At 33.5% G+C, this 144,179-nt stretch overlaps 1 protein-coding gene across 1 annotated transcript; it reads right to left on the bottom strand.

Annotated features, from left to right (window-relative positions):
• Positions 1 to 20,751: 20,751 nt before the first annotated feature.
• On the bottom strand, positions 20,752 to 108,802 carry LOC118185053 (uncharacterized). The gene is made up of 15 exons (XM_085809513.1): positions 108,702 to 108,802; positions 91,849 to 91,914; positions 69,753 to 69,794; positions 69,473 to 69,667; positions 68,996 to 69,055; positions 63,954 to 64,142; positions 63,802 to 63,855; positions 61,032 to 61,223; positions 57,683 to 59,479; positions 54,773 to 54,970; positions 34,992 to 46,061; positions 31,078 to 31,122; positions 26,532 to 26,711; positions 24,496 to 24,591; positions 20,752 to 22,514 (listed from the first exon to the last, which is right to left on the bottom strand). The coding sequence occupies exons 2-15, from the start codon at positions 91,910 to 91,912 to the stop codon at positions 22,342 to 22,344; spliced, it is 14,355 nt and encodes a 4,784-aa protein (XP_085665639.1). The 5' UTR covers positions 91,913 to 91,914; positions 108,702 to 108,802; the 3' UTR covers positions 20,752 to 22,341.
• Positions 108,803 to 144,179: the final 35,377 nt, after the last annotated feature.

Below are 144,179 nucleotides of genomic sequence, written 5' to 3' on the forward strand. Positions count from 1 at the left end.
TAGGAAATTTGACTCACATACGACTAAAATTGATCGCGATATTTAATTTCAAAATTTCAGTTTTAGATGTCATTTTCAGCTTTCCTTAGGGGATCGGTTAATTAAGTTAGAACAGCTCGAGGAAGTAAGTTTAAATGATGTGTATTTTTTAGTCGCTCGTACAAGGAAGTCAAGTGGTTTCCACATCAGATTTTTATAACAATATCGGCAGGTGAACCAGAAATATTGTGAACAGGTGAAATTGTGAATCAGAAATATTGTGAACATATTATCGACGGCTGAACATTGCTATGTTCACTTGTGTTTCGAGAATTTATCATATCGCGATTGATCTATTTCTATACTGGAACTTCAGTGTATGCACGATTTCTTAGTTAAAAGTAGAGAATTCTTATTTCAGAGGAAATGCCATCCTGTATTTATTAATATTTAAGTATGACGCCGGCCTCTGCCAAGCTGGGGCCCTCCGTAATTTCGGATATTGCGAGGCCTCTGAGCAAAGCCAGGTGAACCAGAAATATTATGAATCAGAAATATTGTGAACATATTATCGACGGCTGAACATTGCTATGTTCACTTGTGTTTCGAGAATTTATCATATCGCGATTGATCTATTTCTATACTGGAACTTCAGTGTATGCACGATTTCTTAGTTAAAAGTAGAGAATTCTTATTTCAGAGGAAATGTCCTCCTGTATTTATTAATATTTAAGTATGACGCCGGCCTCTGCCAAGCTGGGGCCCTCCGTAATTTCGGATATTGCGAGGCCTCTGAGCAAAGCCTAGCATCTACACTGGTGTGCAAAACTTAAGCAACAAGTGTTATTTTCGCCATAACTCCTAAAATAATCATCTGAGAGACATGGAATTCAGAAATGAGGGACAGCATTTTGTATTTAAACGATAACAAAAGAATAGTAGCGCAAAAATGAATACAATGCATACAGTATGCAATCAAACAAAAAAAGGCTTTATTGAACTCATAGTATCGTTACACATGATTGTCTGCACAAGAGGAAGAACAACAAGTAGATGTTCCTTAATATGGGATATGCCCTCCTCTAACTGCAATGGTTGCTTCGCACCGTCGCTTCATACCCAGCACCATATTGTCTAACAAATAATGAGGTAAGAGTGCCCATTCTTCAATCAGAATTTGTTTCAGTTGTTGGGTGTTCCCCGGAGGATGTAATCGTGCCGCAAGGCGTCTCCCCAAAGCATACCACACATGCTCTATGGGATTTAAATTAGGGGAGTGCGGTGGCCAATCCATTCCAGTGATATCTTCACTTTCCAGTAGTTTCTGGAAAACAGGAGTCCGATGTGGCCTGTATTGTCATCCATTAAAAACAAAATCTTCTCCAATCGCACCTCGGAACAGACGCACATGGGGAAGGATCACCTCCTGACAATAGCGATCTCCGGTTACAGAACCTCTGTCGAAAACGTGGAGCTGTGTCCACCCGGCAGCATAATGCTTCTCCAAACGAGAACTCCAGACCACCGCAACGGTCTCTTTCCGTGATGTTGCTGGGATGAAACCGTGTCCCGACCGCTCTCCAAATCAAATGGCGTTGAGAATCTCTTGCGGCACAAAACGACTCTCTTCCGTAAAGAGGACAAAACTCCATTGATGAGATGTCCATGTTTGTGCTCCTTGCACCACTCTAAGCGGTGGCGCCGATGGCAAACTTTCAAAAGGATGCAGAGTTCAAAACGGCGGACGTAGGCTAGCTTCTGCGTCTGGATACGCAGATATCTGAACACAGTAAACCGCAACACTTGTCGCCCCGTTGCTGTACACAGTTGTTGAGCTATGGAGCTTGCTGACTGGTTTCAGTCTCTCTTTGCCTTCAAGACGATATATCAGTCATCCACAGGAGTCCACGGAGGCAACCATCAAACTTTTTCTAAAAACTGTACGTATGGTTAAGGCTTTCCAAGTGCTCAAAACGACACTTTTGTTGATTCCGAACTCTTGAGCTACACTGGTCACACTATGCTTCTCCTCCAGCTTTACGAACATTCTTCTACGTGCGAAGTAATCCAGGTGATTTCTTCTAGCCATATTTCACGAAAGACCTCATCTAGACTTGCGTCGAATGTCTTTAATTGAGTCTCCGTCCTTCCTTTTACTGTAGTCTTGATTTGAGTGTGCCGATTACACGTGTTTTGTGTACGCTCATGTCGCCTGTGACGTTTTGTTCCTGACATTTGCATACGCATGACCTTTCTACTGAATTGCGTATTCATTGTACTGATCGAAATAACCCCTTTTTTGAAATTTCATGGCTATCTGATTAAAATTTACATTGTTGCTTAAGTTTTGCACACCAGTGTAAGTACTGTTTCGTTGAATGAAAAAAACTTCTTGATGAAATTGTTTAATTTTCTTACCAATTCATTGTATAAACTCTACAAATTAAATTTATAAAAGTCTATGTGTAAAGATTTCAGTTGTCATCCTGATATCGGGGTAAAACGTTCTTTGGCGCCCTTCCCTGTACGCCGAAAACAGAGAAATTATGGTAGACCGTTTCACAAAAGATGCTTTTTAGTGCTCTAAAAAAAAAGTCATGATTATTCGGTGCAGCGCCCCCCCCCTGCATTTGGTGTCTGGCACGGTTGCCTTACTTCGTCCCTCCTTAAAACCGCTGCTGGTTAAAGCAGTGTATGTATTGCAAGCTTTTTTATTCTTATTCGATATTTTTTTGGAGGTGAACGAACTAGATTTATTCAAACTTTAGACTATTTCGATAACCATCGTTAAAGTTTTAAACAAACTTCAGTCTACAATAGACACATTCAAATATAATTTATTTCTTTATTTGCCACTAGATGGCAGCACAATGCTGACATGTTTTAAACTACTTGGAATATCGATTTTTTTTAGAGATAATTAACTTGCGTAACTTCTCATATTATTTAGATTCATTTTGTGTAATTTTTATACTATTTATTTTCTTTTATACACTTTTATTTTTTTTGAAATGTCAACAAACGATTTTACTTTGTTTAGATTGACAATAAATGATGACGTACATATAGAGGGTATGTAATGTGTTTTAACTTTCTGTATGCTTGAATTCTAATACGCTTTTATTTTTATCAATTTATAATAAATGGAATGGGAATTGTTTTGAAGTTTGTGTATATGTATCGTAATAAAGAAATGATAAAACACTGCAAAATATTTTAACTTGTCCCATTGGCATATATGGAAGGGAGCGCCTGCCCCCGAGAGGGACATTTTTGATGGTGGCTTATTGCATTTGAACACTAATTATTAGCAGTAATTAGTTATATGGATCATCTGAGCAGAAAGAATGACTGGGATTTCTTTTTCTCCCATTATGGCATTGCACAGTATAGTTATTTGTCTAAAAGAAAGAATGCTTTTGGGGAGAACTTATGTCCTCCATTAATGGCTTAGAAATTGAGGACTTGCTCACATTCAAGTCCAAAAAGGAGACTTGTTTGTATTCACGGTATACAAAGGACAAAAACACGAGAACGCTCAAGCAGCCAGTCCGTTCTTTGGAACTTGATCCCAAGTCGAAACTAACGGTACACAGCGTTTTCTCCATTCGATCATTAGTGGCGTGATAACCAACAGAGTGAATTGCTAGACGAAACTGCATTGAAGAGAAAATTGTTTTTACACAGAAAAGAGTAGTAAAAGAATTCACAATAAGAATTTAACACCTTTATATTCTTGCTAAGCCTTCACTTATTCCGTCGAAACTTTTGAATGAAAATGGGAATGTCAGCTAAATTATGAAAGTAATAAGGAAGGATTCCCCGTTGAGAAAGAAATGCTTGAAACCTGTATTTCTGTCATAATTCTTGTAAAGATAATAGAGATATAAATGGATTATCTCTTAGGACTCTTACAATTTATTACAAAAAAAAAAAAAAAAAAAAAAAAAAAAGAAATAGGCTGAATGTTCTATATTGTGCTATTATGGATTTTCCTTACACTGCTGTGAATATTACTTGCTGTGGAAGGAATTTTCCTGAATATAAAAACTGATTAAAAACCACTTAGATCTAAGAATGAGTGATTTATTCCTATTTAAAAAATCTTACTGTACTTTTTTCAGAATGGCAACTAATGGAAAAAACTTCAAGAACGTCGTCGACGATTTTAGTAACAGAAAAACAAGAAAAAGCGCACCTTAGTATATTGGGATTAAGGTTTTACTTCAAAAATGCTGACAGAAATTTCCTTTGTTTCTCTATATCCTGTTTTGAAATTTTATAGATCAGAAAAGTTTAGTCTGAAAATTTTTAAAGTTTACTGTTTGAAAACAAGTTACAATTCGCTCAGGAACTGAATGAGAAAATACCTGAACACTCGAGATAGCTAAAAGAATTTTTCGAGACGTATTTGTATTGTTAGAACACTTTGCATTTCACTATCTTGTCAGTAGATGGCTGCACCAGTCCAATACATTGGATTTGAACTTAGCATTTCAGTGGCCTGGTGATAGCCCAGACATTGGTAAAAAAATCAATTTAAATTATGAAAGAAAAGTGTAATAATTATTTGTCATTGCTAATAACTGTAATAATGTGCATTTAATTTTTTAAAATTAAGTGTGTGAATTTTCAGAACATTTTTGTTTTGCTGTGTTATTGTTTTTAAATTTTCATATGTAACTGTAACATTGACTAAAGAGTTTGTTGACCATGTGATTTTTCGTTCAGGACAGGTGTTGGTGTTGGGTGTGCTCAAGGTGGACGTCTGTAATTTTTTTCTAGTGCTGTTCATGATTATGAATAAAAGTTTGCAATGAGTTGAACTAATATCTGGTGACCCGTGTTTTATTAGGAATGCTAATCTTTTAGTTTGACTAAAATTGCAAACATGCCATTGGACAGTGAATCTGCATCTACTTCAAAACTTGAAGCTAGTAAAGTGAGTGTTAAGATACCGCCATTTTGGATAGAGAAACCTGAAATGTGGTTTTTCACCGTAGAGGCACAGTTTAAAATCAGTGGAATTACTTCCGAAGACACAAGATTTAATTACCTGGTTGCACAACTTGAACCCAAATTTATAGAAAACATTTGGGACATCATTCGAGACGACACGCCAAACAAATATTCAGCCGCTAAAGAAAGACTTCTGAGCACTTTTAAAGAAAGTGAAAACAAACGCATCAAGCGATTGCTAACTGGACTAGAATTGGGAGACCTAAAGCCCAGCCAACTACTCCGAAAAATGCGTGTCCTTGGAGATGCTGATGATGTGTCTGAAAAAATTCTGAGAACCTTATGGATGGAGAAACTGCCAGACCAAGTAAAAAACATTTTAATTGTTAGTGATGAAGGTACTGATAAGTTGGCCACAATGGCCGATAAAATTCTTGAGATGAATCCCCGGATAGAGCTTGCAAGTGTGGTCCAAGAAGCTGGCCCATATGATATGTTGCTAAAAAAATTTCTTCACTTGAGCAACAAATTGCGACTCTGCGTGTTCAACACACAAGAGACAGACGACGAAGTCAAAGCCATCAAAGAAATAGGAGCCGCAGCAGATCCCGCAAGCGTTTTGACCCAGATGGAAAATACTGTTTTTTCCATTTCAAATTTGGAAAAAAATGCTACCCTGATAAATGCAAACCTCCCTGCAGTTGGAAGCAGCCGGAAAACTGCAACTAGCAGTAGAATCAGCGGCAAGCCCTGCTGCTACTGGAAACATTAATTGCCGCAAATTTCGCCTTTTTATCAAAGACAGAAAAACAGGAATCAAATTTCTTATTGACAGTGGAGCAGATATCAGCTTGATTCCAGCTGATACGAAATCTAAAAGTACCTGCACTTCATACAAGCTATACGCAGCTAACGGAACTGAAATCCCAACGTTTGGAAGTAAGGTGTTGACCGTGGACCTCGGACTACGTCGCCCATTCCAATGGCCATTTGTTGTAGCAAAAGTAAACAGAGGCATTTTAGGTGCCGATTTTCTGAATCAGTTTCACTTACTGCTCGACATTCGCCAGAGAAAATTAATTGATGGTGTGACAAATATGTTTGTACATAGTGATGTAATGTCAGTAACTGAAAATACTGCGATTAGCACAGTGAGCAATTCTGTAAAATTCTCTGAGCTGTTGCGAAAGTACCCTGGTATTACGAAGCCCAATTTATTGAACACCAAAGTGAAACATAAGGTCCAGCACTATATTGCTACAAAAGGACAGCCAGTTTACTCTCGTGCTCGGCAGCTTGATGCTAAGACACTGAATTTGGCAAAACAAGAGTTTCAGTTCATGTTAGACAATGGTATAATCAGGCCATCTAAATCACAGTGGGCTAGTCCTCTGCATCTGGTTACAAAGAAAGATGGAACTTTAAGACCATGTGGTGATTATAGACGTCTGAATGAGCAGACTATTCCGGACAGATACCCGATTCCTAGGATTGAGGATTTTCATTTAATCTTGAGTGGGAAAACAATTTTCTCAAAATTAGACCTATTCAAAGCATACTATCAAATACCCATAGCTGAGGAGGATAAACCAAAAACAGCCATTATTACACCATTTGGACTGTACGAGTTTAACGTTATGAGTTTTGGTCTCCGAAATGCTCCCTCAACCTTTCAAAGATTTGTACATGAGGTGTTTCGAGGGCTTGATTTCTGTTTTTCTTATCTTGATGATGTTTTAATCGCCTCGTCATCTGCGGATGAGCATAAAAAACATCTCAGCTTAATTTTCGAAAGGCTTGATAAATATGGCCTATGCTTAAATGTGTCAAAGTCCGTATTTGGAGTTAAAGAAATTGAATTTTTGGGGTATCTCATTACGCCTTCTGGTTCGCAACCTCTGCCAAACAAAGTTAAAGCTATTCTTGATTATGAACTGCCATCCACTCTTCATGGCTTAAGAACGTTTTTAGGCATGGTAAATTTTTATAGGAGGTACTTGAAAGATGCAGCGCAGACCCAGGCCATGCTACATGAAATGCTTAAGGGAGCAAAGAAAAAAGATAAAAGTAAAGTACCTTGGACTGAAGAAAGCATAAAGCAATTTGAGAAGTGCAAAACTGACTTGGCTAATACTGCCCTCTTAAGTTATCCAAAGCCTGAATGTCCATTATCTCTGTGCACTGATGCCTCAGATTGGGCAATTGGTTCAGTTTTGCAACAGTATGAAGATGGTAACTGGAAACCAGTTGCATTTTATTCAAAGAAGCTGAATGGGGCTCAAAGAAAATACAGTACATATGATCGTGAATTGCTTGGAATATATCTCTCTGTGAAGCAATTTAAATACATGCTGGAAGGACGAGATTTTCAAATTTTCACTGATCATAAACCACTGATTTTTGCATTCAAGCAAAAGAATGATAAAGCTTCACCTAGGCAACTGCGTCAGTTACAGTACATCTCCCAGTTTACTACAAATATACAGCACATTAGTGGAAAGAACAATATTGTAGCAGATACTCTCTCCAGAATTGAAGAGATATCTATAATTGATTATGAAGAAATTGCAAAGGCACAACAGAATGACCCTGAGTTGAAAGAATTAATTGCAAGTAACACCTCATTAATTTTCAAGGAATATGTACTACAATCTAAAAATGTCCTATGGTGTGATACTTCAGCTAGCAATATTCGCCCATATGTACCTCAAAGTTTTCGCAAGAAAATTTTTGATCATATCCATAGTTTTGCACATCCTGGTTTCAGATCCACTGTAAAACAGATAACTGCCAGATTTGTATGGCCCAGGATGAAGAAACAAGCAAGTGATTGGGCTAGAGCTTGTCTGCAGTGCCAGAAAGTTAAAGTAACAAGACACACCAAATCGACCTTTGGCACATATCAAGAACCTGATGCCAGATTTAGCATCATCCATATTGATTTGATTGGGCCTTTGCCACCATCTAATGGTAAAATTTACTGTCTAACATGTATTGATAGATTTTCCTGTTGGATGGAGGTAGTTCCATTAGAAGAGATCACTGCAGAACTGGTGAGTAAAGCTTTTTATGACCATTGGGTGAGCAGATTTGGAGTGCCACAGTGTATTGTAATTGACCAAGGTCGCCAGTTTACCTCCCAAATGTTTAAAAATCTTGCTGCTATTTGTGGTGCTAAACTTCTGCATACAACGCCCTATTATCCCCAATGTAATGGGAAAATAGAGCGCTTTCACAGGACACTAAAGGCTGCAATAAAAGCTCACAATAATGTAAAATGGAGTGATATGCTACCCACTATTTTGTTGGGTTTAAGAGCTGCTATCAGAGATGGTACAAACTATTCTGTTGCTCAAATGGTATATGGTACCAATATCAGGCTTCCTGATGAATTTTTTGAAAAACCCAGTGTCCACGTTGAACCTGACACATTTGTGTACAATCTGCAGCAGCAGATGGCCCTAGTAAAGCCAATGAAGTCTGCAGATACATGTCAATCTTATCAAAAAGTTTTTGTACATAGAGATTTAAGGACCTGTACTCATGTGTTCGTAAGAGTTGATCGGGTGAAAAAACCACTACAGCCTGCATATGATGGCCCATTTCCTGTAGCAGAAAGACATGATAAGTATTATTCTGTGCATATTAAAGGAAAAGATGTTAACATCTCTATTGATAGGCTGAAACCTGCTTACCTTATGAATGCAGATAGCATGCCAGAACTACCGAATCAGCTTCTTGACGACGATGTCAATGGTGGATCCTCAAAGGAAATGCATCATAGTAATTTCCCAACAAACACTCATTGTGGTAGAGAAATAAAACTTCCTGTTAGGTTTCGAACTTAAAACTAAATCACAACTCTTATCTCTTGTTACTGCAACTATTATTATTCATGATCTACTTCCCCAATTAAGGCTAATGTCATATCGTATTTATCTCCTTCACAATAATGTATACTGATTTTATAATTTCTAATTTATGTATCTTCTGTAATATACCAGAGTCGTAGTGGTGTAGATATTGAGCAATATATTACTGTTCATGAATATATTCAGATATACTTTCCATATTGTTTTTACTGTTCTAGAAATTTTTGCTTCAAATTCTATATGCATGCATTAGCTGTAAGGGTTGGTATTATTGTGTTTTGGAATACAGTGTGTTTTTGCTTAGGCATAACATCTGCATTACCTCCTTAGAAGCTATCTTATAAAATACAATTATTGTTTCAGTTAGAATATTTCAGTGCTATATAGTGTAGTGCACATATATCTATGTATTATGAGATATGTCTTTTTCACTAATTTGTTAATGTTAGATTGCAGTATTGAAAATTAAGAATTTGAGCTGTATGTAAATAAGTAGTGTTCTAATCATGTTGGTATTAGGCATATATGAGCTTTAGAGCAAATATAATTTCTATCCAGCTGCAGCTTAATGCAGTACTAATACCTGTTTTTCAGAAAACTAATAATTTTCAAAGAATATTAGTTGCTAAGGTGTATATTCAGGACAGTGTTGCATTGAGTCAGTCAAGAGTGAGTAAAATAAGAAAAGAGTGCATTTGGTGTTTAAAATACCTGCTATGAAATGTGAAAATTTTAGTAATACTGATCAGATTTTTATTGGTGTTAACTATTTTCATGTCACTGAAAGCATGTCATTGAATTGTTCAGTTAAGCCCAGATATGGAGTATGTATGTATATATTAACTTTGAGATATAATAATGAATGTATAGAATATTGAATGTGGTATCTACAATTATGTGGATTTCCAGCATGGAACAAAAAAGATTAGTGATATATCTTGAAGTTCCAGCTACCTTAATTATTATTTGTATTTTAATTTGCTATAACCTTACAATTCAGAACCAGATGCAAGCTTAGAAATTCGTTCTTTTATACGTGAAGTGCATTTTGATCAGGAGATGTAGTGATCACGTTATTCGATTATTGACCTTACCAATGCAATTTAAGTATCGGAACTTAGTTACTGGTGAGTTACCTTACCAATGCAATTTAAGTATCGGAACTTAGTTATCTGGGCTTAACTGAACTTAGTTACTGGTGAGGGAGTAATGTTAGAACACTTTGCATTTCACTATCTTGTCAGTAGATGGCTGCACCAGTCCAATACATTGGATTTGAACTTAGCATTTCAGTGGCCTGGTGATAGCCCAGACATTGGTAAAAAAATCAATTTAAATTATGAAAGAAAAGTGTAATAATTATTTGTCATTGCTAATAACTGTAATAATGTGCATTTAATTTTTTAAAATTAAGTGTGTGAATTTTCAGAACATTTTTGTTTTGCTGTGTTATTGTTTTTAAATTTTCATATTGACTAAAGAGTTTGTTGACCATGTGATTTTTCGTTCAGGACAGGTGTTGGTGTTGGGTGTGCTCTAGGTGGACGTCTGTAATTTTTTCTAGTGCTGTTCATGATTATGAATAAAAGTTTGCAATGAGTTGAACTAATAGTATCATAGATCGAAACAACTGAATCGAACACCCACACAAAAGGAAAAAAAGAAAAGAAGGAGCAGAAACGAAAATCAGCTTAATTGCAGGTTCCTTTTAAAGGAGAACACTTCTGAACTGTCAGATTACCAATTAGAGAAAAACAGAATTTGATCGAATTTTCAGTACCATTTTAGAAGCCGAATTCCTAGAAAAAATTATGATTAACTTTTGGGCAGATATCAGCAGATAATGGGTATGAACTCTTTGACATAGTGTTTGTAGTTTTTGGTAGCCAACCAAGCTGAGCTAGTGAAGAGGGATATCTTTTAACGAGTATTAAAAGTTCTTCAAGGATCTCGTTAAACATCTGCTGCGTATAAATTATCTGTTGTATTTTTCATAGCCACCAACTATGTAATGTAGAGTAAGCATATCTGTATGTAAGTGGTGTGTGTATTTTAATTATGGCAAAGCACACTAGGGCTATCTGGCCTAAGGGGAGGAATGCCTTCGTGGAGGACTTTCTAAGGGAAACTATCTCGTATACACGTTACACATGGGGAAAACCACGAAAACACCCATGCAGCCAGACCGTTCGCGGGATTCGAACCTCGGACCGAACTACCAGTGTTCAGCGACTCTACCGCTCGGCCGCTGGTGGGCCTATCTGTATGTAAGTATATTAAGGTATTTCAGGTTTTAAAGTAAGCAAATGCAGTCTTTGTATTGTTATAGTATACACAATTTAGGCATTAGGAAATGTAATTTTGTTGAGACATTAGGCTTTTTCGAAGCAGGGGATGTGAATAATGTGCAGTGCCTTCGTCGGGACTCGAATCTGGACCTCTCGAATACGTGCCGAGTGCGCTAACCGTTACAGCACGAAGGTATACAGAAATGAGGGAGAAAATACCTTATATACCCCCCTTTTAAAGGGCGACTGGGAATTAGGAGTCCAAACCCCAAATCCTGGTGGTGAAGAATCATCATCATCCACCACCTTTTAGTTCGGGCGCCACTGTAGAGACATTAGAATTTTTGAAGCAAGAGAGATGAAAAATGAGTAACGCCTTTGCCGGTACTCGAAGCTATGAACCTCTCGAATACGCGCCGAGTGTACTAACGGTTACACCACGAAAGCATGCTGGAAGGAGGAAGAAAATATCTTACAATTTAGCTCCTATTGCGAATTATCATGTTTACAATTGTAATTCATTGCGTTTTGCGAATTCTGAATGCAAATATATATATGTCAGTATGTTTACCTGTTAATTCGATCACCTTTTTAATTCTATCTGAAACGATAGTACAATGTATTTTTTTCCTTCCGTACTGCGTGCCCTAGTCGTGTTATTGGAAGCACTTATGGTTAGCTATCGGAAGGCTCGGAGCTCGAATTCCGGCAAGTGCATCTCTGATTACTCATGTTTCTCGGTACTAAAAAATATAAATTTCTCAGCACGCAGTTCCTCAACTTAAATGTGCTGAAAGATAATTCGTCATTATCTGGAACTGGGTCTTCGTCTTCCCAGTAGCAGTTTAAGTGGGGAAGAATATAAGGTATTTTTCTCCTTCTTATCGTGTAGCTCCATGGTGCAATTGGAAGCACATCCGACCAGCAGTTGGAAGGTCCGACCTCGGACCTAGGCGAGGAAATTGCACATTTTTCATGTTTTTGCTTCAATAAACCTAATGACTAACTACACAAATTATAAAAGTTTTGCAGATACAAAGAATGCAATTTATGTTAATTAGCTGCTAAGTATATGGATGGAGGTGAGAAAAGGATAAGAACAACTGCTGTAGAAGACAGTGAATGAAACAAAAAACAAAAAAAAAAATGTGCTTGTTGCTCAAATACTTAATTCATTCTCCCATCAGTTACTGCAAGATAATTTTTACGAGCATTTTAGCTTATTTTCAGTTATCAATTATTGCAGTAATTCATGTACTTTTGTAAAATGCGAGTTAAACCACATTGAATAATGCCTCGTTTTTTAACACTTGATTAGCGCTTCCGTATTAGGCAAATAAGCTCAAAGGGATCGATATACTTCAAACGTAAATTCAGAGTAAATTTGGCACTTAGCTTAACGCCTTTCTATTAGTTATTCATTTATTTCTTACTCCGAATCTGATCTAAAGGATCTTCTAATTCCTGGTCTCCTTTACCTTACGAAACAAAGAAGAACTTAGCTTTGAATTCTACATATAATTTGACACCCAAAGGTAATACCGCCATTCGAAATAAATTCAAATCTTTACTCTTATGATCCTTTCAAACATTCTGTCGCAGCAGCCGATTACAACATTGCGCACGAAAATTAAATACTAAAACACACGATTATTTATCATATATCCATCATATAGCTATCAATCTAAACGGCGAAAAATTTATACCAGTTTATTCTTCATCACCGCGTAATCACGAACTCGTGGAAGCCTGCGACTGGTTTGCGCGGTTATCAACAAACAATCTTCCAAACCCTAATAATGAGCACCAAACAGTAAGAATAACTTGCAATTAAGTAAGGCTGTAGAATAAGGACAACGGAACTAGGATACGTAATAAAAGACATAACTATAAAATACACTTGAAATTATAAGGACATTGAAAAATTAGTGGCATGTAGCAATATATATTATAGAACATTACACAAAAGTGAGAAATATTGCTATATAGGATATATATATATATATATAGGGAGAGAGAGAGAGAGTAATGTTGCTATATAGGATATATATATATTGTTACGAATTTGGTATTTAAAAAGCTAATGTTAGTTCAATTATAAATTAAATGGTTTTATTTCTCGCGCAGTGCAGCGCGTGACGAATATTAAAAGAATGCTAAGCCGGAAAACTGAAAATACAAGAGCGCGTGCATTAAATAAATAAATATCTCTTTTTGATTTCGAGAAAGTACTGGAAAATTCTAGCGCGTGATTTTAAAATCTTATAAAGGGAGGAAAACATCTCAGTTTTTAGTAGTTGCTTAGTTTGTTGTTGTTTAGAAAACTGCTCTTGTTGATTGTAGCGAATTCGCGGATTAGCGTTCTTTAGCTGTTTTGAATTATTGGACATTTGAATAGTTAAAAGATAACTACTGTGAAATATTGTAATACTGCATGATAATTTCAAAAAATTTAAGCATTTTTGTTGTGATAATAATAAATTTTTGTTAATTTTTCATCGGACTTGTGCATTCATTTCATAACGAACCTGTACGCACGCAACAATATATATATAGAGAGAGAGAGAGACAGAGACTAGTGTTGCTGTTGCTATATAAATATTGCTATGTAATACAAATACTAGATATTATGCAAGTTCAGCAATGGGTGATTACATAACACCATTTTCCCCTTTCCTATAATTTCACACGCTTTAGATATGTCACGAATGGGCTGTGTTCACTGCAGACTTGGGAGAGTTAAAATGGAGAGCGAGTGGTTGTCTTAATGCGAAATGTGAAAAGATGGATAGAATGCATTGGAGAACTAGGAGACGAAGCGGCAAGCTTAGCGAGCTGACGTAGTGTTTCATTTCCTTGAAACATACATCTACAGACAGTAACGAATCCTAATATAAGAGAGATTTCTACAAAAGCCATTTTGCAGTCATCTAAAGAGTTGAACGTCGGTGCAGGACGTTAGCATCGAACAAAGAGAAAGTTTTATAGAGTGAATCAGGAGATTTTTCCTACTCATCAAATACTCCTTTTTTGAGAAATTTTTTCACTAGCTGCTTATTGAAACTGACATTAATTTGAATAAACAAGAATTTAACAAACATTTATTGTTTTCGTAAAATGACCTTCAGTATATAATTAGCTAATTTACTTCCCTTAATGCAAGCAGATTTCATCTTAACGCACAGTTTCATCCTTTTGCGTTAGTCCTCTGGTTTCTCAATAAATAATAGCTCAAACCGTTAGCAATCTAAGAGATATGTGTAAGGATTTTAGTATTCTTCCACAGGAATGAAATATTTAAAAGTTACTGGTAAAGAAAAGGAAGCAATTACATTTCACTGGACAATTTGGCGTTATATTTAGCTACAATTCTCAATCTGGAATACTTAATCACATCACAATATTAAAAATTCCTACGAACCGTATTCGGTGTGAATTAAACAAACCAGGGATCATCAAGGAGCTTCCAGACAATCATTGTCACTCCTGATAATGGAATTGGACGAGTCACTCAAGGCAATGCAGTTCTATTCCTTATTAGACCAGTTTCTTCAGGAACAACACAACAGCACTGCAAATGGACGCGTTTGTCAAAGGCGTAATGTAATGGGCGCCGTGAAACTAAATACCCTTTTATAAGAACTTTTAAACAGTGCTGCAAGATACTGTTACTTGTACCACTGGTACTACCTACCTCTAGGGGTTGGGCATTAATAACCGTGTTGAGGACTTCATATAGCCTAGGTCTGGGGCCCCTTCTCCCTATGCGCTGTACTACTACTACTGGTGCCACCTACTTCTGGATGGAAGGTAATGGAACAGATGAAAGTGCTCGTGTTTGCCCGAAGATCAGATGCTTCTATCTAAGGGGGATATGTCGAGGACGTTCTCAGCCCTGTTGCCGTGTGTAAATACTCATACACTGATCCCAACACGTCCTAACAGACTAGTCAGAATGGCCCAGGTATCCAGTAATTTATCGTGCTAAGATCCAGCAAGTTCTAGTATTCCAAAAAAGAGTCGCCTCCTAGACAAATTCTCTTCGACTGAATTTTAAAGGCATATCTATAGACTGGAAATTGCTTTCCGGAGAATTACAGGTAGGTAACATCCAGGAGTTTTTTTTGAGTACAATTATGTCCTTTTTTTTATCTAATCACGTCAAGATTCTAATCATTTTCATATCTACTTTAAACATAGTTGCATGCCCAGTTTCTGAGCAAAGAATCATGTTTTGTACGTTAAGTTTTTTTTCTTTAAATAAATTAGACCGTTGAATGGAATGCATGCCTCGTTTGGCGCCCTTAAGATAAGTACTGTTATCTCCACCTTTTGAAATTACCTGTTTTTAGTTTCTCCATTGCTGTTTCGAAACGTATTCGTTTTCCTGAACTTATGGCACTCTTTTCGTAAATACCTAATTTTATCATATAGAAAATTAAAATGGTGAAATATTACATATTCCACCATTTTAATTTACCTCACTATCCTCCTGTGTCTTAAATGAATGACGAGCCTGAAGTCTTTTCGTTATATCTGTAATCGCTTCAATATTAGGTCTTCCAAACTGTCAGCAAAAGCACTTCTAACAGTTCGACTATTTTTTTGTTTGGAGTCTGGAATGTCTCTATTTCCATGGCATGTACAACAGTACCATTTAGATTCTTATTGTCTACGTTCAGATTATTTGCTCAGTATTCGCTTAAATTATACCTTAGATAAAGTACGAAAATAATAAAATAGCTCTGAATTTTAGAGCAGGGTGAGTCCCATAAAAAATTCGTGAGCTTTTGAAGTGACTCTCCCCCCCCTTCTTTTGGGAGCAGCTTTAGCTGAAATTTATAGACGAATTACAACTATAAAGTCTTCACATATGCCTGCATTTTCCCCCTTGCATCAAGGCAATAAGATGTAAGGTGTCGAAAGTCGAATTCATTGGCTTGCCTCAGAAATTATTTTCTATTAAAATGTATCGTTTCAAATGCCCGCTACATAATGATTTTTCCATCATATGGTGAACGTTTAACAGTGGGTCGTGACTAAGCTGAGACGTGACTAAACATCAGAAGCCGAAAAAAAAAGTTGAAGAATTTTCATTTATGAATTCTGAATTTCTTATTCAGACCATCTATCAGGCGATTTTTGAGAGTGCTTTTTGATTTGATGATAGTGCTTTTGATTTGCATATTTTTGATTTCACTGACTCTTTATCAAATTTTCTCTCTGTAACCTGAACTTTCATATTTACGATATATACAATTTTCTTTTCTAGATTCGCTTTGCTTTCTTCATGTACGAAATAGCACAAGTCGTACACTTTCATTCTCTTCAATATAATCTTTATCTTTAAGAAAACCAACCCAATACTTTCTTATATTTTCGCTACATTTGCTTCTCTTGAGTTTTCCATGTCTTTATTTCAGTAGTATTCTTCTCAGCTGAGAAGACAGGACGAGAAGAAGGGTGCGGGACACTAGAATTCCTCCGTTGGCTGTACAGGCATTATAACACCGAATTAACTGTACAGCTCTGGCTCAAGTTTGACAGAGAGCAACCAGGGGACGGATCGGAGCATCCCCCAGCTGTCTTTGTCAAGCTACAAACCACCCGAGTTAGCTTTTGATTCATTTGCATTTTAAGTACCCCCATGCCGCCCAAACGTTTTACACCTACAAACATGTATGACTTCTCCAAGATTTAAACTTGGATGCATAGGTACGTTAGCATACTTGGGTAACCACTAAATCGAACAGGGTGACTTCCCAGCTGACAGGGATCATGTCGGTTTGTAAAGATCTAAATAAACAGCATGAAGTCTGAATGTCTTTTATTTTACACTGGAGAGAAAACATGCGATACCTGTAGTTTAAAACTGGTATTTGTACTGGTGTAGTTTAAAACTGGTTCATGAATAAAGATCACTTTCATAAAATCGCTTATACTGATAGGTGTTTCTGTTAATTTGATAAATCCCTCTGCATATTCGTATGGAAAACTCATTGCGACAAAGCGAATTTCGTTTGCCTTTATTTGCATTATATTTGCTTTTATTTGAATATTTAATGCAAGAGACGCGCAGAATCTTTATGCTCATACAAATGGAGTAGTTTCAAAAAATAAAATGTTATTAAAACTTTAAATTTTATACTCAAATGTATTGTTCCTATTTAGCAATTAGTGTTCATTTTGTAGAGAAAAAGAAAATAACGTTTTGTAACTTTCAAAAGTATTTACTGAATTTGGGAGAATTTAAATCCTGTAAACAGGCACTTTTACTAATTTTGTGTGTATGTGTGAAAGAATTCATAGAAGTTAAGAGAAAGTGTTGATCAGTTTATTTATAGAAGGTTTAGACATTTATTTGCCACACCTGAAAAATCAAAAATACATTCTGAAGTTTCTGTTCCTACATTCTTATATGTTTTATTCAATCCATCAAAATGTGATGTATACGGTATTTCTAGAGATATTATTCACGAAATTGTTTTGAATGTTTTAAAAAAATATGTGCTGGTATTCTCATTTATATAACGAAATCCCTCTAGTAGATATTTGGAGTGTTGTTGTATAATGAAAAGCATCCAAATACAGGGGAAGAGGGGTATTTACACATTTTTTCGAACGATTTATGTTTAAAATGTGAAGACTGTTTTTTAAATATTCGATCTCATAGCCTTTTTTTTCTGGACTATAAGTTTACATCGTTATTTCCATGATCGAAAAAATCATAAAATTACTAGAGTTCTGATTTCCTACTTTCCGGAGTCCATCAATCTGGTGAGTGTGCGTTTAGAAAGAACAGATTTTTCAAGAAACCAGACGCGCGATAGTCCATAGATGAAACGTTAGTGGACTTCCCAGGAATGCATTGAGAATGTATATGTGCAATATTTGCATCAGTCTTAATTTTTTTCAAGGAATGCAGTGGTACCTTTTGAAGTATGACTTGTTGTTTTGTCTTTATGAAGTTTCACTCTTTGAAAGTTATAGGGTTAACGAAATGGATTTTTTTTATGAATATCGTACGTAACACTGTAACACTTTCTCTTGACAGTAGGTGGAGTTGAATTTAACATTTTTTACGCTCTACTTATTTTAAATTTTCCACTGTAAGAGAATTCTGCGACAATCATAATCGCCTTATTGAAACTTTCTTTGCGGTGCCGGAACCAGGTTTGTACATTTTGTTTTCTTTTCGTTTTTGAGACTTTTTTTTTTTTTTTTTTTTTTTGTTGCAGTCATCTAGGTAAACCCATGCTTCATTAAGGATCACAATGTATTTCCATTTATTCCTTATTAAATAGTTTCATACAGGGTTCTACAAATTGCTCTACGTTGAGCCACATGCCTTGGCAGTGTTTTGTAGCTTTTGTGGGTTGTAAATCTTTCCTTATTATTTTACTTATGTACTTAAAATTTTGCAATTAATTACTGCGTTGGGGGGGATTTTTTTCTTGTTACTAATGATTTAACTTTAGAAGCATTTGAAATAGTATATAGCCTTTACAAATATTCATTTGAAGTCTTCTGTCACATAGAATTAATGGCTGAGGTTTTTCCCCTTCCGATTAATAATGTTGCTTATTTTGCACTGAGTGTGTGACCATTACCCTAGGAAGGCATGCTTCAAGGTTCTGGTTCGAGTCCCGTCAAGGGTATTTCTCATTTTTCATGTCTTCTGCTTCAAAATAACCCGATGACTCTACTGTGGTGACCAAACTAAAAATGGTGGCTGGATTCTTCACAACCAGGATTTGGCAATTGGGTCTCCTACTCCTGCGTCGCCGTTGAAAAGGGATAGCATATAAGATATTTAATAAAAGGGATAGCATGTAAATTTTTAATATCATACACTTCAAAAAGTTTTTGAATTATGAAACAGGAATGTTTCTCTTCGGAAAATACAGAAACATATCCTGCAATGCTTAGTTTATTTACATGCGCCATTTTGGAAGAAGAATAAATTTAAAAGCAGCATTGCCAGTAAGGTTTAATCCAAAACGTTGTTTTCTAATTCTTTGTAGAAATTGTTCTAAAAATGTGTAAACACCCTCTGCATATGCACATTTTTGTCCTTTGAAGCTAAATGCTAAAAGTTTAAAATTGTAGAGTCATTGTGTGCCCTCGGCGGGACTCGAATCTGGACCTCTCGAATACGCGCAGAGTGTGCTACCGTTACACCACGAAAGCATGCTTCTAGGTGGGAGAAAATATCTTATATGCTATCCTTTTAAACGGCGACGCAGGATTAGGGGACCCAATTGCCAAATCCTGGTGGTGAAGAATCCAGCGACCATTTTTAGTTTGGTCACCACAGTAGAGTCATTAGGTTATTTTGAAGCAGAAGACATGAAAAATGAGAAATACCCTCGCCGGGACTCGAACCAGAACCTGAAGCATGCCTTCCTAGGGTAATGGTAACACACTCAGTGCGTATACGAAGAGTATACGCGCTGTGCTACCGCTACTCCAGAAAGGCATGCTACAAGGAGGGAGAAAACACCTTCTAAAATTATTACTTGAAAAAAAAAAATAAATAAACTGCATTGTTACATTGTCACTAGCTTGTATCTTAGATTATCAGATATGAAAGAATGGAATTCATTAACAAGACAGCATATTCATTGGAATATTTCTTGTGTGTATAACAGGCTTTATTCACAGATATGAGCCCTAAAGATGTAATAAATTTTCAGAAAGCATGCCTAGTATATATGAATTAAATAATATCCTATATGAACCATGGCTATCCCTTACAAAGACCAGAAATCAATACTATGATTATTTTGAAATTTTTCTACAGAAACTGGGGGTTAGAATCTTTAAATGATTTACTATAAGTATTTAATTAAAATGAAAAGAAACATTTTCTGATAATTTTTTCGCTTAATTTTAGACTATATTACGAAACTCTAAAAGATAATTAAAATAAATTAATAAGAATAAATTAAATTGTACAGCAATTTAATTAATCTAAGTTGTCAGTGGATTCATTAAATTTTCAGCAAAAAAATGTGTGCTATATATCTCGATCAAAGCACTGAATGTGTAATGATAAACGTCGTAAAATTCATCTTCGTTTATTATGGCAATGTACTCTGTGACATTAATATTACCTCATGATTTCTGCAAAAACCCACTACGTATTTGTCAAATAATAGTATGTTAATTTACTTGCTTCCGTTATAAGATCTTCCTGATAAGTAACATATTGCATTCTACATTTGCTCACAAAAAAGTTAAACACATTTAATCTATCCCTGCATTAAAATGCACTGATTTATATTGCATGTTCTACATACAGCTTTGTAGTACGTTTTTTACTCGGTACTCAAAAGTACTGTCAACACCAGCATTTGACATGATATTGTACGTATTCTTGAAAAGATTTTTAAAACCGTGTGATGGAACTTTCCTCTCGAACCTTGAGAAACTTCACAAGTCAACACACTTTGAAAACTAATATTAGTTTAAAAGAAGGAACAGGAAATGGAATCTAATCGAAATAACTACATTTGTGACATATTGGGTTAAAGTTGAAACAGATTGTATTGGTTTTCTAAAAATTGTATTCAGCTAAATTATGGATTTTATTAAACAAAATTAATTTATATAATTTCAGTGGATGTGTGATATAAATAAATAAGTCAAAGAAATTTTCATTGAAAGTTTATTTAAAAATAAAGCTGTTTTATACAAGAACTAAAGAATGGTACAAATAATACATAAAATACAGATCAACATCTAATAATAGATAAATAAATATTTACTTAAATTAGTTCTACTTCACATGGAGGACGAGAGCCAAAATTTCCGTAACGCTGAATGCCCGATTTTAAATGAGCATACCTCAGTATTTATGCTTTAAGACAAGACTTACCGTGGGTTTTATGCTTTTAATGCTACATATTTGAGCTCTGTAGCCTGCGTCTTCCCGAGACATAAAGTGCTTCTAGAAGGAAGCCAGGCTTCTTGCATTTATTAATTAACTGATTATAATTAAAAAATACCGAACTTATATATATATTCATGAGTCTGTTGCTTCTAAAGAAAAAAGCATGGTTACTTTCTTCAGTATTTTGCATTTAATATGTTTTGATTACACATAAGTCTCAAGAAAGGTGATCAAGTCTATGGACATAGTTAGAGGCCAGTTTTAAAATCGGGGTCTTTGTAAAGCGTAAGAAAATTATTCCTGAAGGCACTGGCCACAGGTTTGAGAACCCGTCAGACATTGTGTATTGAGGCTTCTGGAAACACCGGGCATGTTGGATTTGGCACAACGTCGAAAAAAAAAGAAAGGAAATACTGATTTTGCATTCAAACACTGGAAGCGATTGGCAAGTTTGAAACCCTAAACACAGACAGACATTTTTCAAACAAAGACGACAAGCAAATAAAACACGTAAAAACATATAAACATGAAAAAATGAAAACATTAAAAATGGAATGAAATAAATACAGGTACCTTAGGCCTTTTCATTTAGAACCGAGAATTGAATCAATAAGTTTAGAAAGAATTCTTAAAAGCTATTATTTCTGAGAAAATACTAATCTTTATTCTCCATGATGTATTTCCTAATGTAAAAGGTAATCAAAAATAAAGATGTTATTTCTCGTAAGTCCCATAATTTTCCTTCTTAGGGGTTTTATCTACTAAAGCTAACTCATCATATAATAATAATAAAAGTTTGGCAATTTTTATTTTCGTCAATTAATTGTAACAGTTATATTATTCCCTTTGTGACAAGATAATGCCTCAGTCCAGGTTTTATTTGCTGTAGACCTAAGGTACCACGAATAATGCAATTTTGAGGTATCAGCACAAAGCAGCTGCACTTTTCCCTTAACCATACGTTTCAAATGTGCACCTTCACTTCTGAAGTGAGTACACACTGAACAGACGGCCGTGCACTTTGCGCATGAAATGCCTATTTTTAAACTGACGACTGTCCTCAACAAAGGCACGAAAGCATTTATTAAAATTTTCTCTCAAAACTTCAGTGTCCTTGTTCCTAATGAAACAGTGACAGAAGCTGGAGATGATCAAGAGCAAGCCAGCATAATTATGACGCTGGTTTATGCTAGGAAATCCGATCCGCTCTGAATGTCACAGTTCCAGAAAAACTGATTATAGAAACTTAGTCTATTTTTTCTTTCTTTTACACATCTCCTTTCTTTTTCAAACTAATTTAATTTTAGCTGCCGTTGTGAAATTAGTGTTTGAGACTTTATCATGAGTATTATTTACGGAAGAATGCCTTATTTAAGCGTAAAAGTAAAGGTGCTTGAGGTTGACATTCTTTAGGATCACATTTCATTATTCCACCATATTCACATCGACACTGCATGCAGGGGCCACTAGCTGGTCGTACAAGCTGATTTACTCGATAAACTTTACCGTTGATTTCACAACCTGTAAAACATATTATACCACATTACATTACTCAAGTTTAATTTCGTAAACATTCTTGATATTAGATGGTAGCAAAAATTTTATAAAAACTGTTGAAGAACAAGGGAGTAAAAAATTATAAAATGTTTCTTGCTATTGCATAAAATTATTACTCTTAGAAAGGTCTTGATACCGAAAAAAATTATTATCATCCATAGTTAAAATGACATATACGAAAACGGAATTTGTTTGTTATCTTGTTCTGGAAAATATTCATTATTAACGCATTATTAATTGAGAAATATTTCTTTCACCCCTCTTTTGTTTGTAATGTGAGATATGAATGAAAAGCTTACTACATCTGTAAACATATAGTAATCGTTGGCATTTCTCGAAAACGTTCTGAAAACGTAACTAGAGTAAACTGTAGTAGACCGACGTATTCAACGTTTTATATCCAAAATTAAGAATGAAAAGCCACCACTTTTCCATTAAGGAATGCCACTTTTCCCACTGTCTAAAAGAGTTTTTAGACAGTGTGGTAGAACTATAAATGTGGTACTCTAGTACCCTATTTTATCAAAGTAGCTTGACATATTTATTTTTACTTGTTTTTTTTATTTATTCCACTTAATTTATTTTTCGAAAAAGGATTAAACTGAACTAACCAAGAGCCATGAGAGGCTATCTGTCCAGTCCAGGTTTGACGGAAGGGCCTTCGGAGAAATGGAAATCCGGGGAAATGGAATCTTGTACGAGTATACCTCTTTTTATACTTCAAACGTTTTAAACAGTTTCATAAAGGAATAGGAGTATTACTTTGTTGAATACTTTCATTCTAAAGCAAAGAATATTCTCGAAGGGATTGAAAAAAAATCATTTTAAATTTTTTAATAAATTGGTGAGATTAATTTAATCCTTTCTGGTTTATTCGTTATGCATAATCCAACCCATACAGTAATAGAACTACCACTTTGCATCTTAAAAAAGAAAAGAAAGACAATTTTTTTTAGTTGCGCAAATAGCATGCACAGAAATCTGAACGATCGCCAGATTTCATAATTTCATTGCTACAACCTTTCCCCATAGGCAACAATAGCTACAAAATCTGAATTTTACTTCTTCTAATGAAACTAATTCTTAATTTCCAAGCAAATCTATAAATTATATTGTTTTGCTCATTCAAAAAAATTTCTTTTGATGCCATGCAAAATTTCTTTTGATGCAAGTCCAAAGCCTTTCAACTTTCACCAAGCAGTTTCTCGGAACATTAAATTCTTTTGTTAAAAATGTTTAAGTACAATGTTTAAAGCAATTTTGTATTACACAAGTATCACCAAATGGGCTTCCTTTCAGTTGTAAATTTCAGCCTCAAATGAACTGCGTATTTGAGAATTCCTTAACTTTAGACGGATTAACAATACTTTTTTCTTAATTTGACACTATTATGTATGGTGCAATTTGACCATCAAAATTGGATATTTTGTCTAAGAGTTAAAATTGATTTGGTGGATTTTATTTTTTTATTCTTTGAAACTGAAATTTACTGAAATAACGATGTATTCCACTTTGAACTGAAATAACGATGTATTCCACTTTGAGAGCAACCTTTTACCGCTTATATGCTTATTTTGCAATCATAAATTGTTTAGATAACTAAGCTTTCCCATATTAAATGAGTTTCTGAAGTAGTTTTAAGTTATCTTCAGATTAATTTAATTAATTTTGAACGTGAATGTATAGGAATCGACAAACAAATGATACGAAGAAGAAGAACACGATTTCAATTTTTCAAAATAGCACCACTTAAGTAACTTTTATGAAACACAAAGCATTTGCAAATAAGTACACACTGATTTAAAACCAGCCTAAAACTTCATTGTAGAGTAAAAAATTTCATAATAAACTAATCTAATAACTATAAAAATGATCTTGATTCTTAAATGAAATAATTTGAGATACAAAATAAAATATCTTAAATATATTAAGGGAAGTAAAATACCTGTAGCTTCGACAGTTTTTTGAATAATCTGCCCTAGCCTTGGTTGTGCAGTTGTTGTTGTCGTTGTTGAAATATTAAAATGCGTTTCGTGGACGGCTGGAACACAGAAAGGTTTAAATTAAAAGACTGTAACTGTGCGTTCTTAAAATAATAAATAAATAAATAAATAAATAAATAAAAATCATTGCGGAGTTGGGGAATTACACTAATAGACATAAAAAAGATATTTCTGAACAAAGGGAATAAGAGAATAATGATCATAAAATTGTGTAAAATTTGAAGTAATTATGTAGGATCTAATCTTCTTTGCTACCATACAATTAGTGCGATCTTACTAGGAAGCCTGGAAACTTCTCGCATAGGCATGAATAATATCAGCACATAAGAAGGGTGAAACAAACACTTTATTATTCGTCAAACTTTTGACAAAAGTGCATGTACTTCGTGCTCACAATAACACCTACTACTTGCAGGGGAAATTTAAGAAATAATTTAACAAAAAATTTAAATGGCAAAAAGTAGTGCTACTTAAGACTAACAGGTTGATTCAGTACTAACAGGCTGATTCGGCGAACATACTAAACGGCCAGAAGGCGTATCAGCAACTCAGAGTAACAGCAGGAAAGATAGAATAACAACGTGCGCTATGCTAGCCAAATCACGCTCTGACTAACTTTCTCTTTTCGCCCGTTCAACTACTTTCTTTCACCAACTCAATTTGTATCCTGGCGAGGAAATACGAGAGGAAGATGAGGAGTTCGGAAAAGATAACACAAATTAGAATAACTGATTATTCAAACTAAGGAAAACCCTACAGTTGAGGATAATAATGAAGAAAGTTCCGTTGCTTGTAGAAAATTCTAAACCTGTGACTTTATAATATCAAAATAATGAATATGGAGTTTAGCACCAAAAGAAAAATTATTCTGAATAATGAGAACTAAGAAAATGATGATCATAAAATTATAAGAAATCTGAAGTTGAGCTAGTTGATGATAATAATGAAGCGAAGTACTAAAGCAGATAAGGATTCTTTCAAAGAGTCTCATCAATACTGGCGACATTTTAGACCATGGTAAATGACTCAAAATTTAAGGAAATGGTTAAGCAAAGCTTTTAAATATTAGTCTGAATATATTTTCTGACCAAATATCAAGGCAAAAGATATAAGGAATATAAATGTATTTTAAATTCGTGGTTTCGAACCTTCTTGGTTACAGAAAATAAGATAAGGAAAATAATTTGAAGTATTATTTTGAAGACAAGCTCAGTGATTGAAAACAAGCTTCTTGGTTTTCAGAATACTTCAGAAATTACGTTTTCAGTACAAATGATAATTAGATTTCAAGAAAATAAAGCTTTCGACTGAACACCAAACAGTTCGCGTTCTATAACCAAAATTCATACATTTTGAAAACTAATTATACACAGTGAACGAACGTATCTCATGAACGTGCTGGCAAAGAAAAAGACCGAATTTAAATATTAAATATTGAAATTTGATATACAGGTATTTCTTTTTGAGAATGAAAAGTTGATTTTAAAAGTCCCAATTCAACATCCTACAATGATTCTATTTGAAATGCAAATATTTAATTTGAAGAATTAAAACTGATTTAAAAATTTATAATTCATCATCTTACAATTATTCTGATTTCGTAAATGTTTCAAACCTTTAGTTTAAATTAATCAAACGATAAATATTTTACATTTTATTTAATAAACTGACAATTTGGAGGTTGTATTCAGTAAAATGAGTAAGCTAAAAAGAAGTAATTGAATAAATATACGTTAAAAACATTAGGAAATTTAACATTAAAAAAATTAATTTTTATGGATTAAAAAATTTAAAATAATTATTGCCATTGTTATTGCTTGCAAAGTAGATACGATGCATTTTGAATTTTGAGGAGAATGTTATTTAAAAGCTGTTCATATCTAATATCTATGAAACTAAGCTACTGTAATAATATACATGCATAACAATTTTGCATTAACTTTCTAAATGATTTTGGAGAGTAAAGAAGTGAACTTACGACAGTGAAATCTTGGGCAGCAGAATCCTGGGATAGGTGTTGCAAAACAGTTACGAATTGGAGGTGGACAGGCTTGTTGAAGACATAGAATTTCACTTCGGAAACAGAAGCAAAACTCGCATGGGTCCCTTCTGGGTATTTGTTTTGCAGATGGGAAGATACGACCCTCATAGAAACAGACTAAATAAAGAAAAACAAAGAAACATTTCAAATTAAAAACTTTACCATTTTCGAGTGTTTTTCTTTAAATTGTTTTTAACATTTTCACCGCACAAGTGCAATAAAATTCAACAGTGATGAGCAACTAGCAATCTACTGAAATTTTACTCTAGATTTATCTGAAATGTAAATATTATACAGTGGAACCTTGAGATACGAGCACCTCTGTATACGAGAAATTCGAGATAAGAGGAAAGTTTGAGCGAAACATTTGTCTCTAAATACAAGCATTGATTCGAGTACCGAGCAGCAAGCCAGGCTGCTGGTATGCGTGGCACGTTTCCTGATCCGGCTCGACTCGAGGAATCCCTTCGTCAGATCACTTAGTGTTTTTTAATATATGTGTTTGCGCGCTTGTGAGTTAACTCTTTTTACTTTTAATGTGAAAATAATTATTTTACGATGCTTCTCAAGATGATTGTTGCCTCGGATAGTGCTGCAAAGAAACCGAAGGTAGCCATGAACGTTGAAATTAAGAAAGAAATCATAGATAAACATAAGCGTGGTGTAAGACTGACAGAATTGGCAAAGCCTTAGGACCGTTCGGCATCAACGATCTGAACTATTCTAAAGAAGAAGGAAGAAATTAAGAAACTTGATGTGGTCAAAGGAGTTACCGTTACATCCAAGCACCGTCCAAAACTCCTAGAAGATGTTGAGAAGCTGTTGTTGGTGTGAATTAACGAGACGCGGTTAAAAGGAGATGCGGTGTCGGAAGCTATCATTTGCGCTAAGGCTAAGAATCTGTGCTTGGACCTTCTCCGAAAAACACCAGCTACGTCGACTGAGGATGAGATGGTAATGAGAGTTTTGGGGTATTGTAGGAAAGAACACTTGAAGAATATACATTTATGCAGGAACCTAACTGTTCTCTATCCAAAAAATATCCCAGTAAAAAAGATCGTTAGGATAACGATAGATGAAGCTTGAAGCTCGGTGTTAGTCTATCGGAAATATTATTCAGAGGCAAAGAAATATCGAAAAGATGCAAAATTATTATTTTGCATTGCATTTTGCGCTAAGAAAATTTTGAAACAAAGTTTCAAAAGTTTTCAAAGTGTCTTTCCTTTCTTGATCATTAAAAATTGCAAATTTTATCAGACCTTCAGGAGTGATTAATCTACAGGTTAGAGAATTTTGAAGAAAAGGTGAAACGAATATGACGATATCCTTTTCAATGCTGAGAATCAATATTGAGATGCAGAATTCTTAAACGTGCACTGTCCGTCCAAGAAAAGAAAGACACGCAGTTCGACGCGCGTTGTAGGGAAATAAAGATTTTCTATTACTCGCAAATTCATAAATTCAAGAATTTCCAGGAAACTGATACTATGCTTTCAAGTAGACTTTACAAGTAGACTAAGCACGGATTTTTCACACTTACATCTCTACAGCACTCATCGAAATTTTCTGGTACGCATCCAACCACGGATCTTTCTTTCGTGGATGGACAATATCTACATAAGAAGTTTAAAACAACTTTATCCCCCAAAAAATATTATGGCGTTCATTTTATATATTCTTCAAAATTTATCACGAATCTGTTATCCCTGGTAGACAGTATACGATTTAAACAGCAAAGTTTATTTCTTTCTACAGCCCGTGCTATAGAATTTAAGACAAGGACTATATAAACGACTTTGCATTATGTATTGATATCACTTAACTTTTGAATAAATTAAATGTAAATTTTCAAGGTCAAAATAAGCGTGTACTGAAATGCTGGATGCAATAAAAGCGTCAGAAAATAAACAAAAAATTAATCGGCAAATGGAATCAAATAACATGTCTCATTTTCAAATTCTAAGAAAGTTAAATCCCTCTGAAACGAAAAAATATTCAAGTAAAATATACGAATATAAAAAAAAATTCAGTTTACTCTTCAAGCAACGAGCAATGAGAGTGTTCCTGAAGAATTTCAGATGCATATAACTAATAACAAAACAACACTGAGCTCAGAACTAAGTTTCCATGTGTTAGTCTTACTGATTTTCATAACAGTTATTTATCGCACTTTTAATTGCTGACTACTTAAGTCAGACGAGTAATGAAATTATTTGGCAATGTTTATCTATGAATATAATTGTTTTCTAAATGAAAAAAAATTAGAAATGCAGTCGCAAAAGACACCTTGATTATTAGTGATTAGAAATTGTATCCGATATATTAAACTGAGAAACGAAATGTGTCAGATACGTAAACTATATACCAAGGCACGCGAGGGCATTTTACCATAGTTACTTAGTTATCTAGTTGAGTAGCTGTACCACCGGAAGGCCTTCAACTTTTAATGCTTAATAGGTGAAGAAACCTACTGGCATTTATATAAATACCAGAGTTTACATTGCAATGAAAAATAAATACTAGCTGCTGCTTAAGATTATGTTGCGTATTCACATAAATTTTAAAAAAAAGCTTACATTAATTTTAAAATAACCAGTGAGGAATGTTATTACAGTCTTAAAAATAAAGTCACCGTTAAACAAAACAAATTTTGCTTTACAAAACTAACTGAGTCAAACTGATTTGAGATCGTCGCAGTTTTCTGAAAGATAACGCAATAATGTATTTAATTTATGACTTAGTTATGAAAGTTTCAGTTTCTGCAAAGAGACATCCCTTTACGTTTTTCGTGCGTGTATTGTCTAAAATGGAGATCCTGTGTAATTTTGCAATCAAACATATAATGATCTATGCTTCCTGTTTCTCCGTAAGTACATTTATTCATGGCTTGCTGGACAAAACGAAATGTATAAATCACAAATCGACCATATTTCTTGAAGGTACTGGGGTAAAAAGGAAAGTCTTTTGTCCTGCTGTTGGTTGCTCCGAACAAGATTTACGTAATCTTTGCAAATATTTTTCTAACTTTATTTTTATAAAGAAACTCGGTTTGATAAATGAATTATGATTGTTACTGAGCCATTAGCAGCCTCTCTTGCCTTTATGTCAGCTAACCTGTTGCCGAGACTGCCGAGCTTCGTGGTGGGCTTTCTAAGGGACACTGGCTTGTTATGTTAATTAGTGGGAAAATCATCAAAACAGCCACGCACACATTCCGTTTGCCGATATTCTAAACTAGGGTTGATCCGGCAATGTTGAGCCTTCTTATGAACTTGAAAGTTCAACTGCTTAAATTAAAAGAGAAATAAGTAATTCGAAAGCTACTTAATTTCTTTTTATTAGAAATTATATATTCATAAACCTGTGCATATACTAAAAGCATTATTAATCAAATTTTAAATAAAACTTTTTCTGTAAACCTATGTCTAAAATAACAAATCCTGTATCATGAATTACTTTTTAATACAAATATTGAAATGTACTTAATATTGCGTTCATTGTAGTTTGCATGGAATAACAGGTTTTTCAGTTTTAGGCTATTGTAAAGCAAGAATTGCTCATCATTAAATTAGAATAAAGAAATGCATGTGGAATATTCTTTATTGTCTTAAAATCCAGTTTCTGTAATATCGTCAGTATTTTGAAAATTCTTGAATTCAGCCCAACTTTACATATTACTGCATACAAATAGATTACCTGAAAATAAATATAACTACTCAAAACATTAATCTTAAAGGTTTTGATTTAAATGAAAAACTCATTTTGCCCTGTCTATTTCACAATTGCAGCACTCAAAAACAGAAGATTTCTCTTGGCATTATTATCGAATTTTTAATTTTTTTAAAAATAAATCTATCAATTAGAAGCCTATAATATGAATATGCTAATAAATAAAAAAATTCTTTCAGAGCTTTGATTCCTGCTGGATAATTTCGCAGTCGGTTCAGCGTTACCAAAAAGCGAATACCCCAGGGAGTTTCTTTCACTTCATGATAAAACGTTCCAAGACGAAACATATTCAGGAATTCACGCGTGATTTGAACAATTTCATAAGTGAATGACTGCGTAAGATATTTTGCTTCATTAATCTCTATTTAGATTTCTAGTGCTTAAACTTTCAAATTCTTTTTTTCTTTCTAATTTTCAGCTCAATGAAATTATGTTTTCCTTCCCTAATCTTATTTGGGCCCACCAGCGGCCGAGCGGTAAAGTCGCTGAACACTGGTAGTTCGATCCGAGGTTCGAATCCCACGAACGGGCTGGCTGCATGGGCGTTTTCGTAGTTTTCCCCATGTGTAACGTGTATACGAGTCAGTTTCCCTTAGAAAGTCCTCCACGAAGGCATCTCTCCCCTTAGGCAGATAGCCCTTGTGTTCTTTGCCGTAATTAAATACACCAAAACACCAAAACACACCTAATCTTATTATTCATAAAAGATATTCAGAGAGTGAAGAGAAAGGAATTTAATAATAAGAACACTTACTTCCTTCTTCCTGTAAAAGATGTTGATAGTCCTCCAGACCAAATCCTGAAATAAAATGTTAGAGAGTTTTAAATCTAAGGCTACCTGAAAATTAAAGTGTTATAATAGACTGCGAAAAATAAATAGAATTCGTCTAAATATTACAAATTAAAGTAGACCATTGATCATAACGCTTCTTGAAAATTTTAAGTTTTGTAAAACATTTTAGTTTTATAAAATACAAGATTATCACACTTAAAGCAGAAATTTAAACACTGATATTTTTTCATTTTGAGATTAAATCTATATCTCTGTCTATCTATCTCTACGTCTATATTTGTATATCTATATTTATGTATCTAAATCTTTATCTCTTTCTCTGTCTATTTATCTGTCTAAAGGGCAAACGTGGCAGACGTGACAGATTAAATATTCATTTTTATTTCAATTGACATTTGCGGTCACAATTCAGTTGGCACTGTAATCGTTCCTATTTCAGCCATTTTGCATGTTTGACAGTTTTGTAAAGTATTTATTTTATTTAAACTAAACAGTTATTTTATGTTCAGTAGCTATACTGTCATTTCTCCCTTTCCGTTTTCCTGCCAGAATGCAAATTTTACCTCACGCATATTTAAGTAAGGTAGAAAGAGAGAGCATTTAAAGGGAGATTTTACATAGCTTAGTCAAAGCGCATTCCACCTGCTGAAGGCCCCGTTACTGGTTGATATTTTACGTTAGCAGTTTGTTTTCGGCGTTGCTTTATTCTTACCAATGGGGCTTGTCACACTGGTGTAAGTTTAAGCCAAGATGCGAGTTAGCTATTTTTGCGTAGTCTTTGGCTAATTCAAAGACTTAACTTCGGTTTAAATTTGAATTCCTTACCTTTTGAGTTACGCCCTAAATGGTGACTGGTTTGGTAAGCAAAAGAAGTGGCTTGTGTTCAGTGATTTGAGCTCTGAATAAAAAGGTCTTTCACACCCTTCTTACGTTTTGTTGTTTACCTAGACATAGCGATAAGTCGCTTAAGTTCAAAAAAGTTTCTGATTTAGTGTATGCTACCTAAATAGTGAGACTCTACAGCCTAGTAGTGAGAAGAGAAGTAGGCTGGAAACGTCTTATTGGTAACAGAAGTAGAAAACAAATGCGGAGTTACCCAACGTAGAAGCTCACTAAGAGAAAGGTTTCAGTCCTCGAAATTTTGAGTTCAAGTTCCGAATTAGATACGTTGTCAACGTTATGTAAGTCATGTGATATGGATTAATATAAAAATGCCGCAGTCCAGAAATAATTATTACTATTTTTTAGAATATAGATGGGAAATACCAAAATTAAAATAAGGAATACAGGGGATATTAAGTTATAATTTTGATTTATATATTTTTTATTTTACATATAGATGCATACAAAACTGCACTCAGGCCCCTATTAGGATAGTCTGAAGTCCTAGACACAGAACACGTTCAGGGGCTCCAAATTCTTATTTTCCTTATTTAATGAAGAAGAACAGTGTCATGAGGAACAGGGATTTAGGGTCCTTTAAAACCTGGGGCTTTAGGCCTAGGCAGTAGTGAGGCACTGACAACACGACAAGGCTGATTCAGAACCTAGCATACGTTTCCTGACAAAAGCTTCCTGTTCTTAAAGTTTACTTAAGCTGAATAAAAGATTTAATGCATTTGCATAGCAGATTTCTTCGAACGTATATTCCCAAACCTTTTCATTTACATTCTGAAGCTCAGCTTTTTGAAAAATGTACGAAATTTCGATGCTTACACAGGGCATGTCTCTAAAAAAAGGATAGTACGAAAAGCAGAAAAAGACGTTTCTGGATTATTAGAAGTTAACAGCTTTAAGTGTGCTTCTTTTTGAGAAGAGAAGTGGTAATGCGTAATTGTTCGGTTGCTTAAGATATTTAAGGATTTGAGTCAAGTAAAACTGTAATAAACTAAACTACTTCTAATTAATACTATTAACATGAAAGTAATACTAATATATTGTAGTGAATCCAAATATCAATGACAGATCAAGGAGGCATCATCACAGACTGCATAACCTGATACGTAGACGTGTGTTTTCCAATAACACTTTTTATGCAAAACTGTTGAGTTATAAAATGAAGTTTTATATAATGACAAAAATGGAAATTTTAAACTCTTGAATAAGCTTAACTACTCAGGATGTTTCAAAAATGTTTAACAGATAAATATCTCTTAATATTTTACCCGGAGAACCACAGTTCCAGTATAAGAAATTTTAATGAATCAAATAATGACTTTCGGACTATGACAGTAACGAGACACTTTATTGTACAAATATAAGGAATTCAAGTTCACGGGTCTGTAGAAAGAAAATTTCAATAATTAAATTGTCTCTTATCCTATGAAAGATCACTGGCGGAGGGACATACAGAAAACTGAGCTTGAAAAAAACTGTCTGCGTTATACAACTCAAGCCACGTTTACTCAGAGTAAAACCGAGTGTTTTACGGAGACATTTAATCAAATTTAATTAAATACTCTTCTTTTGTTTAACCTTTTGATGCCGGGGCTTTGGTAGCAGTAAAAGCTACCAAAGGACGGGGAATCTTGAACCGAATGCTTCCCCCCTTTAAGAAATCACCTCCTATTTGCAACAAAGATTCTTGTGTGTAGTTTAATGGATTCTCATAGGAATGCATCTATGTCGCAAAAGGAAGACGTTTGAAAGAGATAAGTTGTTAAAACCCTAGGGACGTCAAATTTGACATTTCACCCCACTTTTCAGCCTGGAAAATGGGGGGGGGGAGACATTGCCACTAAAGTGGACAACCTCGTCTTTTCAAAGAGAGGACTCTATGGCCACTATAATGGCCATCCCGTCTTCAAAAGGTTAAGCGTTTCTTCAAGGAATATGTTTTTACCGATGCTAATTAATTTTTCTTTGGAAATTGAAGTTCGAAACCTTCACATATATTAGCGGCCAGCAATGTTTGCATATTGTTTCGAAAAATTTAGTTAATGATATCACATATAATTTTACATTCCTCCACTAAATAATTACTCCTCTTCTAAATCGGAGCAGGGGTTCAAAGAAGGTACAGAGAACGATTCCCAAGTAACACCTTTAAGCAGCTGCTCCATAGATAAAATGCATATAGGCGAGCTCCGCGTTTGTATAGCGATGCACATCACTCAAAATACGTACGGAGAGTGACAGTTTATACCAAGAGAATGCTTTTATTTATCGTTCAACAGCCTCCTATACCACCCGAACGCACCATTTACGGGTATATTTTTCATTACCAAATCTGCATATTTCGGTCTCCTTATCTGCCTTCATGTTTTTGCTAGATATTTTTGAATCACTATGTGTATATGTGTGTGTGTGTGAGGCGAGCTTATGCGTATGAAAATCACACACCTCCAATACCAAACAAAACGTATTCTGAAACTCCGTGTCTGAAAGGTTTTAATTTTCGAACCCCCCCCCTCCGAAATTCTAATTTCGTTACTTCGCCGCTTGTGGCATCTGACGTTTTAAATCAGCAGCGTAGTCGCTTTCCTATGAATAGGCTTGCTTCTGCAGCTCTGTAGAACTTAAAACTAATGTTAAAGGAGGTTAAAGGAAACTTATGCGCTATGTATATTCCAATGTATAGTAAAATGCAAGTTAACTAGCAAATAAACTGAAATGTAGGGACCGATTAATGGGAAATTTTAGAAATGAAGCTTAACTCTAAATGAAAAACAAATAATTTATACAAGTAATAAGTTTTCTACATTGACATAAAAATTTGGGAGGAAAAATAAGAAAAAAATTCACGGGGGGGGGAAGAAAAACAGCAGTGATATTTTTTAAATTTTTTTTACATTATTAAATATCAAGTTAACTTTTTCCATTATTAAATAGTAAGTTAGCTTTAACGTTAAATAATATATCAGTGAGTTATTTACCTGAAATCGTTGTTGGGTACTGTGATTCAAAGGATCCATTTGTCGCGGATATCATGGCTACAGGACTATATTTATCAAAAATTTCTGAGACAGTTTTTAATAGGTCTGTATATACAGGTGTAGTAAATGGAGCCTTAGTTCCTTGATCTGTTTGTGGAGAAGTGACACTGGATACTTCTGGACTTCTATGCTTGTCTTCTTCTGGAAAATCCGTACTGATAAAAGATGTGATGTCTTCTGTTCCGAATATATGTGGAATTTCAGAAGAGGAATCGTTAAGCTGTAATATGAGAGAACTTTCATCAGATACGTTAGCAGTTCTTGTTGGCTGCGTATCAGTTAATGTAGATTCAGTTGAGTGTGATACTACTGTGGAAAGTAATTCTGAAGGCTTTACAGTAGTACCAGATTTGAAACTGTCAGAAGCGGTGGTCTGTGAGAATGGTGTAGTATGTGCTATTGCAGTTAAGTTCTTTTGTAAAACATAATCTTTTATTGGTTTCGCTGTAATATGTACTGCAGTACCATCAGTCTGAGAGTATGTTTCATTTTCTTCCGGCTCAAAGCCTCTGACGGGAAGTGTAGGAGTAGTAGACGTAACACTAGAAGTTTCAGTAATTGTGGAAGAAGTATCAGTAACAGAGAGTAAAGCTGAACTGTTTGTGGAAAATTCATGCACCGTTTCAGTTACTTTAGGTTCTGTAATATTGCCCGTTTCGGAAGATTGTGTAACATCTATATTTGTTTCATTATCATATGATGAAGTTGAAAATTCATGCTTTTCTTCAGTTTCAGCTGGTGATGTTGAGGATACTCTTTCAGTAACCTTTGTTTCTACTTCTTCAACATTTATGCTTGTATCCTTTTCTGTAGTTGTTTGAATCCCTAAGAAAGAATCATCCTGAAACTCTTCTGTAGTAGAACCAGTGCGTTTCTCGTCGATATAAACTTCAGAATGACTTTCAACTGTAGGTAATATTTCTTCTGTCAGAGGTTTTTGAGTGATAGTTTCTGAAGAAGTACTAGAAAAAGACGAAATACTTTCTTTCTCTTGTGGCAAAGTCGTTTTAAGTAAATCAATTATTTCCTCAGTAACTACATCAGTTGGCAATTTAGAGGAAGACTCATATTCTTTAATATCAGTTGAAGAAATATTCGTAGTTGTTTCCACTACAGATGGCTTGTTAGATTTAATTTCAGTAGAATCTCCAGGAGTTCCTGTATATGTATCTATTGCTTCAGCAGAATGTTCAGATAAATCGTCAAAAATTTCTTTGAATGTTGGTTCTATAGAAGGTTGTATAGTAGTTGCATTCACAGGTAAATCATGTTGAGTATAACTTGTGGAGACATCGAATTCATCTGATGTATTTTCTAATAAATCATCTTGAGTTTGATTTTCATCAGCGATTTCTATGTTATGAATTTCATCAGAGATTTCTACGCTAATTTCTGTTTCTGGTTTCCCATTATCAAGAGAATCGTTTGTTGGTTTTGGAGAAGCACCATCAATACTTTCAAATACGTCGTTGCTCAGAGATACTGAGACCGTTGTTGGTAACAGACTATCTGTTACTGAGGAACCAATACTAAGGGTAGCATTAGGAGAAACATCTTCATCAGCCTCATTAATAATAGTAAACAGTTTTGTTGAATGCACTGCTTGTTCAGTTAAAATTTCTGTTTCAGTAGAAGTTTGAACTTCTTGAGTTTGCGAGACGTTTTCATAAGCAGGCGAAGAAACTGAAAAATCTGTACTTGAAGAATTGATTAACTCTTGATAAGTAACCTGGGGTGAAGCTTCCTTGTGTTTCAATACTTCTTCCGTTTCATTATCTGCTTGGGTAAAGTTCGTTGCAAGATGAGGGATTTCAGGTGTCGTGGAATCACTTGTTATGATTTCCGGTAATCTAGTTAGATCTCCGTCAGGAATGAAAGTTCCTGCATGTTTTTCTTGATGTGTGCTACCATGAGAAATTTCGTCATCGAAACTAAAAGATACTGTTGTTTGTTGGGATTTTACATCCTGTGGAAACGTTGAATTAGCTGTTTGGAGATCTTTTATAACGAGAGGTACTTCAGTGTATATATGAGATGAATCTTTTTCTTCTACGCCAGAAACAGATGACTCGCTTGCAGACGAACTATGTGCGCCGTCTACCAAAATATCGGTTTTCGTGGAATATGTACGCGTTTCGTTGTCACCTGATGTTTGGGTATTTTGCAATAAATATATGTCTGTTGATGGATGATCGGTGATACCACTTTCTTCCGAAAAATGACTGTCTTTAAAATTCTCAGAGTCTGAAGAACCTTCGCTTTGATCTTCAGTAATGGTGACTGAAACAGGTGTTGAGAGGCCATCGCTAATAACTTCAGTAAGCCCAGGTAAAATAGGCTGCGGTGTAACATGTTTTAAATCTGTTGATTTAGTAAACAGTTGATCCTCAAATTCGGTAGTTTTAGCTGATTCTGTGGAAATATTCTTTCCAATAACTGAAAATTCTTCAGTAGTTTGGGTCTTTAGTATTTCTTGTTGAAGAGATTCGTCAGTGGCATCAGTAGATGCTTTTATTGTTATGCCAGTTGTGGATGGTGTATCTGTTACTGTGAAAGTAGTTTCCATTGAGGATACAAAAGTATCATCGCTCAGGGACGACTTAGTTTCATTTAGATTCGTTAAATTAAAAGAGGCAATTGGAAAGTCTACATTATCTGTTTTAATAGAAGTCAACTTATCATCGATGACATGTGTAGTTTCCTGAAATGAATCCTTGTTACTCTCACTGTGCACTTTTGCTTCAGTTACGTCAAAGGTCGAATTTGTCAAATCATTGTACACTAATTTATCTTCCAAACTTGGGCTATAAGAACTCGTTAAAGAATCTTCTGTGGTATCAAATTTACTCAGCGAGCCATCGATTTTAGGAGGTGGTTCTTCATGAGAAACTTTAATCACAGAGAGAATTTCAGGAAATTTTCCGGTTGTGTTTTCTACAAAGACAACTTTCACATTTTCATCTAGCGACAACGTTGTATAATCTCTTGGGGGATATGTAACAGTTGATTTAGAGGTAACGCTTTCTGGTTGAATAAAATCTGTTGGCAGATTAGAAATTTTGTTTGTAGTTTCAATTTCTACGTTATCTGGTACTAAAGTAATTGTATAGTCTTTTATTCCCGTTGATGTTTCAACTTCAGGGTCAGACTCTGTTAATTTTTCTTCTAGTATACTTGGACTAATATCTGGAATTTTGAAACTAGACTCCGTGCTAACATTTTCTGCTGATTCTGATCCCGTGGGCAGCACACTCGATGCAGGAGTAAATTTACTATTAAGTTCATCGTCTGTCTTCGACGTCTCAGACAGTTCCGTTACTTGAGTGTTAAGTTCTTCAGTTGATATTTTAACAGAGAAAACGTCTTTTGTTGTTTGTGGAGTAACCTCTTCGCTTGATATTTCCGTAACAAATGCTGATTTTGAAGTTTCAGTAATAGGTTCATCTTGTGATGTTTGGGGAGCCAATTCATCTTTTGTTGTTTGAACAGAAACGTCCTCTTTTAAAACTTCAGTAGAAAATTCCTCCTTTGATGCATCAGGACTTTCTTCTTTTAATACCTCAGTAGAAAATTCTTCAGTTGATGCATCAGAAGAACTTTTTTCCTCTGGTGATTCAGTAGAAAACTCTACTTTTGGTGCATTAGAACTTTCTTCTGTTGATGATTCAGTGACAAAATTTTCCTTTGTCGCATTAGAAGAACTTTCTTCTACTGTAGATCCGGTAGCAAATTTTTCCTTTGGTGCATCCGAGGAACTTTTTTCTTGTGATGATTCAGTAACAAATTCTTTTTTAGACACATCAGAAATTTCTTCTGTTGACGATTCAGGGACAAACTTTGCCTCTGATGTATTAAAATAACTTTCATCCTTTGAATGTTCAGTAGCAAAGTTTTCCTCTGGCGCATAAGAAGAACTTTTCTCTTGGTATGATTCAGTAGCAAATTCTTCGTTTGATGAATCAGAACTTTTTTCTGTTGATGATTCAGTGACAAACGCTTCCTTTGGTGCATTAGAAGAACTTTCTTCCTTTAAAGATTCAGTAGCAAATTTTTCCTTTGGCGCTTCGGAGGAACTTTTTTCATGTGATGATGATTCAGTAGAAAATTCTTCTTTCGGTGCATCAGAACTTTCTTCTAATGATGATTCAGTGACAAACGATTCCTTTGGTGCATTAGAAGAACTTTCTTCCTTTAAAGATTCAGTAGCAAATGTTTCCTTTGGCGCATCAGAGGAACTTTTTTCTTGTGATGATGATTCAGTAGAAAATTCTTCTTTCGGTGCATCAGAACTTTCTTCTAATGATGATTCAGTGACAAACGTTTCCTTCGGTGCATTAGAAGAACTTTCTTCCTTTAAAGATTCAGTAGCAAATTTTTCCTTTGGCGCTTCGGAGGAACTTTTTTCCTGTGATGATGCTTGAGTAGAAAATTCTTCTTTTGGTGCATCAGAACTTTCTTCTAAGGATGATTCAGTGACAAACGTTTCCTTTGGTGCATTAGAAGAACTTTCTTCCTTTAAAGATACAGTAGCAAATTTTTCCTTTGGCGCTTCGGAAGAACTTTTTTCCTGTGATGATGATTCAGTAGAAAATTCTCCTTTTGGTGCATCAGAACTTTTTTCTAATGATGATTCAGTGACAAACGTTTCCTTCGGTGCATTAGAAGAACTTTCTTCCTTTAAAGATTCAGTAGCAAATTTTTCCTTTGGCGCTTCGGAGGAACTTTTTTCCTGTGATGATGCTTGAGTAGAAAATTCTTCTTTTGGTGCATCAGAACTTTCTTCTAAGGATGATTCAGTGACAAACGTTTCCTTTGGTGCATTAGAAGAACTTTCTTCCTTGAAAGATTCAGTAGCAAATTTTTCCTTTGGCGCATCAGAGGAACTTTTTTTTTCCTGTGATGATGATTCAGTAGAAAATTCTCCTTTTGGTGCATCAGAACTTTTTTCTAATGATGATTCAGTGACAAACGTTTCCTTCGGTGCATTAGAAGAACTTTCTTCCTTGAAAGATTCAGTAGCAAATTTTTCCTTTGGCGCATCAGAGGAACTTTTTTCCTGTGATGATGATTCAGTAGAAAATTCTTCTTTTGGTGCACCAGAACTTTTTTCTAATGATGATTCAGTGACAAACGTTTCCTGTGGTGCATTAGAAGATCTTTCTTCCTTTAAAGATTCAGTAGCAAATTTTTCCTTTGGCGCTTCGGAGGAACTTTTTTCATGTGATGATGATTGAGTAGAAAATTCTTCTTTTGGTGCATCAGAACTTTCTTCTAATGATGATTCAGTGACAAACGTTTCCTTTGGTGCATTAGAAGAACTTTCTTCCTTTAAAGATTCGGTAGCAAATGTTTCCTTTGGCGCATCAGAGGAACTTTTTTCTTGTGATAATGATTCAGTAGAAAATTCTTCTTTCGGTGCATCAGAACTTTCTTCTAATGATGATTCTGTGACAAACGTTTCCTTTGGTGCATTAGAAGAACTTTCTTCCTTTAAAGATTCAGTAGCAAATTTTTCCTTTGGCGCTTCGGAAGAACGTTTTTCCTGTGATGATGATTGAGTAGAAAATTCTTCTTTTGGTGCATCAGAACTTTCTTCTAATGATGATTCAGTGACAAACGTTTCCTTCGGTGCATTAGAAGAACTTTCTTCCTTTAAAGATTCAGTAGCAAATTTTTCCTTTGGCGCTTCGGAGGAACTTTTTTCCTGTGATGATGCTTGAGTAGAAAATTCTTCTTTTGGTGCATCAGAACTTTCTTCTAAGGATGATTCAGTGACAAACGTTTCCTTTGGTGCATTAGAACTTTCTTCCTTTAAAGATTCAGTAGCAAATTTTTCCTTTGGCGCTTCGGAAGAACTTTTTTTCTGTGATGATGATTCAGTAGAAAATTCGCCTTTTGGTGCATCAGAACTTTTTTCTAATGATGATTCAGTGACAAACGTTTCCTTCGGTGCATTAGAAGAACTTTCTTCCTTTAAAGATTCAGTAGCAAATTTTTCCTTTGGCGCTTCGGAGGAACTTTTTTCCTGTGATGATGCTTGAGTAGAAAATTCTTCTTTTGGTGCATCAGAACTTTCTTCTAATGATGATTCAGTGACAAACGTTTCCTGTGGTGCATTAGAAGAACTTTCTTCCTTTAAAGATTCAGTAGCAAATTTTTCCTTTGGCGCATCAGAGCTTTCTTTCTTTGATTCAGTAACAAATTGTTCATTTACTGTCTGAGTGGTAAACTCTTCTTCTGATGAATGTGTGAATTCATCCTTTAATACAGGAGCTTTAATTTCTTCCTTTGTAGCGTCTGTTATTAACTCATCTTTTGTTACCAAATCATCTACTGGCGTCTGTGTTTCGAATTTTACTTCGAATTGAGTAGTAAGTTGTTCGTCTGGCGCAGAAGTAACAGTTTCTCCTTTTGGACTTTGAGTTTCAAATTTGTCCTGTAATTCATCAATTGCAAAGTAAGTCGTTGATTTCTGGGTCACTGAATCTTGTGTTGATGTTTCGAATTCAGCTTTTAAAGATTCAGTGGACGTCTGAATATTTATTCTGTTTGAAATTTGAGTGGTAATTTCGTCTTTTAATGCATTGATTTCAAATTCATCTCCTGTTACATGAGTAGAATATACTTCTTTTGACGGCTGAGTGCTAGATTCCGTTTCTGAAGTCTGAATGATGAATGGTGATTCAGTAGAAAATTCTTTTTCTGAAATTTGAAACATAGATTCGTTTGAAGATGCTTGTGTGGATAATTTTTCTGTACTAGTCGTCATGAATTCTGTGTCAGTGCTTTTATCTGCGGAGTCGTTAAATGCATTTGTAATTTCATGGACAGTGGTAAACTGCCTATCATCTGAAACTGTTTGATTCTCTTTATAAATTATATCTTCGACGTCTGGAATCACAGATGTTATTAAACGTATATCACTTTCTTCTCCAACATCTGAAGGAGTAGATAATGCATCTTTTAGATCTTTTTTTGTGTGTAGTTGTTCATCATACTCAGAAGCCTCTTCTGGGAAATCAGTTTCACTGCCTAAAGTAGAAAGGTCATAATTAACTGAAGTAACATTCAAACGTTCTTCGTGTTCAGTACCTATTGCATCTGTGTTCAACTGAGTTGTAATTGTTGCATTAGCATTTGCCGCTCCGGAGTCTGAGATTTGTTCTGGAATCTTAGCTGTTTCATTATGAACAGTGTTTACATCTTTCGAGGTTTCAGAAATCGCAACTAAATGTGTATCGTTGATGTTATTAGGCTCTGTAGGTAGCACTGTATATTCTGTAGATTCAAAATGATATGTAGGTTTCTTTGTGGTTGATATGAGCGTGATGTCGATAAAATCTGTTGTTTTCGTATTTACTCTTTCTTCAGAATCCTCTTTTGTAACAACAGTTTCTGTTAAACCTAAAAATGAGGTCGTTGATTCTGAAGTTCCTTCATGCCAAAAAGACTCAGCTGTTGTTGCTCTTTCTCTGCTTCCAGTTTCCTTTTCTTGTACTTTGGGAACAGTTTTATCAACTGAAGTTAATTCGGTGATGTCTGTAAATGATACGTTTTGAAGTGCCTTGCTGTCAGTCTGAGTTTCTGGTTCCGAAGCTATTGTAACAGTGAAAGGAGGCAAATCTGATTTTATTTCATGAACTTCATCATGAATTTCCGGACGTTTTGTTGTTGTTTCTAGCTTATGTAAATATTCAGTCGTAGTATCGTCGATAAAGGTAGAAATTTGTGAAATGTTTTCGTTAACAGCGAACACAGAAGAAATATTCTTTCCAGTCTCTACAGGCTCTGTTTTCCTTTCGTCAAAACTATCATAGGAAGTGACAGGTTGCTCGAATGAAACTGTGCCATTTTCCTTATCTTTAGAAAGGTATTCATCTACTGAAGCAGTTGAAGCAATTCCTTGTTCACTTTGGGCGCCCAATTCGAAAATGAGGTCTTCCGGTATATGCTTTACTCCTTCTTCTTTCATACTATTTTCGGTGCTTATGTTCAAATGGAATGCTGTAGTTCCATCGATTGCATCATCTGAGTGAGACGACGGTGCTTCAGGTAGCTCAGTTGTTCTTTCTGTAATAATTTCTGTTTCAGCTTCTGTAGAAGTATTAATTATTTCCTTTCCTGAAGATGTGGTTTCCTTTTGTGTAACAAACTGGTCTACTATTTCAGGACTTAGATGTATAGTAGAATCCTGAGCTGTTTTATTCGTAGAAGGACTGTCAGGTAATTCTGCATTTATGTCTCCAGTAATTCCCAATTTTTGATAATCCTTATCTGTCACCGTTTCAGACGTAGGATATTTGGCAGTATCACTAGAAAGAGTGGTGGTTTCGGAAGCCGTTTCGTCTAATTTTAACGTCGTCGATGTGTATGAAACGATCGCTTGTTCCGTTATCCCTGATGGGGACTTGTCTTTAATTAATAAAGGTTCTTTTGTCTCAGAGAAAGTATCGTGTACCGGTTTCGAGTGCTCCTTAACTTCAGAGATTGTCACATTGAATGGTTTGTCACTAGGCGACGACTCGAGGAAATCTGAAAATCCAGTTGATGTTTCAATGTCTGGCGTTAAAGATGTAGTTGATATTTTTATGCCAGCTTCTTCATTTACTTCAGTCAAATTTGTGGGTTGACTTCCCAGAATTGAATTTGAGTCACTTAAATCTGTTTCTGTGCTTGTTTCAAAATGGGAAGTTGAAAGTTCAGTGTCAATAGCTGTAGCAATAGTTGATGTCTGCTCTGTTTCAGATGTAATTCTAACATTTGTGCTTATACCCTGCGACGTTTCTCCTTTCACTGTAGAGAAATCAGATATTTCAGAAGGTGAAATTGTTGTGAAAGTTGATTTAGTCTCTTCGTCGAGTGACACCTTTTCTGTCGTAGATTTTTTACCGATGATATCTACTTGTGTAGGCTGTGCAGTAGGTAAATATTCAGTAATAAAATATTCCGTCGCTTCTTCACTATCTTCTACCAAAGGTTTCACTGTTTGGTTTGGAACAGTAATGGTTTCACTCGTGGTAGAGATATTATCAAATTTGAGGATTTCAGGAACATCAGTGGTGTGTATGATACCATGCTCTGGAAATATTTCTGTAGTAACATCTGTTTTTTCCGATATATCAGGAACTTGTGGTGAAGCAGTTGATAATTTTACTACAACTTCATCAGTGTGTTTTTCTTCAACAAATGGAGTGCTTCCATTCGCGGTTACTGTGCCGGAAGTTACTATTTCTACTTTGTCTGTATCTACGACTTCAGATGCAGCTGTCGTACTTATTGTGGTTGTTTGTGGCGATGAAAATGCCTCCTTTTTAATACTCTCTGTTTCGTTTTTGTATGTGGTGTTTTCAGATTTTGATGAATCTGTTTGTGATGTTACATCATAAACTTTTGTATCATTTGAAACTTCTTGACTGATATTTTCGATATCTTCAAACGACAATTTTGTGGATGTTAAAATTTCTGGGAAATTATCTATTGAAGGCTGCGATTTATTTTCTTGGAGAGTAGTATAAAAAGTTTCGTTTACTTCAGGATGCTTACTTGAAGTTGAAATTTCAAGATCAGAGACTTCAGGAATTTCTGTTAATGTTGTCACTTCTATGGCAGGTACAGATGTAACAGTTTGGTATGCTTTATCGTCTACTGCATCTGAATGCTTATCTGCTTCCAAAACTGAAGATGTTATTTCAAAATCAGTTTGAGAGGATTCTGATAGAGAAGTTGGCAAGGTCGATGTCTTTAATGAAATAATTGATGCATCTTTTGTTTCAGTCTCTTCGAAAGGAATTACAGTTGACAAATTAAAAGTTACAGGGGTTGGGTCAGAAGAATATTTTATTGTAGTATATGTATATTCAACTGTTGAAGGGTTTGTTTCACTTACGGGGATGCTTACATTATTTTCTGTCACATGTATGGTTTCTTCTGCATCAGATACATCTGATGTTTTGCTTACATTCTCATATGTATCATTTATTTTTCCAGCTACAAGAATATCATCTGATACGTGTGGCAGACTATAAGTAGTAGATTCTGTTTCCTCAAACAATTTATCTCTTTGTACTTCTGTGCTTGGAGGAGTCTGGGCAGCTTCTTCATTGCTCATGTTTAGTGTGAGAATACCAGTAAAAGTTTCTATTGGTAGTTCTGCGACATGAGCAGTAGTTTGTGAACTTTCTTCGATGCTGATATTTAAAGGGGGAATACCAGTTGAAGCCTTTTCTGGTACTTCGGTAATATGAGCAGTAGTTTGCGAAATTTCATCTATACTGATGTTTGGAGTTAGTTTCTGTTTTTCCTCTGTTAATATATCTTTTGATAGTTCCGTTACAGAGGAAGACTCGTCAATACTAATACTTTGAGTAAAGTCTCCGTTTATCGTCTCTGTCTGTATTTCCGTGAATGAAGTGGAAGGTTGCGTAACTTCTTCAACACTGATATTTACAGAGAGAGTGCTTCCTGCTGACGTGTCTCCCGATTCTTCTGATATCAAAGAAGAATTCTCGGAACTTTCTTTCGGGCTGTCAGTCAGAGTTGTTTCATCTTCTACTAAGGCGTGTGTTGATGATTCTGGGCTCCAAGAAGATGTTTCGAAGGCTTCTTCAGTGTTAATATGTAAAACCGTTTTATCACCTGTTGCTAAAATTTCCTCAGATGTATTTGGAATTTCTGTAATAGCAGTCTCTGAAACGGTTTGGTTGCTCTTTTGAGGGTGAGCAGTGGTAGGCGAAATGAATTCCAAAATATCGGTTTCTGATACATTTTGAGGTTGATCAGTAACTACCTTAGTAAAACCGAATAATTTGTCTGGTATTGTAGACGTTATTAGATCCAAAGTACTTTGCCAGAAGCTGGTAGTAGTTAAATTTCTTTCAAGTATTTCTTCATCACTGTCAATAGGTGAGGTTTTGTTTCCGAAGAGAAGACCATCAAAAATAACTTCTTTATCTTGCGTCTGGTTTACGGTAGTAACTGACAGACTAATGTTATCTGTCGAACCAAAATTATCTGTAAATAAAAAAAAAAAAAAAACATTGCATTCATTATTTTACGCAAGACATGATATATGTTTTGAAAGTGATAATTTATTTTGTTGAATTTTTCAAGCTCAATGAAAAGTAGCAATATATCTTACTTTAAAATAATGTGCTGAACAGAAGACATCAGAGAAAATACATTTCTTTTTCATACAGTTATTTTGAGAACTATATATATAGATTAAATCTAGTGAAAACTACGCACATTAGAAAAAAAGAATTGATCACGACTTTAAAATCAAATTTTGTTAATTTATGACTGAAAAAATGTTCAAAGCTGTTCATAAAATTAACACGCTACTGTTCATCCAGCAAGATAAATTAAATTTTGTTAACTTATGATTACATAAAATGTTGAAAATGTTCACAAAATTAATACTGTACCATTTAGCAGTATAAGATACAACTGAAAGTATTCTTGTGTAATACAACATTTTTTCACAGTTTCTTTCAACTTGTTCTGGTTTCAAGAAAGAAGAAAAACACGCCAAAATAAAATATAAAATTAGGGAAAGTAACAAACTTTTGTTCAGCGTATATTTTAACACCAAGGCTCTACTGATTTGCAGAGACACAGGTGCAGGTCCCTTATCATCAGGAGAAAAGAAATTCTACAAAGTCTAGAAATATATTGACACCAAAAGCAAAAATTTGAACAAAAGAAAAGGTAGCGCCATCTGTCCCGAGAAATAGTAACGAAACCTAAAAAATTAATTCAATAGCAATTTAGGGAACGTTAGGAAGAACTGGATTGGTGTTAAAGGCTTTAAATAAACAGGATAAATCTGTGCGAATGTATAAAATTTCACGGAAATCCAGTTCACAAATAGAATAAGATTTTTGCACAGTTTTTGCAGTGAAATTAAGTGGATATTAATTTTTCAGTTAACTTAAGTGAAAATTACGTTTAAATTTTAAACAATGATTAGTTATGAAAGATTTGTTTATTTCGTCTTTTCGGACATAACATTTGTGTTTCTTCATGCGAAGCATTAATGACCTTTTAGTTTTTTAGATATATCTCAAACCAGATTGACAAGCTATGCAATACACTTCCCAAGAATTAAAGTTAGAAATGGAAACGTTAAGAATCTAACGATGGATTTTACTGATACGTGAGAAAATGACTTGAAAACTAAATTTCTGGAGAATCAGTTCAATTTTCTAAATGATAGAATGAATGAAATGGAAGAACGACAAATTTATTAATGCTGTTTCTAATAGCGGAATGTCTTCTTTAATGGCAAGATGGAAATCTTTTTTTAAAAGGCTTTACCAATAACCAAGGAAGGAGAAAGTAAAGATTCTGAGGTGGAAACTTTGAGAGCACGAAATACATACTAGAACACTGGTCATTAGAATTAGTCAGAAGTCAGAAATAAAACTTAAGACTTAATGAAAAATTATTATTAGAAATTGGTACAAAATCATTAGTTAATATAAATTAGCTTTTGTTAACAAAAGCATTAGATAACAAAATGTTCGGTAGTTGATTATTCGCAAAATATTAAAATTAAAACCAAATTTATGGATACTGGAAAATAATGGATAATGTTTTTCTTTAATATGGTGTATGGTAACCTCGGACAGATATGCATACCTCACATTTTGATTTCATAGAAGTTTTGATCAAGGGCTGTGGAATTGCGTGCCACTCTTCTGAAAGTGCCCTTTTCAGCTCCAGGAGGGTACGGGAAGGAATTTGGCGCACTGAAATTCGCCGCCCTAAGGCAGGCATCACTCACATGCTAACCGGGTTCAAGTCGCGTGAATAAGGTGGCCAATCCATTCGAGTGATATCTTCTGTTTGCAAGTATTCTGACACCACATATGTTCGATAAGGCCAAGCATTGTCATCCACTAGCAAAATCTCTGGGCCAACAAGATCCTTAAATTGGAATTCCAATACTTCGTCCACATATCTCCGAAAGGTTATAGAACCTTCTTGAAAGGTATGCAGCTCGAAGCGACCGCTTGTCATGATTACTTCCCAAACCATTAAGCATGAGTCGCAGAAACAGGATATTTCGCGGGCAAATAAGGCAAGTGGCGTATTCCTTTCTCTCTCTAGAACAAAACACGTCTAGAATCACCGTTCAAATTATATTTGGACTCGTCAGAAAACAAGCAATTTTCTCGTATACAGTCCAACTTCGTTAAGCTTTCGGGCAGCAGTAGAACGGTTAATTCGAGTTCTTGTGGCAGTTTGAAGATCTAAACCGAATCTTTTGTAGTCGCTTCGCGGATTCTTTCGCCACATTTTACCTTCTAAATAATACCCTTGAGCCAAACTACTGAATATTGATCCCTCTCAGAAACCACATTCACTTTAAACAACACTACAGACCAGAATTTCAGTATGCATCCACTACGCGCCACATTGTCAATCACCGGATTTGCATATTTCAGGTGATAACGTATGCCCGGAAGTGCAATTTTGGGTTCAATTGTATTTAATTAACATAAATAATTACAGCAATGGCCATTGATTGCAGCATTAACTAAGTGAGAGTATTTTTTCTCATTATCCTTTAATTATGATGACCAGTGTAAAGAGAAGACATTTTTTGTTTTGGCTTACATGATTTTGCATGCGGAGGAAAACAAACAAAAAAAGGGTTTACAGTAAACAGTAGTGCTGAATGAGGAGGATCAAGGAAGGGATTTTTAGTTTCAAAAAATGAATTGGATAGCTGGGTCAATCGAATATATAAGAGATAAAATCTGGAAAAAATCTTCTTTACTACCATTAAAAAGTGAAAGCGTCGTCTACTTAGCGAATCTAGAGACGAAATAAGTTTCTCAAATATTTAGTTTTGAAAACAAAGTGGTTTTGACTCAGCGACTTTAATAAGGGAAATTAACCCTTTAATTTCAGTGTGTGTGAAATGGAAATCTCGAAGCTTAGTTTCAAGGCATTTTAGTGTTCCTAAGACTGGGAACATTAGTAAACAGTGATTTAATATAAAAAAAAAATAATAATTCAGTGCAGGAGAAAACTACATTTAAGTTTATCGACGACTTCAAAATCAATTTTTTACAGTGTAGATATTGTTAGAAAATAAAGGAGAAACATCTAGAAAATAAATATTTTACCAAAGGCTATAATGCTGTCCCTAGTATAAAAACTATAGGTCAAAAAGGAATTCCAATTTTGTTGACTTTTGGCAGAGCATAAAAACTAGCACAGTAAGCAATAGGTGGAATGAGTGATTTTTTAAACTGAGTTACGAGTAGATGAAAAGATTTAACAGTTGTTTTAAATTTCGTGAGCTTAGAAGTAGAAGGATCCTTAAGAATCGAACTGCATGGAACTTCTTTTATCAGTTTAGTGGCTCCATCAATGTATGTATGTTTATCTATAACAACGATCCATCCACCCTTATCAGCTTTGAAAATAATGATGTCAAGATTATAAGAAATTTCATGTAAGGCCTTCCTTTCCTTTTGGTTAAGATTAGAAACAACAATTTTCTATTTATATTCCTCTTATTAGTAATTAAGTGCCAGATTGTATCCTTCTGTGTTTCCGAAATTTTAGAGAATTTAAATCTTTTTACAAAAGCTATGATTTAAGTAGCAGAAGGTTTAAATCTCTTTGGAGAGTTGTCGGTTCTATACCAAGATGTATAATCAAAAGAGGAAACATTTAAAGTGGAATAGGCATTTTTTAAACGAAGGTAATATAATTCATATTCATAGACAGACGTTTGTGCTTGATTTTTATACTGTGATAAAGAAGCGAGAATTTGAATTCAAGCATAATTTTCGAAACATGAACAGAAGAATTGAGATTGCATTTGATTTGCGTAAATTTGGCAATGATATTCAAATGTTTGCATTTAAGTAAAAAATTTAGATTTTTCAAGAACTTTCTGATCTCTTTAAGTCAAAACTACTTTGTTTCCCAAAATAAATATTATTGTCAAACTGAAGGATTAACTATGGGTAACTCTTAGTTTTGAACTTGTTGACCTTTACATGCGTTATTTTAAGATCCAATTATTTGAAAAGGCTCACTAGCGGCCAAGCGGTAAAAGCCGCTGAACACTGGTAGCTCGGTCCGGGGTTCGAGTTCCGGCTAACGGGCTGGCTGCTTGGCTGTTTTCATGGTTTTCCCCAATTGTAACGTGGATACGAGCCAGTTTCTCTTAAAAAGACCTCCATGGGGCATCCTTCCCCTTCCGTGTAGCGCCTAAGGGAGGAGAAAGTAATAAGCAAAAAAAAAAAAAAAAAAAAGAGTTATTTGAGAAACTATCATTTCGTTTTCTGATTCACTATGTAGACGATACTTTCGCGCTTTTTGAAGGTAATATAGAGATTTTTCGCAGATTTTATCTGTTATAAATTCGTATGTTCGAGCCATCCAGTTCACGTTTGAAACTATATCTGACAATACCCTACCCTTCTTATCATCCCTAATGAATCTAATTTTAGCTCTATTGCTTACCATAAACCCTTAATTCTCGGAGAATTTATAGCATATCTTCTCAATGTAGTTTGAGATATATCGGCCAAACTAAAAATGCGTTACCAACCAAAGTTTCCCCACCAAAGAACACGAATTTTACGTTCGAAAAGAAGAAATAAACAAATCTTCGATAGCTAATCATAGTTCGAAATTTAATTACAGTTTCGACTTTGTGTTTGCAAAAATTATACAAAACGTTTCTTCTGTTGGTGAGTTGGATTTTCTTGAAGCTTTTCACATTTGCAAAGATTTATCTTGTTTAGTTAATGACTTTAAATACAATCCACTTCTTGCTAACGTTTTTAAAATGCTATTTACTTAATTTTTCACATTTCGTTACTATTCTGTGGACAGATGCTGCTACCTTCTCTTTCGCTTTATGCTTTTGCTTTTGGTATAAATACAGTTCCATTCTATGCAAGAATTGCTCAAATAATGTGATGAACAGAAGTTTGTTTCTTTGCGTGATTTTATTGTTCTGGTTTATCTCAGTGCAGTTTGTGTTGTTGGTAGAGCTCTTTTGTTTATCATTAAACCTTTTATTTGTGGTGTCGTTAGGTCGAATTACTAACTTTTTTTAAATAAATAAGGTACTTAATTTATTTTTTGTAAGTCTTCTTGATGAACAAGTGCAGATGGCAGACTAAAATAATATATTTCACTTAACGGATATTTGTACTTTGCCAAAGGCAATTATTTGCTGGTTTTAGATAAGAGGTTAAAAGAATAGTAAGAAAATTGAACCGGTATCATTACACAGGGTGTCCCACTCGAAAGAGGCCTCGAGAAAAATGTGATATAAATCTTGTAATAAAAGGAAACGAAACCAAATTTCTACATGACATAACCTTTATGTTTGAAAAATGAAAGTGCATTAGAAAAGGTGCTGAAAGTGATCTCCCCTGCCTATAGGTACAGTTAAACATGACACTGCATGTTCGCGTATGTTGCTGCCAGAGTATTGGGCGTCATTCCTTGGATTTCACGATGGATGTTCTGACGCAAATCGTCGATATGCGCAAATCGTGGTTTGTGCTTGTACGCATTACCTTTAAGACGACTCCATAGAAAAAAATCAAGACAGATCAAGTCTGGAAAAGTGGGAAAAGTGATTTCACTGCGATCATATTCGCTACAGGTGTGTGGCATGTTGTCCCATCTTGTTGGTAAGCCAAGTGGCAGCTTCTCATCATTCCACTGGTTCACAAAATCATGAAAACGTGCCTGTTGACAATAATGTAAAAGCATTGGCCTATAAATGCGCCGCTGTGATAACGCACAAAAGACACCCATCTTCTTTGAATGAAAGGGTTCCTCGACGGCTACATGCTGGTTGTCACTACTCAATAAACGTGTGTTCCGTTAGTTCACGTATCCTGACAAGTGGGAACACGCTTCATCACTCTACCACGTGTAATATAGGAACAAAATCCACGAAAATGCAACACCGTGTTGAATTGTGTATACAAGTAGGAGGAAGTCACTTTCAGCATTTCTTCCAATGTACTTTCATTTCTCAAACATAAAGGCATGTTATGTAAAAATTTGGTTTCGTTTCCTTTTATTGTAAGATTTTTATCACACTTTTCCCGGAGCCTCTCTCGAGTGGGACAACCTGAATTAAACAGATAAAATATTAGTATAACTTTATTACCTACTGAATGCAGCATGAAGGAATAAAAATTTTAACTATCACTTCAGTCAATAACGTATTCTATATTTGAAAGCGTGTCACTGTGGAATTTTAATAGTTCTTCAGCTTACAGTATTTACATGAACTGGAGCAATTTTTCTCCGCAAAAAGTAATATTCTTGCGACTGGTTTCCATTAATTAATGAATAAGTCAATGCTTCGCGGTAAACCACCTAAAGCTAGTGCGATTTTCACCAAAATTTTTTTACGTAGTTAGTGAAGGAAAACTGTGCAAGTACATCGTATGAAAATTTACTTTTTATGATTGGATAGAAGTTAAAAGAAAACATATTTTAGAGTTGGTCGTTATTTTTTGCTTTAAAGACCAATTAAGAAAATACAAAATTGATATTTTAAAGGAAAATGCTCTGTACATTATTTAATAAATGAACTACAGTAGAGTAACTTTTGCCAGTCCAAGATTCAACAGAAAGACTGAGAAGTTGTCAGATGACTGATATTGAGGGTTTTCTCCCCCTAGTTGTAGGGATTTAATGGACTGTAAACAAAATTTTTAAACATAGTTTTCTCATCAAGAAAATTTAGGTAAACAAGGTCTAGAGTTGAGTTTTTTCTAAAATTTAATAAGGTTGTAAGATTGGTGGCAGGGGAAGAGAGATGGGACCCCCGGTAGCTTTCCCTCGAAATTGGGGGTGGAACATCACAGTTAGAGCTGCGTGACTATAGTTGTACAATCAATTGTGAATTTCTGGTGTTGCGCTCACTCTTACCTGGACCTGCAAAAACTGATAGGTAATTAACTTAGAAACGAAGCAAGATATCTCTCTCGTAACATCTACCATGAAAGTTTTGCATCAGCATGTGCTAAATGTACACATGTTTAGTTGTCTTATAAGGTATTTCTCCCATCTTCTTAGCGTGCGTTCGTAGTGTAGTGGTCTACACGCTGGGCGTGTATTCCAGAGGTCCGTGGTTCGATTCCCGGCGAAGGCGTTGTTCATTGTTCATCACTGCTGCTTTAATAAATAATCTAATGTCTCTACAGTCTAAGCTAACAGCAATTTACATAATTCCCACATGATGGGCTAAGCTACTTGCAGTTTACGTAACTCTCACGTAGTTGTTGCAAGATAGAAGCTGGATTTGGATGCACAGTCATGCGAAATGAATCGAAGACAGATGGAGGTAAGTGCTGTTTACAGACATGCATATTTATAGCTACAGTATTATCAAGCGTTTTTCGATATCGACGGAACCTGCTGAATACACTAAGACACATGCTGTTACAAAAGTATTATATATGAACAGACAGTTACCATATAGTGTTTGCTTGGGTATTTGGAATGATACTTTTAGCTAGACGCGCAGATCGCAGTGTGTTGGAAAATGCCAGTGATAAAAAATATAGAGGACGGTATCCCTAATCTTCATAAATCACTTTCTTATGCAAATACAATAAAAGAAATATTCCTTCTGCAAGATCGTACTTCTCACCAACACTGAGCTCTACTAGAGGAAAAATGCAAGCATAGAATTTATACCTGCTTTAAATGAAAAAAAAAAAAAAAAAAAAAAAAAACATTGCCTGCCGACTGAAGTGACTGGCATCGCATCGTTAAAAACAGTGTAGTCTTGGAATTAATTAATTACGTTAATCTATTAGATAATTTTCCGATAAAAATATTTCTCGTATAAAATGTTTTAAATGCATTTTAACACTGATAACGTAATTCGTCTTGTCTACAAATTTTATTAAATCCATTAATCTTTTTGGTTTTGTCTACGGAGAGTTTTAAGATTTTTCTTAGTTTTTTGAAACCAACAGCAAGAAGAACAATGCCTATACGTTCAACAATATTTTTTCTAACTTTTTTAAATAAATACGTATGCGTGCACCTTGAAATATGTCCAAACCGTTAAGGCTATAGATTGGAAGAAAAGAGTCAAGAAATAGAGCGGTGTGTATGTGTGTAGGGGGGTGTATTTTGGAAAGTACTTCTTTCTCATGGGTTTCCCGGAACTTTGTGATTTTGGGATTCAAGAGCTTTACTAGGCGTACTCTTGGCAATTTTTAATGAAAAGTAAATTTTTAAAAATTTCTCTCTTACCCGTCGTTACCAAAAGACAAAATATTACTTTCGGTCCCTTTCAAAAACCAGTATGTTACATTTTGTTTTGAAAATTTGGTATGTTTCTTTTCTTGATATTTAACTACTCCTTGATATAATATAACTGTTACTTATTTTCTCTCTATTTTAATCTTTTCCTTTGTTCACATCTTTGAACACGCCGCAGAAAATAATGTATTTATAATCAGATAAAGTTTGAATGTACAAGTTTTAATATAATGTTTTATTTTAAAAATAGCGAGCATTCTATGACCATATTTACGCGCTATTTTATACAAATTTTGCGCCAGACATTTGATTATTAATTTTCATGTCAAATAATTAGCAAGACACGTCTTTTCTTTCTGCTTTATTACATTTAAGTTATGAAGTAATTCTATTTTTAATTACGATAACGGATCTATTAGTATTTCTAACTTTATACTCACCACATTCATAACGTGGACAACATTCATCTGCTTCCTGAATGATCCTGCAGCTAGAGACATTTTTTGTCTCAGTTTCGTTACAAATGACATCTGAGCAGAGTATAACACTATCGATGCATCGACAGTCCTTTTTACAGACATTTATTGGTTTCATAACCTGACCATTTTGGTACACAATATCGCCGACTTTGCAAATACCTATAAATAAAAAAATAAAGATAATTAAATTTTTGTAACCAAGTAATTATTAAAATTCTTCAAAGTTCTTAATACTGTTGGTTGTACCAGTTGTAAAGGTACTAGTCTATTTAGCACAGGAACACGAAAACTCAGCCGAATAAAAAACCTCCCTAGATAACCCACATACTTTTGAATTGCTGACTATCTTTAATAATCACTACTTAACAGAATCGATTATGACACGAATGCCATCATTCCTTACAGTTAAAAGGTAATCCGGCTATCACTATTAAATAAGAATATCTAAGTAAACCTAAAAGTATGCTATTTCAGTATTCTTTTCCAAAATCATACGACCTATTATGATGCATGAATGCTGATTTATGATGCATGAATCAGATAATATCTTTCGCTTTATGTTTTGCCCTATACAGACAAATCGCAAGTGGCAGCTCCTTATTAAGTAGAAAGGTAGCTTACAGAATTTGGATACGTGAACATCTGAGTTATCTAATGACATGTGTAATGATACGCACAGCGCGGGTCGGACCTGACAATATCAGTATGGCCCCCGCCATACAGAAGCCAACAACCGTAGAAACGTTCGTTCTTGTCCTGCAACCTGTCCCGATGTACAACGCCGAAAGAGACCAGCTCGGAAGGGTACAGACACCTACACATTGAAGCTAGGCCAGCACCTATGCGTTAACAGTAATGTATGGTATCTTTAGGTATTAACAGGCTTTGCTAATTGTTTAACTTCCACCGAAGTTTTGAGGAAGAAAGAACACCACTGGGTAACGGTCAGAAGAGTTCCCTCTCCCTCTCTCTTCTTCTGCCATCAGCCTCTCGAAAGAACTTTCGGGACGACTGGTATTTCGAGCTCCCCCTTACCGTACAGACACTATAGCGCCTTACAAACATACAGGCCCAAACACTATAGTGCTTTACAAACATACATGCCTTCTCCGGGATTCGAATCCGGGACCATCGGTACGACAGTCAGTGTCGCTGACTTCTATACCGAATGGGCGGCGCCCTATACAGATGAATACAGGTTGAGACAAGGTTGGCGTCTGTGCATCCATCTAGGTATATTAAGCATCGCCGAGGCTTGCTAACTGCTAATCTTCCCCCCAGATCGAATCTTGAGGAAGAAATTCTGGGGGAGGACAGTTCGAAGTTGTCCCGTCCCTCCTTTCTCTAACAGCAACCTCTCGAGAGGATTCCGGCTCGCTGTGTATTTTCAATGCCCACTTTACCGCTCAGATACTATACTCTTACAAACATCTACGCCGTCTCCCGGATTCGAACTCAGGCTCTTTGGTACAGCAGACAGCAACACTAACAACTATCCCGTCTCAGCGTCAAAATTTTTCAGGCAATTGAATTAGCATTTATGTTCATGCATTCGTGAAATCGTCTATAGCAGTATATTACTCATGTGCCACAAAGTGTCTTTCATGTGATGTCATGCCACATGTACCTAAGGTGATTTTAGTCTCTAGAAGTAGTACTTCGTCTCTGTGCATTTGTAATTCTATCATAAAGGAAAATATTCGTTTTAATTACGATCAACTATAATTTAATTTAAAAATGGGACAGGAATCGGGACAGGCCTAAAAATTAAATATTCTTGCCAAATAGACAGGAATATTGAATTTTTAGGCCTGTTAGCCAAAAATTTCTAGGCAGAACAATGAAGAATTTTTCAAGAATAAAAATCATTATCTTTACTCTATTTAATATCTCCTGCAACCAAATTTCTCAGAATGCATCTGATATCTTGCCAGAAAATGAAACTACATCTATTAAATCTATAGTTAACCGTAAATGTTAAAAGGTTAAATATAAGCCACGTTTATTACCACGTTCATATAGATTTCAGTACAGTGCACGCTTTTTATAGCCATTGCAATAACTCTTCTTGCTGTTATTTAACATAATTCCATTCAAAAGAGGATTTCCTGAAAGTCAGCAAAAGGGTCCATAAAAAAGTGTGTAGAGATTTATATTTCTTTTAACTAACAAATTAAGGTTTAATTTCAAAAACTTTTCTATAAGCCTTCATTTCCCTAATTGTCAGTGCCAGAATAGTTAAATTTTGTAGCGCGCGTGAAAGAATGCAAATTTCTACTTTGAAGGAAGTATTTAAAACCCGGGTTTCGGTAAGAGAAAAAGCAGAGTTAGGCTCTGGCCGCCACCTATGCCGTAGATGCGTTTGCTTATTGCTGGTTCAAGTGGCTTAAACTGCATTTATTTGCTGCCACTAGCTTCGAAGGGTTTTAAGTTACGGGATCTCGCTAAGCCCTGTAGTCTAGTTCTATCGTTTGTTAATATCTTCAAAGTTTAGTTTCGTTACTTTATTTTCAGTTACCGCCCAAGCAGAGGCGAAGTTGTTAGCATCGAGTTGACGCATTGTAAATTTTCAAAGATGTAATAAAGGGTACTTTAACCCTTCTCTTGTGTAGTTTACTCCTACTCCGATTTTCATACAGAAGTTTATCCACTGGACTCTTCTTTTAAGCCAAGCGTTTATTTAGGAGTTGAAAAAATTTATAATATTCACCGAATTTTAACAAACTATTTAACGGATCCAGGATTCTAATATTTATATCCCAAGAGTGGGTTGGCATAATGTTTACTTATTTATTTTTATTTAAAGGATATTATAATGATTTCCCTTTGAATATTCAAGATATAGCATAAACAAAAATATTTCTCACGTACCTTCTCCTGAAACAGATAAGATAGGCGGCAGCTTTTCGACGCCGTCTTTGGTGACAGGCGCAACTGTTGACTGTCGTATTTCACCCGGAATAGCACCAATTGGAAGGAATGGCCTTCTTCTCAAAGAATCTGCATGTATAGGTTGTCTTCCTTTACCACGAAAATGATGCTCCTCCTGAGGAGTACCTTTTACCCCAACATGATTTATTGCCGGTTTTTTCTGAGTATCATCAACTTTAGCTGGAACTTCCTTAACGCCCATAGGTTTGAATGATGGCAAATGAAAGTTGCTCTCGGGATCAGATATTGCCTCATTCTGAACTCCTTTTACGCCTGAAGGTTTTAGAGATGGCTTTGATGTTTCTTCTTCTGAGAAATTTGTTGAGGTAACCTTTCCATCCAAGATGCTGCTCTCCAGTAATGTCTGAGTTGTCACTTCAGAAGAAATTTCAGTCACATTTCGCTCGATGTGCTCTTCCAGTGGAACATGTGTAGTAGATTCTTTCACGTAAAATTCCGTTGTAGAAGACGAAGAATCAGGCGACACTTCAGATATGGAAGTTGCAGAATGATTCTTTTCAGAAACACCTCCTTTTACTCCAAAGCCTTTTATTGCTGTACCTGATGAAGGTTTAACGGAGTAGTCATCTATAGGGGTTTTGCTTGTTATTTGAATTTCTTCCACGGAGTAGTCATCTATAGGGGTTTTGCTTGTTATTTGAATTTCTTCCACGGAGTAGTCATCTATAGGGGATTTGCTTGTTATTTGAATTTCTTCCACGGTGTAGTCATCTATAGGGGTTTTGCTTGTTATTTGAATTTCTTCCACGGAGAAGTCATCTATAGGGGTTTTGCTTGGTATTTGAATTTCTTCCACTGTGAATGAAGTTTCTTCACTGTCATTAAATTGGTCTCCAGAGTCATCATCTGATTCAGAAAGAACCGCTAGTTCATGCGGGGGTGGTCTTGTAGAAGATACAGTCTTCGATCCTCCTTTGATTCCAGACTTTTCCCCTGGTTGAGGTTTCGAAACAACTTTGTCCGAATTTACGATTTCTAAGCTGGATTTATCTGTTTGAGCATAGTCATCCGTTAACAACTGTGTAGTGGCTTCCTGATCATAAGATAATTTTGATGGTGCATCTTTAACACTTGATGATGGAACTCCAAAGCCTTTTATTGCCGTACCTGATGAAGGTTTAACGGAGTAGTCATCTATAGGGGATTTGCTTGTTATTTGAATTTCTTCCACGGTGTGGTCATCTATAGGGGTTTTGCTTGTTATTTGAATTTCTTCCACGGAGTAGTCATCTATAGGGGTTTTGCTTGGTATTTGAATTTCTTCCACTGTGAATGAAGTTTCTTCACTGTCATTAAATTGGTCTCCAGAGTCATCATCTGATTCAGAAAGAACCGCTAGTTCATGCGGGGGTGGTCTTGTAGAAGATACAGTTTTCGATCCTCCTTTGATTCCAGACTTTTTCTCTGGTTGAGGTTTCGAAACAACTTTGTCCGAATTTACGATTTCTAAGCTGGGTTTATCTGTTTGAGCATAGTCATCCGTTAACAACTGTGTAGTGGCTTCTTGATCATAAGATACTTTTGATGGTGCACCTTTAACACTTGATGCTGGAGAATATTTTCCTGCTTCGATGCCTTTTTGTGATGATCCTTTGATTCCACTATTTTTGATTGGTGCAAGTTCTGTTGATACGTCTGCTGAAGATGCGAAAACAGTGGTGAAGCTTAAAAATGTTTCGGGGTGGATACTTGAGCTTTCCGGCAATTGTAATACGGCTGGAATGAAATGGAAATAAAAGAAAGTGAGCATACTACAGTAATATTAATAACAATAACATAAGAATATTATTGAATAAACGCAGAATGCTTCTATTTATGTCATTTGGGCAATGCTATCTAGAACGTTACTGAAAACACTAATGCTATATTATGATGTGTTGCCTGAGTTCCAATTAATGCAATTTTTAAATTCTTATGTCTTACATTTAGAAGACTATTTAACTTATGCATAGGTTTTAAGAATTAAGGTATACAGTACTCCCTATTGTTTAATACTATTCTAGACGACATTGATATTGTTACTACCATTAAAAATGAGCTCCGAAACTCATTTTTGTCTTGAAAATAGTGAAGCATGCACGTACTATATATAAAAGGAAAGTGTAATATAAAATAAAATGTTTTCATTTATGTGAAGGTCTATTCGTGTTAAATTTTTAATAGTTACGTCATTTATATTATTCAATGTGATAAAACTTAAATTTGATTTATTTACATAATTTAAGTATACTTAAATCATCTTTTGACATTAATGTTAATAAAAATGTGACTCAGTGTATGTCAAAAGGCGGTATAGATATCGTTTGGTTAGGAGCATTAAGTTATTCTGTGCAGGTGCACCAAACAGTATGGTAAGTTAACATAGGAGACTTATATAGAATACATAACACTTATAACGTTTCATTTAGTTTCATTAACCAGCTATTTTATGCTAATTTGCCTTTTTATCCTTCTCTTTCCCCATTTTCCGGCCAAATGTAAATTTCTAGATTATTTAGGTTTTAGGTAGATCGGGTTCCGCCTGCTGAAAGCCGCGATGCTACTTTGAATCTCTTGAGAGAGATATTTTGCACGTTGCTTTATTTCCACAATCACGCTTGTCATGCTGACTTTAGGTCAGAGCCAACTTGCGCATTTTGTTAACTGTGTTAGCCATTGGGCTAACTTACATTTATTTAGTTAAGCCGATTTCATTACCTTTGATTTAAGCCATAAATGATGGCTATTCTGTAAGCAAGAGCAATGCGCCGATGCCTTCTGTTATTTGAGCTAAATAATCCTCTAAAATATTTTATTTGATTTAAATAAAAGGGTTCCTTGCACCCTTTCTCTTTCTTTGTGGTGCTTTACAGGACATAGTAATAATTCACTTAAGATCTTAGAAGTTTCATACATATATTTTGCTACCAAAGAAGACGAAACCTTATACACTATCTATGGATTAGAAGCTAAAGAAATATTCTAAGTATTTCAGTCTATTTTCTCATTTATAAATGAAATTCATGGTTTAGCTCTTAAAAGATAGGTTTCAACTACAGGGAATTTGAAGCGGTCCTTACAGGTATGCAAATCTTAAAAATAGAACGTTTTTTTAATTCCTTCCTTATGCAGTTGATTTAATACAATCATTAAAAGCATCATTTACTTATGATCAACAATATATATATACATATATATGAGAAAAAAACTTATGTTGTTGACTGGTAATTAACTATAAGAAAGCACTGCAGAAACAGTGAAAGAGCAGCATTAGGAATGCTGTACTTACGACACTCATATCTGTCTGGACAACACTGATCTGGTTTTGGTGGAAGAGGTTTACAGTCATCGCCAGGTGCTTGGCATTCTTGTATAGCACAAACAACTTCGTTTCTCATGCAGTAGCAATGTTCGCAAGGATTAGTAGAATTAACAGCTGCCCCATCTTCTACAAAAGTGCCATCAGGAAGATTGCAGCCTTCTGTTTACGGAAATAAAAGCAAAAAATTAGTTTCAAAATTTAGTAATTGCCAAGAATTTCGTCTAATTTTTAGGTACTGAACTAAAATATTCAGAAAACTGTAACAGCTTCTTAAATTCGCCATATACTTATTTACTGAGCGATATGGAAAACGAATGACAGCGTACATACTTTGCCCAAGTTTTTGAGTATTTCCTTAATCGATTACTTTTATTAGGAAACAATCTATGTCATTGAGTAAGCAGTTTCTAAATTATCATTCTTAAGTTTTCATTTAATAAACGATTTTAAACAAACGATTTTATTACCCTATAAATTACATGCTGTCGTAGAGGGCGCTGTAGCGATGAGATACTAGTAAAATCTTACCATAAGCGAACAACTGATTTTTATTTATTATTCAACACGTCAAATAACAGTTACAACATTGCCAATTATCAGCCACTGCTCAAATACGGCCCTTGTTAAATAAGGGCTCCACTGAACGTAATAGTATTCTGAGGAATGTCAGTACACGCCATACGATATTGCTAAGGATTTCATATATATGTAAATAATTTTAGTGAAATTATATGGAAAACTGTAGTATTTTTTGTGTAACGTGACACTAAATGCTTGAAGGAGACTATGCTTTGCCGAAAAAGTAAGATTACACAGACGAGTCTACTCAACATTGAAGTAAATCGCCAAGCTGGTGGTGACTAAATTTTTTCCACCAAACTTAGCAAGAGCGCCAAACTGCCAAACATGGCGATCATTTGACGACATTTTAGTCCGGTCCCTATATAACTGTAACTGGTATTGATCCAATATTGATTAACCCTTTGCGGCACAGTGTGTCCGGTCTGGACACACCTAAAAATTTCCTTCTGTACGCACCGAAAAATTGAATGAAAAAGGATTTATAGGTTACTCTGAACCTTCTTTATTTATAGTAGATGGCAGCTCAACACAAACCAGTCCATATATTTTAGCCATGTTTAGTTTTTAAGACGCTCATTTTTCAAAGAAATATTCCAGATTTTTTTTTTTTTTTTTTTTTTTTTTTTTTTTTTTTTTTTTTAGGGTATAAAAGGAATTGTTTGAAAAGAAATTTCTATGTTATTTTTTGGCTGTATGATAATCTCCTTATTCTATATTAGTTTTAAATTTTACCTTGAAATCCTGCCTAAAATCAAACGACGAAACCTAGGTGTGCCCAGACTGGGCTCACCGATAATCTAGGACAACTGACTGTCTGTATTCTTTATTTCTTCGCATCTCATCGGTCAGCTCATTGACAACAATGCTCGTTTCAGCACTCGTTTCGAAGCTCTATTCAATCAGTGTGCCACTTTGGGCACACCCACAGAATTAAAACGATAAGTGCCACCTTCACAAAATTTTACATGCGTACTCCTCTAGACCTAATTAGACTGCCTACCTTTTTTTTTTTATAAAAATTCCAACTTTAAAAGGTAGCGTGCCGGAAAGGGTTAATTGGTAATTGATCCTTATATGTAACTGTAACCGTATTCGGCCTTCATATACCTTACAATAATTTTGAGAAGTGAAGGTACTAGAGATTTCTCGGCAGTCGGGAGAAAACTATACAAACCGGAGACAGCATCAGTTTCTTAGTTGTTAGTTCAGAGCTGATTTCGGAGTATTGAGATATTCGTATTTTATATACATTTTGCGTTGCTTTGTGTTTAACGTTCTTAGATTGAAGTGTAACTACTGATTGCGTCTGTGATTCTGCGAAGAGCTGTAAGAGTGCTTTTGGGGAAAGTTCCAGAACTGTCAAGTGTTTCTTTTGGGAAAATAATTTTTTTCAAGCTATCATCGGTTCTGTGTGCATTCAATCCATTACGAACCCCTACGCACGCAACAATATTATCAGATATATTGTTAATAGCCTTTTCAGTTCCAGTGAGTTTTTTCAGTTCGATTGAAGTGCCGTTAACGTGCTTAAAACACCTTTTGCTTAACGTACCTCAATAAGAAACTGTAGAATAATAGTTCTGAAACTATAGCAACATAGTTATTGAAACTATAAAATATTCTTGAAATAAATTTAAACAGCGATAATGCGATGCTCAGTCACCTAAATAGGTTACTTGGTCACCTAATGCATGATGCTAACTATATTATGCGAGTCAAAATACACTATGAACGTGATGGTAACCTATGTCTCCTTCGGCAGTGAAACTGCAATCTGCTTAATCCATCCCGACTTATATGTGATATACTTTAAAATTTAATTAATTCTGTAATTAAAAAAGTATAAGAAATTAAACAGTAATGAGTTATAACAAGCAACAAGTTTATAATAAATGTACCTGGCGCTTATAAGATAAAACAAAAGCTTCGAAATACTATTACTTATTAATTTAAATTCAGCGCATTAACTTCTGCTGAGAAAACTGTTTTAAGTGTCGAGAGTGATAAAGGTTTCCCTTTTCAGCGGAAAGAGAAATCTTAAAATATTTCTACCCACTCTGAATATTTGACTTGGAACATTCTTCTTTAAAAACTATTATCATGGAACACTTTACACATTTATTACATAATTTATTTCCAAATTATTTAATTTTACCTGCTAGTTCCTGCAGCGTTACACCAGGAGGAGCTGTGGTTGATTCTTCATAAGCTGAATAAATAAATTGAAAAAGAGAAAAATGTTATTTATTTTCCTATAATATAAAATCAAACAGAAGCCCAAGAATAAATTAAAAGCGAGCAACTTACTGCAATTATACCGGCAAGGACAGCACTGACCCTCTTTGTAAACAGGCGAACAACCTTCTACTTTGAGTTCACATTCTTGCATTACACATGCTGTACTATTTCTAATGCAGTAACATACTTCGCATGGTCTTTTTGGATCCCGGGGTAACTGTGCTCCATCAGGATAATATTTATCATTCAAATAGCATCCTAATAAAAACTTATTGATTAAAGAATGGTAAAAGAATACAAAATGTATTCAGTACATAATGATAATAAGATCTGGACTATGAAACAGTATCAGAGGAAGTTAAATCTCAAAATTAATTTTCCTTCACAGACATCTTCAATAAATAATATCACCGAAAATTAAATTTATGCTATGTAGTGAGCATATAAATTAAATTTGATGTAGCATAATTTTATTTCTTAGGTCAGTGGTCTGAAACTTAAATTGCGCCGGGAGGGGGGCGAATTCTGTCTGAAAACAGCTGATAGGTCAGAATATTTTTTTAGCAAAATTTAAAAACATTTTTATCAAAATGAAAAATAAAATTAAATAAATCATATATTTCACTTCAAAGCATTCATAAACAATAGTAATAACACAAAAGAAAAATTTCAAATTTATGTTTATTTTTTAACCTGAAGTCTAAAGACTAGTAGCTGAAAGTAATTTGCATTGGTTCTACTTTAACGCCTTTAAAGCATCAATTTATGAAGCCGGATACATCACAAATCTCGGCGAACTGTGTTCAATTTGATTCAATTCATTCTATCTTTTTTCCTTCATTCGCTTCGCAGTTGCGAACATTAGCTCAGTCGGTATCTTTATCTCTCTAAAACTATAAGCACAATATTTGCAACGAATTATATAGTTAAAATTTATTCGCTGGCCGCATGCGACGTGCGGTCCGTAAAATTAAGATCGCTGTCTTAGATAATTACATAAGAATCCATGTCTTTGATATAAATCTCGTTAAACATGTTTTTGATATAAATTTCGTTAAACATGTCTTTGATATAAATCTCATTAAGTGTCACGTGGCTATTAAAACGATCCTAATTATAGAATTCCTTCTTCTCATATTTAAGTACTTGTAAAAAGTTTAAAACTAAACAATAAAATAACCTTAGGCTTAGCGTAGATTTTGATTAACATTGTATCAGTTTCGAAGGTGAACACACGTAGGTTCATCTCTGTAATGTCATGCGTCTTCATGTGCCTCATAGAGAAATGATCCACCCTTCTTCGCATTTTTAAATGTTTATTACACACACAAAACTAAACACTAGACCACTAAAACTACACTAATAATAACTGAAATACGTGCATTTATTAATACGAGTTAATTTCGGTTTCACTTTAGCGGCTCCTATGAGCCTTTTCCTTTCTATAGTCTCTCTCTAGGTCTCCCTTCCGGAAACTAAACGTTTGGCGTCTCTCAGATTGAAAGTTAGCGCCCTCTACGTATGTCGTTGGTTGAAGTCACCCATACATCCCAATCACGTTCGTGGAGACAAATTTTCTTTTGCGTAAAATGTTTTTGATCCAGTGCGTTATTCAAGAGCCATTGCGAAGCAAGGATTCAGGTCTAGTGTTCTTTTTCCTACTTGGTTTAAATGCATTAATTAATATGTTATCGATGTTTGCTGATCTTCCTGGCAGACTGGTTAGCTACTCGTAATATAAGCAAAATTAGAGGAAATTGATCACAGGCTTTGCCGAGATTAGCAAAAAGGAGCGTAATTTTGTCATATAATAAGTTAAATAAATATCTGACACAATTAATTCATTTGTACCAATTTTTAACGAGAATTTTAAATTATAACTCTTTCAAAATTTCCTTAAGCTAGATTTAAATTTTCATTTCTAATAACTGTTATCAAGAAATAACTATGCCCCGGAACTGTGCATCTATTTATCTTTTGCAACGAAATCTCTGAACAGATCAAGGAACATTAAAAAGAATAATTAAAAGCTGTTTCTGAGCTGGTGCAGCCATCTATTAACAAGAATATACATTTTAATTATTGATCATATCTGGAGAAGTATAAAGTTAATGAACAGTTCAGAACATTCGACGCATCATTTTTTTTTTTAACGCGGTTGAAGAAAAGTTAGAATTAATGGTTGAAGCTCTTGAAGAATTAACCTTTCAAACTATAACACTGCAAATTTACCCATGTTACGCTGATCTTTGTTGCTAATTACTATGCATAACACTTTTTAGGGGCGTGTTCGTTTTACAACTATACATATGATATTTGAACATACATGCATTGCCACCTTTAGGACTGAGCTATAGAACCCTGGGATGCCTATATTTTCACAGATCTTTCGTACTTGTTCGATTTAAGTAGTTCTTTATATTTGTGAAAATCTTTATTTTATGACGAATACACAACATAATCCCACTTTTATTATTCATGATATTTAAAATGAGATGATATCCTTATCTTTACCCCCCTTTCCTGTCATTGTTTTGTCTAGTGTGCATTAATGTGATAAATTTCCCCAATTTAAAAGGCAGAGAGCGGCTAATGTTCTATGTTAAAGAATCCTGGCAGCATTTCAGTTTGATTGACTGAAGAATGGTACTCAATTTTAAAGGAATTATAAAATATTTGTTTCTATTTTTTTAATACTGTATTAAACTAATTTCAGAGTACTTTATTTATGAGAAGTCAGTAAATTTTTCTTATAAGTGACACATAAGTGATTGGTTTATTTAGATTTCTTAGGGGCACAGGTGTTAGGTTAAATTATTTGAATATGGTGAATATGAGGTTAAATTATTTAAATATGGTAAATATGAGATTAAACTATTTGAATATGGTAAAGCACACGAAGACTACCTAACCAAAGGGATGGATGCCTTCATGGAAGACATTCTAAGGGAAACTGGCACGTAACCACTTTACTCATTGAGAAAACTTAAAAAGACAACTATGCAGACAGCGCATTCGCTTAGAATTAGAAACCCGATTAATTTGCGGCCTTGAAAGATCAGCCTTTTAAAAAAAATTAAATTTTATTTTATTTTATTCATTATATTTTTAGTGGCAGGAGGGTTTGGGTTTATGTGATTACGGCAAAGCCTCGAGGGTTTTCTGCCTAAGGGGAGGAATGCATTCGTGGAGCACTTTCTAAGGGAAATTGGCTCGTATACATATGGGGAAAACCACGAAAACGTTCATGCAACCAAACGTTCGCAGGATTCGAACCTAACAACCTAACTACCAGTGTTCAGGGACTTTACCGTTAGGCCGCTGGTTGGCAGTGGCACAAGGAATAAAAAAAGGGGCACAAGGAATAAAAAAAAAGTGGCACAAGGAATAAAAAAAAAGTGGCACAAGGAATTTAAAAGCGTTTCATATTTTCTCTCGGAGCTCCATGGCTCGCTTTGGGATTTTTCCCTGCCTTAACAGAATATTGCTTGGGTGAGCATTTTATTGCACCTTACAACTATCTTCTCAAAAGTAAATTTAATTTTACAATTCCGTGCTCATATACTGAGTGACAAAAATTTGGTTTGCCCGTGTTTTTATGGCAAAAATAGAAGAAAAAAAGCTAAAGACAGGATTTCAACTCAAGAATGGTAGAATTTTAGTAAATTCCGAAGAAATTCATTTCGAGAAATAAATGTAGGCTTTAAAAATTCGAAACATAAAATCCGAACGATTGATTTCGTTACCTTTGACTCAAGCTACTACTCAATGGTTAAACATTCAAGGAAAAAATCTGAAGTTCATTTACCATTTATCTCCTTTCAGTCTGGCTCTGATTTTACACAAATTTTCAAATGATTCAGAGCTCATTTCTTCTGGAAATTGAAACAAAACTATCATAATACTCAAGTTTAGCTGAGCATGTCTTCGTTTAACACAAGTTTATTGCAATACATTTTGTAGCAAACATCTCCATAGAGAGAATTTCATAAAATTATTTTCAGTTGCGCCGTCAAGAAATGTAACTATTTTAGCATTACAAGAAACAGCGTAAATTTTGATTTATAATCAGAATCAGGTTTAAGAAAAAAAATAGTATTATAAAAATCTATATCTGATCAAGATACTTCGTCTTTAGAAAGTTCTGTTAAAAGTGCAGCAGTTTCTTCTGGTATACGTTCTAATTTCATGCAATTACGAATGGAATTTTCAGAGTAATAAAAACTAAATAAACGTTGGAACGTGTATCGCCAGCAAATCGCTCACAAAATGCTGTTGTATAATTATTCGGAGTTTTGGAGTAGGAAATTCCAAAAAGGAACTGTTCCTGGTCAGGATTCGAACCACAGATCTTCTAGCTGCTACATGGGCATGCTAACTATTTAAATCACAAGAGCACGCACGAGGAGATGCTATCATTCCTTACACTACAAACATATTTAAAATATCTAGGACAAATGTAAAAGCAGGTAGAAGGGACGGAAATAAGATGATTTTATAACAGGATATTTACGTTGACGTAGTACAAGCCGCTGTTGAGCAGTAGATAAATATCTGATAAAAGCATTCTGCTGTAGATAAAAGCATAAAGCATAATTATAAAAGTAGATGAAAGCATTTTTCTAGCGTAAATCTTCATTCTCAGGGCGACTTTGAGTAATATGCATCGCTACGTGAACACAGAGCGTGCTGATGTGTATCTTATCTATGAAGCAGTTGTTCAAAGCAGGTATTCGGATATCATTCTCTGTCCTTTTTTTGAGTAGTTAGTCCGTTTTAACCGCAACCCATATATAAAATGCATGCCCTACATTCGTATAGCGATACATATAGCTCGAAATTCGCTCGGAGAATGACGATTTACTTCAGGTAAACGCTTTAACTCAGGGGTTCTCAACCGGTGGTACGCAAGAGAAAAATAGGTGGTACGCAAAGAAGCAAATTATTTTCAACTATTAAATTCAAAAAAATTTTTAAGTTGAGATTTGTTCTTCATTACCCTCAATAATAAATGATAGTTAAATTGGTATTATTATCAGAAACATAACACCATTTCTGTGAATAAAATATTATAGTTACACAAGTTTAAAAATTTGCTATTAAACATTTACCTGGGTGCTGGTTATGCTTCTCATCATGGCTAGGGTCATCACATTTCTTCTCATTTATTACTAAAAATACAAATGTAAGAATGTTTCAAATTTATGATATTTATCAGTAACAGTATAAAAATAACAGTAAGAGCAAATTACACTTATTTTCAGAATTTATATTCATATAAAAGACATTCGTATATAGAAGTTTTATATTTAATACCCTAGTTATACACAGAGTTTTACACTGAGTTTAATACCCTAGTTATACACAGAGCATCGCTTTTCTAAATGAATGACATTCTGAAGCTAAATACTGCCAAGTTAAAAGCGCTAGATCTCTTTGATATCGGTAACTAAAAACTCACTTCTTAAATTCATTAGAAATTTCCTGTACACTTTTACAACCATTAAAAAATATAAATGTCTGATATTCAAAGCTACTCTTATATTTGTGATATATACTGTTTGGTATATGATTATAAAAATTGTTACCTTCTGGACACCAGATTTTTGGACAACAGTCTCCTTCGTCTCTTTCAATGATACACTCTTCACCCACAGGCTTGATGAACGGGCAAATTCTTAAGTAACACATTAGCATGCTATTGAGACACGTGCAGTTGAGACACGGTTCATTAGTAACAATCCTCTCGCCGTTGTCATAATGATCACTTAGGTAGTAACATCCTGGAAATAGTATAAAGAAATTTTAGTATTTCAGAAATCCTCATCTCATGAATCGCATTTTAAATGAATTAGAAACGCTGCTTACCTTTTTCTCTCGCCCGTCTTCCCAATGCGTCTTGCATAGGAGCTACAAAAAGGACAAATAAAGGTTAGCTAAATGTTAAATCTTAATTAAACATCTTTTAAATCTTAATAATTGTAACAATAGCTCTAAATGCACTACTAACTGGGAATATGCATATTTTTGATCGTATAATAAGTTTCCATAGACAAAATACTAGAGCGTGCTTATCGCATAAATTGCATATATTCTTTCTTTCTTCAAATGTAAATATGTAGTTTCATGCTGACAAGTGGTTATAACTTGTAAAGTCATTAGTTTTTTTTTTTTTTTTTTTTTTTTTTTTTTGAAGCGAGAAACATGAAAAATGAGCCATGCCTTCTGCGGGACTCGAAACACGAACCTATCGAATACGCGTCGGGTGTGCTCACCGCTACACCACGAAGGCATGCTAAAAGGAAGGAGAGAATACCTTATATACTCCCTCTTTTAAAGGACGACTGGAAATGAGAGGACCTAGTCGCCAAATCCTGGTGGTGAAGAATCATCATCCACTACTTTTTTAGTTCGGGCGTCACTGTAGTCTTTTTGTTTAAGCAGGAGACATGAAAAATGAGCAATGCCCCCCCCCCGGGACTCGAACCTGGACCTCTCGAATACGCGCTGAGTATTCTCCCCGTTACACCATAAACTAACGGCCATACCATGCTAATAGTACTCGTTCTCGTTCGATTATCGAGGTCAAGCAGCATCGGGTTCGGCCCGTACTTGGGAGGGTGACTTTATATATCTGCCTATTATTGGAGATATACACAACAAGAATTTGTTGTTCAACTTCTCCCATAACTCTTGTTCGGCGTGCCATTTTAACTTAGCATCTTCCTATTCAGAGCCCTTTCTGACCCACCCATTCTAATTAATGTAAGTCGATTGGTATGCAGATTGATCACTAAGAAGAGAGTTGCAAAAACGGAAGAAAGTTCTGCTCTTTTCGCCATCAACAGAAATGTTATGCAAATTAGAAAAAACACACTACTGAATAAAATTCGAGTATAAACGCATTTCAAGAAACTTCCTCGTTTTTCGGATTCGAACCTATGTGATTACAGGCCGTGCGGGGTCCTGAAAGAAACTGTTTATCGACAGAATGTACAAAATTCGTCTGAGCGGAAAGTAAGAGTAATAGAGCGGTCGCTGATGTACCTCGTGAAATCTTCTAAATTGTTGTTTGTCCTCAATAGTCTGATATGTTTGCGCTGTACCCTTCTATCGATTTTATAAATTTTCATTCTTTCTTATGCTTCCATTCATGTAGAAGGCTACCATACTATATACTGTTGTAAAAGAAATAAAATTTGCACTTTTTAACTTGTGTTTGTTGCTTTCTAAAGCCCCATTTTTATCTGGTAAGGAAAATCAAAATTGTTTTCTTCTGCTGCTGAAATTTCTTCCCAGTAATCTGAAATAGACTGCATACCAAGTTACATCGAAGTATCGTGATTAGAATGGATCTAGATTGGCACGACAGATATGACAAGGTATAGTCTTTAAATAAAAATCAACCGCAAAAGCTTTTGTCCTAATGTATTTTCAGAATTATTCCTAGTTCTGTTTTTAAACGCTTAAAGACTTCAAATAAGCTATACGATTTATTTCATACTCCGCTAAATAAAAGCTGTTCTCCAAGTTTTTTTTTTTTTTTTTTTAGTGAAACTTTTGAACTCATTTTGCCGTTTTTATTTGGCAAATGGAGGTCCCACGATAACAATATGATTCTCAGTCAGTCAATTGTCATTTCTTTTTTGAATTACAGCGCCGTACGTGAAATTCCATGACGGATTTACCTCTGAGCGCAGCTATCTGTCGAGAGGTGTAGCATTTCTTTGTGTGTAGGAGGGGGAGGGCTTGTTAAGGATACTGTCTTTGCGATTCCTTTCTCTGCTGATCTTCAGGCTCTTCGCAACTGCATCATCACTGTTGGGGTTCTGGTTGATAGTAATATGTTGGAAAGACATTATCGTATAGATGGCTTTCGTGTAAAGATAAATGGACACATTAAGCATTTATAAAATATGTTTAAGATGATGAGTTTGCCTACATTTCAGTATAGTAAAATTTCGTATCACTTGCGTAGCTTATTTGTCATGAATTCTAGAAATATTTCATGGAATTACGGATAATACTGTATATTGAGTGTCATTACACTCATTTAAAGTAAAGGAATAATTCAGAATATGAAACTTCAGATTTTATAAAACAAATGATTGTCTTAAAATTTTACGCTCTGGCATTTGTTTCAATATAGATAAATATACACGCAAGATGAATGACTAGAAGAAGGAATATAAGAACACAACTTTACATTTACTGTTCAAGAATCTTGTCTTCCGTATAAACAAATTATTTCTTATCTTTAAATTAAATAATATTTTGTTAATTGCTGAACTGTTTTATAGAAAGTGAATTTAATCTGTTTATCTTTTCAAACTCTGATTCTGCCGGAATCAAGTAATGCACAGCTCATAACTCAATGAGCTTATTTTAAAACTTCTATTAAATGGCTCGTAATGCAATCGGTATATTTCACTTTAATATTAATTAAAAATTAGTTTTTAAGGATTATTTTAATTTTCAATAGTTATTTTTTAATTTTGAAACTCTTCCCTTTAAATTCTTGTTTTCCACCTACAACTCCCTGCCAGAATGAGATTTGAATATCGCATTTTATGAAGTAGAGCAAGAATTTAACGGGAAGTTCAATCTTTCCAGTAGAAGAGCTAAGAAGTTATCAGTACAGCATGTTCTGCTTTCCGACCACGTCGTTGCTTTAAGTCTTATCTTACTACATACGGCCGTAATGTGCCTGTTGGTATTCGCCGGTGAGGTTTGATTACGGGCCAACTCGCTAAGTTATCTCTGTACAGCTTCGGCTAAAGTTTAGCTAGTTAGAATTGGTTTAGTTTCTTATTTTCTATCTTACGTTAAAGCCCAAGTGAAGGCTTTCCTGTAAGCTAGAGAGGAGCAATCTGTTAGCATTTCTTTGAGTGAATGAAAAGGCTATTTAACCCTTCTTTGTGATTAATCCTTGAGTGATTTAACCCTTATATTTCATAGTTGTAAAGAGATCAGCAAATAGTCGCTAAACACTTCCTTAAGGTTCTAGTAGCCAAAAACACGTAAATTAATTAGAACTTTATAAGTTACATTATTAAGCTATGACAACATGTACATTTATCAGAAGTACGCCTTTGATGTGGACTTTTAATTTCTAATTAATTATAATTCCTTTTTAATTTTCTATGCTTATGTAATTTTTTAAGTAGACTAAAAGAAAACGTTTCTCTGATTTAGAGTTAAATTAATTCAGAACATAGTACACAACACGCTTGAACATACTAGATGCTACAGAAACTGGCTCATCGGACTACCTAAGACGACAAATAGCGCAAATTAACAATGAACCCTCTGATAGAATAATTAGTTATTGCTCAGTAAACAATTAAAAATACCTTTTTTCTTAATCTTCTAAAAATTAATACTTTTAACTCCTACAGAAGAAAATTTCCGATTTAAAAACTAGATTTTGAATGTTAAAAAGAAAACTATCAGTCCATGATTTATTAAATTCACTAACTTTCGCTCTAAAAATTGTGTTTGCTCATTACTAGATTTGGAATAATTCATGGCCTAAGATGCAAAAAATCATGCCTGTTTTTTGAGAAATTTAAATTAATTTAATAGCATAATATACACCGTAATTATTTTTACATCTTCATTTATAGCAAATTCCCAATTGAATGCTCAATAGTTTTCCTCCAGTTCCTTCAAAATGTTTAGTTAATTTTGTGGTACCAATTGTAAAACTGAGTTGCTGAAATTTAAGTTTATATTCCTGCAGTTATATTCGCTTGAAATGATTCTGTAACAATTTCTTGAACTCTTGTGATTTGAAATGCGTGATAACATGTAAGAAAAAAGTCTGAGTGCACATGTCAATTAATGCCTCAAATAATATTCAGTTTGAAGTTGTAAGCCAATTTAAAGAATTGGCATAGCGTGCTCGAAAGTCGTTTTTAGTTATCGTAACAAAAGGGTACTTTAAGTACCAACATTAGAATTTTTTAAAAGCTTTAGTTGTTCGAAAAGAAGAGAGACTATAAAGTCTCAGAATCTGATTTTTGTAATCTTTTGAATAATAAAATCATTTGTGAATTCCTGAAAATGAACATCCAAAGAAAATCAACTGTCAAACTTAACAAAAGCGACACCAAAGGAAACAAAATGTGATGAAATACCTATTGATGACTGTGTTCGCAATTAATCTGGTGCGTGTGGATGGAGATGGGGGCTATAGAAAATGATCAGTTGGGCTGATGTCCCTCCTTACCGCCACCATCTAGAAAGCTATCCTGTCTTTCAGGCAGAATATCCATCCACTTAAGCCACCAGCAAAGGAGAGAAATTATGGATTTTATTGCTTAAAGGTCTTTCACCTTGGCCTTGAAATACTTCTCTGTTCTTTGACTTCATTTTTTATTTAACATTTTTCTATTTTGCCGTCTCGCTTTATTGTTTCTCGCGGGTCAGATACTTATTGCTTTGGGAGCACTTTTTTATCCTTCCCCTTTTTTTCTTTTTATGACTTGCTGCCGAGCGCTCTGAAAATAAAAAATCCCCACCGATCCCAGTCATTTCATTGTAAAGATGGTGCGGAAATCCAGCCAGGGTGCATTCTAGCGGGCAGTTACCTGCTTTATATTGTATTATTAAATAACTTTTTCTAGCGTTTTTATGCTCTTGAATAGGAGTAAAGAAAAGGCACATAAATAAAACGGAATTTACGCTGTAGACATAAAATGTTACAAGGACATAAAATGATCTAAGACTTTTATGTATCTATCTATACATATAAAATAACTCAGAAAAGTATACAATTAAAATTTCAATTAATGTCCCTTGTTAACGCGTATAAAGATGTCGTTGACAAAAGATAGTAAATATATAAAAGTAAACCTGCCAAAAAAATTTTATATTATTTAATTTAATGAACCACAATCGAGCATCAAAAGACTAAAATGTGCAAGTGAAAGCGAAATGCAAACGAATTTAAAATAAGAAATTAACAAAATTTTCGTTTTGATTTTAAGCTTATATATATAATGAACAAATTATATATCACCACAAACACTTCAGACTAGCAATACAGGATTAAAAACAAGATAACAATAAAACTAACTATACGACTAGTAAACAAAACGATACAATGAAAACTGATTGTGAAAATATATCATATTCTTGGGAACACGTAGTCTTCAAATTTTAGGTCTTTTCTGCGATTTTAATTTATTCATCAAATAATTCTTTTATTAAAAAATTATGAAAGATTTAAATTTAACTTAATTGAAAAGACTGAAGCCAAATCGAAGTTGAATATAAGATTAAGAATGTTTGAAACCGTAATTTTTTTAACGCACAATGTGTGTCTCTCTACTCGTATTGTTCGCGCCACAGACGTGTTTTCATCTTGGGAGTAATATCTGATTAGTTCGTTAAGTATTATTACTTTATTTACTTCGCTATAGTGGATTGAGATAAAAACGTGTTTATTTGCTAATTTTAGATTTGTATGCATCTTTCTTTCAATTTTTAATCATTATATTTCTCGTTTATGCATGTTTTGATCTTTTTACGCTCCTAATGAAAGAGGGTCACTAAATTCAATACAACCAAATTCTGTTTTCTTAGCAGGTTTAATTTTATTAAATTTAATGCCACATAAACTTGCATAACGCATTATTTCAACAATAATATGAAAATCTGAAAACTGAAATCTGAATTAAAGAAGAGGAACACGTCAAATCCAAACTCGTTATTTTTATCAAACTTTTCACTGGAATCTTAGCATTCTTCACTAACTTTCAGCTCTGGTAATTATCGCCGCTCATCTTTCTTTCTTAAACTATATTGGTTTAAAGATGTAAAAGGAGGCACCAGTGTACTTGATGAAGAACAAAGCGCAGATATTGCCAATTATGCTGTATATTTTGTCTTCAAGAATGTAGGGTGAGGTTGCTATCTATGAGCCACTTAAAAAATTATCCTTAAAAATCCTTAAATTTTATAGTTTTGAGCATGTTAATGTAAATATTACTTTTCATATCATACATATCTAAAAATATACGTTACAATTATGAAATGTTCAGCAATATTAGAAAAATAAAAATAAGTGCTACTGGCTCAATGAAGGAAACCGGTTGCCTTCATTGGGCCGGTAGCGGTTTTCGTTTTAATACAGTATCATCTTAATAGAAGTCAATAAAATGTTAAAATCTATTTTGAGCAGGATTCGTAAATATAAAATGCTGGATGCAAGCCAATACAGATCACTGAAAATACATTGAAACATACTGATAAAATTTATAACAAAAAAATTAAAATCGTTATCTAATTAATACATTTAATTATTCCTGATAACCTTTTACTAAATCAGATACAATGACATTTTGCTCTTCAGCTCAGAAAAGTTGCAAAATATTAGTCTCGATATGTTTTCCATGGTTTAGCCACCAGCCCATTCATAGCAACGCGGGCTGGCTCATTGAAAGCAACTAGCGGTCGGTATGTACTTCGTTCGTTACTTCGGTTATAACAAAGTAAACAACCATTGTTAATGTAGCCAAATAACGCTGACTTAACACAGTGTTAAATATTATCAGTAACAACTAAAACACTATTAGGTTCTTACTGATATCCTTATTTTATTTACATTGATAACAGTCAAGACGGCGGTTTTCAAGCTTCATTTAGTACACTAAACAGTCAACACATACCGCCTACTGCCAATAACCGCAAAATAATAGACATGGCTCAACGAAGGAGCCGCTCTATCGATAGCAATCTTACCCTATTTGTCAGCAGAAATAAAGAAGTATACTTATTGCTTAACATCTTTGTAAAGTAAAATTTTGAACCGTTAACAGCATTAAAAGAACGCAAGGAATATGAACTCTTTTCTTTTTCAAATGTTAAAATGATTCCTTCTTTATTTCAATAGTTATGTCATAATAGAATAAGAGACCACTAACAGAAAATTTTAATCTTTGGGAATTTTAAATTTTTACCCTCTGACTGACAAACGTGACGAACACCCCTTTGACTGACAAACCCTTTCCGTGACAAACGTTACGGTATTTTCACCGGGCAAGCAAATGTAGCATTGTTCGCTCATTCTTCATTTTTTTTAACCGGTCTGACAGCGGCCGAACTGTAAGGTCGCTAAACACTGGTCGTTCGTCCTACCTTTGATTGAAGGCGGAGGGGTTGTCTGTACGGAAGTTTTCGCAGTATTCAATTTGCCTTAGGAATTCCTTTATGAAGGCATCCCTCCCCTCAGGCAGCTAGTACTGGCGTGCTTTGCTGTAATTAAATAAATCAAACTTGCCATTGGTTTTTGACTTTTTTATTCGTTTGTGTGACCATTTTTTCCTCCTTTATGTGGTCACAAAATTTTGTGAACATTATTAACTTTATTAAGTTTAATCTTGTCCAACGTATTACAATAGTATATGATTAATGTTCTTTTTGAATAAAGCTCTTGCATATGACAAGGATAACACAAAACATGGCAAGAAATTTTAATCTTTTACTACTTACTGATTTAATTTTGTTTTCTAACTTAAAAATAGGGACTCACCAGCGGCAGAGCGGTAAAAACCCTGAGCACCGGTAGTTCACTCCGAAGTTCGAATCCCGCGATCGGGCTGGCTGCATGGGCACTTTCGTGGCTTTTCTTATGTGTACCGCATTAACACGAGCTAGTTTCTCCCAGAAAATCCTCCACGAAGGTACCCCACTCTTCCGTGTAGTGCCTTAGGTCAGAGCACTTAAATAATAATAACTAAAAATACGTTGTTATTTTGCAAATCTTATATAATTGTAATGCACTGATTACCTTTTGCTGTATTTTTGTAATTTCATTAGCTTATATATAAAGCTAATTTTATAAAATTCATTAGCTAACTTTATAAAGTTTAAAACAAATGCGCATTTTAATTTTCAAATAATCCGCCCAACCGCGTAGTGGTTAATGACTGTTACTGCAGCACCAAAGGGCCCGGGTTCGAATCCCGGAAAAAGGTATGGTTCTTTTGTAAATGTATAGTGTCTGCGCGGCATTGAGGCACTCTAAGTACGTGGCAAGTCAAAAGTCCTCTCGAGAGGTTGGTGGTAGGGAAAAGCCCCCCCCCGGGGCGCTATCCTTGAAAACTGGGTGCGGAGCTGACCAAATTCGTACTGTCACCTGTATGGTGCTCAAGGCTCTTCCCAACGACAGGCGCAATTTTGCCTCCTTGCCGCAATGAATTTCGTCGACTTTGTTCTGACATTACACAAGAGAAATAAGTCACAATGCAACAACAATAACAACATTTTAAAATAAAATGTAAGCAATATAAACTATGCAAAAGCGGTGTTAGTCCCATAAACTTGGCAGGTTGATGGTTGTGTATAAATTGTTAACTTTGCCGTCCATTTCTCCATGGCACATGAAATCGGAGCGCTGCCAGACATTTGCGGGAAAACCCCACATCCTTCTTAAGTACTGCATCAAGAAGATACTTAGGCCTCGTTACAAGTCTATCATTTATTTTGTTTTACGTAAGGTTCATTAATTTTCTGATAAAAGTTCTGCGTCATATGATATTTTATGCTCGATGTCTGATCGTATCGAATTCCTATGAAGGGTATCAATCTTTTCCCTTACAATATAAGACACTGGTGCGCGTAATTAACAAAAATATGTACGCTCAACAAACAGGTTTTTGCTATCTATAAATTCAGAAACTCGTTATGGTTTATACATTGATATAATACTCCGCTCTTGGTTTTTTTTTAACTTTTTAAAGTAAACATAATTTTCATGACTCAGTTAATGTTTGTTAGAATTACAAATATTTTGCGAAACGCTTCGATTTAACAAAATAAATTGATGTGCTTTTTCATAAATATTTGAATTCTTAACAGACATATTTTTTTATTTTATTTTTCTGTTGCTGAACTGTTGACAAAATGATATATATTTATCTAGTACTAAATAATTACCATAATTTTAAGCGGAAATTCTCTTTCTAAATGTTGTAATGTTACATATTCTCCGCTCCAAAGGGGCTTTGTCAATGAAGGACTATTGTTTTCGTTTTGCGATTTTGCGTTGGTTCACTATAAATGTCCGTTTCACTTTTTAAACTGTTGCCACCAAATGTTAGAGTCCTGCATTATATTTGAAGAAATGAAATATGAATGAATAAATAATGAAAAATCTGCATAAATTTATGCATATTTCTCGCATTGTGATAAAACAACGGTACCTAGAGCCATCGAATTTTGAATGACGTAATCCTACTGCGAATACGGGCATGTGAAAGCCCAGATTTGAAATTTGGAATTTGTTTTATTATCGATTTCATATTTTGTAAAACTTTAACGAATTTTTGAGTAACAATCTCGACGATTTAAAAGCGAGCAATGACAACACTCTACGGGGGGAGAAAACTTTTTATGAACTTGATGTAGCACTGAGCACATGGCAGAATTTAAATGCTTTATTTTGTGTTTTAGCTGAAAAATGATAAAATTTAGAGAAAATAGAATGTACGTTAATCGAAAAACAAATTCAGGAGCTATCAGTCTCAATTAAACGAAACTCGAATTTCCTTTTTTTATTGCTCTTTATCTCTGTATGAGTGGCCTTGAGATTGGCAATGATCTTGGTTACGTATGATGGCAGAATAACTTGACCGCTCCGTTTCAGTTTCGATCCAGAATCAGGAATGGAATCGGAGGAGCTCGTACGTTTCTTTGGCTACCAACAACCTTTTCAGAAGACTTTGGTTAAACGTATTTTACGTTCCCGCATGATATGAAACCTTTATGCAGGTACATGTAAAAGTGTGCGGAGCACCAGAATTTCACCATGCTACTTAGGGCACTAACAGTGCAATTCCGCCTCAGTGCTGGTGGAGAATACACGGGAAGACGGATCCGAGGTTCTCCAGTCCGTCTTTCACCACCACCAAACCGGATGAGAGGACTTTCCACTAACAGTATTTTAAGTGAATCCATGACACATCGATATTATACCTTTACAAACATCTACACCTTCTCCACGATTCGAAGAATGAGCTAAACGATATGGTAACCAATATTGCTAACCACTGTAACGAAAACGTTATGCAGGTACAGATATCCGTGTTTTCTCCGAGATTTGAACCCTATCCCACCGTAAAGGACAACAGGCATTGCTAACTACGATATCTTCTCGGTTGGTCAAGAAATCCTTTCTTTCTCTTAGTAAGTGGGGAACCTTAAACCTTCATTAACTCTATTCTATCCAATAATGTTATCTACAAAAGATAATATTTTAAAATTCAGAGATAGTAAATAGTAAAATATATTACATTTTCTCCATATTTTCATGCATTAACACTTTCGTAAATTCGATATATTTTGGATGATTATGGTTATATTAAATGTGGTATGCATGTAATCAAAAGCCGCCTCGTAATATTAATCTTATATTAGAATGCAACTTCATTCAGCATATAGCTAATCATTTAATTTTAAAGTGGCACCATTTTACAAACGTTTATTTTTGTTTGGTACCATCTGTAAGTAAATGGAATATGTCAACTTGTTTATGCTTATTATGTTGTATTTGAGAGGAAGATAAAATATTTTGACCTGTTTTTTTTTACGAATAAACGACGACAAACTGACAAAAATCAAAAACCAGTGCAATAGGGAAAGAAAAAATTGGAAAGTAAAATAAGAAAGAAAACATAATAATATAAAATAGTAAATAAAAAATTTAACTAAGGGAAAGAAAAATTCGCTGAATGAACACGAAAAGATCGTTTTATCCAGGAATTCAAAGATAGCCTTTCATTACTACTTTCTACGGCTCCGCTACGCATTTTGAAATTCGTGTCATAAAATCCACTGTGGAATTTAAGCATCTCTGAACTCTTATCACATAGTCTACATTTTAGCTATTTGGCATGAACTGAACAAAAAATGCAGATTTTAGTCTCAGTTGTAAAGCACCGCTTTAAAACATTCACCCTCCTTCTAAAGACAAATTCGTTAAATCCATTGTTAAAAAATTTTCCAGCGTTACTTTGTTAAAAACATATTTCAGATTAAAAGATTAAAAAATTTACAAAAACTCAAAGTTTTTAAAAAATCCGATTTTAGAGAAACGCATTTAATACAAATATTTCTTCGGGAAAAAAAAGAAAGAGAATATAAAAAGAAAAGTTCCTTAAAATAATTTACCTTTGTAAAAACAGATGTATAACATAACTAGTTAATATATTAAAATTAAAGCAACACAAAAACGAAAGGAAATAATAAATTATCAAAAAAATGCAAAAGAAAGCTAAAATGAAAAAAATCAACTCACATCTGAAGTAAAATATTCAAATTTAAAATTAAAATTTTAAAAAGGAGTAACGCGATCCAGCCCTTTGGATCCAACCTTTCGGCTTTGACTTTAGTGTCTTGCACTTACACCATCAATCTTGCAGTCTTCTTGGAGGACGTTCTAAGGAAATCTGGCTGACATTCATATTGAATATGGGTAAAGCCACAAAAACTGACCATACAGCCAGCCCGTTTGGCCTAGGTTAGACCTTGTGTCGAACTACTGCTGTTCAGCGGTCTTAACCACTCGTCCTCTGGTGGGACCATTAGATTTGCTTGCTTATTTCTGAAGGGAATGCAGTAAGAATTTTCAAACTGATTGCGTTGTAAATGAGCGGAAATATAGGACACAAGGAAAGAAAGGATGATTTCCTGGAGAACTTTCAAAGGAAAATTAGCACACATTAACGTTACACATTGAAAAAAAATCACTAAAATTATTATGCAGCTAGTCCGTTTGCCAGAATTTGAATCTGGGTTTATCCACCAATGTTCAACAGTCTTAACCACTCTGCCATTAGCGGGCTTTGTATCTCAAAAGAGTGGAGGATTTTTTTCAGTGGTTTTATTACAGTGATTTCATAAAATATTCGGAAAAAGTATTCTGAGCGACTTGCGCGTTTAACTAAAAATAAATTAAATTAAATTATTCAATAACTGAACACAGTTTAAAAATACCAACACGGAAAGAAATGCTAAAAATAAGGGACAAATATACCTCCAAGGTAAAAGAAAAAGTAAATGAGGATATATCAGAATACAAATATTTATAGAAACTGCAGACTAAGTTAAAAGCAGATAGTGAAAAAAGAGAATGAAAAAGCTCTAAAATGAGTTCTCTTAACATGCAAATAAAACTAACTGTCTAACAAATAAGGAAGCTATAACGTACATTTATGTAATATGTAATATGTAAAAATGAACCCACGTGCTTAATTTTGATAAAATTCATTCTCAGGATATCTTGTACATACACTGTTCACTTATATATGCTATAACTAGAAAATAATGTAAACAGCAATAAAAAGACAAACAACAGTCTTTCAATAAACGAATATAATGTTTAGAAGCAATGGAAGAACTAATGCATAAAATATACAAATAAAATAATAAAATGGGGGTGGTTAAGGAGGAGATGGAATCTTCAGTTAAAAATGCAAGTTGCTGTTTTAATGGAAAAAAGGCTGATATCTTAAAAATTGTTATAAAACAACTAAAATCATTATATTAAACATTTTTAAATCGAGATTTAAAATCCAGATTCAGCACGGTAAACTTACAAATATTAATTACTTTTGGAAGGAAGAAAACTAAAACCGTTAGTAAAGAAAGTAACACTTGATTAAAATAAGGGTAAAGCTGAATTGTTTAAACAATAAATTGCACTAAAACAACAAATTTTAAAATTTCGTTTAACTAAAAGAATACAAAGTTGTTTTTTTAAAACACAACGTGATTTTTATTTGGGTTCCGTATACCTAAGACTGAATAAATTCAGTTGTTACAGATGATCTACATTTTATGAGATAATTAATTTTGTTTATCACTGGAGCACCAAAAATGCTAAACAAAGTCGAAAGAGAAATAGAGACAAAAGTAACCACTAAAAGTTAAAATAAATGTGTCGCAATAAAAACTTAAATGAAAATTTAAAAAGAAGTTTTAAGTCGAAGCTAAATGCGCACCCGAGGTATGCACATTGCATTCCATTTCTGATTTCGTTTTAGCGATTCAGAGTACGAATCTGTAACGCGAAGCAAAGGAGCAGACGCTAATTTCTCAGCTACGATATATTTTTTCCAATATTTTGTTTGTTTTTATGTCAACAGTTATATATTTTGCGAATATGTTAAAACTATTGAAATGGAAACAAATTTGGGTTGATCTTTAGATTATTAGGAAATCAACTTTTAGAGTTTTTATTCGAAACGGAGATTTATAAAGAAGTCTGTAGAACTACTGAACACTTTTCAGCCGTAATAAATATACTGGAAAAATAAAGTGATTACTCTTAATTTATATTTTACGTAGTATTGTATTTACATAAAATGAGTGTAAAAAGTAATCAAGAAAATGCTCTTATATATATATATATAAATTTAAGATTTTTTTAATCCATTTACAAAAGATTTTGAATAAAGTTAGGAAAAAAACGAACCTCTCAACTTATATTTTTACTGTGAAGACCACACTTACGGAAATCCTAAGCAGTTTTAATGTAGTGCCTTTAAGTGTTCAGAAGTAAGGAGAAAATTCTAGATGAACTATAGTCTGCGTGAGTGTTTAAAGGAGATAAATGCGTACCGTAAAGATTGTGACCATACCACTTCTTGTATTAGCTTTAAATGGACTATGTTACTCAAGGCCAGTTTTCCAACGTGTTGTAGAGCTAAAAATGTTTGTGGTATTTTCATATTCTTTAAAGAATTTTTCGCAACCAAAACAATAGCATTAAAACCTGCATTAAAATTGATTTATGAGGGTTGGATAATCTTCAAGTTCTGTGTTTGTTGAGTCATTTAATTTTTATCGCAGTTGAGTATTCTTAATAAAGATGTAAGAAAGAAGATAAAATGGCATAAAGAATATCATTTTATTAGTCCTTTACGTGAGTACGTTCGGTGAGTCGCAATTAGTAACGGGATAAGATAGTTTAAAAGAGATGAAAAGAAAATAATAATAATAATAGCAAAAAGGACACTTAGTACTACTTATTTATGATATAGGTTTTGTACGTTTTTTCATAGCGTTACTTATGCGTATACCGTTTACTCTCCCTATATAATAATTTTTGTTATAGGTAATGATGTTAAGAAAGGCAAATCTTAACTAACGGATCTTTAGCCATTTCGACCGGTATTTCCAAATACGCAGCTGGGAATTTAAAGGTCGGGCTTTAAATTTCAAACCATGCTACGCTTTCTTTTGCAAATTTACGTTTAGAGTTATTTTATTCTATTGATAGCAAAGGAGGCTACTACATGTAAATTATATATTTTAAAAGTAATAGGTATTGTTATATAGCAAAAGGAAGTTAAACGTTTCGGTCTTTCTATACATGCAAGAAGTTCAATAGGATATCTGAACGGCATAATATAATGAACGACTTTTTAGGCTGCAAAACTTTAGATTTATTTCAATTATTCCACTAAGACAACTTTTGTGTTATTTTAAAGAGCCTATGAGCAGGTTGTAGTTTTAGGCAGAAAACGTTTTCGGAAATTTTAAACATTTGAATTAAAATAGCACACATAATAAGGATTATTAGAGATGCCAAGACTGCATATTTATGAATATTACAACGATTCTTGCTGCTTTAACACCTCAAACAACCGTTATTGCAACTGCAAATTTATGAATTTTACTCTTATCCTTTCTGCTTTAGCACCGCCATAACTGTTTCTGAAAATTTATAAATATTACGCTTATTCTTCTTGTCTTAGCGCCTCCAATAGTGGCTTCTGCAAATTTTTCATTATTATTCTGATTGTAATTATCTTACCACCTCCAATAATCGTTGCTGCATATTCAGGAATACTATGATACTTCTTATTGCCTTAGAACCTCTAATAATCATTCTACAAATTTATGAATATTACTCTGTTTCTTATTGCCTTAGCAACTCCAATAATTCTTCTACAAGTTCATGAATATTATGCTGATTCTTGTTGTCTTAACACCTCGAATAATCGTTTCTGAAATTGTATGAATATTACACTGATTCCTGTTGTCTTAGGACCTCCAGTAAGTGCTAGATAGTTTATAAGAAGTGCGAAAACTATCCGTATTAATTATTCTTATATTTTAAAACGAAGAAAACTTATTAAACAGTACGGAGTTAGAAAACGAGAAAGAGCCAGTTGTGAGCTCTGTTGAAAGAAGTTTACAATCTTTGAATAGAAGCAGTATACTGATTGGTAAATTTCTTAATAATATCTGTTATCATTAGCTCAGATTAAGAGAATCACTCATTCGTAACATGTATTTGGTATTGTTCGATAAAGACCGAGCTTATGGCTAAAATATTTTTACAATGTAGGGTTATAACAACAGTTGTCAGCCAAGTTCTCAAAGTCGTGTATAATGCTTGCCTTATCTCTGACTAGACAAAATTTACATATTTCTACGGCTTAGTCAAATCACTCTTCAAATTATTACTGAATTTTTATTTATAGGTTTTTCTCGTCCTTAGGGTACTTTAAATATGGTTCTTTCCCATATATAAGTACACATAATCTTGCAATGTGAGCCCTACGGAATCTGCAAGATTAAATCTTTTCAGTGTGTTTCTGTGATAAGACAACGATGTTTTTGCTAAATACCATGTTATCAGAAATCAAACTTTTGTGGAAACTATAAGATATTCTTCCTTAGCAAATTAGTAAGTGTTACCAATGCTGTAAGAGATGAAATACTTTTTTTAATGGGCGGCTTCATTTAATAGCCGTTAGCCTTGCGCCACTACAAGGGCAGGAAGTGGTGGCCGTTTCATTATGGAAGCACCTAGCAGGTGGCCACCGCTGCCTTCTATGAAGGCAACAGTTACAACCATGCCTTCTCCAGGATTCGAAGCCGGGCCCATCGCTACGGCAATCAGGGTCAGTAACCTCTATACCGGCTGTCCATTGTAAACATACTGTGAAAATTATGCATTGCTGATAGGGCAGACTTAATGGAGAAACTAACAGTTGGAAAGGATGAATGAAGTACGTAAGTGGAACAGAAATTCTAATAAACGAGCTTTTTCTTTGGGAAGAATGGATTATTAAGTCAAAATATACAAAGCTATCTGGTTAAAATACATTTCCCATTTTATAAGCAGTAGCTAAGAGATATCTGACCGTCGCATACACATTTTTTGCTACTACTGATTTCTAAACAAAATTTTCAGTTTGATGGATTTGATGTCCAATTGTTTCATAAAGACAATATTATTACAAACGCCTACGCCTTAACCGGGATTCAAATACGAGACTAGAAGCATGGCAGTCAGTTAGCCTTCGAGAAATCCCTGACAGTGTCAAGGGAGACTTAACAGGAAAATAACGAAGAAAAGAAGCAAAGTAACATATTAGACTACACAAGAACTGATTCTGAACAGATCGAAGACATCAAGAAAAAATATGTGGAAAAGTATTAAATCTACTACAATCTAGGATAACATTATAAAACTTGTGTTAAATAGATCAAATATGAGACTGGAGGCGGTCTACTGATCGCAATGGTCAAAGAAGTCATCGTGCAGTCCTAGAAATAGAACTGCTAGAATGATTTAAAGACTTTAACTATAGCATAGTTAATGCCCGCACAAACTTTGAAAAACTACGTTTCTTAATTACTTCTTACCTATGTTATGATTAGAATTTTCACTTCGCAATTGAAATATAATCTAAACCATAACTCTAAGTAAGTAAATAAATCTAAAGCAACCAAACTTATTTTGACTACAGTCTGGGTTTAGCATATTCATGAATGTCGCAGATCAATCCTGCAACTCCTAGTTTTGGTAGCATGAATAATTTTGTGTAATTATTTGTAATTAGGCACACAGCTTAAAAGAAACTGGAAGCATAATTAGCTGGGTTTCATGATATTCTAATCAATCAGTTTACGTCTCAGCAATTTGAGACTTTTAGACAGTTAATTGAGCTGCAAGTTAACACAAAACTAGAATCAGTAATCTTTTTTTTAAGTCATTTCCATATTTCAGTAGTAAAAGGATATGAGCAAGAAAACTAAGATAAAAATTAGATCTAAGTGTTAGCAAAGTAATCAAATCTTACGCATTTTACTGCATGGTATGTTTACTCCGTATAAAACTAAGAAAAACTTGAGGTTTTTAAAGAAAACTGACTTCTGCAGAAAATAAGCTAAAGCACTGGTTACAATGAAATACCTAAAGCCATACTCTGCCCTTAACGGGGATCTTAGAATATGATGTGAAAACTGCTTCACCTCAACAGCATGAATGCAAAGAATATCTTTTAATTCTTTACATTCTCTACCTCCCCGCAGAAATTGATTGGTATGGAAACCGGTTTTGTGAATTCAATAGAAAAAATATATACATATTTTTATTTTATATATTAAAAAATTTGAAACGTCAACATCGTATTCAAGTTAATTGTAAAATTTTGATATTTTAAATTTTAAATATTTATTTTAATATTTATTGATGTTGTAAAATTTTAATATTTATTCTATTATTTTTTAATTGTAACAATACTTTTTAAATTTTTTCTGTGAGTGATATTTTAAATACCTATAAAAGAATTTGGAATTGAAAGTAATTTAAAATTATTTTTAAATGCAGCAATAATATGATGTCAATTAAATAAGAACCACTCAAATGGCCTTCACTGGATAAAGGTGACATTGCCATTTTCATATGATAGCCTAAAGCAGCGTAAGTTGCTATATATTACTCCAATCTAATAAATGACAATCTTGAATTAAGCTAAAAAAACAGACGTTAAAAAAATTTAACGATTTGTTTTCCTGGGCATAAAAATGTCTTCAAAAAGATCTGGTCTTATAAATGCTCTCATAAATTTTTAGGATTCCACACGGAACCCTAGTGAGCTGCGTCACGCTTCCTCAGTTTAACGGCCTAAAAACATACGAAATGCATTGATAAGTCAGTAAGGTTTAAGCTCAGTGAGTCATCATGCCAAGACAACCTACTGCTATAATCACTTCTTTCTCAAGTCATGCGAAAAATATTTCGTGTGCATGCAAATTCCGAGTAGTTCCTGAGATGATATCTTCTACAGTTTCGTCATAAAATGTTCAGCAAATGATTGCATTCAACTTTCGCTGAAGAATAGTTTAAGTGCCCGTGCTTATTGCAACAAGAAGCCGCATGGACGAAAAGTCAGTATTGAGATGATCCCAGTCTAATTATCTGATTAGCATGCAAGATCTCATTCCGAGACTTGTTCATGGAAGATATTATGTTAGAAAAGTTGCTTGGTTTACGCGAAACTTCTGATCTACCTCAGGCTCTTAAGCAGAGTTAAAGTTAATAAAGTGTTTGTGTAGCTATCACAAGGGCATCGACCTCCTTGAAATTGCCCATTAAATATAACCCATAAATTTACCTAGCCGGTTTTAATAAATCTGCATAGACATTCTACCGGCTTTCTGTCGTTTTTAGTGGATACGAGTCACATTTGTGAATGTTAATTATGAGTAGTTATATCGTGACAAAGAGTTCAAAACCACAAAGTCATTAACTACCGAGACCTTAAATATCATTTAATTCGAAGTACGAAACGAAATGTAATAGCTATTATTATGCTAATTGGATTCTTTGAGAAGGTTTCAATTTTGACAAATGAATGGGAGGGAAGGTTGTACAACAGGCATTTACGCACGGCAGAAATGCAGCATTTTTATCTTCTTTTAATTTTTTATGAGCAAGGAATTCTTGTTGAATTTTATGTCACGCATACTACTTTCGTTACGTGTGATTGTTTAAATATAGTAATCATGAACCAATTGACTTTTATGACTTCAATAAGCATGATTTTAAGCTCTCAAGTTTATCAAAAATTAAATAAAAATTAATGCAGTTAAAAGGATGTTAGTAAGGAAGTTTCATGTCTCAAGCAAGTTAGACAGCTGCTTAAGCAGATTTATCAACCAGAAGAAATTTTTATTTAATAAATTATCTATATCAAATAACATGCCATAAAGTAAACGAACGAAGTTTAAAAAGAAATGCTAAAATTCACAATGCATCTTATACAGCAGTTACCAGCACCTAACGGCTGAGAAAGAAATTGCCAAAAAAATTTAAAACTGATTTAATTACTTGATGATTAAAGTATTTATTTCTAAATGATTTAGTGCGCAACTACATAAAGGATATAACTGCTATGTTTATAAAACACACTTTATATTGGAAAAAATTGCATATAAAATAGGACTCAGATTTCTCTTTTCCCTTATTAGAAGAGAAGAGAATGTTAGAAAGATTTTTAAATGTAATACTATTTGAATATATTACATTACAAAAGGTACATGTGCCATCTAAATTTGATGATATAATTGAAATATTTAATATTAAATTTTAACTTAAATAACTACACATGTAGGCATATCTTCGTCCATTTCTTGAAAAAAGAAGGTCTTTGATTTATAATTATGATTTTCGCAAAGATATACATATCTTCTTTTATTTCTTAAAAACGAACTAAATTTTTATAAATATTTTGAAATTTATCCGTAATTGTTATGCTCGTCAATTCAGCAAATGTTTATGACAAAAGCAACTTAAAATTATATTTAAAAATATCTAAAACCACTCTTTTTTCTGGCTATTGAATATCCGTGTAAAACCAAAAAAATAAAAAGAATTAGTTGTCTAGAAATAGACGATTCAAAATGTGGTTCTGTAAAATGTTTTTATATGTAGGCTTCGAAATAATATTTTTCTTCCAAAATGTGATTCAGGAAACGAGCTTTTGAAAGTGAACTGCTTTTAGAAAACGTGGTTTGAATGATGGTCAAAGACTTTCGCTAATCAGCTGAATGAAGAATAAATAACCTTAGCTCCCGCCCATTTGTGGGAGGGAATAATTTGATGACACTCTTCTGTCTTGCTAAATCTGTGTCTAGAATTATGTATTCCGTCCACGTTAACGATTTCTTTCGACTCGTTTTGTCCTTGCCATAAGCGGTGCTATCATTCATCTTCTAGTTTGGAATCTGTGATACCATGTCTTATTGGTGGACTTCGATGATTCTTAATATATATGCCGTTTAGATGTTTCGAGGTAATTTATGATATAACTTGATGTTAGAAATTAGCTCTTATGAGTAAGTCGTTACTTAGATATCAATTAATGCTCCATTTCTGAAATCGCTTTTATGGTTATGGGATTTTAAGCTCCAAATTATTGCAGAAATTATCATCATTAATCTTGTATATGGTACAACGGCTCTTTCATCGCACAAGTTGAACAACTATTTAGAGTTAGACCGAAATCAAAATAGAGCCGTTTGTATTTAATTGGATCTAGCATTCAGAAACAACATAATTTCGACTCAGAAATGCTTAGCTCTTGAGAGAGAAACTTCAGAAATAGAAAAATATGTTAACAACAAATTTAATTATTTTAAATTTACATAGCAGGAAATATTTATTATATATATTATTTTGGTGGGAGAAATACTCTAAAGTTACTGAACTTCTGATCGAAATGCAGGAGAATGCTGTAACTTGCATTGGAATCACTTATGTCATTTTCATTGCTTATATCATTACGTATGCCATTGCGGTTGGAATTATTTATGTCATTTTGACTTCATCCTTCTAGCACATCGCAGCAGCTTAGCGGTTGCAGTTTCCGAAGTCATATCATAGTGCTCTCCTTCGACTCCATATGTACTGTGATTGTTGTAGCTACTGCTGTGAAATTGTATTGTTGTATTGTTGTAGCTGTGAAAGAAATTTATTTTAGCGCATCTAAAGCTATTTTCTATTGTAGTTTTGTATTTTTCTAAGGCAATTATTTATTATCCTAATTTTTATATAGTTATTTCATTTGCTATAACATAATTTTGAGTTCATTCCATTTGAAATCTAACGTATCACACCAGAACTGTCAATATTCTAAACATATTATCTGATAATACGCTCATATTTTGATCAAAATGATAGCAAAGCAATATAAATGTATCATTTTTAATATGAGCATTGTACCTGTTTTTTTTTTGTGTACCAATATTTATGTCTAGTATTATAGACATCAGCTCTTGCTAAGAATGCATTCAAGATGTTCGGTTTTACTTTTATATATATATATTTTTACATCTAAAAACATAAAATGTTGTTCGAAAATATACATCCTTTCAAGAAGAGGCATCATGAAGTTGAAAAGTTCGTGAAGCATTGAAGCTTTCAGTAAGTTAGTAAAACTTATAATAGTGCACTTAGAAAGTAATTTTCTGTGTGTTGCATAGGTTGTAGCTCCAAATTATCTAGCCATTTTTCACTTTAAAATTAATCACAGTCTACGTTCACTTTCCTATACTTCTAGATTATAGATATTGGCCGCTACTGTAATCATAGATATTGGCCGCTTTTTGAAAGCTTGAGGGTTAGGCACTCTTGGTCTCACGTTGAGGTTGTAAAGAATATTAGGTTTTTCGGTAAGGGATGCATGAAAAATCAAACGTGCTCTTGCTTAGTTTCAAACCTGGATTCAGACCATGTCTGCATTCAAACCACTTGCTAACTGGACAGGCTAACCCTATGCGCGAAGGAATGCGATAAATAATTTCAAGTAAAAGATAAGTAAATACATTTCAAATTAAGGGATAAGAGAATAACCATCTTATACCATTTTTAATTGCTATGCTGTGCATATAAACAAATTATATGTTTTAAAGAGTATTTTAAGAAAGAAAATAAAGCATAATCTTATAGTTGGCTCAACAAAGTAATTTAAAACTCTTGTATGCAATGATAATAAAAAAATGAATTGAATCGTAACTTTTTTGGATTTTTTACTCTACCTCTTACAATTAAACTAACAACAAATCAAATCTTACTTGACAGAAAAATAATTCCCTACTTTAGTTTTTATAAATTAATTGTTTGATAGAACATGTTATGATAATTGTAACAGCTTACCTGAAACTGTTAGCTTTATCCAAAGGATGAAAAGGAAGATGACGCTCACTCTGTAACAGGACATATCTGTAAAGCAGAAAAATATTAACTTTCAAAATCTTAGTTTATAAAATTATGATTCAAGAATATAATTCTAAACAATTTCTATTTATCAAGGTATCCCATTTATATCTAATGATAAGCTTTAAGCTCAGTCGTTAAAAAAGGATCTTACATATTCAGAAAAATGCTGCTTAATTGCATTATTATGTCACTTTTAATTACTTTTGGCTGAATATCATTTTAATGTTTCATATGTATTACGAATTTGCTAACACATCATATAAAATTTAAGATAAAGCTTGTGAAGATTTAGCATGTAAATTAAAATCATGTGAATGTTTAGCATGTAAATTAAAATCATGTGAATGTTTAGCATACAAATTAAAATCATGTGAATGTTTAGCATGTTCTAAAGTAGCACGTACCATAAAGGTTTAGCACGCCCATTTTTTATCGCGAGTAGTACAGTGCGAAATGCTTCAAAATACATTTTGTGTTTCATATCAGTTTTAATTTAATAGCACTTTCGTCTTCAAAATGATTCATACCAAAATACCTTAATTTATTTATTAGAATGTAACAGAGAATTTTGCGAATAATAATGCAAGAAATAATTCAAAACCTTAATTTGAAAATCAAATAAAAGTTCAGTTGCTATTAAGTTACATACTAATAGCAAATGCCTGGATTTGTTTAGTAGCCTGCATTTCATTTTAATATATTTTACTTGGAAGAGAATTATTCTAAGAGAATAATATAACAATTCTTCGTCATCAATCAAATTGATCGACGACATTCGAGTAAAATAAAAAGGGTTATTTACTTATTGGTTAGAAGAATAAGCGATGAGTTATATAAGCGATAACAGGTTCGGGAAAAGAATTCAAGAAAAAAGAAACGTTCTTTAGGAAATAAAATCGTGAGAGGCTGCATTTTATGGTGAAAAACTAAAATAAAAACTAAATCCAAAAGCATTAGTCATCGTTGTATTCTTGTTCTTACTCATTTTGTTTTTATTTTTGTTGTAATGAGGTAACATATTTTATAAATATCTCAAACAAAATTTCATTTGTGGACCTCCCTGAAATTGCTGAATTCAACAGTAGCTTGTACGAAGCCAACTGTCATCTTTTGAGTCGTCAAAATCTTTCAGTGGGGTTAGATAATATTCCTGGCTATACTTCAGTTTAGGAATAAATAGAAATAAAAAATATTTCTCAGCTAAGTTAAAGAACTTAACGATTAATTCGAATGCAACGAATATTTAGTAGCTGGCAGCTAAATTATTTTTTCATGATGGTCGAGTTTTCATGACCATCATGAAAACTCGACAGGCTGTCTCATGACCTAGAAAACTTCTCATAACCTCGACACTTCTCATCGACTCATTTAATATATATTTTCAAAATATATTTAAAGAGAATTTTGCCATCTAACGTCAATGAATTTTACATTATTCCTATAATTTTTTCTGTAAAAATAAAACAGACTAATAATATATTTGTGTACTTCAAATCTTGGACTAATATATTCAGTGGAAGTTTTGATCTCCATATAAATGCTGTGCATTTTTAAAACAAAAGACTGCAAATGATGCTACAAAATATATTTTATGCAAATTGGATAGATAAGCAAGGGGAAACATCAAAAGAAGATTCCCTCTACTTGAAAATATTACGACTTTTGTGAAATGTATATCACAGGAAGACTTAGCGAGCAACAGAAAAATTTATTTGCCTCGGTTTAGAACAACATTTAGCCTTTTTATACCGCTTGTTAAAGCTATATGTAAAAAATGCGGGAATTCTAAAAACAATTTTCTGGCATAGGCTAATCTACTTCTTTCATTCCCTTAAAATTGGTTCTAATAGCACAAAATAAGTCATGTTTGAACTCAGCAGTATGAAATATGCAAGAAACATAAAAAAATATTGTAGCAAAGGAAACACGTTTTTAAATACAGTGATTGATCATTATGTATATAGACAAATAATAAAAACTAACCGTCTAATTTTTCTATAATAACTTAATGCCTGTGCATTTCATTAAAATAGTACACCTACACATCTCCTTTTTTTTGTAATTTTTCCCATGTGTAACTTGTATACGAACTTATTTTCCCTAGAAAGTCCTCCACGAAGGCATCCCTCCCCTTAGGCAGAGAGTCCTCGAATGCATTGCCATAATCCAATATACTGAGCCATACACGATTTAATAATTTATTTAATGACTTGCTAATTGAAAAAGATATTAAATTCCTTAATTTTCTTCTGCATTGATTCATTTAATAATATCTTTCTTCTTTCCCTCAAATGGTTAAACCATTTGTATAGCTTATTGTCCTGAGATTATTAGTATAATATCAGAATATTAGAAACTGAACCTAATTCTTCATGGCCTTTCTGACTTATTTCATCGTTTAGTCTTTTATTTATTCGATGTTAAGTCCTTTAATTAATAGAAACCCTCACACTGGAGAAGATCATCAGCCAAATAAAACGGATGTGACTTTTCTTCCTGAACTTGTGAAAGATATTTAATAATTTTCTTCTTTATTAATTGATTAATTAATACCTTTCTCCGTTTCTTCAAATGTATTTTAACTACCTGAGGTTATTAGTGAAATATCAGAGTATTAGAAATTGATTCCAATTCTTCATGACTTTTCTCACATTTTATTGCTGTCTTTTATTTAGTCAATGTTAAGTTGTTTAATTAATAAAAATCTCACACAAACTAGAGAAGATCATTTATCAAATAAAATAAATGGATGTGATTTTTCTTCCTTTTTTAAATTTTCTCTCTTTCCCTAACTGTATCAAGTTAAAATTGCTTCGCTCATTTGTTAAAAATACGATGTAATGATTCAAAGAGCAGTCATGCTTCGATAAATCATTGAGAAAGATGATAAAACATCTCACATAGGTTTTCAATATCCATGTTCACAGCTTAATGGAAACGGAATGTTTTTGTTTCTCGTGTAGTCGCTCCAGAGTTTAATGAAGATAAACAGTCAAACAGATATTTTTCGTTTCTCATGTTCTCTCAAAATTTGATTAAGATGATACATGATATATGATATAATGATGTCCGTACAATGATTCATTTACCTACGCTGTACTTGGAATATTAAGGCAAAATTTGTGTGTGTGTGTATAATTATGGCAAAACCTCGAGGGCTATCTGCCTAAGGGGAGGGATGCCTTCGTGGAGGACTTTCTAAGGGAAACTGGCTCGTATACACGTTACACATGGGTAAAACCACGAAAACGCCCACGCAGCCAGCCCGTTCGCGGGATTCGAACCTCGGACCGAACTACCAGTGTTCAGCGACTTTACCGCTCCACCGCTGGTGGGCCTAGACAAAAGTTGTTTTTGTTATCTAAATATAATTTTTAGATATTAAAATCTAATATCTATATATTTTTCAAGGAACAGTTATTTAAAATATGAAGAAATAAGATATGATTAAAAAATTGTTGCTTAACTTCCATCGAATTTGAGATGTTAAGTTTGCTAATTGATACAAAGCACACGAAATCATGTGTTCGTTGCTAGTTTTGAAAGACAACATATAAATTTAAATAATCATTCTAAAGTTTATCATCAAATAATTTGCTTACACGGAGTCTTCTTGAACAATACGGCCTTTTTTTATAGCAAGGTTACACTAATAATCTGAATGTACTAATAATCTGAATATTAAGTACTTATGTTATCGTAAAAATCTACCTTACTATTTTTTGTTCGAAGCAACTTCTTAGCTACAAGTGGTACAACCCAAAGTAAATACAAATACTAAATAAAATAAAATAACCTTAAATAAAAATATTTATTAACACCTTGACGGTTATACAAACTGAAAATCAACAGAAACACAACTGAACTAGCCAGTGGGTAGAAGTAACTCTACTACAAGTTAAATCGAATGCATTATAGCTCATACTGTAGTATTGCTCATACTGTAGTATGAGCAAAGCCGAGCCTCGGCATCAAATAGACTAAGTTCTCGCAAAGAAATCGCGACAAACAAAACTCTGCCAATATGAGTAATTGCTACCAGTGCACTGTTGCCAAACTTTTTCTGATATACATTTCGAAACTCGACGCATATTTATACTAATTTAAACGCATATTTATGCTAATTTAATTTTAAACTAATTTACACTCTGATGGAAGTTGACTAAAGCAAATATTTAAAAAAGCCAAAATAATAAAATAACTGGTTAAATAAAATAAACACCTGACTCCTAATTTCTAAATGGCAGTTTTTTTGATGTACTTGTTTATTGAATGCTTTCACCGTTTGACAGTTTATAATTATTTTTTCCTTTTATGAGCTTTTCACACTAACTAATATGCGTTCAGGTTTCGTGCAGTTTTACAGTTAAAAATTATTCAAGTCCCTGTCTTCGATGATTTCTAAGGATTCTTTAAAATGAATAATTTTTCTTAAATGCAAAAATACTCTTATGTTTTAAATCAGCAATAACATTCTTGAATAATATCGCGCATTAAAGAGAATAAAGTTAGATTTACTTTTTAATATTTTGCAGTCTAATAATTGTTTATTATGTGTAACAAGAAGTCAACAAGCTTCCAGAATGTTTTACTCATTTAAATGTTTACGGTATTTTCTCCCTCCTTTTCGCATGGCCCACCAGCGGCCGAGCGGTAAAGTTGCTGAACACTGGTAGTTCGATCTGAGGTTCGAATCCTGCGAACGGCCTGGCTACATGGGTGTTTTCATGGCTTTCCCCATGTGTAACGTGTATACGAGCCAGTTTCCCTTAAAAAGTCCTCCACGAAGGCATCCCTCCTCTTAGGGCAGATAGCCCTCGAGGCTCTGCGATAATTAAATAACCTAACCTAACCTTCTCGCATGCCTCCGCGATATAACTGGAAGTACTCTCGACGCGTATTCGAGAGGTCCAGAGTTCGAATTTCTTCGATTTCCTTGCTTCGAAAAAAATTAAAAAAAAAAAAAGAGGGAGGGGACTGTACAAGTGGCTTCTGAACAAAAAACGATGATTTGTCACCACCAGGATTTGGCGACTGGGTCTCCTAACCTTTTAAAAGGGGGAGTATATAAGGTATTCTCTCTACTTTACCGTATGCCTTCGTAGTGTAACTGAAAGCACGCTCGACGCGTATTCGGAAGGTCCGGAGTTCGAATCCCAATGAGGGAAAGTGCGGATTTCATCGGTTTACTGACATCGATATAGCCTAATGATCCTACGATATAATTAATCCAATTCCCTGAAGAAAATGTCTTCTAAAGATTAGTCTTCTTTTATTTGAAATTTGAGTTAAATAATGCATGTTTACTCCATATCCCACGCGTTAAAATCATTCGACAAAAGGAATTTATAAATTGGAAGTAGCAAATAAACAAATTAAAAAATTAAACCGAAAAATTATTTTGCACTCATCAATATGTTACTTTAAGAAGCGTTGATTATATCAAGTAGGTAATTATAACAATTTTAGGCGCACGTGATGGTATTAAAAATGGGGTGAAACACAACATGATTGCTGAAGAATCTCCCCAGAATTTACGATCGCGGGTCCATGTACCATATCCCCTTATTTTCTGACAGCTGCCTGCTTCTCATCTATAAGGGCATTTAGTTTTTATCCAGAAGTTGGCAATAAAAAACACTCAGTAGCCGATGGCAATGATATACGAAAGAAACTTCTAAGCAGTTTTAGATTATGACGCATCATTTATCTGCATATCGCATGAAAAAAAATCTTGTCTAAGCACAAAAAATAGAAAAACATGTATTACGATCTCTTCACGTTCTGTTCATTGACTTCGGGATAGTTTACATGTCAACGATCTCAGAGATTCTTTAAATGACAACACTAGCGTCGTCTCGCATCACAAATAATTTTCGCAGTAAGAATATTGTTCAGCTTGCAAAATTCACTAGATTTCAATTTTCATTCATTCCCTCTGTACTTTACTAGATAGATACACTCCTCTCAATACTTAACTTTTTTCGGGTAAATTAACTTTGCAAGAAATTTTTCCTACGAATACGTCTGACATAATTATGAATACCCTACAGGTTTTAGTAAATATAAACTATTTCCTTCAAATTTCTAGAAGCCACATGCGTTTATAGCCAATTGATGTAACGCATAAATATTTGAATTTGCTTTAGCTACTTTTATTCCTTGATGCAAAAATATTTTGCATTTGCCATTTCTTATTTTCATAGAAAAATCCATTGAAACTAGATTTACTGAATAATGAATAAAATTTCCTAATATTTCACATAATAATAATTTCATATATTAAAAGAACTGATTTTTAAATTGGTTCAAAATTGTTTTAAATATTACACGTACATTTAGCCAGAAAAATACAGAATCTTTCATTGAGATTAATGCGTTTAGTAAATCAATAATTAAATAATGTAATGCTATAAGGTATTTCTTCCGCCTTCTTAGCGTGCCTTAGTGGTGTAGTGGTCTGCATGCTGGGCGCGTATTCCAGAGATACGCGGTTCGATTCCCGGCGAAGGCGTTGCACATCTTTCATGGCTCCTGCTTCCAAAAAATACCGCATGTCTCTACAATGCACTAAACATATCACTGTAATTTAGTGCATTCATATATACTACATATTTAAACTTTGTATGTTATAAATAACATAGCATGCAAATTTTATATATATTCTGAGAATAACTAAGAAACAGTTCACCTCTTAGTATATTTTGTGATTTCGACTTTTATACTTTTGCATTTCTTCAGATGCGATGTCATAAATAAATTTTTAACTTGAAATCTTTGTCATTAAAAATTTTTGGTTTGCAACAAAGACCTGAATTTTAATTAAGCTTACTGTTTAAAGGACAGTTGTAATTTGTTGATGTAAAAATGTTTCTTCGCTTATTAGTTTACTTTTACAGGGTTCTCTTCTTATGTGAAAACTTTATTTTTTAATGTTTTAACATAAACTAAGTAAAACTTTTTAATCTTCGAGAATTTGTCTCTAAAAAAGATACCGAATATAGATCTTTTTCATTGAAATTAGACTCTATATTAGTAACTGAATAATATTTTCTTTCTATTGAAAAAAAAAAAAAAAAAAAAAAAAAAAAAAAACTTTTTTTTTTCATTTCCATTCCTTAATATGGAAGCAATCAATCGAGGGTCTTTCAATTAAATACTTGTTACTGTCTTAGCTTGTGAAAATATAAGCGGCTATTGTATAAATAAGATGAAACTTTTACTGTTTCGAATGCTGTGAGAGCTGAGAGTCAAGCACCTGACAGTGAAAACGATAAATTTGATTTAATTACTGTTGCAGCGAAGTAGCTCTATATAATGAATAAAATGCAACTGTAAATGATAACAGAAAAAGGGAAAACTGAAAATTTTCTTGCCGATAAATTTCGTAAGTGCTACTTTATATTGCTTAGTTAGGGAAAGTAAATTACATTTATGTACTTATCTTGCAAGTAGTATGTAATATTTTTTTATATCACTGTGTTAGTTTTAGTTTTGTCCAAAGAAAAAATTATCTTCCACATTTTCTTTAAACTTTTGCGAAGTGCAAAGTTTCGTTTTATAAGTATAAATGTTGATTGATTTATAAATGTTGATTTATCTATTTTACTTTGCTTTCAAAAACTTGAGATTAATGCTGTTTCAGTATAAGCAGCAGATACAGAGAATCTGCTAATGATATCAAATATAGCCATTTCCCATGGCAAGCAATTTGCATGCAGGCTGGCGCTACGTATGTTCATTGATACAATGTGAACTTAGAAAAATCAATAAACAAATTCAGTATCCCTGCCCGATAAAGAAGGTTTTATGTGATTTTCTTTATTTGAAGCATATTTTTGCCACAAAGACTCATTTAACGAATCAGCATGTCGTATTGTAAGATTTTTCTCCCACTTTTCTAGCGTGCCTTCGTGATATAGTGGTTCTTCACGCTGAGCCGGTATTTCAGAGGCCCGTGGTTCGATTCCCGGCGAAGGCGATTGCTAATTTTTCATCTTGCCTGCTTCCAAAAATCCTAATGTCTCTACAGTATGAATATTAGCCTGGATTGTTTTTCGTTTGGCAATGGGAAGGAAAAATCTTTCAAAGTGGGTAATTAATAAATCAAAATAAACAAATCAAGGAAAGCCACTTTATAACAGACTTCATTAGCGTAATTACTTGTAGTAGAGACGTACAGGCTTGCTAGTAAGCCAAAGTATGTCAGATGTTGTGCAATGGGTAGTAGCCCTTGGTGTTTCCAGGAAACGTGGAATCAGTTTTTAAGCGCAGAGACGGGTAACGAAGGCTTAGACTTACGACCATTATGCAAGATAGCTACGCAGGAATAACTGCTCGAAAAAGCGACATGGTGGCAGCCAGTAATTTTTGCACTCTTCAAATCACGTCACGAGTGGTTACTTGGGAATTGTGCAAACATATAAACTGGATTGAAAGCCACTAGAGCTCTTTCCTTTTTACCCACTCGCGAACGGGCTGGCTGCATGGGTGTTTTCGCGGTTTTCCCCATGTGCAACGTGTATACGAGCCAGTTTCCCTTAGAAAGTCCTTCACGAAGGCATCACTCCCCTTAGGCACATAGCCCTCGAGGCTTTCCCGTAATTAAATAACCTAACCTTTTTACCTACAAACTCAGATATTGCTTGCAAAATTGTTCTGAGACCTGTAGTAGACTGTCCATCAAAGGAATTGTCAATGAGGGAAGTTCGTGGATGTTTAAAATAAAGCTCACAAGTCACAACTACAGAAAAATGCTCAAAAGTAGAGAAAGGATATCCTGAACCTTTAAATACACCTATATGAAGATATAACAGGTGAAGCATTCAAGTTACAAAACGATAACGTCAGTTCCTATTGAATGGAAAAATAGCAATAAGACGAGACCATTGCGCATATGAGCTGATCAACTCAATCCCTCGACCTAAATCCAATTCAACATGGCTCTCGAAACATGTTACTGCCCTCAAACAGCCATCTGGCACCAGGGGGTAGCTTATATCTGCTTTAAAAGATCAATGCTCGTTACTCTCTACTAAGTTGATTGATTGCATCAGAAACATCACGGAATTTCTTCGGGAGAGCATTACTGTACGATTCCGCTACCTCTAATATTGAAATTCTTTGTCCATTGCATTCTTAAATCTTATTTTCGAGCAAGATGATCTGCATTCAAATATTTTGAAGAAAAATGATTCTCAAATAAATTACCTTTATACGACTAAAAACTAATTACGGTTATTAACATTTTATTCATCTTCTCAATATCGGTATAAACTGCACTAACTCAAATGAAATAAAAAGAATCGTTTAATGTATAAGCTTTGTGTTGAAAGAAATTATGCATATTGTCGAATTATGAATCCATTTATCCTGTCTTCCATAAAATTTAATACTTTTTAGCACAAGAACTAAACTTTAGCATATCATAAATGAATGATTATTCCTATTTTATAAGACATATTATTCCTATTTTATAAGACATATGATTATTCCTATTTTATAAGACATATGATTATTCCTATTTTTGAACCTATATTAAATGTAATTGAAATTCAGATTGAAATAATTTTACACAGATTATGTTAAATGAATTATTTATATCTGTATAATTTACAGTCGGCTACATACTTATAACTTTAAATTACTTTCCAATCAAACGGCGTAATTAGCCGATTGCATATTTTGAAATATTAGCTTTCAGGTTTTACTGAAAGAAACGTAACACTTATTAGTTTAATATATATACTACCAGCAGCTTCGCTGCCAGCCTTCGTCTGGCATTTAAATGTACCGGAAAAATGGCTGAAGGGAACACCAAACGTTAAATTTAAGAACTGCGTAGAATTTTAGACTGCAGAACAACTTCATAAAAAAAGTTATTACTTATAACAAAATTACAATGAAATAAGCAATATCCCTTAATACAAATATTAATTATGCTAATAAATAAATTAACCAACTTTTGCAAAATCTTAATAACTCAAATGGTATAATGGAGGTTAAGAAATTCGTTTCCTAAAAAATCACTCAAAACTTTTCAATGTCTTAAAAACAGTGAAATGAGCAATAAATAATATAAAAGAATACAAAAAACAAAAAATTCTGAAAAGCAAAGTATAATTAAGGATATTTTATCTTATATTTTCAAGATAAAAAAATTACAATGAAATAAGCTATATCCCTTAATACAAATATTAATTATCCTAATAAAAAATTAACCAACTTTCCGTTGAAGAAAAAAAATGATGCAAAACTTTTCAATATCTTACAAACAGTGAAAAGCAAAAAATAACATGAAAGCAACTCAAAAAACATAAAATTCCGCGCAGAATTTTACTCTGCAAAACAACTTTATCAAAAAAAAAAAAAAAAAAAGAAAAGAAAAAAAAAAAAGAAAGAAAAAGTAAAATTTTAAAAATGTATTATATATGTATAAATGACAATGAAATATGCCAATCTCTTAAAAGCAGTGATATAAGAAATACGATGAAAAATTGTTCCAAACCCATATTTCTAAAAGAATGAAACTATTCAAAATGATGCGGTTTCATCAAAAATCTATCAACAACAATAAGACAGGAAAATAGTTGCCAAAATCACATTTTTAAAGATGTGAGCTGTGAGAAGTGTACTCGGAAGTTTCATTTAAAACATTTTTTAAAAATACTAAATATTATCATTTTTCCAAAATTCTTTTTGTAAAAGCAGTCGCAAGGATGAAAGTTCAACGTGTCCAAAAATCAAAGAAAAATAAACTCTACATTTTTAAAAATAAACTTTTTTAGAAAAAATCCCGTTGAAAAGGTGTTAAGCTCCCTTTGTTAAATAAATTCGTATTTAATCGATTTATTGAAACACGAAATTTATTTTAAGTTCGTAAAATAGCTAAGTGCCTACATTTCATGACGATGTGAAAATGGAGTGTGTAGAGTAAAATCTCGCTTTCCTATAGCCCATTATGTCTCAAAATGACGCGATTTCGTCAGATATATATATATATATATATATATATAAATGACAATGAAATATGCCAATCTCTTAAAAACAGTGATATAAGAAATACGATGAAAAATTGTTCCAAACCCATATTTCTAAAAGAATGAAACTATTCAAAATGATGCGGTTTCATCAAAAATCTATCAACAACAATAAGACAGGAAAATAGTTGCCAAAATCACATTTTTAAAGATGTGAGCTGTGAGAAGTGTACTCGGAAGTTTCATTTAAAACATTTTTTAAAAATACTAAATATTATCATTTTTCCAAAATTCTTTTTGTAAAAGCAGTCGCAAGGATGAAAGTTCAACGTGTCCAAAAATCAAAGAAAAATAAACTCTACATTTTTAAAAATAAACTTTTTTAGAAAAAAATCCCGTTGAAAAGGTGTTAAGCTCCCTTTGTTAAATAAATTCGTATTTAATCGATTTATTGAAACACGAAATTTATTTTAAGTTCGTAAAATAGCTAAGTGCCTACATTTCATGACGATGTGAAAATGGAGTGTGTAGAGTAAAATCTCGCTTTCCTATAGCCCATTATGTCTCAAAATGACGCGATTTCTTCATATATATATATATATATATATATATATATATATATAAATGACAATGAAATATGCCAATCTCTTAAAAACAGTGATATAAGAAATACGATGAAAAATTGTTCCAAACCCATATTGCTAAAAGAATGAAACTATTCAAAATGATGCGATTTCATCAAAAATCTATCAACAACAATAAGACAGGAAAATAGTTGCCAAAATCACATTTTTAAAGATGTGAGATGTGAGAAGTGTACTCGGAAGTTCCATTTAAAACATTTTTTAAAAATACTAAATATTATCATTTTTCCAAAATTCTTTTTGTAAAAGCAGTCGCAAGGATGAAAGTTCAACGTGTCCAAAAATCAAAGAAAAAAAAACTCTACATTTTTAAAAATAAACTTTTTTAGAAAAAAATCCCGTTGAAAAGGTGTTAAGCTCCCTTTGTTAAATAAATTCGTATTTAATCGATTTATTGAAACACGAAATTTATTTTAAGTTCGTAAAATAGCTAAGTGCCTACATTTCATGACGATGTGAAAATGGAGTGTGTAGAGTAAAATCTCGCTTTCCTATAGCCCATTATGTCTCAAAATGAAAAAAACATAAAATTTAAAAAATTCATAAAACAGAAAACATAAAATTTAAAAAATTCTAATTCGAATTTCGAAAAATTCGCTTCAAGGTGCACTGGTTTTTGTCTAGATGCACTTATGTACCAAATTTCGTAGCCTTGGGTCTATTAGCTTACGTGCAGCGCAAACGAAAGGCACACACAGACAGATTCTTTCTTTAATTATATGTAGAGATATTGTAATTATCTTAAATCTAGTATTAAGGGTTTTAAAAGATAGTATTTAAATTTCTAATCACAGAGCACTTTTCTCTGAACGCAATGCATCAATAAAATAACAGAAAAATATAACTAATTCAAAGAATATAAAAATTAAATCTTAACTGTATACTATGTATACTGAATATCAGCATTCCTGTTAACGTAGTTACTTATCTATCTATTATATAATACTTCTCGGATCACACCTTTCAATTAAATGTGGAAGAATTTATTCTTTTTGCCCTACTCTCAATGGTCATTTCGCTACTGTGATAAAGGATCACCCCTCAAAGTGATTCTTCAAGTTAAACCGATGCATCATTCCCAACTTCCTCTTCCTTCTCTTTTTCTTCAAATGTGTCAAGTTCTTCTCTTAATTCCCTTGCCTATTTTCTCGTTTCTCGTGTAGTTTCTTATTGTTATTTCATAAAGGGAATTGAGACAATGAGTGTAAAGGAAAGAAAAGCAGTAATATCAAATTTATATTTTTGCATAACAGTTTTGTCATATTATATAAATCTCTTCTTCCTGTTTCACTTAACAACCAAACATCAACAATAATACTGAATTTTATATCGAAAACATGTTCCCTGTTACCTATGCTCTATTACATTCCTCAAATGTTCTGTATATTAATGAAAATTAGAAGTTTCCCTTTTCGGAATGTGACAATTAATTTCTCTCTCTCTTTCGCCATCATCCATATCAACACCTTATAAAAGCTACAAGTTCCATTTATAAACAACGATACATTTAATTGAACATTACTGTATGTAACAAAATTTAAAATAGCTGTCATAGAAAATAACAAATAAATTTTTAATTATTAGAAAAATAATTATGTATTTCATACAAAATAAATATTTTTCACATTGCTTACTTGGCTTACCGTTTCGTTTTGATGCAAATTTTGGTTATCAATAGTTCCAAATTGGCGCATATGAATCGATAATATAAAGCAAAATAATATTTGAGTACTTACCTGTTAAGTCTCCGATAGGCATTTCATGTGAATATCTAGACTAACGATTAGTTAATTACTTACCCTTGCAGTTTTGTAGTTGTCGATAAATATGCATTCTATAATTATGTTTTCATTATTAAGAGAGGTCATTAAGCAGTTTCTTATTGGATTCAATGCGTAATATTTAGGTAATGCATAGTTCTGGCTAGGATAAAACTTAGGTTATTATTGAAATTAAAGCTAAAGGTTTCATGATAATTTCTTTTGCCACTCAGAACCCCGTATAAAGATAAATTATATAAATTTATCTTCCCGTTTTCACTTGAAAACCAAAAATCAACAATAATACTGAATTTTATATCGAAAACATGTTCCCTGTTACCTATGCTCTATACTTACCTATCTCAAAACTTAAAAACAGTTTTTTGTTGTCCTTTATGTACATTACTGTTATCACTACTAATAAGTAGTCAATCAATATTTATGGTATTCTGACTTGTAAGGTAGACAAGGTGAGCTGGCTAAATAAATTAACTAATTATTTAAGTAGTGTTTCCATGATTTCTTGACTCTTCAGTATAATGCTTGTTCATGGAGCGACAGAGTACATTTATTTGAATCAGAAACGCAGTTTAAGAAAATTCATGGAATGTTACATGCTAGGATTAAACTGGAAAACAAAAGAAGACGTAATTATTTTCACTGCTAAAAGGAGAGGGGATGCGAAAGGCAAACGGATAATGTCTTACTTTAGAACTTCGTAATTTAAAATATTAAAATCTGAAACTTTGCATCTCATTGCGAAATTGCAAAATACCACATTTCTTGTGAAAAACAAAATTCTTTCGTGAACAACAGTTTTCAGATAACCGTAGAGGCTAAAGTTTTTAAAGTAGCTGGGAAACTAAAGAATTTTCTAAGAACGGTACTCTGCTTTGAAACTTCTTCGAATTCTAAATAACTGGAGAAGTCCAGAAGGCAAGCCGTTTTTTAAATAAAGGAAACTAAATACATTATTTTTAAATTTAGTCTGGTACTAGAGGTTTCCCGATAAAAGGTTTGTGTTAATTAAATACATGACAAATTTTGCTTATAGCAGACTGAGTATGGCGGACCAGTAATTAAAATGCGATTTTCTTAACCTGTGTTCAACCAACAATATAAATTCGAATATCAGAAAGAACATTTACAGCAGCTTCTGTCTTGAGCGAAGATCTTTACTTTGTGACAAGAGCCAATTACTTCTAATTCTTTATTTTTAAGAGATTTTACTGGAACGATTTCTGCTGCGTTTTTTACAACATGCACTAAAATTATCAAACAGAAGTTAAAACACTCTTTTTGTATTCGTCATCTATTCTCTGCAACTTGATTTAAAGATCTCAAATTTTCTGCCAGAAAATGTGATTGATTTAGTTTATATTATACTAAGGTATTAAATTTATTAATAACATGAAATTTATCCATTTTTCTTGCTAAATATTAGAATAGTATTCCTCAATTTCTTCCTAGCTTTCGAGCAAATTAGTGAAATGATTTACAATTTTAATTATTTCACATTCACTTACATATTTACGAGAATTTGTATAAAAACTTTATCTTTGCCTTTTTTAAAAGGGAAATTGCCTTTAATTTAGTCTAAATTTTCGGACAATTACTAAAAGCCACATTTTATTTTCTGTAGTTTATATAACAAATAAATAATTAATATAAAATACCAAACAATGCTAAAAATAATGATAGAATTATGAAATGTAAATTTCCAAACGAAAATCACAACCAAATAAATTCAAATGACCATAAATTTAACACAATTGTAAAGAGGTTCTTCGGTATTCAAATAATTTTAAATTATTAAATTCGCTCAACTAAAACAGACCTTTTCGTATCTTTCATCCTAGATTTTCTTTAATTTCAAATAATAATTTTAAATTAGCAAAATTATAAGAGATGATTTTTGTTTAAAAATATTACCATCGTCAAAACTTATCGCTCTGTGTTAAATATCATAATTTAGACAATTTGTTTTTTACTTCTACATAATTGGAATTACAATACAGTGTCAGGAAACTATTTCGCACATAAAAATACATTAATCGCATTTGTGCAGAAATAAGGCTAACTTATTATTTCCAGTTACATCACCAATTTTTTGCAACAATTTAGCAACAAACATACGTAGCTTCCTAAGTAGAAATTTATGGTATTACTTATAATCTTTAGTCATACTAATTACATTTTACATATATGTTTTTCAATCTGTGTGCGTTTTCTAAATCAAAAGCAAAGTTTGATTCTTTTTCTTTATGGCAAATTCTTCAAATTTTTCCCGGATCCGTTTTTAGAAGCACATTTAATTAAAAGCAGTTACATTTCTCCTATTCCGTAGTGTTACAAATCTAATCTTTCCTAATGTTAAATGTAACTCTAAAAAGCGGAATGCCATAAACCGTTTCAAACAGCAAGGGATATTTAAAGCTTGCATTAAAATGAATATCTACAATCATATCAACCAAAAGTGCAATGAATAATAATGCGAGAGAATGTAAAATGATAATGCTTCTTCGGTCTCGTAAGAAACAGCTCTCGATGTTCGGAGGTTTGACATTAATTTGCACTGATTTTCAAGCCGAACGATATTAAATATTATTTAACACAGAATTGTAAATTTATTTAATATGGTTAGCAGTTCAAGATGGGGTTTGCAGCGTTTAAGAATCGTTTACAAATTTCTAGTGACAGCGAAATTCAAGGCAAAACCCAAAATGAAATAATGTGGAAGAAAACACCTGCTATTCTACAATGGTTAAATAAAAGCAAGAGCTATTCATTCCGCCTCGACAAGCAGTTTCCGTAAAGAGAAAAACTGAAGATCGGTCAGTGAGGAAAATAGGTCTCGGAAAGGATATGCAGTCTGTTAAACAATCAAATACACACTAGTTTGAAGATCTAGGACGTAGTAAAGATGTTAAGGTCGGCGATCTTCTCCTCACTCTCTCTCTTTCATCTTTTCTCGTCTACTTTTTTCCCTTTATGCAGAAGGCGGTTTGCGCGGTTTGCGGAAGTCTTTCAGATAAAAAGCGAGAGCGAATTTCAAATCTCTTCAAGGTCGGATAACTCATCCCATCTGACTTGAACCGCCGAAGAAATGACAGTTCCTTATTTTGTAATTAAAAAATTATTAATTAATTCTAAAAAGGAGTGGGAATTATTTCTAATTATTTTGAATTAGTCTAAAAGGGAATTATTTTGACTTCTATGTAGTCCGGTTGTATCATATGCTGAATGTACAGCAAAAGTTTTGAATTTTTACAAGACGAAGAATTACGGAATGCCCAAAATTTAAAAATTAAGAAATAAATTTCCAGAACTAATATGAAAATTTTTAATTATTAAACGATTTTTATATCTAAAAATTTAGAACACGAAGTGCTTCCTAATGTACATACCTGTTTTTTATAAAGGGATGATGTGATGGAATAAATCCGGTTCAGAAGACCCAAATGAACTAACTGCTCAATCTAGGAGCCATAGAGGCGACCAATGTAAAGTCGATGAGAATCGTCGCGTTTAAATACCTGCAAGGAGCCATCGACGGGGTAGTGCTATGATTGGTGGGTGAGAAGACCCATCATGTTCATAGGCTGGATAGGGGAAAAAAAAGCCGTCCGAACTGGAATCGGGCAGGGATCATGAAACAGGTGACTGGCCACTTTCTCCCGCGCTTATTCTTAAACAGATCTGTTTTCTCGAAATCCTTCTTTGCATTTAGGCATGATTGATTTTTCTGTACTCGTGTGGTCTCTCGATTGATATATATATATTTCATTATTCATTACGATTTCCCGTTTTTTTTTTTTTTTTTTTCATTTGAATGCACTTAGAAAGGAATTCGCTGTAAAAATGAACTTGAGGCTGAATTACGGAGTTCATTGTCTTAGAAAAGTCTAAAATTATCCCCCTTTCTGTCAGTTTTGAGCTATTTAACCTATGAGTGCCTGCTTGCATTGGCATAGTTTGCATTCTTTTTAAATATTAAAATTCTTCCAATCGCATATCTGTTGGGTTAAAAGTTTAAATAAATGCCGAGGCTAAATAATGATTTTATTTCAAGAAATACCCAAAAATTTGCCCTTGTTTAGTCAGATAACCTTTCATAGATATCGCACTTTTCTTTATTTATTTCTTATTCTGTCTGGGCTTTAAATACCTTCATCAGCGTTATCCCATGTATATTTATTTTACTTGCTTACACATCGCGTATGAATGCTTGTATTATATCTCTGCTGCTTACGTATTAAAATTTACGCATATTTCGAAGTTCACACATATTTTAACACATTAAGTGAACAAATGGAATGATAGTTTCCTGTTTATTTTTTATTTATTTATGCATTTATTTTTTTTAACTTTTAAGTATACTAGAGAACTCAAATTATAAATTATCCTAAATTCAACAGCCAGTGACGTTTCTTTGAACTTTTTCGTGAGGCTACGTCAGTCGAAGTTGTAACATGCTTCATTTTATTTCATTAACAATTTAGGTTTTATTTCATTAACAATTTAGGTTTTATTTCATTAACAATTTAGGTTTTATTTCATTAACAATTTAGGTTAGCAAATACCCTTTCCTTTCAGTACTACACAATTTTTACTCCTTTCATTTGATACAGTAATTGTGGTTTTTTGAGGAAAAAAAAATTATTTTACTTTAAAGTATCCCTGAGTATTGATTTTTAAAAATTCAAATAAAGGACTCAGAATGCCTGCTAGAAAATTAGTAGGTAGTTCGAAAATTAATAGTTAACACTGGTAGTTCGGTCTGAGGTTCGAATCCCGCGAACGCTGCAAGGGCGTTTTCGTGGTTTTCCCCGTGTGTAACGTGTATACGAGCCAGTTTCCCTTAGAAAGCCCTCCACGAAGGCATCCCTTCCCTTAGGCAGATAGCCCTAGTGTGCTTTGCCATAATTAAATAAACCAAACCAAACGATAACTCGTCTCTGCTTGGATTTCGTCAGCTGTACTTCAGAGGTGTTCGACTGCTTTGATAAATGAGGATTTTTACATGAAAACGCGTTTTTCTCCATACGTGATTTTTTTGTTTTTACTCGATGTACCTTTTCTCAAGAACTACTGCTCACAGGTATCTAAAATCGTTATTGCTTATTTATTATTGTTGTGCGCGTAGAGATTCGTAATAAACTGAGTGTACAAGTCCGATAAAATGTCAATAAAATTTATTCTTATTACCAGAATTAAAAAGTGCTGAAATCTTTCTTCACAGTTATTCGTACAATAACACAATACCACACAGTAGTTATATTTTAAAGTACTAAAACGTTAAATAGAACTCAATTCAAAGAACAGAAAATGCTAATCCGATCTCACTGCGAATTCGCTACAATCAGCAACAAAAACTTAGTGAACAAGTAATAAACAACTGAACTGAGATGTTTTGCTCCGGCTTTTCTAAGCTTTTTAATCATGCACGAGAACATTCTGGTATTTTCTCGAGGTTTCTGAAAAGAAAAATGGTGTAATTACGAGATATCTATTTATTAAATGTTAAATGCACGTGCTCTTGTATTTTTACTTTTCCAGCGAAGCATTCTCTTAAAATTCGTCACGCGCTGTATTGCACGGGGAAGTAAAACAATTTTAATTATAATTCTACTGAAAATGGAAAATTAAATACAAAATCCTTAATATTATGTTTATTAATATTTACTGAAATAAACTTTTTGAGATAAATTAAGATTTTTTTTTTTTTTTTTTTTTTTAGAAAAGTTTTTTAAACTTTTACTATACCTAACAAAATATTCAATAAATTACTCTAAAATTCAAAATGTTTCAAAAGCTCATATCCGTCGTATAATCATATACTTTAATTACACAAAAAATTTCAAGCGTGTATCTACAGCAGATTTTGAGAAAAGGTACATCGAAAATGTCCAATTTAAAACATTGTCGGTATAGGGTTTTCCGATTACCTTCATGCCAGATTTCAGTCGCCTTTTAAGTGCGGAAGATTTGTTTGGTTTATTTAATTACGGTAAAGCCCACTAGGGCTATCTGCCTAAGGGTGTTGGTGTTGGTGTATTGAGAATACGGCAAAGCATACTAGGGCTATCTGCCTAAGGGGAGGGATGCCTTCGTGGAGCACATTTTAAGGAAAACTGGCTCGTATACACGTTACACGAGGGGAAAACCACAAAAACGCCCATGCAGCCAGCCCGTTCGCGGGATTTGAACCTCGAGTCGAACTACCAGTGTTCAGCGACTTTACCGCTCGGCCGCTGGTGGGCTTAAGTGCGGAAGAATTTAAGCAAATGTCGATGTTCGTTCATAAAAGGAAAGTTAAAAGAAAGCATTTAATAAAGTAAATTTCCCTCGCTCAGAGGTAGCTGACAATTTATAAAAATGCGTAATGATTAAATCACGCCAAAGTGGCAAATTTACTAAAATGAAAAATAATATTTAAAATAGAAATGAAAATTGGATTTGATTGAATTATTCAATTATGGCAAAGCACACGAGGGCTATCTGTCTAAAGGGAGGGATGCCTTCGTGGAGGACTTTCTAAGGGAAACTGGCTCGTGAACTGGCGAAAACGCCCATGCAGCCAGCCCGTTCGCGAAATTCGAACCTCGGACCGAACTACCAGTGTTCAGCGTCTTTACCGCTCGGCCTCTGGCGGGCTCGAAATGAAAAATTGAAGTAAAAATTAAAAAATACAAAATTAATACAAATTTTAATAAAGAATAGTTGAAAACGTTTTGGTCTTTCTCAGGCAGTTGCCGAAAAAGTTTCAACACAGCCACATTCCTAAATATATTTGGATGATTATCAACGACAAATTCAAAAAATTAAAATTAAACTTAAAAGGTAATAATTTAAAGTAAATCAAAACAATACTAAATTGTCAATAAGAAACTAAAATATAACAGCAACATTTTAAATTAATTCTCAGTAAACTGATTTCGAGTTACGTCGGAGCAGATTATATATTGATGATTAATTTCCAGTTTTGTTATTTAAATTTCTTATTAGCATTTAAATATTGTTTTAATTTATTTTGCAGTAATTTATTTAAATTATTTACTTTTAATTTTAATTTCAGTTTTAATGTTATGAATTTGTTTAGATAAACATCCAGATATAATTCAGAAATGTGGCTCTGTTGAAAAATCATTTTAGTTCCTGTTTGAAAAAGACCGAAGAACTTTCAACTATTATTTATTTAATTTCGGACTTATTTTGTTATGCTGTTTTGTTTTTTGCCTCAGTGTAGTTTTTTATATTAAATATTATTTTTCCTCTTAGCAAGTTTGTCACTTTGGAGAGATTTATTCATATTAATTATCACTTGATTATTTAATTAATTTCGCTACATACTGCGCGACTTTAAAAATTAATAATTAATTCTACAATTTTGTATCTGTAGAATATATATACATGTGCGTGTGTGTATGGGTGCGTGTGTAATAGAAAACAGAAAACCTTTTATTATACTCTTCCTGTATCAGCTAGAATTCCATGCATTAAGGTCTATAAAGAAAAGCATAATAAAAGGAAATCAAAAGACAAGAGCTCCATGCATCAATGTACAACACAAATTAAGAGCAAAAATAACCAAAACTCTTATTATTCTCTGTTTGTTTACAAACTTTAAAATGTGTTCATTTTTCTTACTCTTTGATGTATCGAGTTCATGTTTTTTGATTTCCCTTCAGTGTAATAATTTAAGGTACCGAGTTCTGGCTCATTCGAAATGTTGCAAATTTTTTTTCCCATTTTGCATTATTCCTCCTGGATTAACTTTTGCTTTTAGAGCGTTTTTTTTTTTATTTTATTGATTCTTTTTAGATAATTTCTTCTATTCGTTTCGGTAAATATATACTGAAAGGATTACAAATAATCAAGAATGACCAGGGACTCTATATATGTATTAACATATGTATAAAATAATAATAATAATAATACATATTGTTACGAAATGTATAGGCCCGGTAAGATGGCTTTCCCGCAAAGCAGTTTTAGGGTTGTTTTGTGTATGTAACTTGTACATAGTGTAAATATCTGTTTCTTTAGTTATATTATTTATATATACCTTATGTTTATTTCATTACGTTTCGTTTGTATCGAATTAGGCTTCTGACCAAGGGTTGTACTGCCCGGGACGTGCGGTCCTTGGGAGGAGGCAGTGTTACGAAATATACAGGCGCGGTAAGATGGCTTTCCCGCAAAGCAGTTTTGCGGTTCCAAGGAAGGCAGGGTTGCCACATTTGGCGAAAAATAGCCCATTTGGCGATATTTGGCGACAAAATTGGCGATATACCATGGACAGATGGAGAACCTTCTGGAGCGAATTCTTACCGGTTTAGCCCAGAATGTTCTCGAACACAAGCCGAAAGCTATATAAACTACCCTGCTGGTCCACAGTCAGGGTGAGTGTGCCTCGTCGAGTGCGAGTCGAGTGCCTCATCTAGAGTGCGAGATAGTTAGTCTCGAGTTAGTCAGTCCGTGCGGAGGCGATCAAGTTGACAGCCGGGCAGCGAGTGCCGAGTGGGTCGTCGAGTGCATCGAAGAGTCTCTTAGTGTATCGCGGTTAGCGCATCGTAGAGACAGTGAACCGAAGAGTCGGGAGCTGTGCTCTGTGTGTCGTCGATTGCATTGCGAGGTGTAGCGTGGAGAGTCTCGAGAGTAGGTTGAGTCCCGAGAACGACTGAGCAGAGTCGGGAGCCGTGCTCTGGTGCTTTGCAGTGAAGCTGTCTCCACCGTTATTGCCTGACAGTGTGAAGGCTGTGTCGCTGATTGTGTCAGCGTGTTTATTTTAGTTCATCGACGACTGTAAAAACGTGTTTTGGAGCTGTCCTGACAATACTGGCCAATAAAGTGTGTTTCGATACTTCAACAAGTAGTATTGTTGTCCTAATCCTCACGAACCCGTACGAACGTGAAGGAATAAAATAACATAACAGCTGGTGTCAGAAAAGAAAAAAATGCAACAATATGTATAAAATATTAATTACTCCTTTCCTTATAAAATTTGAATAAATATAAAGAATAGGATAATTACTTCCTTTTTTTTTTTTTTTTTTTACGAATCCTAATAGTAGATTTTTATTTTGAAGATAAAAAATATCTAAAAGTTTTAATATGTTTTTATTGGCAATTCTAAATAGGTTTTTTTTTTTTTAATTGGAAATATTATTATTATTTTTGTTTTTATTCTCGGAAAACTACGATTAACTATTTCTATAAGCGATACTTTATCTGTAATTTTAGCTTGCAAGTTTTAATTTTAAATTGGTTTTCAAACTACATAATATTTGTTCATTTTAAAGCTATTTGCTTTTCATTTGCAACAAACAGTTGCTTGGTAGCTGTTACTTTTGAATTTTGGTTTTTGAAACATTATTGCATTTTTTACCTACGGTTAAATGTAAAGGTGTATTTCTAACTAAAAGGGCATCTTTCAACTTCCGTCAGTATTTATCAGTGAATATAACCAAGTTGGTATGAGTTTCAAAGTCAACAGAGGAAACTTGAATTTTTGCTGTTTTTGAATCCACAAAGTTTAGAGAATTGTAGAAGGAAATATTGTCTAGGATCGCGAGTGTAGAGAATATTAAGGAAAAACTTCTACAAAAGGAAACAAATACAACAACTGAAAGTAATGAAAATATGTTGAAGAAATAATACAGATATCCATAAGAATAAACAAGCGCGATGATTAAAAAGCTAAGTTATGAAGTTTATGTACTAGTAAATAAACCGGGAAACAAGGGAATTTAGAAAGAAAATTGTCAGAAAGTTAAAAATTGTTAATTAATGAAAAACATTTACAGAGGAAGATTGGGTTAAGGTAATATTATATAAGGTATTTTTTCTCCCTCTTTTCCGCATGCCTTCGTGGCGTAATTGGAAACCTACTCGACGTGTATTCGAAAGATCAAGGGTTCGAGTCCCGGCTAGAGCACTGACCATTTTTCACCTTTCCTGCTTAAAAAAAAACCTAATGACTTTGCAACTATATGTAATGTCTTATTTGGATTCATGACTGTAAAACTATTTAATTAAAATGAAATGTTTAGATTTAATAGATTTGGTTCAGAGCTCAGTGCACAGCATAATGGATAGGCGCACACAGTACTTAAGAAGATTTCCAAGCGAAGAAAGTCAATCATAGCATCCTCGATACCTGAAATATCGAACATCGAATACGATTCGGTCAAAAAGTTAGGATTCCCTTATATGGTCTAGGAGACAACGAAACAAGACCAGTATATGGCAGTTATAAAGATTACATTAAAACTTAAAAAGAGATGGTTTCCAGTTATGGAAATTATTTATTGATGCAAAAAGAAGCACCTTGTTACCCTAATTTGAAATTTAAAACAAAAGTACTTAAACATTCGAAATATTTCCTTATTACACTGCCAGTGACCTCAGTCTTACTTAAAATGTACAGTAGCTTCTAAAATGTAAAGAAAATACTACAGATATAACTAAACGTATTGTAGAAACTATGTGCCATTTAAATCCTAATAACCACCTAAAAGAAACAGGCTTCAATCCTATAAAAAATGCCTGGTCAAGTAATAATTAAATCAACGGGTACAGCACTAAAAATATTTTTAAAAGACCTGCTTTTGAAGCTTGATACACAGCTATTTAAGAGAAATTATTATAACACTTCTAAAAAGTGCTATAATAATTTCTTGCTAACGATTATTTAAGAAATGTATATTTTTTTTCAGAAAATTAATCTATGTTATCGGCTTCAGTGTAGTGTTTATTTCCCCATCAAAACTTTCTGTAAAATATTTACTATTAAAAATAGTTCGTGTCTCGTTATCAGATTAATTATTCACTATACTGAAATAAATAGCTTATGTGCTTGGCTTTTAAAGTTTTATATGCACATTTTTGCTTTTTTTTTTAATTAACCCTCTGACTGCTCAATTTGTGGACCAAAATCGCTTCCAAAATTGCGGGTTTTTTTTTTCTCCATATTTTAAATCTATATATATTGGAGAATTGAAAATTGCACTTTTTCTTTCTAGAAAATATTTTTTATATAGATTTTTATCATGAGAAACTAAGTTGCCAGAAAAACCAATTTCAGATTTTATCATAAAAAAAATCTTTTTTTAAAAAAATTAATTTCAGTCGAATTAGAGTTAATTTTTTATTGCATAATATAAAAATGTAAAATGTATAAAATTTAAGAAAATATAAAGCGCTGAAAGAAAAATACCTTAGAAATGCAGTTTACTATGATAGAGTTCAAAACAGGGTTCAAGGCAAAGTCCAACTGCACAGTCTTTGCACCAGATTCAATAAATCTAATTATTAATCTAACCAATAAATATAATAAATAGTTCAATAATTTAATTAAATAATCAAGATAATCCCTGAACGTTTTCTAGCAGCCATTTCTGTAAGAAAAAAGCGGCAAAAAGTGAAGTTTGAGCGCAAATACCACGTGCCTTCAAATGCCGCAATTTAGTGGACTACTAACGATATCTGTTGGCCAAAAACGTAAACTAAACGCCTAATACTGTATCTAATTTATTTCAATGATTCAACGGGGGAAAACGGGATGCGCTCCTCAATAAAGGAAGATAAACATATGCCCGCGGAAATCGCGGGATGAGCAAATTTTCCTACATTTGAGTTGCCCGTGGAATTCGCGGGATGATCAGCCAGAGGGTTAATCAACAAATTTATAATTATCTGAATTTTTTCATTGTTATGAATTCATCTAATATTATTCATCATCATTATTTATTCATCAAAATTTGTAAATTGGGTTTAATTTTCACTGTTTAATTAGTGATAAAGTGGAGTGCTGTATAGCATTTAACCTTATATTGGCAGTATTAATTACTTATGTTTAAATTCCGTAAATTACGTTAGGTTAAAGCTGCACACTCAAGAAATATGATTGTAATGGTGCATTGTGTGTCATACGTACCCCCAGATAAGTTCTACAGATAGTTAATTTCTATCATCAAAAGATGCTTCATCTTTTATTTACTGCTTCACTTCTTCATGTGAAACACAATTTCTCATAGTTTGCTTCCGATTGTTATTTCACAGTTAACTTACATTAGTATGTTTCCATCAACAATGAAATCTCAAGCAGTTTAGCTTATTCATTTTCCCATGCATCGTTTTGATCTAAATTACTTGACTTCCCTTTATTTGACTAAAGTTAAATAGTCCAAAACAACCAACAGACATGAAGAGAATTGCCGTTTTATTATCGTTAACTACAGACTCAAGGAAAGGTTTAAATAAATCTTTTTATTTTAACAAAACTTGAACATAAATGCACGTTCTTGTCCTAACAAAATCAACCGCACCTTGTGGTGATGAAACAAAAGTAACAGCAATTTCAGTTTAATACGTAGACTAGTAGTCAAAGACTACATAACTTAAATCAATCTAAGGTGGCTCAGTAACTCTACCGGTGCATCAAATTCAAATATTGGTAGCGATAAGGCAAAGCGAATAGTTATAACTTAACAGAGCTGGCAAGAACTAAACGTATCGTGAACGAGCTGGCCAGAAACACGCTTTTTCTTAAAATACAACAACCTCAATTTAAATGCTGTCCAACCTCATTTACATTCTGGTGAGGAAACGGAAAGAAGTTACAGTAAATGCTGAAATTATAAATAACTGGTTAATTTAATAACTTTTTAAAATGATAGTTCATACATATACATAATGGAATATATAACAAGTTAGGTATAAAGTACCAATTTTTTTTTAATTTGCCAAAGTTACAAAGCTAATTAATTGTGCACAAATACAACCACAATACTCCTAAAGAAAACTTCCAAAAATCTTTTCAAACACTTCATAATCAAACCCACATACAGAGAAACTATTACAGTGTAAAATACATAAATCAAAAGTTAACAACAAATTTATGTAAATTGAACAACAACTGAAAAGAAATTTAGAAAAATAAAAACAATTAAGACGGATACTGTCTTTCTCAAGCGGACAGCAATCTCAAATCTTAATGCGGTCATTTCTTTTTTTCTAACTGTCATTAGATGAATTCAAATAGACAAAAATAGATAAACATTAAAAACATTTTCTAAACAATAATAATTAAGTAACCAAAATTCTTATTAATTAGAATTGCTTTTGTATAAATTTTAATTATTTAATTATTAATTTTTTATTACATTACTTTAACGTTAAACATTTTTCATTAGTCATCCAATGACCATTTTTAGAAATACGACTGAAAATTCTTATTTTGGAAATATTTTTGTGACTTTTGTATTTTTAGGTTATGGGTTAGCTGTTTATACTTTTCTAGTTTCTTTTGTTTATACTTTTCTAGTTTCTTTGACTATGATTTTGATTATTAGGTGTTTTAAAATATATTTTAAACTACTTATGTATATATATACAGAGAGAGAAAGAGGCACTGATATATATAGATTTATAGATTATATTAAATTTAAAACAAAAGCTAAGCAGATTCAAATGTCATTTTTAATTCTGGAGGGAAGAAATGGTGCATAAAAACTTTACAAATGCAAAACACTATTATAAAATCAAAATAGAAAATGAGAGTTATTCCGAAATTCCCAGCGAATCCAATATTGTGCAAAACCAAAATTCTTATAAAAAACACGCTATAGGGAAGATACTAAGTACATAAAGAGTGAAAAAAATTATAAAAGCAAATGGGAATAAATATTGCCACTGAAGTAATGCAACTTATGTAACATGATTTGGGTTTTCATTTTCAATTTAATTTTCCCTTCATTTAAATTATCCAAATTTATATATATCAATACATATGAAGTAAATAAAGAAATTCAAGGAAACGATACGTGCTATAAACTGCAGTATAAATAAACTCTAATATAGATAAAAAAAAGGAGGTAAAAAATGGAAATATAACAGTTCATACTACATGATTTTGTTTATCGCTATTGTTTCGAGTTTTGTATAATGTAACATGAAATGCCTGAAGAACGAAGCTTTGCCGGAAAAATAAAAGCGTTATGAAAAGCGTTCTTAGTAGTTCGAAGTGTAATTCCTGATTGGGTTCGGTGATACTCAGAAGGGTTATAGGAATACTTTAGCGGAACGTTCCAGAAGTTATAGTGTTTCTTTTGGTTAAATAAATTTTATTAAGCTATCATCGGTCCAGTGCGCATTAATCCAATGCAAACCCGTAACCATGCAACACTATAACTGCAATTTTTATACTAGACGATGATTAGCTATCTCGTATAAAAAATGCCAAAATAGCCTTAAATTAAACGGTGATTAGCTATCTAGTAAAAACGAAAACAAACATTACAAAGCAAAACTTGGAAGTGAATTCTGTAATAAAATTCTGATTAAAAACAAAATTTCAAAAATTATTTTGCTTCCCAGTATTAAATTGCGTGTCAAACTAAGCGATAGGATGCCAAATAATCAAGGTTTTTTTTCACAATATCTGCTTTTTGGGGGGGGGATAGCTAACCGGCGTCAAGTATATTTATTAAATTTGTCAATAAAATTCAATTTTCTCTCTTTTATTCGCATCAATTTTGCAGCGATAACTGGGATTTTAATAGTTTTTTATGAAGTTTTATTTTTCATTATTGCTGCATAAATTATAAATGTGTACATACAGGTAAGATATATAGATATTATATATCTTGATAGGAAGACAAAAATTGAAGAAAGGAAATAATAATAATTGAAGATAGGCATACTTATTCAAAAGATTATCTCAATCAATTGAGTTCGAATCTGAATGTTCTTCGCATTATCCTGAAAATACTAATTCTCAGATCAGCGTGTTGGTTTCTGTAAGTTTAGTTCTTTTTTAATGCTATGCGCATCATTGTCTAATAATTTAGTAATATGTTATTAAATAATAACTATTTATCAGATAATGTGCGTGTAAAGTAGTATCAAATGCTTTTAAAATTAACTTCAGTAATCAGAAAGTTTTAAATATATTAAAAAATGTTTGTTTATCTTCAGATTTTTGTTCAGATGTTTGTTCTTCCCAGACAAAGCAATGTTTAATTTTAATTTCGTCGGTATATCTTATTTATATATGCAGCGAGTTTCTTCAGTATGCAAAGCGCTACCTTTATCGAAGTCACGCGAAGGAACGTAAAAATCGACAGAAGCAAAAAAGCAACTAAGATGAGGCGAAGGCAGAACGATCGCAGAGATGAAAGAATATAACAGTGAAAACGACTCCTTAGAAGAAGCCGACTTTCCCGGGATTGTGGCTTTTAATAAGACGAGTGCATAAGTGAATTTTGTTTTATTTGTGAAAGTTCATTCTAGACTGTCAGATATTGATATTCCTTTCTGCAGCAAGTTCAGGCTTGCGAAAGAAATGTCATACCCTTTGTGTTGTTTATTATGCATTTATTTATCTTTGAAATATTACAAAATAAATGCGTAAACTAATGATCATGGAAAGAAAACTTAGTGCAGAACGTGGTCAATATACCTAACATTTTTTTTTCCATGATTTCTTGCAAACGAACTTTTGCATTTATCATAATCCTCCGGCACACGTCTTCCGAAATAATATGTCACGCCTGCATGACAGAAGTCTTAAGTTGAGCTATATTTGCAAGCTTCCTTGCGAATACTTTTCTTTCAAAAAATTCCGTTATCACGTGTATTAAAAAAACCAGACTCGCATTAAACTTCTCATTCAGAAAATCAAAAACAATATTTCCACTGTGGGCTTGCTCCGTGTTGCATAAACCTCTGACTGTGTAATGGGAGACCTGTTGCCAATTTCAGGGTGCAATCACTCGATAAATGCCGTCGGTTTCTCTCGTAGTAGAATATAGAGACAATTTATGATACAATGTGCGAATGGCAAGGAATGCATCTTGTAACAAAGCGTGCACGAGAATGTGTTAATGTCCCACCCAAATCTTGGTTTCTTCGAATAAGTATTACAACTTTCACCTTCTATTTAACAATCAAACGGTCGTTTTTTGCCATTTAACAAATTGTTGTTTCACGGCAAATTAGATCTGATACTGTCATCTTTTAATGTCCGCTGTATTTTGCATCAACAAAAGCATCCTAATATACGTTTTTAATATTCAATACATAATATTAAAAATTTTATGTGTGAGTGAGCTTTTTCTACATTTCATACGCTACCCTGAAGCATATGACAGAATTTTATATAAAATTATGCCGTATTTCCTTACTCGTATGAAAATTATCATTGACTGAAAATAATCATTATGAGATGCTTAGTCGCGGTTTTTTTTTTTTTTTACTTATTACATGCTCCGCCCTTAGGCACTACACGGAAAGGGAGGGATGCCCCGTGGAGGTCTTTTTAAGGGAAACTGGCTCGTATGCACGTTACACATGGGGAAAACCACGAAAACGCCTATGCAACCAGCCCGTTCGCCGGGACTCGAACCCCGGAACGAACTACCAGTGTTCAGCGGCTTTTACCGCTCGGCCACTGGTGGGCCTTAGTCGCGGTTTGGCTCATTAAATATTAGTTATTTTGAATGTAATCTGTTTTTGTTGTTCTGTGGTTTTGTTGCATTTAATAATACTAACAGAGTCAGCGACTAGTTCAATGCTCAGAGGAAATTTGTCTTAGCAATGTTCCCGAAGTTAGTAAAACGCAGATTGCAAAATGTAGGCTCTGGGCGAAGACGATGCTTCACGTTTATATAACATAACCCAATTTTAGTGATTAAGAAAGTGCTTTTAGGTCTGTATGCTAGATGATCTTAACTTTAATCTTTTAAAACAACATGACGTGTTGTGCTTACTTTCGATTCGTTCATTTCTTTAATCAAAAACTTACGTGGACTTACGTGGAGGGACTTACATGTCCTCCATAAACATGATCTTTCAGAAACCTCACAACCAAAAGTCACAGAGATTGAAGTCTGGTGAACGAGGAGGCCAGGCAACTGGAAAACTTAAACTGGAAATTACCCGATCATTTCCAAAGTGGGCACGAAACAGTGCCTTCCCTGGTCCAGCAATGTGGGGTGGTACACCCCCTTGCATGAAGACGGTAGTCTCTAAACATTTTCATTTTCGTCCTAGTAAGGTAGGACTGACTTGCTGCTGAAGAAGTTCGCAGTAACGGGTACTTGTGATGAAACATATTTTAAGACCTTGGAGTTTGTTCTCCTCAAAGAAAAAAAAACACTAAGATTGAAATCAGAAGTAAACACACACCACACAGTAATGTAGTCAGGATGCAGAGACCGTTCATGTACAACATTAGGACTTTTAGTATCCCATATGCGACAGTTTTAACTGCTCCAGCTAGGGTAAAATACAACTCGTCCGGGCACAAAATATTCCAAGGCCATGCATTTTCAACGGTTATTTTGGCCCAAAAATATCTAAAAAATCAGTGCTTTTGTCTGGGTCTGGAGGATGAAACTCTAATAGAACTCTGATCTTGCAATGGATTGAAGAACCTTTCGTAATGTCGACCAACGGATAGACAAATCACGTGACACCACTCGAGCACTTGTCGAAGAATATTGTAACTAGACGTTCTTTCGACAGCGGCAAGAGCGACTTCTTCCACAGTTTCTGTTTCTATCTGCGGCCTCGCAGCACGCACTCATTAGGCTCTTCAGATTTAGTAATCATCTTTTCCAAAGCCTTCCTCCACATAGGCCCTTTCCAAAAGCCTTTCTAGCGACGATATTTTCACAAAGCAGCTGAACAATTACTGTCGTTCTGATGAAACACTTGGCTCAATAAAGCTCGATCTTTCTTCTCTAAAGGAATGATGTAGAATAATTTTACTACTGGGCCTGACTATTGGCTTTTTTAAACCGTTCCAAAGTTGCATATCGTCCTTTCCCCATTGCATGAAAAGCATGATCTTTCGATCAAAATTTAAACTATTAAATTTTATTGCAGATTTCTTTTCCCCATGGTCCATATAATGTATATACCAAGTTTCAACGAAATAGCTCTACCATAATGGGCTTTACGTAGGTCTAAATGGGGTAATTTAATTAGAACTTCACTTGCTACACTTGACTGCGTACAAAACAAACCGCATTTGCTACAATATCGAGACCCTCACGAGAATCAGATCATCCGCATTAACTTTATCGGGAACTCTAACGGACACGTTTCTTAGCTTCCAGCCGGTGAGTGTCGTTTTATAAAAAACGTCAGCATTTTCTAGAGCATTTTGGCCCTTCCAGCAAACGGCAGAAAGTTTTTAGAGCACTCACCAGCTACTCTAAATATTTCTATAGGTACTCGCATATTGATGATTTGGATGGTGAATTTTTGTCTGCATTTTGGAAGAAAATTTCGTTTGAAGGCTTGGATCTGATTTCATATTTTGAACGCGTGTACCAGATTTCAAATTTATGCTACACAATGCTCCTTAATCTTTGGAGTAGCCATCATAAATTAAGGCTATGTGCGTCTTGAACTTGACAACAAGCGGAAAACATTCAAGAAGAGCTAAAGCTATATCAGCTGCGGCTTCGAAAAAAAATAGCAACAGGTAACTTTTTTTATCTTATTTCTGTTAGGTTTTATTGACGGTAAAAACTGTAAAGATAATTTGGGAACGCTATGTAATATATCAATGAAATAAAATGCGAAAAGTACAAACATGTGTGAAATATTAAGTTTTTAAACAAAACAGGAAAATCAAAACTTTTATTTTGTGTTCTACTCTTTCAGTGGTTCATCCTGAATAATAATTTAAGTAATCATTCGTATAGCTTGAAAAGCATAATTATACAAATAATAATCATAAGGAGCTTTAAACAATTCTATCCCTTGTATTTTAAGAACGATGCTTTGTAAAACATTGGAAATTTCCCTGCTAGATGAACCTTACTCAAATGTTTCTTATTTTTCTCTAACTTGACAGCGAACGACGATTTTATAAGTGAAGTCCTGTTTTCCCTAAGGCGAAGAATAGTTCACAGCAGTTTTAGAGATTAAACAACTATAATGATAATTTACGTCTTGTATGCGTCAAATCGCGTTTTTCTTGAGGCTAGAAATCAGACGTGTCTTTCATCTCCTGTTGAATTTTAACGCTTGCTAAGAGAAATTTCTAGCAGAACTAAATCTTTTTATTCTGAAAATATGAAAACCTACCAGTAAGCAACAATAGACGTTGCAAGAAGATCTATGACTTACAACTGCATCCATAAATTATGATTTGTATACAGTTTAATTATGAAATTAAGATGGTTGAAGATAACGGAATAAACAATATATTTTAAACTGGTAAAAATAATTAAGGATTTAAAAATTTATAAAATCCTTTAAAAGTCCTTTTGTGCTATCCTTTCGAGTTGATTGATCACAAATTTCGGGTCCTTTGCTGTTATTCTTGTATACAAATGATTTTAGCTTAAAATGATTACAAATGATTTACAAATGATCTTTAGCTTAAAATGATTTTAAGCTTAAAATGATTTAAGCTAAAGAAACTTTTTTGAGTCTGTAATTTATTTTTAAATTTAACTTTTTTAAAGACAAATTTGACAATAAAAATATAATTCTTCTCCTACAATTTTTAAATGCTTTTCCTTCAATTTCTTTTATTGTATTTATGAGAATGTTCGTAATAGCTTAAAAGATCGATTCTGCAATTAATTAATCAATTTCTGAGCAAGAAAATGAAAAGCATATTTATATGTGTAAGTTTGAAAAAATATCATGTCAGTTACATTTCTCACTTTCAATTATGCTTTTTTTCAAAATTTTGTGCAACCCATCCTTGTCTCTAAGTAATAATAGACAAGCAGTAAAAATACTAAATGATTTAATCCATATCTGTGTAAGTTTTAGGAATTTAAGTAAAAGGATTTATCGAAAAGATGCAAACTGAGAAAGCGCAGTTTAAAGAATGGAAACTCTCTAAAGAGTTATTAAATCATTTCAGATTTCTTAAACATATTTTACTGAATTTTAATATACGAGTATATATCTCTTAAGTAAAATCCATTACTATTCAGTTGGTGAATATAAACATAAATTTCGCTTATCGGAAAGGATTTATCGAAAACAATTCGAAGTTAGAAAACGCAGTTTAAAGAATGGAAACTCTCTAAAGGGTCATTAAATCATTTCAGATTTCTTAAATATTTTTTACTGAGTTTTAATGCGTATACATCTAATGTAAAACATATTACTATTCAGTTGGTGAATATAAACATAAATTGCAATCTTTTATTTGAAAAATCATGTAAACGAAAATATTGCAAGAAAAATTATAAAATGCAAATGGAATTTTCTTTATGTGTTTTAGTTTTGTAAAAAACGTTCAGAACAATTATAATATATTTTCTAAAACAATAAATATTAAAAATATTGATTTCTCATTTTATTAATTATTTCCAAAAGTAAAATTTGAAATATGAAAAGATGTATACCTTCTTATTTAAAGCTGCCCAGCAGCATACATAATTTCTTCTCGTTTTTCATCATTTGTTCTTCGTCATTTGTTCTCGTACATAAATTGCATTTTAAACTAATTTAGGTGAATTTTAAGTGATTAAAAAGTTTAATGTTTGTTCCAGCACGATTTTCAATAATGCTACAGTTAGGACGTTGATCACTTAAGTGATTAGAATTTTCAGAATGTAATAATAATTTGAATTGTAGGTACAAAGATTCACAAAAGGAAAGAAATTAACGCAGCAAGTAGAATACTTCTATTGCTTAAAAATTCAGTTATTGATTATTCGAGCGAACTGGCATTCTTTCTAATGTCTAATTTACAAACTATCGTTTTGGTAGCCGAAATGTTTACACTTTTCTTTTTATGAACCCTACTATACCAGTATTCTTTTTATGAACTATCTTCGTAATCAGTAAAAGTTTGTAAAGTTGTAAGGTTTATCCTAAATTTTTAAGTTAATTTTTAGTTTAAACCACTTTCCTAGCTTTCTTAATTTCAGCTTGCAATTTCCTGCCAGAACGTGTTTTCAGAATCGCTGTTAAATGCAAATGAAGGAAGAGCAAGTTTGTAAAGTTGAAGTTCTACTGACTTCGTTAGACAGCCAGAGTTTCTGACCAGCGCGTGTTCGCCTTTTAGGCTACACTCTCTCTAAGCTATTTCTATGCTCAGCCATATTTCAGGCCCTTGATAACTTCGCCGTTTAGTTAGCGTTGATGGGTCAACTGCTGTAGAATTGTGATATCTTCGGCTATATCTCTTTAGTTAAGTTTTATTTCTTAGCATTCTTGAGTTCAAGCCCAAGTAAAGGCTTTTTTATATGTCCTGAGAGAGAACCGTCTGTTAAATTTATTTTGAGCAAATTTATTTTGACCTTCCTGAGAATCTCTTCTCTGTCTCCTGAACTAAAGCGATTATTCGCTTACCAGTTCTCAAGGTTCCACACAAACTCTTCATATTATTAAATTCACCCAGCCTCTAATTTGATGGTTCCCGAAGTTGTAGAAACGAATTAGGATTCTATTTTGAAGAAGGAGACCTGAAAATGTGTAGTGCTCTTGTCAGGACTTTATCTACGAACCTTTCTGCTGCTAGTCAGACGTGCTTTCCAATTACAATACGAAAGATGAGGTAAGGCGAAGAACAAAACCTTGAAAGGTATTCCTGAAGAAAGAACTGATTCTGTCTGTAAAGAGGCAAAAGTATACATGGCTATTCCATAAAAGCTGGGAGTGAGAAATGTGCATTTCGAAACTCATAATTCATTTGACAGCACATGTCTTAAATAAATTTTAAAAAGGAGATAATTCTGATTTATTATATTACCGCGTCTTCAACACATGTCCTGAACGATTTCACCTGCTTTAAACATGCGTTACATTGTTTAAAACGAAAGTGAATTTCTTTTGTATTTGTAATTGTGCTTTGCGAGGAAGGTCCACGAATGATTGGTGTTCAGCACCTGAAAAAACAAGCAATTCTTTTTTTTACACACTTCAACCTAATTTTTTTAAGTACAGGTCATTAAACTTTTAGATACCTGAGGTAAAGATCTGCGTCCACAAGGCAAGCGGCCCTCCTTCCGAATGAGCATACACAAAAGAAATGATTGTCATAATTCCGGAAATATCCGAGATGAAAATACACGTGAGAAAGCGTCGTTAAAACCCCAACGGCGTCCGATTTGATGAACATCGTGTTTAAGGTGATGCTTCTAGGAAACGCCTTTAAAATTGAAGGTCAAGGTTCGGCGAGACCTTGCAAGGACAGTCAGGCGCCCGTTTAATTGGCTTTTCCACTTGGCGGATCGATTCGTCCTTCTGTCGCGTTGATCTTCCCTTTGAGGAATGGTGAGCAAGCTTGTTATTTACTTTTTTATCGACGGTTATTGACATATTGAGTGCTCTAGATGGAAGGCAAAATAGCACTGAGTTCACGCCCATTGTGCGAGAGGAAATCCAAAACAAAATAACATTTCACCGCTACTGTAAATAATTTCTTGTTGACCACATCGCAAAACTCCTTGATAATGGAATTTTTTTTATCTTAATGACTTACGAGAACTCGATTCAGAATTTCAGTTACATTACAGTGCGTAAGAAAAATAAATGATGCTGAAGGAATCATTATTGCCTACGGTACGTAAAGTTAGAGATTATTTACCATCAATTTTCTGAAGTGCTTTTGATTGCGTGTTGGTACCGTCAGCTGCGAATCCACTCTTCAATTCCCTTAAAACGAAAAAAGACACAATAGCCAGGCTTAACATATGAACATCGCAGGAAATTTCATTTTACCACAAGCTTTCCCAACGAATCAGCCCATAGCTACCAGACATCAAACTTTCGACACTTCATTTTTAAACGAAGATTAATTCATTTGAAAAGAACAAAGAACTCTTACTCTTTTTATATTATTTAGCTAGAAGGACTTGCCCAAGGGGAAGAATGCTTCGTGGAGGACTCTAAGTGAACCTGGCCTATATTCACGGGAACACGTCACAGTTTTCAAAACCGATTCAATGTTCCAGTTGGACCTGATGCGAAAACCATTCGCATGCTCTTCGCGAAATTTTAACGGACTGGCAGCGTGGCTGATGATCGAAAGGGAAATGTTGGGCTTAGGCAAACTGTAGTCATTCCTGAAAATGCAGCCAACGTTTCTGGAATTGTTCAGCAAAATTCTAGGAAAAGCATCCGACGGATGGCATCAGAGACAGGTTTGAAGTACACGAGCATGCAAAAAATATTAAAAAATAGCCTACGGCTGTTTTCATACAAAAATTCAAAGTCATCAGGCCATACCCATGAATGTTGTGCAACAAAGGGTTGACTTTGCGAATCAAATTCTAATGAGCTGCATCTGGTTCACAGATGAGGCACATTTTCATTTGAATGGAGTCGTTAATAAACAAAACTGGAGATTTTGGGGTAATGAAAATCCTCATTTGTGTGAAGAGAAAGCACTGTATTCGCCTAAACTTACTGCATGGGCTGCGATATGCACCAGAGGCATTATCGGACCATTTTTCGAACGAAAAACGATAACTACTGAATGTTACGTTACAATTTTGGAACAATTTGTCAGCACTCAACTAGCGTTGGAGGATCGACCAGGTATCGACAGATTTATGCAGGATGGGGCTCGACCACATCGAACAGATAAAGTTTTTCGCTTTCTTCATGAATACCTTGGAAATAGAGTAATTGCGTTAGATTATCCGCAATTTACTGACACAGGAATAGCTTGGCCTCCATATTCTCCCGATACGAGTCCTTGTGACTTCTTTCTGTGGGGCGCATTGAAAGACACTGTCCATCGAAACAATCCCGCTACTCTAGAGCTTGAATCGTTGATTGGTGCTGCATGTGATTCCATTTCCGTTGAGACATTGCAAGACGTGATGTCAAATTTCATTGTTCTTTTACGCCACCTCATTGTTTCGAACGGTGAACATTTTGCAAAAAATTTATTTTGATTGCAAGGGCTGTTACACTTTATTCTTTTTTTCTACTCCTTTCAGAGAAAAAGTTTTCAGCACAGAGCGCCATCTGTTAACGATTTTCGTAACTAAATTCTCTAAACTTTTGTACGCCATTTTTACAGTTTTGCTAATGAACGTACAATTTACCGCATAATTCTATCGATCTTTGTTGTAGAGATATTTAATTTTGAAATCAGGGCTTATTCGCTGATCACCCTATAAGTTCATAAGCTCATGATCTCATATCGCTTTCAGTCGTTTTTAGTGTTTTGATTTTTTATAAAATTTAGTTATTCAATTTTTTCGAGAAATGGTTTAAAATAAGCAAATAATAAAAAAGAGAAGACACAGTTTTTCTTTTCATTAGTTATAAGCGATTAGTAATTTTTAGTATATTCGCAGATAATTTCATTTATGGGTCGCATCATTGTATTTTACGTGCGTCAGCTTGTTAACATATGTTTTCTAATTATAAAAAATTAGCATTTTTATTGCAGAACCTCAGTGTTACCAGTAGCACCTGTTTGAATGATAAAGATTTTAGATAAATAAATTTACCGTTTAGAAATGTTTAGAGAAGATTTGCTGCAGTTATTTGTTCTGAAAATAACTATACTGTTGAACAGGGTTAGACTATTATACAGTTATTTTAAATTATAAATATATAATTATTTTAAATTATAAATATATAATTATTTTAAATTATAAATATCTATATTAATATCAATTATAGTTATCTATATTATTATTTGCTATAAATGGCTGCATTAATGTCACTTATAATTATAAATATCTATATTAATATCAGTTATAGTTATCTATATTATTATTTGCTATAAATGGCTGCATTAATGTCACTTATAATTATAAATATCTATATTAATATCAGTTATAGTTATCTATATTATTATTTGCTATAAATGGCTGCATTAATGTCACTTATAATTGCCCGAGTTACGTCGGTCATTATGTTTTATTAAATCGGAATACCGAAATCCTGTTCTGTTAAAGGATATTAACTGAAGGAGGACTCGTTTGAAGGTATTGCTTTGAGAAATTTGTTATTTGCAAAGTGCAATAACCGCGATCTCATAAAATATGCTAATAATACATGTGTTACATTTCTAACATTGATCAGTCAGTTCCTTATTAAGATCTTAATGATAAAATTAAAAACGCATAATTAGAATTATTTAACTAGCAATTTCTGCAAATGTATTTATTATTTGTCTGCATGCTTTGTTTTCTAATACACACGTAGGTAGCCATTAAAGAAAATAAAATATGCAACATTCTGTTCAGTAAATCTCTTAGAAAGTCATCAAATAATATGCTATTCATAAGTTTATTCAAATGAATTTGATGGTCTTTTTTACCACCTTCGATAAAGCTACATAGATATTGTACATACGCCCTTTAAGTATGATATATCACCCGAGGCTGGAATTTTAGCACACAGGGAAAGTATACCCCATAACTGGACGGTAATTGCCACTCTTGCCTTAGAAGCTAATATTTTGTCACAGTTCGCGAGTCCTGTTCATGCATAAACATTATGTACAATAGCTTATCTCCTTCATTAGGTTAATGGAGAGTCTGTTACATCTGAGGTGTTGTTTAACCAGGATATGCTGTCTTTATCTACATCACAAGTTTTCTTATTACTCTTCAGAAAGATTCCTTTAATATTACTAACTTTTAGTGTATTTATTTTGATTATTTTCTTTCAAATCTATGCTTAATTGTCGATTATTGAGCTTGCACTCTGCATTCAAAATTATAAAGTTTATTTTCGTACTTAACTACCGGATGTCCTGTTTCTGAGTCATTACTTTCAGAAAACCGACATCGCTAGAAGTCGAATTTACTTAAACATGTTTCGAATTGTTTATTTACAATAAAAATAAATGCTAGTCATGTAATTTAAAACTGTACACGTATGAATTCCCCAAAACTGGTCTACAGCAAATCATTTAACAGATATTTCGTCCAAAAGTCTTTTTGAAAAGGCCTGTGTGTCGATAGCATTAAACATCGAAAAGTATTTTTACGAGTTTTGTCTTATGAAATGTCTGAAGAGACGACTCTCTGCCGGAAGAATAAGATTACAGGGGCAAGTCTATTTAACATTGTGGGTAAACGCTTATCTCGTTAAACTGGCGAAATATCGGTAAACTGGCGATGGTTTTGGCGATTATTTTCTGTCGCCAGATTTAACGAGGATCTTCAAAAGTCGCCGAAACCTAACGACCATTTGGCGACGTTTTGTTCCGGTCCCTGTGTAGTTGTAATTGATACTGTAATTGAACAACTTTAATTGATCTCTATATGTAACTATTATAACCGTATATGGCATTTATATATAACTGTATATAAACAGGCAGGCCTTTATATAAAACCATATATGCCTTCCATAATTTTGAGAAAGGGAAAGTACTGGAAATTTCACGTCTAAGGGCGAAAACCATGTAAGACAGCAGAGGGCATCAGTTCTCAGGTTTTACTTCAGAACCAAATCAGAGTAGTTAGAGATGTCCGCCTTTTAGATGCCTTTGCTTTGCGTTGTGTTTAACGTTCTTAATAGTTTGATATGTAACTATTGATTGCGCTCTGTGACACTAAGAAGAGCTGTACGAGTACTTTTCTGGAAAGTTCTAGAACTTTAAAGTATTTCGTTGGAGAAAATAATTTCCTTTTATCAAATTATCATCGATTTTCTGTGCATTCAATTCATTACGGGCGCATGCAATAGTATCATGTAGCTCTCTGTTCATTATTTATGTTTACACCTAGGCTATACTAACTGCTCGGAAACACATGCAAACACATCAGAATGTCATTTTTTGACTTTTAAAACTCTTTATGATATTTTACAATTGAAACTTGCTTATCAACCCTTTGCATTATTTGGTAATAAATTGGGTATTAAGATTTCGTACAAGATTTAGAACGACCAAAGCTGGCTCCTCCGCATAGATCAACTTTAATATTTGACTCTGTAATGATAGTGAAAGAGAAACCTACTGTGCGAAACGCGTAAAAGTTTGTAATACGAGTACATAGTTTGTTTATTCTTGCAAGAAATAGGTCTCCAGGGTTTGAAGCTCCGATATAAAAAGTCATTGTTACAAAAAGAAACAATATTAAAAATCTAAACATTAGAACATGTGAAGAAGCAACTAATCATTCTGAAAACAAGAAACCTTATTACATTTCATGTTAAATGGCGCATGAAAATGATGGCAGAAAAGTTAAATGACCAATTCAAATAACACATAAAATAAAACATTAACGTTTCCCAAACAGACATTAATTTTTATGGACAAAAAAAGTAACTGAAAGCAAAAGTCGGGCATGATTGAAAAACTTATCCTTACTTACTTAGCATTTAACAATTAATTTTAATTATGTGCAAAAACAAGAACGATAAATTTAGTAGTAAAAAAGTCTTTTCCTCCCAAAGAATCAAAACTGGCAGCTGAATTGTAAGCTGCGTTAGAAAATGTTTTGTACACAGGAATTACAAACACTGAAAGACCAGCAATAAAACAGACCAGGTGAAGCATGTGTCAAGGAAAAAAAGTTATCACGAGAATGCTGAATACATTTTTAATAAATTATTCTTTATTCGAATATTATTTTTGTTTTAAAGTGCTTGAAAATTTGTTTTTCAATTTTTTGTTCGTCGTAAGGAAACACAATGATTTAACATTATTCATTTACTATGAGTGACTTCTAATATATTATTAACTGCAGCAGCTTTGTAAACACATTTTTAATGTAATTTTAGCATTTGTTTCTTTGCTTTATTACTTTATTTATATATACATTTGCGTTTGTATAAACGTAATATAAATATATATAAACCAAAAATCTATATCTAATTTAATTTGCAATAAACTCTTAACTTAGCATTATATTTTGGTTATTTTCCTTTTCTGCTCTCAAAAATAGTAACTGTTATATTAAACTTTGTATCATTCGTAAATAATTAGAGAATGTAAATGTGTAGCTAACTCAGCGAAATCGTAGACTGAATGTTAGTTCGTGTTTGCTCCGCTGTAATTGGTCCTTTCTTGTATTAAGTTGGGATAAAAGCCAACGATTATAAGAGAAAGGTTCGGCGTGACCTTCTCGGGTAGTTTTTGAGGGTTTATTTTTATTAGCGAGACAAAAAACAACCATCACGTGGACAAATCCGTTTAGAGGAGCTTGTTTTCTGAACGCATTGAACAAAGGGGAAATTAAGCAAGGAAATACGGTATGTATAAATATGGATATAGATCTAGGTGGATTGATATAGATATAGATATAATAACTAATATCTATATCTACATATATTATTTGCAATTAAATAAAATAGTTTTTAGCGATATTCTTAATAACACCATGCACGAGATTTGTAATTGAATTTACGAAATTTCTTATCGCAATAGTTGTACAAAATTTCAATATCATTCTTTAATCTCCATGAAAATTAGAACTGCAAAAAATCTGGTTTTAATTTGTCATCGACTGCTCTTATCAATGAGGATGTTTACATAAAAACGCGTTTTTTCTCCAAACGTGATTTTTTTTTATACTCGATGTATCTTTTCTCAGGAACTACTGCTCACAGATATCTAAAATTTTTATGGCTTATTTATTAGGTTTCCTAATATTTACTGAAATGAGTTTTTTGTGATAAACTTAGGAAAAAAAAAATTTTTAATTTTCTTGTGTACGAAAAGTGTTAAATTTTATTATGCCTAACAAAATATTCTGTAAATTACTCTAAAATTCAAAATGTTTCAAAAGCTCCTTTCAGTATCATCAAAACGGTATACTTTAATTACACAAAAAATTTCAAGCGTGTATCTACAGCAGATTTTGAGAAAAGGTACATCGAAAATGACCAATTTAACATTGTCGGTATAGGGGTTGCTGATACGCCTTAAGTACAATTCGAAACTATTCATTTAAACAATGAGAACAGATAATTTCTTCTTTGGTTTACCATGAACTTCCTTGAAAAGTGGCTACTGTACTCGGGATTTTAATATAACATCAAATACGAAATTGTAAATGATGCAGTTTCATTTATAACAATTTTATAATATTCAAATAAGGTTTTTTTGTGCAGAAATACGTGGTATAATTACAATTCTTACGAATTTTAAATCATTTCAGTTTCGATTAATGTATGAATTGAAATTAATGAACAACTGACATTTGCTGTAATTCTATTATTATTATAATAATTATGTCTCTTATGTTTATATAATGTAAGATGAGATTTTTCTTAGTATGTTGCATTTTAAGCCTTTAAATTTGTACAAAATACCTTTATTAAACTTGTAGCTTATGATGATCATAAAAGTAGAACCAAAACATCCTTGAAAAACCATCTTCTCTTTTGAACTAAAACCACTAGCGAAATAACAATTACCCAGCACACATACTATATTATTTCTTTGATGTTCTGTGCTCTGTGAGATAGATAGCCCGATGTTGCTGTTGTTGTCTACTTCAAATGGATAGTTTCTTAGTGCAATGAAGTCGTGTGATGAGATTATTATGACAAGGCTTGGAAATAAAATGATATAGTACGGACGAAAACAACTATGTAGATGGCTATTTATGAAAAGGATCCATCAATCACACAACCACTTCTTGACAAAGGATACGCTCGACTCAAGCTTACAAAGTTTAAAAAATAAAATCGTGCATGAAGCCTATCAAAATCAATCAACAATAGATTTATACCTAGCCTTGCACTCTTTGAGAACTTCGTGATTTCTCGTTGATTAATTTTTTTTTAAGAGACGGAAGTTCAACTTAGTTTTTGAGTTGAGTTAATTGAATTAAAGAGCTTTAACTTGGAACACATTTCTTCTATTTCATATTTGTATAAATTTGTATAAATTTGGAGGAATGAATAAGATACAAGTATATAAATTCAATTCAATTAAACATTCCATACTCATAGGCCAAGATGTTGGTTTATATTCTACAGTAAGTTTCGAGCCTAGAGCATAGCTTAGGACAAAACTTCTGAAACATTTTTTTCAAATGTTTTATGCCTTTCACAAGTTTGTAGGAGACTCGTAGGCTGTTGCAGCCTGCAGTTTGAGAACATACACTCCATTTCTGATAAATCTGACGTATTTCAAATTATTTTTTGAGGGGCTAACTGCTTCCGTGCAGAAATTCAAATCATTATAATTCATCACGATCAGTCGCGAATCATTCTTCACACTCAAATCATCAGAATCAGTCATGAAACTACACAATCGGATGACAATTTCCAAGGAGATTTTATAAGAAATTACGGCATTCCCCATGCGTGCTCCCGTGGTATAAGTGCTTAGCATGTTCACCATCTATGGTTCTAATCTTGGCAAAGCTACAATTGAGTTTTCACATTTCCTGCTTCGAAAAAAACCCTGAACCTCCAAACTGTCTCTTTTTTTAAGAACATTAATTGAAGCTCTGTTCTGAGAATCTCAAAAGCAGATAAATTTTGCAGACTGTTGATATAGTTCTGCATCATTTATATGAAAGTATGAGTAAAATTGCTGAAAGCGCTGAATTACTTAAATGGTGCAAGTAAGATTCATTATACTAAAGGGTTTACGTCGAGCAATTAAAATTCGACTTAACACGAAATAAGCGCCGTCAACATCCACTCAAAATGAACATTCCACTAATCCATATTTTTTGTACAAATATAAGTGCATTACATGTTGCATTCGTACAAAGAAGGCGGTGGGAGAAAAGTAAAATTTTAGCAGAGAAAATCGTAAAAAATCGATAATATATCTATAGTAAATTATTGTGTTATTCGATATTGTAAAATTATGTACAATTATTTATAAATAATTGTACGGTTATTTGTAAAAGAGTCATCTATCTTTTAATACTTTCGTCAATACCGTCTTATACAACACAAAACAATATAAATGCTGTAAGTAATACAAACATTGCAAATTTAAAATGAAAAGATAATGAGAAACAAATTACAGATATAAATAGTCATAATAAAGTATGAGAAATACGATTGCTTTATGCAAAATAAATGCATCCGATATGATAACTAATTTTAAGCTAAAACTACATATTTTTAAATGAATTATTTTAAACATTTTATATCGCAGATGGTTACAGCCGTCTTGCATTAAAAATTCTTCAATATATAACTCATAATTCCTTTTTATGAAATAGCTTCACTTTTTTCGTAAGCGAATCTTATATAATTAGTGGTATGTCATATGAGACTTATAGGTTATTTTGTACGGTTTAAATTTATAGTATTGTACAAAATTCGATGAAATATAATCGAAAATAGCGAGAGATTGTAGCTTTCCTTTTAAGTCAAAGAATAAGTCCATTAGCAAAGAAGCAAACAATGCTTATATTTGGCTTTTTCCATACATTTTCATCATTCAAATATTTTTTTCATCATTCAAAAATTTCATAATTCAAAATTACACATTAAAAAATATCATTACTGACAGAGCTACAACAATATAAGAACGGGGGCATGATTATCAATCTAAAGTTATGTCTCAAATAATTATCTAAAGTAGCATCTATACAGATAATACATCTTTTAAAAATGGATTATCTTTCAATGAATGAAGTAATAACTGAATCAATGAATGAAAAAGAAAGAGAGGAAATTAAACGGAACAGCAAAAGTAAAATTATAGGTTTGCTATGGTTGTAGAGGTATTAGGTTATTTCGAAGAAGGAGAGATGAAGAATGAGCAAAGCCTTCGCTGGGACTCGAACCACGTGCCTCTCGAATACGCGCCGAGCGTGCTGACCACTACACAATGAAGGCATGCTAAGAAGGCGGGAGAATTACCTTATATACTCCTTGCGGCACGAGTATTATTAGTGATATTAATTTAGAAGTCAAACAACAAAAATCAGCGTTATATTTTCAAATTTTTACAGGACTAGTTTCGATAAACTTTTTCTGCTTTTTCTATTTACTATTTATTTAATAATTTATAAAGTTAATCTTACATAATTATAATTAGTATTATTTTATAACCTTTTATTTTAACTGTTTTGAGCAATTACTCCTGAGCACATAACTTTAAATTCAAAGCCTGATTCAGGACTGCACATGGCATCCGGTGATTAAGTATATATATGAAGACACATCCAATCATCAGATGGAATAGAACGCTTTTAAAACTCTAAATGATCTACGGAGAGAATTCAGTTGATTTTTCACGTTTTCCTGCTGTTGAATAGCAAAACAGTTACCCTTTTATGGAATGTCCTCTAATATAACAGTTTACACAGTTTTTTGAGTATGATTTTATTTGTCTCTCTGAAGCCAAAGCTTCGATAAAAGTTACATAAACTGTGCTACTAACTGTTCAAAATGCTTTCAACTGGTAAAATGTTTGCACTTTTAATGCGTAATTATTTGAGGCTGTGATTTTTGTTTTATTTTTCAGTAACAACTATGTGATCTATAGCTTCAAAAGCAGAAATACTTTTCCAGAGCAAACTCTATTTCAGAAAATTACCGTAGTATATTTAAGTAGTATTATTAATCATTAGCCTTGAAGCTAATGATTTTCTGGGTAATGAGTCTTTGAACAGTTTGGCTCCATTTCATTATAAACGTTTGGAAAACATAACGTGCGATTTTTAATCTCGCAGGTAAATATTATAACAGTTATTTATGACATAGCATTCTGAAAATCAAAATCTAATACAATTCATTAGACAGAAATTATTCATAAACTTTTGGCAGATTCTAAATTGAAATCTTACACAGACGGAAAGGTCTTACGAAAAGGCCAAACTCCAGTTGTTATGTACTAGGTTTGCCATAACGTCAGACAAGAACTGCAACTGGAGTAACCTCATGTAAGAACATAATTATTTCTCTTTTTCGGCTAGTCATTTTTACCTCACAAAATAAGTGATGCAATACAGGTTTTCTACGACATGCCTAATAAGGTTAAAGAGGCGGTCATGGCGAGATGGGCGCGAAAGTGCCATATGCTCCAAGTGAGCAAGCAGAAGACTAAAAAAATCATGAAAGTGAGCATTACAGCATGCATGGTTAAATTAACCTGAGAAAGAGGGACTGAAGCTCTTGAGTGCACGACCGAATTTGCTCCGACTGAAACTTGTTTCTTTTCAGAAAAATATCTCTTGGCTCACTTCTTCAGAAAAATATCCCTTGGTTCACTTAAGAAAGGTTTGCCTTCAGACATAAGAACTTTATAAAAAAATCGATAGGAAATTCACTTGACATTAATGACCTACCTCAGAATGCAATAAATACGTGTTTTCAAATTCAGGAAGAAATCTTTCGCAGGAAGAGGGAGGGATTGAGAGATTCTTGATAAAGAAAAATTTCTCACAATTCGCCTCTTGAGATGATTGCATAACTTTAGGAAGAGAGCTTTATACTCTGAGGACTCTTTTATGGATGTAGGATAATTAACTCCAAGGAACAGTTACGTCATGATACTTAATGTAATATATGTTATTCTACATACTAATATTACTACATTCTGCAGTATACCAGTGGCTAAGGTTTACGTTAAAAAAATGGTAGTCCTATATTGGGTCATCTGGTTTCACAAATCGCCGCAACAACATTAACGGAAAATAATATACATAATATACAATTTCCTCGAGCAAACTTAATGAAGACCAGAGAGTTAAGTAATTGATTACAACAATATTATGTATTAATGTTTCACTAAAAATTGTAGGTAATGTCACATCACTGATGAATAAAGGTTGATTTTAGTACTACATAGGGTTGGCGAAGGTAATTTGATTAGAGCAATGTTTTCCTTTTCTTCACACTTACCGATTTCGTTTTAGTCAGTGAAACAAAACTTGACAACTGCTAGATGAGAATGCGGATAAATGAATTAAAATACTCATCAATCGACAAAAGAACGTTGATGTTGACAGTAAAAAGGCATACTTTAATTGTATGCTTCTGTGAGCTGAACCAAAACCAAAATGGCATCTAGTGTCATCCGTTGGAGTAAACATGTTACGCTGATCTATCTTATACCAAATTCTCAGAATATTTCATATAACCTTGTGGCAGAAATTAAGAATTTGACCCTACCATTTACTTCCGCTATTAATCAGAGGAGGAAGGTGACGAATAGGAGGATTTTTTTATTGTTTTATTTCGTGCCCTTTACTTTCCGAGAACTTAAGACTAAGAAATGCACATGGCAGATTTTTGCATGTGAAACAACAAGGTGTTTTATCTAATCTTAATTCTAACGTGTTCCTGATACTTTTGTTAAATCAGTTCACTTAATGTCTAATTATTTATTACATTTCGTACAGTGTCGCACAGTATTTATTACATCTTAGTTTTTCATGTCACAAACATTTTCATCGGAGTGTTTGTTACTTTTAATTCGTGCGTTATCATTTTTATCATTGCGAAAGGCAAAATATCCTTAATTTATCTTAAACGCTCTGGCGGAAAGAATTCCAGAATTTTCCTATCCTGTGTGATATGGAATCTGTGATTTATCTTCCAATTTATAATTGGTTAACATATAAAAACAATAAAAGCATTGCTATCTTTCAATAATACAGATAACTGATATACTTGTAGAGACATTAGGTTATTTCAAAGCAGGATATATGAAAAATGAGTAATGCACTCACTGGGACTCGAACCACGGACCTCTCGAATACGCGCCGAGTGTGCTGACCATTACACCACGAAGGCATGCTAAAACGGCGGGGGAAATTATCAACTTATATACTCCTCCTTTTAAGGGACGACTGTGGGTTAGAGGATCCAGTCGTCAAATCCTGCTGGTGGAGAATCATCATCCACCACGTTTTTTAGTTCGGGCGCCACTGCAGAGACATTATATTCTTTCGAAGCAGGAGACACGAAAAATGTGCAATGGGGACTTCAACCTCGAACTTCTCGAATACGCGCCGAGTGTGCTGACCATTACACCATGAAGGCATGATAAGAAGGCGTGAGAAATGCCTTATATACTTTAAAGTGCGTTTAATTTACAATATATCTGTTTGATAATTATGAACATGTTCATCATCATTATAATTAATTAAAGATGTTTCTAACACCAATTTAATTTTTGCGAACGTTTCCTGAAACAATGCACCTTTTATTTTTCCAAATAACATAGCTTGTAGAATTAAACAGGTTCATCTTTAACCTATTTAAGTTAGTCTTTAACTGAAAGTAAGGTTTGCTGCTTTTAGAAAAAGGCTTTTTTTGAAGATATTTCCATGAGTGATAACCAACAGAATGTTGGCTTTTCCTACACTTTTAACGCTTTGATAAATTCATGTTACTGTTACTACGCCATATTTTATTCTGATGCTGAATATTTACTAAAAAAAGAAGTAACGGCAATTAGCATGTGAATTTTGAGAAGTGTACGATAAGCTAATTAATAATAACGTTTGTTAAATGAACGAGTCATACTATGAATACAGTGTTCCACCAATAAATACTAATTTTAAAGCTTAATTCATAATTCTTTTTGCATTCATCTTCTGTGCACAACACTTTGTTCTCTATTATTTGCTCGTGCTTTTCTCTGTATGCTTCTTACTCATTTTACATATAGTTTTTTACGAAAGGGGAAAAAAACTGAATTTTTTTTTCTCTGATGTAATTTGTCTTGACACTTCGCATTTTTTACATTATTCTAAGCGCAGAGGAAATAGGCTTTTGCTAAAGTGAGGTATGCATAATGTATTGCCTGGTAGTAAGTGCAAGTGTCCAACTATGATAGAAACATGATTTTAGCATGATTTTGGGGCTATCAAAAAAGCATTTCCCGCAATATGAATTAAATGGCAATGCATTTTAAAATTTTTTTTCATTTTCAATTCAATGACACTTATGCATAAAAGTCTTTTTTTTATTAGAGCGTCATTTAATTTGACTTTTCTTTGCTTTGAGCATTGGGTATATTTTAAACTGGAACAAACGCATGTTTTTATAGTTTCCTTATTTGTTGCTGTTATTATTTACAGAGTTATGCTGCATTTCACATGCTAATTAATTAGCGTATATTGCTGCCCAAATGGGATAGTGGTTAGAGACTCTGACTGCCTTACCGAAGAGCTCCGGTTCGAATCCCGGAGAAGGCATCGATGCTTGTAAATTTATAGTGCCTGTGCCTCATGGGGACACTCTAAACATGCGGCGAGACGAGAATCCTCTCGAGAGGCTGTGGGTAGGGGGAGAGGGGTGAGAGACCTTCGAGCTTCGAGATCTTCTAGTTATTCTTCGGGACAGTGTTGCTCATCCCCCCCCCGGGGTGCTGTCTCTCAAAATTGGAGGCGGAACTGGGCTAATGTCGGGCTGTCATCTACTACATGGTGATCATAGCTCTTGCCAACGACAGGCGGATGCAACTCCTAGCCACGACGAATTTCGTGGGCTTGTGGCTTGTGATGACCTTTGCCAGACTAGTGAGCTTGGTAACAACAATAATACATCTTGTAACATATAAAATATGTTATATTTTTTCCCTCCAGAGGAATATACGGAAAATATACGGAAAATAAATACACGGAAAATAAATCCGTATAATTTCGTTGCAGGTACTTTTAATTTATTTCCTGGGTGCTTCTGAATAGTTTAACAACTAAATAAAATTATATTTCCTCAGAGCAGAGCAGTTCTCATTATTTTGTTCATTTTTTATTTAAATGTTTTCCTTTAATTTGATTCTTAAAGAAAGCCAAACAGAATTCCCATATTCTTTTTACTATAAAATTTAATTTGGAATTAAAGTGTAACTTGCATCATTTGCAGGCTATTGTTTTCTTTCCTCCTGGGTGGCAATGACCTTTTGTTTGTAGTTTGCAAGGTTAACACTTTTCACTTCCGCGACTTCATTTAATGAATCGCCGGCAAACACCAAACGAAAGCGTACCCTCAACTGAAGATTAAAGAAATTTATTCCGACGCTGGCTCTGTTTGATTATTTTTATTTAATAATAGCTTACATTTTATCAAAGAGTCGTCCGCGATGATATTTTCGCCTAAAGTTTATTTACGAATACTTTCTCCATTCACTTCAGTTATTGGGCAAAACGGTTTTCAACGTCCATTTGCAGTTTCATTGTTTTTTTACATTTTATTACGTTCTCTAGAAAACCAAAACAGCTACCTTTGTTTCTAACAACATCTTTCACCTAACACAAGAAACTCTCCCACAAAGGATCACCTCTTGAAGCAATAAGTAAAAACAAACAAAGTAAACGTGTCCCAGTGGCAGCATACAGTGCACATGTGAGCTGCGAAGCTGTAGAATCCTGCGCTGAAAGTGCCACATAGCGATCCTCATTCATCGTTATGAATCTTAGTCGACCTTGTCCAGGTCTTCTCGATATAGATCCAGAGTCCTGAAACTATTCTCACAAACTGCATAGGACAGCGGGCGTTACATTGAGCTCTGTAGCCATCTGCGCTTGTGATTGGCCTGTCTCCAATCTAACGACTATTATCCATCTCATTCCATCATCCATACATTCGTGGCTACTCATTTTACCTGATATTTTATAAAATTTACCCAACTCTTGCGAAAACACTACGAATGTCGTGAAAGAGTTCGAGCACATAAATCGTCGAAAACCTCTCGTGAACTTTATTCCCTCCACAATCACAGCTTTCCAGACACGCACGTATATGCTTATGTATTCAACTTTGAATATTTGCATAATTCTTCGGCGACATAATGAGTAACTTTGGCTCAATACGTTTCGTAAAAATAGACATAACTTTCAAGTTCTCTTAATTTCGTACCTTAGTGTACTTAATTTTGGGTTTAGATTAATACATTCAGTAACAAACAAATGAAAATTGGTCAACGAAAAGTCAAAATTTCCAGCGCTTGCTATATAAATAAAGCTATTTTTATCGAGTATGTGATTTAATTCTCATTTTTGATTCACTAATTTTATTATCGTCTGGCAATGCGCTGTGATATATCACATAAACTAAAGTAGAAGTTTATAATACAGCACTCCAGAAACGAGTCAGGACATTCCCGAACTGTTTATACTACATAGCCACATTATAATTTTCCCTCTAGGCAGTTGGTGACGTACAACGGAATGGCGCCAAAACAGCTCACTTTGTTTTTGACGTTATTGCAATTAGCCACGTTTGTTTCGGAGTTAATAGTTCAGTTATGGATGCGTGTTTTTTACATACCAATTTTGCGTAAGGTGCCTACAGAACAAAAGACAAAAATATGAAATTTAGAAACAAAAATCAATAAATCGTTTTTGGTACTTTCACTAAAAAAAAATAACGCAATCAAATGTGATACAAATATAGGGAAAATATAAAAATTCTAATAAAATTTTAATTTCTTTTTTACAGTATTACACATCTCTTATCTGAATATTATAGGATAGTTATCTCTTTAAATATTTATACGAATTTAAGTTTGATTTCAATATACAAGTAGTATTACAGCAAATTTAGAACTTAAAAATTAAGTAACAAAATAGCTTTATAGAAAAAAACTGGTTCTTATTAACAAAGGAAATCACGTCAGTACTAAATAAAGAATTACCCCAAAATGAACATCGTATTTCTTAGATTTCATCTTAGTCTATATCTTACAGATTGTTTTTAACGCTTATTAAATTTACGTTTAGATTTAACTACTAATAGTTTATTAAATTTTTAATTTAGAAGCATTAATTGCACATTGTTCACAAACCTTCAGTTTTTCAGTTCTTAAACTAAATTCATTATCACAAAAATACACACACACGCGAATATATACATATATATATATATATATGCAATTAAGAAAAGCACTTTTCATTTTTCATTAATTCTCAGTATAATATGATTTCCTTACGCTTCAGAACTTTGAAATTTCCTTCAGATATGAAATAGTTGAAATGCAAAATAAAGCGATACCACAGCTTTTGGAGCCCACTTAGTGGACGAATGGTAAAGTCGCTGAACAC

The sequence above is a fragment of the Stegodyphus dumicola genome, chromosome X2 (assembly GCF_044657685.1).
Source record: "Stegodyphus dumicola isolate Sdum_Otavi_A_Nest chromosome X2, ASM4465768v1".
NCBI classification, from domain to species: Eukaryota; Metazoa; Arthropoda; class Arachnida; order Araneae; family Eresidae; genus Stegodyphus; species Stegodyphus dumicola.

Excerpts from the sequence above, each read along its gene's own strand:
- LOC118185053 (XM_085809513.1), bottom strand. The coding sequence starts at position 91,912 with ATGTCCTGTTACAGAGTGAGCGTCATCTTCCTTTTCATCCTTTGGATA. Across the intron at positions 69,668-69,752 it reads AAGACGGGCGAGAGAAAAAG|GATGTTACTACCTAAGTGAT; the intron begins GTAAGCAGCGTT and ends TACTATTTCCAG. Across the intron at positions 59,480-61,031 it reads TCCAGACAGATATGAGTGTC|CCGTATTACAATTGCCGGAA; the intron begins GTAAGTACAGCA and ends ATTTCATTCCAG.